Source organism: Centroberyx gerrardi, chromosome 15 (genome assembly GCF_048128805.1).
Source record: "Centroberyx gerrardi isolate f3 chromosome 15, fCenGer3.hap1.cur.20231027, whole genome shotgun sequence".
NCBI lineage: Eukaryota > Metazoa > Chordata > Actinopteri > Beryciformes > Berycidae > Centroberyx > Centroberyx gerrardi.
The window spans coordinates 10,191,403-10,313,298 of NC_136011.1; the positions used below are offsets into that span (position 1 = coordinate 10,191,403).

At 42.7% G+C, this 121,896-nt stretch overlaps 3 protein-coding genes across 6 annotated transcripts; 2 read left to right on the forward strand and 1 right to left on the reverse strand.

The window, feature by feature from the left end:
* The first annotated feature begins 43,557 nt into the window (after positions 1-43,557).
* Positions 43,558-67,140, forward strand: sptlc3 (serine palmitoyltransferase, long chain base subunit 3). The gene is made up of 12 exons (XM_071898001.2): positions 43,558-43,725; positions 45,397-45,588; positions 46,563-46,717; positions 47,867-48,015; positions 52,153-52,277; positions 54,026-54,119; positions 56,515-56,620; positions 58,052-58,271; positions 60,989-61,115; positions 63,650-63,785; positions 64,576-64,705; positions 64,920-67,140. The coding sequence occupies exons 1-12, from the start codon at positions 43,624-43,626 to the stop codon at positions 65,031-65,033; spliced, it is 1,650 nt and encodes a 549-aa protein (XP_071754102.1). The 5' UTR covers positions 43,558-43,623; the 3' UTR covers positions 65,034-67,140.
* A 3,202-nt stretch (positions 67,141-70,342) lies between these two features.
* On the forward strand, positions 70,343-83,117 carry ism1 (isthmin 1). 2 transcript variants are annotated; one of them, XM_071898002.2, is made up of 6 exons: positions 70,343-71,260; positions 78,025-78,249; positions 79,228-79,528; positions 81,264-81,407; positions 81,602-81,691; positions 82,072-83,117. In XM_071898002.2, the coding sequence occupies exons 1-6, from the start codon at positions 71,123-71,125 to the stop codon at positions 82,587-82,589; spliced, it is 1,416 nt and encodes a 471-aa protein (XP_071754103.2). In that variant the 5' UTR covers positions 70,343-71,122; the 3' UTR covers positions 82,590-83,117. The 2 variants fall into 2 exon arrangements, with proteins under 2 accessions (XP_071754103.2, XP_071754104.2); XM_071898003.2 differs by having other exon boundaries at positions 78,028-78,249.
* Positions 83,118-89,146: 6,029 nt separating this feature from the next.
* Positions 89,147-120,959, reverse strand: tasp1 (taspase, threonine aspartase, 1). 3 transcript variants are annotated; one of them, XM_078288665.1, is made up of 14 exons: positions 120,925-120,959; positions 119,328-119,537; positions 117,694-117,761; positions 114,822-114,890; positions 113,448-113,568; positions 111,989-112,073; positions 111,826-111,905; positions 110,795-110,901; positions 106,553-106,672; positions 106,337-106,415; positions 101,031-101,141; positions 98,920-99,027; positions 96,442-96,515; positions 89,147-90,546 (listed from the first exon to the last, which is right to left on the reverse strand). In XM_078288665.1, the coding sequence occupies exons 2-14, from the start codon at positions 119,494-119,496 to the stop codon at positions 90,454-90,456; spliced, it is 1,284 nt and encodes a 427-aa protein (XP_078144791.1). In that variant the 5' UTR covers positions 119,497-119,537; positions 120,925-120,959; the 3' UTR covers positions 89,147-90,453. The 3 variants fall into 3 exon arrangements, with proteins under 3 accessions (XP_078144791.1, XP_078144792.1, XP_071754116.1); XM_078288666.1 differs by having other exon boundaries at positions 120,787-120,934; XM_071898015.2 differs by having other exon boundaries at positions 120,726-120,934.
* Positions 120,960-121,896: the final 937 nt, after the last annotated feature.

The window sequence follows — 121,896 nt, forward strand, 5'->3', positions numbered from 1 at the left end:
GGCTTTAGGGCAGCTGCACCCAGCCTGATTGAAGAGGCTCAGCGGATCGAGGAGCCGGATAAGATACGGGACTCACTATTGAATGTTTTTCAGCTATGCGTGTTCAGATAAAACGATCTGATTCTGAATATTATTTATTTGAGTAAGACAATACTGTACATTCGTTAGTCCCTTCACAGTGAGCATTTAGTCTCATGCACAGTATTCCAGCTTCGAAAACAAAGGGACATGCTAATTTGTTTCCACGGTAAACATTAGGGACGCAGTAAACATTAGGGACGTGGCAGGGAGAGCATGTGTTACTCCCTTCATTCAGCTCTTGATGTGGGAGACAATTCACTTTATGGCTCTCCATGTGCCACATCAGATCTGTCTCAGGCTAAACCGACTGCTCGTGTGATCAATAGCTTCAGATGCTTGCCTATCTGTAGTTGTATATCATTACTATTTAGATCAAGCCAAAGGCTGATAGGGTCTGAGCGGATCAGAGAGGCCCTAGACACAATAGTCTTGGCAAGCAGCAGATATAGCAACACAGGTTCAAAGTTTTTATGCCAAGGCTCTAATGGGCACTGCAGCTAAATATATCTTGATGGGAGAACGGTCTACTGATCTTGTGAAATCACTGGCCACGAGCAGGAATGAATCTGGACACAGGCAGACGCATTACATAAATTATGCTTAAGCAGTGCTGGTAGGTCATTCAGCTATTCAATACAGCACTTCAGGACCTCCAGAAGATTTGCAGGATTAAAGGTTGTAAGCCAGGCCAGTTCAATATATTGATCTTCCCTCACTGAGAGCTGCATTCAATTTCCCAACAATTAGATGCACCTGAAGGTTAATATGCTGCTTTGTTAATCTGTTGTGTGTTGTGTTGTGCAGAACTAACTCTTTCTCTCTCTCTCTCTCTCTCTCTCTCTCTCAGTTTCCCCTCCCTGCCACATAATTGTTGATGCAGTGTTTTTTTCTCACTGCATATACTGGTGCCACTCTGCCAATCTGTTTGGCTGAAAGGGTCAAATCTCTGGAAGGGCATTATCCATATTGTACTGCAACAGGCATTACAGGTGTCATTTAATAATTAGTACTGATGGTCATGCATTAATGGAGAGGCATCCTCCTATAACATTGCTAGGTAAGTACTGTAGACAATTTCCAGGCAACATCACTGGCCTGGGTAAATTAAGTTGGTCCCCACTACGACCTTGTAACCACACTAACTCCTCCCCTGACCACAGTATGTTTTTAATAGGGCTGGCTATTACACCCAGTGGCAATTTTGTTTCCATCCATTCCCTCTGGCTGGTTTTATATTCCAAGGATGCTGCAGAACTTATGGCTGTGTGAGAATGAAATTTCTCTCATGGGATCTGGGGGATATTTCTCTAGTGTGGCATATACTGGGCTCTGAAAAGTAGAAATGACAGCAACATTACATGCTTGAAATGAAACCTCCATAATGTTATCCATTTTTATTCATAAGAATCTATGACATGTCTCTCATTGGTTTCTGTGTATTAATGCAGAGCAGCGGAGGAGATTTTGTAGCAATTCTCAGTTATAAATCATGGACAACCGTGAGTTATGGGGTCAACAGAAATATAAAATGGTAGTGTATCCTTGGACGTGGACCGTTCATGGCGTGATACACGGTTCTGCTGCGAATGCGACCAGGTTCACAGGTGTTCGTTTTATACGACTACAGCCACAGCCAGCCTGGTGAATTTATACATCCTAATCTCTGCTGAAACTGAGCGGCAGAGCGAGGAGGGGACCGCCGCTGACCAACTAGGAAGGAAGAGATTAGCTATAGAGGTTTTGCTGCCGTCTGCTATTTTAAGGGGAAACTAATGGCAACTGAAAAAGGAAACAATGACTCCAAATCTGGAGAAAAAGTGGATGGAGTGCAGATGGGGGAAAAAAGGCCCCTCATTCAATACCTTTCCAGGTGAAAATGTAAGATAATGCTTCTAGTTACAGTCACAAAAGCCACTCTATCCTGCTTACTCTGGATACATCATTCCCATTAAGACAAGTACATCTAACTTCAAGAGCCTTTTTCCATCAAAGTTAATATTTTAACCACTCAGGGCTAATAGAGTGCAGTAATTTGCTGTTTTAAGACTGTTTTTCTCTGTACTTTTAAGACAATTTTTCTCTGTAGTGGCACAGTGAAAGGGTTTCATGCCGCAGTCATGCAGAGGCCACAGTGACCCAGACTTTCCTCGGCAAGCTGGGAAATAATGAAAAATTTAGGCCTGATGGAAAATCTATTATAATAGCTAACAATTTTCTGTACTCAAAAGCCTTCATTTTTACAATTACCATGGGGTGGCAATTTGCATTCTCTCTCTCATACTGCCCAAAAAATTATTCCTTTAAGTAGTCAACCATTTTGCAAAACATATTGACTTGTAAACAACTGTGAACAAGTGACAACAGAACAGCTCCATAGTGGAGCTAGTATCCATGGTAGAGCTATACTCTGTGTCTTGTCAATGAGCTACAGTAGAGTTGTCAGTCTCTGCTGTGCTGTTGTTTTTTATTTTTTTGCCAGGACAACACCCTTAACCTCTATTCCCATCAGTATGAACAGGTGCCAGTAAATCTAAATCACTAGTCCGCTCTCCCTGCCAGGTCTAAGTCATTTTCACCTTCGCCATCAAGCCCTCAGCACCATCATATTGTCACCTCTGGTACAGCTGATTCTGCAAAACAGAGAAATGAGATAGGGTGTGAAGGTGGTTTTAGTGCATGTGTGTGTGTGTGTGTGTGAGGTGTGTGTGAGTGAGTGAGTGTGCGTGCGCGCCTGCGAGTGTGTGTGTGTCTGTGAGCGTGTGCACATGCACGACGGTGCAGTGGATGTGTTACAAACTCAGATGTTGCTAATCAGTCAATATTTCAATAAGATTGATTTTATAGCTTCGCCATTTAAAGGCCTCTGTCCTCGCTGATGACTGATAATGCATGAGGTAGTCAATGACACATACACAGAATTGTAAATCCAGCGTAAATGTTACCTCTGTATGAGATGTATGGCCTCCCTCAAGGCTACTGATTCACACCCTGCCATGCTTTTATTGACGTCACAGTGCCATTTTTAAGGAGCACAGAGAGAGAGCTCCCTTTGGGGATGAGAAGTAACCAGCATCTGTCTTATGTGTCTGCAATCCATTTGCAGCGGGCCAGAAGCAATAACGAGGCTAAACGAAGGTAAGCACTCTCACTTGATGTACAGTAGCTACAATGCAGATATCCCTCACCTTCAGTTTTGCTATATCCGGTAGAATTGCTAATTCAAGCCATTAATTCAGACTCATACTGTTCTCATCCTTCCGTTTTCTCATCCCCTCGCTCACCCTCCTACTTTTCCCTCCTGGTGGTGGAGGAGGAAGCGGTCGGGGGGATTGCCTCAGTAATTGGAGGAACCTTCTGAAACATGCAGATGAAGTAGGTGAGAAGGAGAGCAGCGAAAGTGGAAGAGGAAAACGGACCAGATTCCTAATTATCCGCCCCTTTTCTCCCATTCCCTCTTCCTCGGTCTCACAGGGTTAGAGTACAGCGGAGACTCCTTCTACCTCTCCTGCTGGCCTCGGCATAATTAGACAGAGTGTACTGGGCTGAACAGGGATTGATGCTCACATAAAGGCCCGAGTGAGGAGGGGGTTCAGAGGAAAGCTGTGGCTTTGATGAGAGGGTTAAGAGCACTGTCAGCACACTCACTCTTACACATGTTACAATGAAACACCCTGTCAGCTGACACCGAGGCTGCTTTATATGAAAACGCGGACACACTGCTGCAATTGGTATTTTTATACTGAATATACAGCATGTACGCAAAATATGGTCTTCTACATAAAATGCATTTTGGCATAAAGAGAACCGAATGTACTGAAAGGCCAGTGCAATTTCAGAATGGAGAAGGAAAGGGAGGCCCTGAATGGCAAATAGACATCTGAAGTAATATTACTCCTTGGCTATGAAAGAAAGCCAATTTCAATGGGGTGACATTCATTTCCTTTGAGGTGGTGGGAGGAGGATAAGAAAGGCTGTCTGCTTTTTAATATATCTAACAGTGTCAGCACCCCTGGTAGCATACAGCAGTGGCAAGTACTTAGAGAGACATAGTCAATGGTTTCAAAGCAATGGCACACAAAAAGTGTGCCTATCTGCACATACATACAATGTGGATAAATATCAGTGTGTGTATCTGTGTGTGTGTGTGTGTGTGTGTGTGTGTGTGTGTGAGAGAGAGAGAGAGAGAGAGAGAGAGAGAGAGAGAGAGAGAGAGAGTGTTAGTGAGTGCTTGCCTTGAGTGTGCACAAATGTTTATTCATGCATATCTGAGTGAATTTTTAATACAGAATGTAAATTTCCACTTTCCTTATCAGTATGCCAGCATTTACCAAGTGTCGCTACTATTTAGTGAGTCAGGCAATATGCAATTTTACCTCTGATTGTAGCATAAAAGTATAAAATTGAAGTGGTGGGCATAAATAACCCAAATGAGGTTATGCAAAGTAACACTATTAGTAATATAGTAATATATATATAATATAATATAATATAATATATAGTAATACACTATTTCTATTAGATGTGCAGTGTTTCTCACTCCTGAAGGTGAAAACCTAATCAGCCAACAGCCTAGATGACCCCATGCTAACGGCGAGATGGTATCACATATGCTTCAATCCAAATTCTCAACATGATTTCACAATGTTTTTCATTCTCAACTTTAAAATGCAGTTATGTTTTCTCTACAGATATCACAATTCCATTTCTCGCCCTATCTTTATCTATCTTTTGTCTATTTCAATTTCCCTTGTGCCGGAGATGATTGGACAGTCATATTCCGGTTTATTTTTCCACAAGCCATTCCATCTTTAATAAACGTACACAGCTCTTTGCAAAAAGCTAATTCCCACTGAAATGATGGGTGGAAAAGCTCTGTGGAGCATTTTTTCCCATGGTTAAGCCACCTACCGCAGCTAACGGAGGCTCAGCTCTACCCCTCTTTCAGGGGGCTGGGCTCGTCTTATCGCCCCAGCGCGAGGCCGTACAGGGGTAATAGGATTGTGGCACACAGAGAAAGTGCCATGCTAGCCAAGCAGGGGAGGGCCGAGGCACAAGTGCGAAGGGCCTCTTGCGGCTGGCCGGCACCATGAAAGCAGAGAGGAGCAGGCGGGAGGATGTATTCGCCCCGCTCCATAAATAACCCTGCTAAATTGCAGGCTTTGGAGGGTCAGTGGGACACTGGTCTGCCAGTGTATATCTGAGGGCCTGGATATAACCTGTAATCCTGCAGCCCGGAAAGTGAACAGCACAGCAGTTACAGCAAAATGCCTTTTCTGCAAAATGGAAGCCTTGGCATTTATGAGCTTGGAGTGAGAGAGAGAGAGAGAGAGAGAGAGAGAGAGAGAGAGAGAGAGAGAGAGGGAGAGAGAGAGACATTTGGGGCAGGGTGGGGGCGATGGGCATGTTTGTGTGATTTTATAGTTTGTAGTCAGTGTCTGAGTGGTAGACTCCTTCCTTGGCTGGCTGGGTCCCAGCAGTAGCTCAGTGCTCACTTTGTACTTGGAGGCTGCAGATGAAAGCTGCACTGGGTCAAATAGGGATGGAAGAGAAGAAGGAGGGGAGGAGGATGCAGGGGGGCTTTATTTGACAGACAGCTGGATCACTTTGCTTTCGGGTGCCGGCTGGGTGTGACTGTTAGCACTCAGAGAGAACTCACAGGCTTAAGCAAGCATTCAGAGATTAAATATTGACTTTAAAAGTTGCTCTGATTCTCTGATGATTTGAAATCAGGATCTCGGGGCACCGAAGCAAAAATGATGGGTTTTTTTTGGGTTCGCTCCTCTGAAATGTGTTCAGTGCTACAGGGAAAACCATTCCACCTGCAGGCAGCTAGGTGTGTGGGTGCTTATTTTAGTTACATCAGCGCCTCGGTGCTCATGAGAAGGGCAGTAAAAGGCGCTGCAGGTGGCGGAAGGCTGGGATGGTCATGCTGGTGTTTTGATAGAATATAAGTGGCCCGAGGCAGTGAGCAGGAGAAAGAGAGCTGTAGTAAAGATTTAGGGTTATTACTGGGGGTGGGGGGGGGGGGGGGTGGGGGGGTGGGGGGGGCATGGTGTAGCGCTCCGAGACGCACACCGGCATGGGCTTGATATCTGTATCAGATTGATGAGATAGGAGTCCTCCCCCTCCAGGACTGATTACTTTATCTGAAAGACCATAAACCATGTAACAGGTTAAGACTGCATACAGCATGGTACAAATTTAGTCAACACAGAAATGAAAGGTGCTATGTGCAGCATTTTTAAACATCAATTTATCATAGTCAGATTAATTGTGATACCTTGGTATAGTTACTGCAAACAAATGAGACCATGGTCGAGACAGTATTGTTAGTGCTTGTGTTTCTCAAAATGACAACCACATTTCTCATAAACCCTGTTGCTTTCTGTCGCAAAGATGAGGTTTCCACTCCTTCCTGGTGTCACCCAGCATGTGTTTGTTTTCTCTTGCTTTACTAAAGACGATAAACGTGTTAGAAGTGATTTTTCTATCGGCCTTTCAATCCTTCCACCATCTGGCGTTGTGTGAAACTCTGAAAGCTTTAGCTCTGTTTGTGCTGGAAGAACAGCTCCCTCATTGTCTTTTGTGCTATAAAGCAGTCTCTCTCCGTGCTGTAAAACAATATCCCCTTGTGCCATAAAGCAATTTGCAGATTTCATACAAAATCAGACCTGGTTGGACACAGTGTAAAATGTAGTGTAGAGGCTGCCATCTTGTTTGTTTACAAGACAACATGACTTGTTTGTTTATGGTGATTATAGTAATGCCTTAAAACTAATGTGGTAATGATTTATTAATGTTAAAATGTAACACATAGCACCTTTAAGTGGGACCTTTACCCAAAAGTAATATTTCTGCTAATTTCTGGAGGCTGAATGTCATAATTTCTGATTTTGTTGTTTGTTAAATCAGAAAATAAACTATGGCATATATGAGTACCACAGCATTTTTCAAGTAGACTAGTTTTAACAAAGTCAAACATTTCTTATATGATTCAGTACAGGAGTCTGCGTCCTTATTAGGCTACAGCCCCCAGAAAGCACCACACACCTACTTAGATGGTAACATCACCTTTTTAAGACTGTAAGGGCCTGCGCCTGCTATCCCAGTCAGTGAATGCCATAGCACTTATCACCAAACCCCACTCCCAATATGCTCTTAGTCTTATGTTTGTACTGCACTACTGTCCTACACATGTTTGAAAATAAACAAATAAATGCAGTATAATTGCCCTGTTCTTTTATCTTTGTGTGTATCACTATCACTCTTAAGACAACAACCAAAAATCCAAACTGACCACTTTTAACACAAGCATTATCCTTTTTATCCTAATACCTCCTATTACCTGTTATTCACCATGAATTGCATTTGTAGATTCACCCAACCCACAAAATATGAAGCCAAACAAAGAGCATGTTCACCTGGCTTTGACAGAAGTCTCATATGCTTTTCAAACCATTCGGTGACCACTCATGCCTTACTGATAGTGGCATTGTCATCCAAGAAAACAACATTGCCATCAAGAAAGAAATGCATCATGGGGGGATGGTAACCACTGCGTCTTATCAGCAGTGCTCATCCCTTTTAGAAGATACACCTCACACCAGTAGAGGACCACCAGTATTTGTTTGTGTTTTCATCATTTTTACTAAACCATGAATATTTTCAAATACATGTTATAGTTCAAGAAATAAAGGACGGCTCCAAAACACATACAAGGTCAAGAATTACACTTACTACTACCAGTACTGTATAAATGAATCATCCAAGATTCAGTATTTTTTTCTAGTTCCACTGCTCTGTAAATTGAGATTTCAGTGGCAATTATATTTGCAATATATATCACATTGATTGTATCTAACTTCTCATTATTTGAATGACGACAAGACGTATTATCAAACCAGAGCTGCGCATCGAAGTGTAATCAATCTCAAAATGCACACACACGAAATAATGCAGGCATTAGTGGCAAAACGAGGCTGTCACCCAATGTCATGTGTGTCACAAAGGACACACGGCTTCTGTTTTCCCTCTGCTTGCTGTATTTTAATTTATTTCTTGACAGGCTTGATAAGATAGTGAGGAGTGGTAGAAGCCGGTTGTCAGGAGGAGACAGGGGCTTTTCTTCTGGCTGCCTGTTGGTGGCTATCAGGGCCTGTGATCTGGATGAGACAACCCTGCCACACTGAGAGGGTCAATAGCACTCAGTGCAACAAAACAGGTCTTTGTCCTGCGACTGACACTGACACACCACGCTGCTATTGTTGCTGATGAGCCTAAACATGTCTTGTCGGAAAAAAAAGAATTGCAGTAATGTATTGTAAACAGTAGAATTAAAGAGCAAGATAAATTGGATGATAAATGTATTATGTATGATGCTATAAGATGCTGATTATTCTTTCCAATGGGAATATCCTGCATAGTAGAACTCTTAGACTTCTAAACCAACTTGACAAGGTGAGAATAGGTATAGCTATCTGTCTTGGTGATGTTGGTTCAGAGAGCTTACAGAGACTCACAGATATCTACTGACACATATGGTACATGGGTGACAGGACCTCCAATACAGTGCAAGGGAATAGACAATAAATACAACAGGCAGATGTCAAAATATATATTATTTCAAATATGCACTGACATTGGTGGAACTGGATGATACAAGCAATTACAAGCACAAACGTACAACGTGTCTGCAGACGTGTACTTATTTTAGGTTTAACGTGTGTCATATTTTAAATAAGCTTTCATCTGGTGGGTATTAGAAAATATTTCAAAGTTCTGAATTTTCCCCTCCCATAAATTAGCGATAATCCCAAAGTATACAAGGTTTTACTGTCTATGGAATGAATTAGTGGAGCCATTTGTAAAAGCTCACTAAGCATCAAGCATGTGCTCTTCAGTAGCATTGTGTGATAAGGGAGTATCTGATCTGTCTGTTCCGGTCCGCTGTGTGAGAAATTGTCAGTATTTTTTATCAGCCTCTCTCTCTCTCTCTCTCTCTCTCTCCTTCTCTCCTTTGCACATAACACTATTGTTGCTGGTCGGCAGTGCACTTGACAATGTGAGGTATCGTCTTGCCATCAAAGGATTTGACTTGCTTTGCACAAAGATTTTCTCTTTATCATCATATGTGGGTTTATTTTCTCTTTTAGTTTATTTCTCCCAACTTGTCACATCAAAGCCTGTTATCCCTCTCTCTCTTTTACAGTTTACACTGTTTAATGTTTGAATGATCCATTTGTCTGATCTGTGGAGCTAGGATTTTGATATCCTTTGTACAATCTGATGCATTTTCTCTCTATAGTGATGTTTCTACATATATCGTCGGTTATATTCTCTGGTTATGTTTCTCCCTCTGTTTTTCTCTCCTTGTCTGTCCCTCTCTTTCTCTTTTCTCTCTCAGGAGCACAAAGTAGACATACTTTGTCGCTGGGCGAGCTTATGCTTCAAGAGGCACAATCCTGTTAGGAATTGGCAGAGATACGGCCTTTTGATGCCAGTCAAAATATAACAGTCTGTTCACAGATATAATAAGCAATGGCCATAATGAGACATGTTTATATGCCTACCTGGTGCAGTACGTCCTGTTACAACGCCATCAGTTATGCACCCAAATCTGTTTACCTTGTTGTACAGTTTTGAGTGAGTACATCTGTGTGTGTGTGTGTGTGTGTGTGTTTATGTGTGTGCGTGCGCATGCTTGTATGTACATGGGTTTTCTTGTGTGACAATACGCGGGTGCTATCATGACAAAGCGATTGGCTTTACTAATTTGAGGCAACAGTCTGATCAGGATTCAGCGGGTGTTCTGCGTGGAGGAGACTGACGCCTGCTTGGGACCATCCATCAGAGCTAAATGGCAGATGGTCGTCTCTGTGGCCAGGCAGGAAGTGCACTAACACAATCGCTGCAGCAACACAGGGAGCACTCTACCTGCTGATAATCCACTTACCCACAGACAAAGCTGCTTTAATCTGCCCGCTCCTTCCCTGCCCGCCCCCTCTCCGCTCGGCAAGGCCAGGCTCCATGCTGGAGGATCACCGCTGATCCACTCCACACATGTACATAGGCTGAGCACTGACACGCTACATTATAATGAAGACCTATTCACTCTCATGTATTACAGGAGGATCATGCACAATGAATTCTAATCATGAACAATTGCCATGAAATTTAAATCATCCATATGCTTTTGGATTGCTACTTTTGGACCAATTGTAAGGAATGAAATGAATATTGTGCTTTTTATATGAATAACACACTCTGTTCTTTGTTCTCAGAGTAGAGTGTCTTTTCTTCTCTTCGTACCATAATGATGTAATCAGTGCATGTATGCGTGCACGTGTACTATATATGTGTGGTGTGTATGTGTGGTTTTGAGTGATCCTATAGGTGGACACATAGATAAGATGCCCAAACTGTGGGTTGTCTTTGAGCCAAGTGGGTTTGGCTCTGTGCCGAGATTTACGGTTTTGTTTACTTTAACCTATATAAGCGAATTCTCTCCACTCCGTTCTTTGTCACTTCTTTGTTGCTTGTCTGGAACGCTGACCTGAACCATGCATGTCTGAATAAAGAATCCACAGAAGTCTCTTGAACCTTTGCTTATTCATTTTTCCCCCACACGATACAGTGGATTTTGACTTTGCAATGAACTGCTATGTGATTTTAATTGCATTTTTGCTCATATACATTGTATTGTATCTTGTTTTTCTACAACTGTTACGCTTGCCATGATGTTGTTTTCTTGTTCAGGTCACTCTTGAAAAGAGCTTTTTAAACTCAATGACGTTGGTTATATAAGAGTTATACAACTTATATGACCTATTGAAATACAGTCTTTCATTATGAATTTCACTCTCAGCAAGAACATTTCTGTCATGAAACAATCAGATATCTGCAGAGGGCTGAATTAATGTAGTTGGTGTTCAGTGTTCCTGTCTTAGGGGCAGGAAGCTTAGCAAACCTCAATCTGCACTGTGAGATGATCGAGTGCACAGGTCTTGGATCCAATGCAAGTAACGACAAGCACTGTGTAATAATTAATAGCCTTCTAATTTATCTCAATGAATTATCTTGGTATATTTTGGCAGTAGTAACAGTAGGACATTCAACATTCAAGCACCACAAGTACAGTAATACATACCATACACACCATACACACAAGTAATAAAATACAGACAAAGCACAATCAGGACAATGCTCCCATTAACTGAACAGACTACATTAGTAACATACAGAAACAAACTTTAAATAATGAGCGGCGCCTACGCTACTAAGAGAAACTGAAGCTGAAACTGAAGGGCTGCAGCAATACAGACAGCCATGACAGCTACAACGGTTTGCTTTCCTACCATGTGCTACAGTTTTTAAATTTATTTCTATGATCAATCAGGTTTGAAGTATGCAACATAACCAAATGAAGCTTATTTTTGTCCAATTTATTATGCTTGTTTGTTTTTTGTGATTTGATTGCCAGTTCCCATATGGCTAGAGTATGCTGGTGAGCCATGCTGGACCTGGCGCCGGACTCAGAGGTGCAGCAGGCCAAGACCCGGCAGTCCCACAGGGAGTCATTAGACAGGAGGATGAAGTTTGATTGAGATCTTTTGCCAGGTTGTTCCTGCTGATTGGGCTTCATTAACGACACAGACTTCATGAGGTTGAGCAGGAGGATGTCACGTTTATCATTCTGGCATCAGAAAGGTCGGCTGCTCTGAAACTCTGCCCGGACCTGCATGGATTTACGGTGGGTCTCACTCCGTTTCTGCGTCCCAGGGTGCAAGGCTGGTCCTGCTTGTGAACTCATCTGTTTAATGCTTAGAATAACGAGTTGTCCTCTTTTCTCAAGGCAGGGGCAGTGGATCTCTGCAGGGAGGAGGTGTCAGAGCGGAGTAAGAGGGAGAGAAGGAATGAACAATTAGTGTGGAGTGGTGGAATAGTCCCACGATGAGGCGAGGGGGGGAGGGAGCCGTGAAAGAGGCCAGGTGCAATATCGCATCCTTCCTGTCAGAGGGCTTGAAAGGAGAGCAGAGGAAGAGCGTTTAGCTCCAAGAGACGCATGTGGAATGCTGACCACAGGTTGGAAGAATCGACTATTCAGAGCGCGTCTCTTCCATGTGCCCTATCAGGTCGGGGAGGGATCTGCCAAGTAAAAACTGCTGCCAACGTCTTCTGAGGTGCTCGGAATACCGAAAAGGAAAATCAGGTCTGGAGGATGAGAGCTGACCTTGATCACAGTAGCTGTGATACTCTGCTGAGATTGCACGCTAGTCAAAAGAAGCATCCTGCTGCCGACAGACATATTTGAGCTTGCCACTGTTTTCTTTTAGCCCTTGATCAAAGACTGTGTCACAGAGCACTGTTTAATTGCAAATGGAGAAAAAATAAATTATGAGGAATAAAAACAAAAAGTTCTTCGAGGAAATTAATTGATATTACGTGGTTATTCATAGCAGACATTATTTAATGAGAAATTCTGCCTTTGATCTATACTAATCTCTCCGCCATAGTTGTTTCTCTATACCACCGCTGCAGCTTTATTTGCAACATATATCATAAAAATCTATATAAATCACTGCTTTCCAGTGTCTCTGCAGAGATGCCGTAGAGATTTTTTCATGCTCCTCAAATGATAAGGTATCATACGTGCCTTTACGTTCTCCCAGTCTCATTTGTCTCTGCTTCTATTGCCTCCAGAGCTTCAGATCCAGTTCGGCATTGGTGGATAATGATACTGATCTCTTTGATTGATATCAGCTCCAATCACTCAGGCTGGGGGCTTCAATCAATTGCCTGATCATCTACAACTCTTCTGTTGAGAACTGTCCCACCGTTTTTTGTTTTGTGTTTCTCATTCAACTCTTTGTGAGTCTAAATTTGTGAATGGTTACACCAATTTATGTGTCATCAAACATCATCAGACATTTTGGTATGGAACATCTTGTTATGACATTGCAAAATCACATGTGGTAATCTCAACTGAAATACTTTCCAGTCAATCATTTATCATGTTAACACAAATTTGGCTAGCAGTTTGACTGCTGAGCAGTAGAAACTAACCAAAGCATTCTTCAGTACATTTCCCACGAAAATTGCAGTTACTTTATATGTAGTCATTAAACCTTCCCTTTATCCACTCTGCAACAGCCATGAATCCAAGTAAAGGCTAAAACTTAATGGTCTTTTAATTTTGGATTGCCTGTCTCTGTGATTGGCCATAAGTGCTACCCAATCTCTTTCTCTCTGCTTAATTGGGTCCATTAGAAGACTCTTTTTACTTGAAAGGGCTTGCTGTTTCTCCCAAGGGCAGCAGGTGTCGAATGAACAACACTGCAGCTCCTTGATTCTAGGAGGACCTCTCCAAATTACACTCATTAAGGCAATTCAAATATAAGGACACTCACGTAATTATGTAGCATTAAAGAACTCAAATAAGTTTAAGATTGGTTTGAAAGGCCCAAGTCAAACTCCCTGTCACTATGGAGTTTTAATTGTATCGTCAAGCTGGGAAAGCTATTGAAAAAGATTTTAACTAAGGCCCTGGATGATGATTCAATAGGACCATTTCTGCTCCTTTTATTTATCAATTAATCTATTTTAAAAAAGGGGGTGGTCTCTTTTGTTTCTGTTCACATAGGGACCACATGATGGCTTTGCTTGGTCCTTTTGTGAAGCACAGCCAAATCCCTGCTGAGGATTCTGGGTGTTTGTCCATCATTGATTAGGAGGTCTGTTAACAGCATGAACTAACATCTCAATTCTCTGGTGCGATGAGTGCCAGGTTCAATAACCACCCTCTACTCTCAGAGGCAGACCGTCTTTTCGCTCGTCACAAGTATGCAAGGCATCATCTTTCTGTCTCCACTAACATTCTTGTCCCAAAGTCAATATCAGCCACTTATTCACTCAATCCCAAGTACAGAGCAGGTCTAGTGGGTACAGCAAAGGCAAGGACACTGTGTTCTTTTAAAGTTTTGCCATTCAAGGCAGCTGAACACTTTTTGTCATTTTCAAACAAGAATAAGAGCTTTTCTCTTTCCCAACAAAAGCTCAACCCTAGGGTGAAACATTACATATACTGGTAGTTTCTTAGGAAAAAAAATTCAGTTTTATTGCACTCAACAACAGCACAACAGGTAGCAACTCCAGAAATCACAACGGTGATATTGTTGCAGCAACAGACAGATTAGTGGCGGCATATCTGCTGATTGAGAAAGAATACCTGAGAGTCTACATGTAGTTGCTTACCTTGAGACAAACCTTGCACTTCTATTGATCTGTTTGGGGACCTTAACCCGTTGACCAATGGGGCCTGACAAGGCAAACCAACAGTCTATCACCCGAGGACACAATCTGGTATAAATCAGCTGCTGAAGGACACTTACATCCAGCCTTAATGTATCTCATTAGTCTACCATTTTGGACAGCAAACCTATTGTTTACGACGCCTTGCAAGGCCATGTTTGTCCTTGCTGGGGGACTCTCTCCATGCACAGCTTTTAAAGTACAGCACACTGAAAGCCTTTGATAGGAGAGGTGACCTGTGGCCTACTAATACTCTAAGCAGGCCTGTACACGAACGACAACACTGACCGGGGTTGGGACGAAATCAAAGCCTGCCTTTTCTAATAGTTGGCTCCTGGTTCTGAGAAAAGAACTCATTATTGAAATCCCATGGATCTGCACTACTCAGAGCATCATTGTCTAAGTAGGAAATAGTTTGGAGACAGCAAGCAAAAGAGCAGATGTGTAAAGCCAATTATATAGTAGGAATGAGTACAGAGGGACTGCACTTCATTTCCACTACAGGTAGAGAAAATGCCCTTAGGACAACTACAGTAAATGAATTGTCGCTGTAGTGCCTCGAGGGCTCACTGTAAGACTTAAGGACTTATGAGAGCGAGTGACACATATGGCCACCTATTGAAAAGAAAATTCAAACTACACAGTCAATAACAGCTTGTGTTTGGGTAAGATAGAATGGTTCCATTGCGAATACCAAATATGTGATATAACCCCAATGCCATTCTGTACCTGATTTAATGAGCAGCAAAACAGAAGAGACATTTTTTTTTCCAGCAGCAATTGAGGTGTCCGCGAATGTTCATGTGGGCTCTCTAATGAATAAATGGCCGGGTAAATGCTGCCTGACTTGGGAACATGCTGCTACCCGGCTCCAGAGTTAAAAGCCCAAAGTGAGATTAATCACTGTTGCTGAGGGGGATGATATTCTTTGTTTCTGTTAATTTATGGTCTCTTTACAACAGGGACCCAGAGCCAACGTCACGCCTCTCACATGCGTACTCCTCCACTAATCAACCGCTCCTTAGGCACCTTTTTAGCGAACCTGCACAGTTACAATGAGACAAGTTGTACATAAGCAAGATATCAAGACTAATATACTGTAACTTCCATGGAAATAAAGGCGCTAAAAGCTGCTCTCTCTCTCTTTCCCTCCCTCTCTCTTTCTTTCCCTCTTGTCTCTCTCTCTCTCTCTGTTCTCCTGCTACCTCTCTAGGCCAAAAGCTGCATTCAGGACTGATCTAATAATACAAGGTAGGGACTATTTAGTGTTGATGCACGATATTAAAGAGTAGAGATGGATGAGGCGAGGGTAGTAATGAGAGAAGAAGAGTGGCTCATATCGAATCGGCTTGGCATGGGGTGAGACAGCTTTTAGTCAGGAGGCCCAGTGCAGGATCAAAGGGAACAGTGACTCCTCTTAGCCAGGTCTGATCTGGGAACCGGATAGTCAAGCACAGCTCTCCCTGCGGTCCGAACATGACTCACGGTATTGTGAATATTTCATGGCAGGCGTCACAGAGCTGACAGTAGTGCTGGCCGCGGGGCAGCTCTGATAGACAGAAGAAAGTGTGTGTGTGTGAGGAGGGGGGAGAGGGCATTAGTATTCGCGGGGATGAGTCTGTGCTATATGTGCACACACATGTGCACAGCATGCACATATAAGTACACACCATCTCAAACAACTTCTTTCCATTCCTTGCTTTATATGGAAGCTGGGACACTGAACAGCTTGGTGACTTACCCATACACAAAAATTGCCCCCATAGGCCCATTATAGCCTTGTGTTGAAAAGATACCCCCTCTTATGGGGTTTTGAAGGCAGAGAGTATAGTTTAAATGTTGCACAACACAAATATGTACCATATTTATCCGGCTAATAAGGTGCTTGGTTATGTGCTATTTCACTGTCACCCCCACGTTTTCATTTTTGTTTCACACAGAGCTTACATCACTGCACACAGCATTAAGCCAAACCATTAAATGTGTTGTTGATCTTCCAATAGTTTTTAGAGGGCAGCACTCAGCATCGACTGCACTGTGACAGGCTCTCTGGAGAGGCCAAATCATGTAGTCTTATTATAGAGGAGACAAATCAAGTGTACCAAAAACCCTCCCCTCCAGCCCTAGTTTCTCAAGGTTATTTTCAAAGATAGCTCATGTCTTGGTACTGTATGTGGGTTGGGCTTTAAGTAAGCCCTGCCACTAGAGACATGTAGTGTAACCCTATGCAGTAGAAGTGAGGGGGCTTCAGAGGCCACAGAGAGACAGGGGTGTAACTAATTTAAACCCCCGGGAGGCCTGGGTGGGCGCTGGCTTTTGTCCCTGCAGATTAAAGTCAGGCCACTTTAGTTCTGGGCGTGTTGTGCGTACACACAGCACAGCGCCGTCAACTTGCGTGTCAGCATTACAGCACTTAAAGGTAATGAGATTTAGGCTTTCTGCATCATAAAGTATGACCGCCTTGAGAAACCCTTGAGACAATGGTGGCCCGTGTTCTGCCCAGGAGCACAAAACAGACCAGAATCGCCACGTTCCACAGTGAAATATGATTATGCACTCCAGAGAGGCATGTTCCTTCTGCCACTGATATTGTAGCCGTCCCACAGTATATCTCTCAAAAGCACACTTACTAGCTCCACTTCCGCTTGCTGTAAGGAATACCACTTTTACAGCCCGCTTAATTCAAAGAGATGAATCTCCGCAAACACCCTGCCCGCTCCGATAAGGGTGTTCTTATTTACTCAATTCAGGAGCGTGCTTCAGCAATATCTCTTAATAAAAATGGTCACATTCTCTATTTATAAACGTATTGCACTGTGGATGTGAAAGCAGACAGAGTGCTCCAGCATTGTATCCCTTTGGTGGGAAGCCAGGCATCACTAACATTGATTTCTTTTATTTTATAGTGCAGTATAATGAGCTACCTTCAGTCAGGACCTGTCACCATGCATTACCGTCTGACCACACCAAATGAAAGCTTCTCTGCCTTTCAGGCACTTTTAAATGCGTTGGCTGGATTACTATATGCAGACAGGCTGGAAAAGAAACACAATGCTTACAAACTGCCTGCATTCATTCATCTCTGTCTCTACATCTCACTTGATGAGCAAGATATAGTGTGCTTCAGTTTTATTCATTCCATACCTATACAGAGCTATTTTAAGGAGATACAGAGATACAGAGACAGCACTTGCGTGTAAGATGTATGCTGTTGTCCTGTTTCTAACAGTATGCCACAACTGCATGTCAGCTTAAGCCTTGGCACAGAGTCTGACTCCAGTCAGAGTGTAGGAACACACTGCAGTGCTCTGCAATGGGAGCTCAACGTTCGGGCCTGAATTCATCACCTCTTCATAACAAGTCTTGATCTGGTTCCTATCTTGTTACATTTTCTAAGTTGTAACTATTTTCTCTTCAGCAAATGGAATTTTATTTTCCTTAAACGATGACTTTGTCAAGGACTTGAGTGGTGAAGTTTCAGTGAAAGAGCTAAAGGAGCAAATAAATGCAGCCTTGAAAAAGCTTGTGGCTAAAGCAAGGCGTCAAAGCAAGGGGCTTAAAGCCAGGTTGCCAAATCTCATAGTTTTTAACAGCTGGACCTACAGCACACGGTTCACAGGAGCTCACTTTTCACATGCATGTTTAAGACAAGAGAAGGGGCTTATCTTAAAAGGAATAAATACATTAAAACAGATGGGTCCTAAATGTGGAAGCAGTGAGCATCTTGAGTGCATCTGTTATATAACTCTTACATAAAGAATGAAACCAAACCATACAGCATCTAGATTACAGCAGGGCAGTCCTCCACATCGGCCAGTCTTGCCCGAGGCTGAGATGAAGAAGCATCCAGATGGCAGTCCTCTCTCTCTCTCCCTCTCTCTCTCTCTCTCTCCCTCTCTCATTCTCCCTGTCTGAATTCTTACTGTTGATCAAATCCTATGGGGCTATTTTGACTGTTTTGCAAAATAATGACGCCACGTGAAGGATTATATTGCCAATTTGCACTGGCAGAATTTCTGCTCTGGGAGAAAAAAAGTGAAAAAAAAAAAAAAAGAATTGGTCAAAACTGCATGTCCATTATAATGGAATTGCCCTCTACATGCTGGCAAGAGTTGCTTATCATAGCCTCACTGTCACTGTCTTCTCCATCTACGTTTGTGTCTGCATCCACAATGTAACATGCTCATGTCCAAATACACTCAATAGCACAATAGCTCACTCATTGTCAATGAGTATGTCTGGCAGCTGTTTCCTTGTCACATTGTGCATTACTTCCCCGAGATTACAGACACATTTATATTTTAGAAATATATAAGCATACTATATTGTAATTATACAGCAATTAGATTAATCATATTTATATTTGCCCCAAAATATACTGAATCATACAAACTGAACAAAAAGGAGAAAATCAAGAGAGAGAGAGAGAGCTAGAAAGAAAGCATGTCCAATGCCAGTCAATGTCTTGGTTGATATTGGTGTGTGTGGTAAACCTCTGCACCGAGCGGAAGCTAAGCCAGGCAGCAGATGTGTTGGCCTGTTCACGTGTATTCACTAAGCAGCAGTAAAGAATCGTCATCCAGGCAGGTAATTGGCCGCTGTTTACATTGCCGTTGGCATGCCCCTCCTCCCCTGCTTGACACATCTGTAGTGTTCATTAGAGCTGAGGAGCTCTGTGCTACACACTGTAATCAAATCTGGCCTCCCAGGCTGTTCACTTCACAAGTTTCAAGACTGAATTGCCAGGTCATGCTCAATGCTCACATTCGTGTTGGGAAAATCAAAAACTGAAGTTACATTGAGACTTTACAGTGGTAGCATTGTTGTGGAACTTGCAGATGTTATGATAATTAATTATGATTGAAGATATTGTGCAATAAAGTGATTCATTGTGTAGTATAGTTCATTTTTAAAGGGCAAGGTCTGCCTGCATGCGATGTAGATTTTGTACTGTTCCTGGTTAATCATCGCCCTGTATCTGAAATGGGCGCTGAAAAAAAAAGTTCTCCTATTTTTTTGAATAACATGCTTTAGTTAAAATCCACACAGGAGGGCCAGGGACAAGAAAATAGTGGAGAAGCTGAAGAGCAGGGAAGAAAAACAAAGGGAGAAAAAAAAAAGGTAGATCAGTTTGCAGGGGGAGGAGTTGGAAAGGCAGGGGAAAACAGTTTGCAGAGGAAGGCTTACCCCAGGTGCCCGAAAGCCAGATGGAGAAACAGCTGAATCAAGTCCAAGGAAATAGACTCGTCATCAGCTCCAGCCTTAAAACGTTCATTAAAAAGCTGAGCAAAGTGAGAAAGATGGAGAAAGGGGGAAGGAGGGAGGTGAAGGCTAACAACAGCATGTGAAATGACAAATTAAAATTCAAAGTGGTTTCACGGCAGAGTGATTTGACTCTGAAATCCATGGCTTAATAGATTAAATAACAGAATTATGTGCATGCCGACCTTTCTATTAATTACTGATTTCAAAACATATTAATTATACAATCACAATCTGCCCGCACCCAGTAATAAGAGGAGAAAGGGATGAGCGCTCTTTATCATCTTCATTATGAAAGTTAGGATATTATTCAGCAAATGCTCCCCTTTATGAATTATGAATATCATATCATTAGAGCTTTGTCGCCTTGCATTCCCTCTTGCCTCCATGAGAACCATGCAGACGACACATTGCTTTAGCTACAGAGGTGGGACTGATTTGCTGATGAGACACCCACATTGGAGAGTTTTGTTTTCATGATTGTGCATTTGTATCCTAGCAACTTCACCGCTTGTGGATGTGTCTGGTATATGAGGGTCTGAGTCATCATCATATTTACATTCAGCTCTATTGATAAGATATCAATTTATAAGACATCATTTCTTTCTTAAGATGGGTCTTACATACTTGTTGTAATATGCCACTTGACCCTCACATTCTCAGGCCATTCTTCGCTGTGATAATGGATACAACAGTGATGCAAAAGATATGAAACGCAGGATAAAATGTTCTATGGGGTATTGTGTCTTTTTTTCAAGGATTACCAATGATTGAAATGAAGCACAAACATAACAATAAAAATAAATTCTAACTCGACCTTGGTTATCGCAGAGTTGGCATAGCAACCGATAAAGCATGGATAGCCGTACATTATGGGACTTAACATACATGCTATGACATTACATGGTGATAGGAACTCACATCATTAGCATGTTGATAATGAACCATATTTAGGGCCTCATTATATTTAGAATATACTTTACACTCACAAAGGCTCACTTTACACCCATATATATTTATATCCAGATTCTCATTTAGCTGGATCACATTTACACCTGACAGTAACATGTGTGTTCAGTATACACATTGAAATTGGATTTCACTTTCCCTCACCAAAACACATTTTTTGCGATTGCTGCACACTTCGTCTATTTACATCCTTTACAACTGACAGTAAATACCTTGTCTCACTTGTGCCAAATACATGAGTATCCCGACAATTCATTTATGACATGTATGTTAATGTTATCATGCTACCTGCCACCTGTTTGATTTATATGCGCTCCCTGGTTGGATCCACATGCGAAAGTTCATTTCCATTTAGGAGTTGCTAAATGTGAATTGGAGACTCATTGCATTTAGATTGTGTTGTTAATGTGGTGAAATGCATCCCAATTACATTCTGACTACCCATGCATTTTAATGCCATGTGTAAAGGGGATCATTAGACGCTAACTATAAAAGAGTATGATCAAAATAACAGGAGCTAACAGGATATTCCAGTGGATTCCCAGTAGGTTGGTCCACTTTTGGCTAATCTGAGTTTACAAGTGAGTTTAATTGAAATGTGCTTTCACAGTGCACATTGTGAATCAGTGGATTAAGATGCATACCATGTATTCACAATGCTGTTGGTTTGAGAGTGGCTCATGATGTATGCTACATGGCGCTTCCTAGCCCACCTCACACCCCCACATCTTTCCTGTCCTCTCTCCACCTCTCTCCACTTTAACAGAAAGTAAATTCAATGGGCCTCTCCACTGTCACTGGGACATCATTTCATTTGAGGTGGTGGGCACTCAATGATGGCCAGTAATAATACATGACCTGTAAGGTGTGAGGTGACTGCAGCAGCCCTCTCCAAAGTGGACCAGCCTAAACCAAATCAACAGGCTTGTATGTGTGTGTGTGTGTGTGTGTGTGTGTGTGTGTGTGTAAGAGAGAGAGAGAGAGAGAGAGAGAGAGAGAGAGAGAGAGAGAGAGAGAGAAAGAGAGGGAGAGAGAATTACTTTCATGTTAGGAATGAAAATTAAGGTAGAACTAGTCTAATTGTAAGTTCAAATTTAACCGTACAGGCTACTGCCATAGTGACAAGCATTTGCACATTTTTAGATTTTTTACCACATCAGTGGATTTCTCTGATATAATTTTCTAACCCTACCTGCAGGATAGTTGGAATGAAGGCATTAAATACCTTCCCTGATTTTCTGTCCCAGTCTGGCCCCATCACTGTTAAGTCAGGGACTGGGCCGCCCCAGTCAGGGACCTCCAGCTCGTTCTATTGGCTGCCTGATTGCCACGGGAGATTAGCTGACCTCAGGACCTGAGAACAGCTAGTATTACTCACCCTCGCCGTGCCCTCCCTGGTCTACAGGTCTCCAATCAGAACTGACGCCAAGCTCCTGTTCCCCAGCAACCAGGCTTGGAGGTCACGGTTCTCTGAAACATCTGCTTGTGACAAATGGCTGCTGGAGGGTTGGCCCACGGAGACAAGATGAGAGGATCTGGGTAATGGAGAGAGGGAGAGAAGGTATGAGAGCAGGACAGGCCTACAGAGTGGATAGCCCCCCAGGCAGGGGAACTATCCTTGAGGCAGCGCTTGTACAAACGGCTAAAAGAGAGGAGACATTCTCATGATTGCGGAATATCACACTGAGCAGTGCTCACAGGGAGGGTAAAACTAAAAGGAAAAACACAGGACGCTAATAAAGATGTGTTTTCTTTCAATTCCTACATTCATCAAATATTAATTTCAATTTTCAGGCTTTAGGTAAAGGAGGTTTTTACTTTAGGCAAGAAGGCCTATCATTTTTATCACCCTAATATTCAACATCAACAAGAGCAGAATGTCTTTTTTTATTGTCCAAACTCCAGATTCTCTTTGATCAGGTATGCATCGTATGCACCAACATAGAGCGCTCACTCTTGAGAGTTTCTGGTATAGTCCTTTCTGATTATCATCTTAGTCTATGTCTTACCTTCAGTTCACCTCAAAACTTTTACAAAACACACTGACAGAAGTGGAGAGAGAGAGAGAGAGAGAGAGGGAGAGAGAGAGAGAGAGAGAGAGAGAGAGAGAGAGAGAGAGGAGAGACAGAGAGAGAGATGGTGAGTCCACGATGTTTTAAACATGAGGGGGTTTTGTTGCCTGTGTTTTGCTCTCAGCCATAATTAAATTCTTAATTAGCAAGCCCTCTGGAAGAAATACATGAGGATGGAATTCCATTTACAGCCCAAACTCATTTGGCCCACAGTGGAGGAACATAGCAGGAGAGAGGAAGAGACAGAGTAGAGGTAAGGAGGCAAACCTAGAGGCAACAAACAGCAACACTGTTTTAACTCCTGTGTCAACTGGCTGTGCCACGGCTGCTCCTGCAGCTCCAGCTATATCTGTTACATCCTAATGAAGATCTCAGTCAAAGGCTGTGCCTCGTATCACGCCTCAGCTCCCTCCATCGACACCGGGCTGGAGAGGGATGCAACACAGAATGAGGGGATCTCACTATTAACTTCTCCCTTAGCCTCTCGGTCTTCCTTTCATCCCTTTACTGTAACTGAGGATATGATAGTCAGTACTGTGCTGAATGGGTGGGCTGTACTTGTTGAGGCTGTGCACCAGTCTTGTTCTGCTGTACTTATGTAAACCTTTAAGTTCACAGATAGAAGGCATGGTTATGGCAATAAGTTTGCATTTCCAGCAAAGTGTATCAAATAAGGTTAGGCAAAAACATAGGGGGCTGAAGAAGTGCTGCATTTGAAACTCATTCATCTCATCTACCCTGTGCTGCACATCTTATGATCCAGATCATCTCCCTCGCCTTAACCTTAAGAGTTCACTATATCATGGACCAGGAAACCATCAAGCTCATCCCCACAGGCTGGCTTGATAATTTTAACTCATCGAAGTGGGAAATAGAGAATCTATTTTTTAATAGGTCTGCTGAGGTCTTTAGTCATGCCTGGCCTCTCCCTGTGCCTGTCTGGCCTACCCCAAGAGCAGCTGTGACATAGCTATGGAGCAGCGAGGCTCCGAGGAGTAGTGTGGATTTGCCGCAGCCCTTTGATGTGTCAGCAGTGCGTTGGCGGCACACCTCTGTGCAATATTGAAATGTGATGCAATGACGATAGGTAAGGGTGAAGAACTGCCAGGGGCTAATTGAATATGCTTTGCCTCGCACAGTTTCCCTTGGCTCTAGGTCCTCAATTCACCCCTTGAAATTGCAGATTTTTTGTATGTGTGGGCACGTGTGCACACGCGCCCGTGTGTGTGTGTGCATGCATATAAATGCTTTCGTGCACACACGTGTAAATGTAAGTGTGTTCATGCACGTGTGCTAACCTAAGTGTGTGGGAGTGAGTGCAGTGAGCAAAGCACTACCTCCAACTGTTCTTTTGACCTCTTTTTCTGTAAAAAAAAAAAAAAAACATTTTGAAAAATGCTCATTCCAACCAGAATCCCAGAATCACTCCATAGAGAGCCGTTGGTGAGCTAGAGGGTCAACTCCCAGGTGATCTAGTGTGCACCGAGGCAACCTGACAAATTTACTCAAGCTCCGACCTTCCCGGGCACTGCAGAGCTCTGCTGATCTGGAAGTAAGCAGGCGGCATCCTGGGAGGATGGAGGCCTCACGGCCGGCGGAGTGGAGCTGAGAGTGAGGGGGATGATTGTGCAGTCAGATCAGCTCTGCGGAGGCGAGGGTTTAGAGGCTTTAACGTGTACGCAGCACATGTAATCCCCAAGCCCCAGGGTAGGACTCTATGCCAGTAGGATTCTCAGTAGCATTGCCATTCTGATGAGGACTGAGAATAGACGTTTTATCATTCACATATTCAATAGTTTAACTCTTCACATACAGTGCTGAGACACGTTAGTCTTCTACTTCCTCACCACACAGTATCACAGATATAAGGCTCTGATGTTCTCCTTGCAGCTACTTTGTAAAATACCCCACTGGAGACAGTTTGTCTATTTGCATCTCAAGCTACAAGTCACAGTGGTGTGGCAATGATCAATCAAACAAAATCTCCAGGTTTAATGAGTGTGGCGATCCTACCATAACAACAATGTGCAACTCTGCATGAGAACCCAGTCATTTAATCAACTTATCAGACTTACCATCCAGAATGTCAGGGGTATTGGATTACCAACGCTTCTTTTCTTCTACAAAAACTGGAAGCTCTGATCTCCAGAACAAGAACACAAAGACATTGTGCTTATTGAAGTTTACTGCATTCTGTGTTCTCCCCCTCCTCCGTCTCCCCTCTTCCCTTCCCTTGGTTCACACCTCCCAGAGGGAGGGTGAAGAAACCACGCATCAGCACTGCCGCATTGTGCAGAAAAAAGCAAGAGGAAAAAGACTCTTTGCAGATTATTGCTGTCTTGTAAGACATAAGCACCGTAGTTGTTAGTCATTATTTTGTGCAGAATGTGTGACAAAACAAGACAAATCTACTACTTATTCTTTTTGTTCAACTCGGTGTAAGGAACATCAGCTACAGGATGGAGTCACAGGAGGGATGCCCATATGACTATTACACACAGTCACAACCTTGATATTGACTCATATGTCATGCCTAATTTATATTTATGCAACATTTAATGTAATTTCAGTTCTCTTGAAACATGGAAACCGATAGCAGCCTGTTAGGAGACCTGATTGTAGTTTTTTGAAAAGAAAATGTGCACTTTTCCAGCCTCTGCTAAGAAAAGAATATACTTAAAATTGAGCTAATTAGCCTCCCAGCCCACATTCATTACAACTTTGCTGTGTAAAACTGATTGAGAATTGGAGATGCCTAATAGCAATTGAGAATGAAGCACGCGATACAGTGAGTTTAACCTTGATAAGTATGATTAATCATTGTGTGCAGTTGATAATATCCTTTTCAAAGAAGCATTACTTCTCCGCCTGTAATCATGTAAATCCTCATTTCATACCCTTGAATTAATTTTCCCTTTTATGACTAAGCAGCCACTTCATGACAGTCTGTGATCATGTGAGCAACAGTTGAACTAACTCATAATTTATGCAATCAGATACATGCCTGGGCTACTTACAGAATCTTCATCTTTTAAGAGTTCTTCAGTGGGAATCAATCTCATGAGAATGTGAAAAAAAGTAGAAACTGCCTTTAGAAAATGTCTCACATTACTCTGACTCTGATGTGATCAGATATGATACATATGGGTTTATGTTGCATGTAGCTTATCAACATAATCACTAGAGTAGCCATAAATCACACTGTCATTTTGAAGAAAGTGGTTACAGCACGTATTTCCATATTGATATGCATGAACAAATGAACAGTCAAATTAAATCGGATTATCAGATTAAAGGCAAAGTGTAATCAGGATCTTGCGGCTCGGTGAAGATTCTTAAGGGATCGTGTGATGTGTATGCTCATTCAACTCAAAGGAGATGAAGGGGACTGTTTAGCCAATGGAAAATTACACCTTATAACGCATTACAAGTGGATATCATCTGAGCAAGAATAAATGAAAATTGATTTGCTTTCGAGCGTCTCTGTATCATGCTGCCACATGACCAAGAAAAAGCCACGGTTCAAGGCATTAATTGTTTCTCTGCCATTATGTGGCTGTTACTCAGTATAACTATAACAGAAGTGCTTATTTTCTATAGGTTATGTGTTTCATGTAAAGTACCTGTCAGCCAGGAGGAAACCTTGAGACAGGCTTATTCATTCCATCACCTGTCTAGCACATTTCTCTGAGTGCCTGCCTGTGTGCCGGCAGCTTGACATGCTGTAAGGAGTCCATGTGTGTCTGATATCCCCCTCCATTAGGAACCCCACTTTAACATGGGGAGCAGTTCCCTCCTGACATGTAGAACAGATTGATGGGCTCTGTGCTACTTTAAAATACAATTTTCTGCCGGTTTTAATGGGTTAATGATATCTAGGTCACTGTTTTTTGATGAGATCTTAGGATGTGCACCAACCAACACAAGCAACAACAAAAAAAAGCAGCACACAAGCAAGAACACAAACACAAAAACCCACATTTGCATGTATGTATGCACACGCACGCACCCAACACCCCCCCCCCCACACACACACACACACACACACACACACACGCACACACACGCACATACACACTCACTCACACACTGCACTGTGTATCCACAAATACTCCATAAAGAAGCCTCCAGAGCAACTAAGCCACTGGATGGATGCCTTGAAACTGGGTCATCTGAAGCCTTAAATGCAGTCTTTTTTTTTTTCAAATTCTAAGTAATTCTTTTAATCTTCAACATCTTCTTGCATTTGCATCTGCATTAGATGCTGGAGAATATGTTGAGCAGTGTAAGAAACAAGACTGCCCCTGATTACAGTCTAAGCAGAACTGGTGGCTATGCCCCATGTCTCGTACTGTATGACAGTACATTCTGGCCAGGAAAAATCCATATTGGATCAAAATGCTGTCAGTAAAAGGTGGAGCTGTTAGTGTGCGGCTTTCAAGTCTACAATGTACAGTACATCCAGTAGAAAATAAAGCGCAGCTATTGAACAGACAAAACTTACATCATCCCCCTATGGCTGCTTAGCAATCCTAAGAAATTCTAGGGAAGACAGGGAGGCTAGAACAGATTAAATACCAATCTTTTGGTACATGACTGCTGATCTGAATATTTCTTAACTACAACTCTCACGAATGCCTTGGCGAACAGGAGCAAAACATTTCAAGCAACTCTCTCTACACTGCGTTATCTATACAAACAGGGTGATCTGAGATGACACCCGTGGTGTGACCGCTGAAGTTGCTGCCATTTAACATCCCACCCCCTCCCTGGTCAGCTCTAATTAGGTCATTCTCAGTGGGGTGTTAATACAACCCTTGATACTGTCATGTAGGTTTAACACTCAGCACTCCATATTACATCTGTACTGCACCTATATATACAGAGGTTTGACATCTGTATTTATAACAAGAGCTACACAGTACAGTATGACCGCAGCCTATTGCGTCACACACTACCTTTCTGAATGTATACATGTACAGTATGTATAGTCTGCTCTCTATTGTCTATTGTATGATTTGTCCCTTTGTGCTACATTTGGAGTCCTGTTGTCCCTATACCATGTATTCCTATATTTACTTACGCAACTTTGTGAGTTGTTGATTTGTCCCTGCAACAATATCACTGAGATAAATTCCAGTAGATTCCTGGTACTTGGTGAATAAAGTCATTCTGATTCTGTACTTGAGTATTTTTTTGTGAGATCCTTTTTATTCTTTTAATTGAGGAAATTTCCAAACAAGTAGCCTACTCCTCTTCTGTCAAGTGTTCTTATTCAGACTTGTGTGAAATTTCACTGAAGTAGCAGTACTTCTTCGAAAATATGTCATTACTTGTGTATTACTCTGTGTATTGGCATAAATCCACCTCCTCCTGAGCTGGTATTTGCTGTAAGCATTTTAGAGTGGAGTAGTGGTCTAAGGATCTTTTTTGCCAAAGCTCTTAATCGATAAGATGGTTGACGGGTCCTGGTCAGGGACATTACATCAACACTTATACTCTAGCACACTTGTTGGTATAATTTGTGATTTGCCTCTGTCTGGTCCATCAATATAATCATGGGGAAATATCATTATTCACAGTAAGGGCACATTCACACTAGGCATGTTTGGAGCAGTGTATTTGAACTCTGGAGTGTTTATTCCTTTAGTTCGGTTCCTTTGGGCAGGTGAGAACAATGCCATTCAAACCCAGGTGGCACCAAACGAACTGCAGTGCTGTTTGTTAGGAGTGTGGACATAATCTGAACCAACTATAGGAAACAACTCCAAAACACAAGGTCTTATGGTTATACAAAGACAATGTAGACATCTGATAGCCAGCAGTTACTCATGCTTGGAAAGCCTAGCAGAACAAAATGAACCATTTCCCAACGCCCTGAAAGTTCTTAACTGGTATGAACACTAGAGAAGGAAAATTGGAGTGCAGACAAATCCATCATGCTGAGTTAAAGTTACGGGGACTGGAATCCGATTTTTTGTACTCCCCCCAAAACCTCTAACAAAACTCTGTCCAATAAATGAGCTACTGTACTTGTGATGATTTTGTTAACAAGCCGTGGTCCATTGTAATCGGGCAGTGGGAACATAAACAAGCCAAAAACAAAAATGCACAAAAGAAAAACTAAGTATGATCGCACCCTTACAGAGTTTAGTACACTCATTCTCCTCCCACAAAATCATTTGGGCACTTAACTTCTCAGCAACAGTAGCCATCTCCTAAACACAGATCACCGAGTTCATCAACTACAGTTTCATTATGCAGATACTGTTCTGAATGCCTATCTGCAATTTACAGATGCACCCTGGAGTGTTGCATTTTTAGGTTGCAGCTCTGATTTATTCTCACTGATGCTGTAGATCAATCTAAATGATGCCTTTCATTTCATGGGCTGTTTGGAGTGATGCATGTTAGCGCTCTTTAATGGAGATGTTCAGCCCCTCCCCGACGTCCCTTCCTGACATTTACTGGGAGTTCCGATGAAAAGGAGAATTAGCATATCAAACACCGGTTAAACCATTCTCCCGGGAACCACTTTTTTTCAAATAGCATATTTATTTTCTCTGTTGTCTTGTTTGTGTATTATTTTTCACGTCATGATTATTTTAGTTTAAAATGAACGTGTCAGGAATGCTTACAGCAAGAGGGCAGATGACGCGAGGGGTTGGGGAGATCTGAAGGTTGCTGTTTTGAAGTTCACTCGACAGTGATGCAACACATTAGGAAGAGCTCTCTTCATTAGAATCTAATTAGATTTAGAATTCAAACATTAGATTTAGAATTTACAATCTACATTAAATCTAATATGTGAAAACTGATAAGTACAAATTACATGAATGAGATTGTCCTCAAACAAAAACATCTCTTCACTAGATATAATCTATGAAGAAATATAAAGAATTGCATTAAATAGCAAATTGGGAATCTTAGTACAGGCCTGTATGTGTAGTGGATCCATTCATTTCATAAAGCAAGACTGCAACCACCACAAAGTCAGTATTTTCCCAAATCTCTTGCAGCAAGAATGCCCCCCGCCACATGTGGCAGCTTCCCCCTCCCTCCCCACCCATCACCACCACTAGCCTTCATAAATAATTAAAGATTTAATCTGTGATATTTTCAAAGGTCAGATGCACAACAAAGAGAGAGAAATGCCAGTCCTTCCTCTGCAGAAGCACATTCGGTAATCACTCCACACTGGGTTTATGTTTTCACCTGAAAGCTCTATCAAGTGGGCCGACAGATATGATGGCGTTGCGGGGGAGTGGAGTGGAGTGAGCGGGGAGGAGGAGGAGGAGGAGGAGGGGGCTGAAGGGGGCACACAAAAAACCAAGCAATGTCGAATCTGCCAGTGTTCGAAAAGACACCTCATGCATGTTTCATCCCGTTGTCTGGAGCCGGGCAGGGGTGATGTCTGGGGGAGACGCCGCGTCCCTGAGACCTGAGCTACTGTACTCGGTGACAACGGCGAGAGGACTGCCCACTTAGCCGGGCCGCGGCTCCCCGAGTCAGAGGCCGCGCGCACGCCCGTGCATGGATAAACGTCTGCTTCATGCATTAAATGGATGTGGTCTTGATGGATTTCTCCTCCTGATGCATTATCAATGAGGCCCACTCTCTGCATCACAGCCCCGGCCCAGAGAGAAGGACCTCGATCATCTATTTCCCCCCTTCACTGCTTCCTCTCTCAACTAAGAACCTGTGGAAATTTAAACAGACGGCTGAAGGTGACACCTAGAAGTTGGAATCGTCAAGTAGTAAGGTGTCATTCGAGGTGGAGTAGGGTGTTGAAGGGCCTATGGTTTTGTAGGTTCAACATAATAATTAGAGCTCACTGTATCTGCTTATCATGATGTGCATAATGTGCATCATCAAAACATAAACAACTGAATGAACAATATAAAGGAAGCTGTATTTGACCTCTTTTAATTGTTAGCCTTTGTTTAATCATGCATATTGTCGATGTAGCTGCAAAGCTGTCAAACTGAGTGACCATAGTTGGCTAGTTCTGAAGTAGAGACTTTTTTATTGAAATCTTATTCATATGCAGTCCAGCCAGTTAGCTGACTCATCTGCTTGTTCTCTCCCTCAGACTTCTGCTCAGAGCTGAAGGTTTTATCTTGTCATGCCACCCTGGCAGTAATATTTAAGACTTCACTGAAGTAAAAGTTTCTCTACTCCTCTATGCTGTAGCTAAGCCTCCATCCCCCCTTCTCTCTCTCTCTCTCTCTCTCTCTCTCTCTCACACACACACACACACACACACGCACACTTCACAACACCTTTGTGCCATGTCCTCTGTATAAGAAGAGTAGGCTACTGTCTGACAGATATGAGAAGCTGATTGTGTTTATCTTAAGTACAGAGAAAAGAAAAGACTCAAAGTGCTTTAACTGGTGACTTGTGTGGACATCTACTTCCAGTTAAACATGGCACTAGCACATGGCACCAGCATCGCTTTTGTTTCGGGGATATGATGTTTTTTTAATTAGGGAATTGTTATCTTAGTCCACGCGCATTACAGTCCCCTCTCAAAACCAGCACCTCTCCTCCCACACAATTTTCCACCCTTTCACATACAATGTTATATACTCTCCTTCTTTCTCAAACCCAATTATCTTTCCAATCTTCCTTAGTTATCACCCTCTCTTTCCTCAAGCTGCTTCTTCCTACTTACTTTTTTTTGTTTTGTTTGTTGTTTTTGAGGAGTTTCTTTACCAGACAGTATATATGGTGTTAGACAGGGAGAGAGAGAAAAGATGTCAGGGGATGCAGGTTGTGAGCCAGAAAGAACACACACAGTGTTGCAAGTACAAGCTGTAAGTGTCTTGGCCCACTTCACCACCAGTACATCCTGTTGTTCCTGCTCTCTTTACCAAGTCCCTCTGTCGTACACAACTTAGTCTTCACCCACTCTCTTTCATCTCTGTCTGCTCTTGTTATACACAGCTCGCCTTCTCTCCTCAACCTCCTTCTGTCAGTCTCTATCTCGATCTATCTATCTATCTATTTATCTATCTATCTATCCATCTGGCTGCCCCATCCAAGGAGTCTGCTGGGGTGAGATCTGACGTGACGTTAATTAATCTCTGGTCGCTGCAGTGGAGAATATGGGTCACCTCAACTCTGCTGTCTATGCTCATGATGCCTGAAAGGGCTGAGCAGGGCTAGGGAACCAATAAAATGAGAGAGAGTGTGATCGAAGTGTGTGTGCGAGTGGGAGAGAGAGAGAGAGAGAGGGAGAGAGGGTGTGTGTGTGTGTGTGTGTCTGCAGTAATTGCATGCCTCTCTCATCAGATACCCACCTGCTTTCTGTTGGTCTTAGGGGTGTTTACTTGTCAAAGGCTGTGTGTAGTGTCCTTTGTTTGTAGCAGCCGTTGTTTTTAACCTCCACTCTGCCTTTGAGTTAGTATGTTTATGTCAGGGAGCGAAGCCTGCTTGGCAGGCCCAAAACAGCCACCCTCTCCATTAAACATTCATGAACTGCAGTGCAGTGGCACCAATGCAGAAAGGTCATTCAAGAATGATTGGTTTAGTCGGGTATAACTAACTCTGCACATCAACCCACCATACGACAGCATGCCTGTAATAAATAAATATATTCCCCACAGACCTGCACCTGCTATCCCACTCCTTCCATAATAGAAAAGAAAATCCCCTTGTTATGTGTTCCCGCTACTGAAATATGGAATTGTGGCAAATGCTTTGTCAAAGCTGAATATAAAATGTTGATGTTACGGTCTCCCCGATTTCCCACCTGTGTCTCTGAATAAAGAATGCATTACTGGTTTGCACTGTTAAGCAGGAGTTGGCTGTTAGTTTTTGCTCTTAGTGTTAATAGACAGTGCACTTAGTAACACTGTCGCAGTGTTGTAAAGACAGCATGCTTAAATGGTTATTCACTTTATATAGTGTCATTGTAGCGTTAACCTTATCATTTTAACTTGGGCCAGTCGCAGGTTGTTTAAAGCACACAGACGTAAGTGAGGCCATTAGAGAGTAATCACAGGGGATCTGATTCAATGGACTGGGAAGGGCTGCTAGAAGGGCCAGCAAAACAAATCACATTACACCTCAATTAACACCTGGGAGGCCTCTGGAGTCTGCTCTCATTCTCTGCACTAAAACTCTCTCTCGCTCTAACACACTGTCTGCATGCAAATAATCTACATACATCCCGTGAAGTGATAGCAAGAACAAATAGGCAGGACAGCAGAAACACACCTACATGTGCGATCCAGGGATCAGTGGAGCTAGTTACCGAACCTCTCTGACCCCACTCTTCTCACTTGGTTAATTAAGAAGAGCTGCGGAGATGCATCTGACTCAAAGGGCAGAGAGCTGATAAGTGTGTGCTGTGGAGCGTCCGGTGTCCCCATCACGAGACAAGGACAGTCCCACAGAGCACCCACTGTACAGCTCAGGGCCAATTACCCACCTGCTGCATGACTGCAACTCAGGGGTGTCACTTCATGCTAATACCAGTCCCATAATTGCTGTTGTTTTCCCAGTTAGAGGGTTATGGAAATGAGATCTTAGTGGATTTTAAAAGCCACCCGAATTAGACTTTATAACTGGTTCGCTTTGTTCGGATCGTTAGATTCAAGGGCAGGAATTACTGAGGGAGAGACACTGCCAACTACCTGCATTAAACAGCCATTACAAAAAGAGAATGGCCATTTTTGCTAGCATATTAATTTAATTACATAGTAAATTAAGCTTAGTTATACCTGTTGAAATGTAGTTATGAGTAGTTGTACTTTTGCAGCAGTTTGCTAGCGATGTTTAATTTGCAGGGAAAAAGCCCTGAAAGAATCTAATCATGGAAAATGGTACAAATTGAATCATTTTGTTGTTATCAAAGTGTCAAAGCTTTTTAACAATATCAATTACAAGTATATTATCAACCGAAACAGCTACACCATTATCCCACTACTATAGTCGGGGAAGATTAGAAGTAAGAAAAGCTGTAAACACGTACAACAGTAGGAAAAGCACTTACTATTTCATTAACTGCTTCGTTATCGCTGTCAGTATCTGTTTTTCACACTGGTTAAGTAGCTTCCTGGAAAACTGTGCTCCCCTTTAATTTCACAGAAAAATCCGGCGGCTGCCTCCCTCCCTCCTTTTCTGTGGCGTTATTTCCCTCAGGACATCGCATGCAGGATTCTGAGAGAAGAAAACAAATCAAGGTCAGAGGAAAATTATAGACGCTGGAAGGCCAGGACCTGTATTCTATTATGACCATCATGACAGTCCATGACATTGCTATTATTATGGGAATTATTCACTGTTGGACTGTTTGTGTGAAAGAGAAAAAAAATATATCAGTCTAGGGCTCAGTCTCACGGGGATGCCGTCTGAAATTGCCTTGCAAATTAAACATACAGCTGTTCAATAATTAAAGCAGATAGCGTTGTGTTCAGTGGTACAGGGTGGCGCCAATCTTATCTGTACAAGAGCTCTGTCCAGAATAGATGTTTTTTGTGCGGAAACGCATCCCTGATTAGGGGGCTCCCCGCTCTGGTGACTAATCATTCTGTTCTTATGCTTCAGCTGACTGGTTGACTTTTGCCTCCAAACGTATTAGTGAAGATGATGATGAGTGACAGGGGCTTTCACATCTCGCCCCAATTAGCGGGCCACCCTTGTCCCCCCTCAACATTTACTACGGGGAGGAGGGCTGACACATGCCCGTCACTCACCTCTCCCTCCTCTCCCCTCCCTCTAACCCCAGCCCTCCACCCCTCCACCCCTCCGCCCCGCCTGTCTCTAGGCTCCCGGGCCTGTCGTCACCCGTGTCACAGCCAGCCGTCATCATTCTCAATGTCTCAGTTCCCTTTGTCACTAACAGGAGTCCTACCACAGAACTGAGACACACCGCAGCAAACTCAACAGTGTTTAAATTAACTCTGAAAGCGTAAATCAACACATGCCACTGTCCAATCAACACATCTTAACAGTGTTAATTAGGGTTTGAGTGATATTTGTCAATACATCAGGCCAATATTGACTGTTTATTAAATATTGGATATCGGCCAGTCAGTGTCGTCCCTGACCACAGCTACATGAAAGCTGTAATTGTATTTTCTTTGCTAAATGTTTTTATTAAATTAATTGTTCAACAACTGCTTTTTGTAAATGAATTCTTCATTTAAAGGCAGTCATGTCCTAGTTTTTTTCCCTACCACTGAATAGGTGGGGTCAGTCACCCTGCCTTAAAAAGGCATCAAAGGAGAGTTTAAGAGGCATTCCTACCTTGCCAAGAATAAAATTCTGAGGGAAAGACTGAATTGTTTTAATTTTTTGGCATGAAAATTGTCAAATTGAAAGATATATTAGTATCAGTATCAGGAGAAAATATTGGCTATCAGCAGCATCAACACTAAATATCGGTATCAAGACCTCAAAAACCCAACTGTGTACCAATCTAGCAGAATCCCCATGGTGATAGTAATGTGAAGACACACTGCAAGATTGCATTACGCCGGCTCTGAGCAAGAAAGCAGGGCATTACGCACTAAAAGGGTGAGGTTTTAACGTTCCAGCATGCAGCTTTTAGCACCAATTCATCAGCAGGATCTTTAAAAGTACCACCTAACGGTTTGCTAAAAGAGTGTTGTGGGTGAGTTCCACTGTAGCTGTGACACAAACCATTTTAAACCACTGGGGAGTGATGTGGTCAGTGGGAGCTGGATGTGGTCACTCACATGGAAAACATTTTAAGTAACTCAAATGAGTATACTTTAAAGTACCTAAAAATAATAACAAGCTAATCCATTACTGTGCAAAACCAATTTCTTAAAAAAAAAAAAACGAACATGCCAGACATTTGAGAAATACTGTGTTAACTGCATCCATTTGTTTTATCGATTGCTCTTTCATAGGGTGAGAGTGAACCATTAACTTCCTTATTCGCTCTGGGAGTTTCCTGTATTGATCCGTTCTTCTCTGGGACACCTCCAAAGTGAGAGAGTACCGAGAGTGAAGCAAACTTTGGCCACCGGAATCAGCCGGGCTATGGGGTCCACAGCGGAGACAGGAGACAAAAACCTCAGTGTGAGTCATTCACCAGAGTCGCCTCACGCACGCCAGGATAAAAACTGCAGTGCAGTGACAAGGAGTCAAAGCCCCGCACGCAGCTCATAAGGCTTATTAGCATGCCTCACCAGTTAGAGAGCTGAATATGTAATAGTTGGCCATAACGAGTAAATAAAAAATATTGAATGCGACTTTTTAAATACAGTGACTGTAATTCTGCCATTGGAGGACTGGGCAGCTTGTTGTATAAATGAGTGGAACAGCAGTGTGTCGTAATGTGGATTGATACTCTCATAATAACTGTGCTCGACTAAGCAGTCTTGGAAAAAAAAATGGCCCCTTCAGCTATCTGTCTCTCTAGCACTCTTTCTCTCTCACTTTCACTTTTCCTACTAATGCAAATTTGATTGCATGCCAAACCAGCCCAAAGCACAACCAGTTCCACTTTCCCTTTGGACTGACACTCTGATATGCATGGTTGTGAATGAATGTACAGTATGTGCTTCATGTATGCTATGCATAAATGTATCTACTTGTTGTGATCGACTTATAACTGGAGTAATGGTGTAATTGCTGAATATATAATAGCGGTGTACCGCAAAATGAACTGCCATCTTTCAGCCTGTTGTAAGTATGGCTATTTAATCGTAAGTTTAAAAGCCATGCTCTGTTTTGCATAGAGTTGAATTCCTCTTTGGAAATAAACAAACGCAAGATTCTTGAATAAAGGCACCTTAGACAAACAACACCTTTCATCAGCCCCTCTCAGCCTGTAACAAAGCTCGCTGAAATGTTTTAGATCTCAATCTTATTCATGTGACATACTGGGAACCTTTTCAACATGACACACGAGGAGGATGAACACAGCCCCAAACATCCTTGTAACAATCAATCAAAAGTTATGCTACTAACACTCAAAACTCAAAGGTGCTCTATAGCCCAATCTGCTCTCTACATCAAAATCAGAGTGGACGCTTGTTATGTTTAATAAGAGGCCACAAATGGAAACTGGAAAACACAGATATGCATCAATCATACACATTTTGTTGATGTTGTTTGATTAGGCTGATTGCTTTAGGACTATGCTGCTGTTTCTCATCTCTCTCGCTCTCTTTTCTCCTTTATTCCTATTTCTTACTTCTTATTGTTGTCCTTGCTGAAACTACATGTGTTGGTGCTATCTTGGCCATGTCTCCCTTGTAAAAGAAACCATTGGTTCAAGTAATTTTAATGTTCATACAGCACATATGCACAAACAAGCACACACATAGACAGACAAGTGCAAGCAAACGCACAATGGTAAAGATTGGAGTCGCAACTATCAACCCCCTCCACATATCCTCATTCCATTCCTTCTCCTGACAGTCTAGCCCCTATAAACTCCTTTCTTTTACACCAGAAAAAAATGTCTGTCTGCGGCAGTCTGTGTCTCATCAGCAATGTGTCCACAAGACAACATTTTCTCCACCCAATCCTGAGCACGGCAAACTCCCATCCATCCTCAGAGACACAATTGCTCGGTGTGACAATGACTTCTGAACAACCCAGTGTGGGGAGAGAGACCATCCCTTAAAATCAGCCCACGTAGGTCCATACATCAACCGCCCTGGAGACGGGCTCACTTCCAGGAGGCCCTGCCTGGATGTCCGGCTACCTATCTGGCCGGCTGACTGGCGACGTGGAGGAGATTTAGTGTAGAGTCTCAGTGGGCCTGGTTCGGGACAATCCCGGTAGATAGAGAACAGTAATTACAGCTGGGGGGGGAGGCTCACTGGGAGTCTGGAGCCTTGCAGAGATTGGATGTCATAAGGTCGATGGATTCCTGGGTGCCTGGAACAAATGGCTGCTTTAGCAGTCAGAGCGGCAAAGGACAGCAGATCTGGGTAAATTTGACTTCAGAGGTGGAGATTTACTAGTGTGGCTGCCTGCTTAGTGACATTATTCTACCCAGATGAGAATATTAAGACTTGGAGTTCACATTCTGACTTATGTATGAGTTATTCAACATTAATAACGCTTCAGCAAAGCATATTTCACTTCAACTGACTGCGGTAATAAACTGAGCTACCTATATTATTTCTGCAGCGTATAAATGTTTCAAGGTCTCCTATGGCATTAACAATCTGCTAGGCGGAGGGCAGAGCGGGCGGGGGGGGGGGGACAGTGGACATAAATATAAGAAGATATTCCCTCCAGCTCTCCAATGAGTCACACACAATATCTGCAGGACTTGATTAGGGTCAACACAGACAATAAAGCGCCAGCCGCAGACCACAGAGATAGACAACACAGATCTGCAGCAGGGCCTGCACAGCCTCTGATGATGTCTGAAGCGTCGTCTATTTCAGTATCCTCTTGCTTCATCTCTATTCTGTATCCTCCACCATCTCCCAGCCAGGTTCGCCCAACAGCTCTGTCATTCTCCTTTTCTCTGTCATTCTGCCTCTCCCTCTTACTTTAACCTTTCAAGCCACAATCTCACTTTCTCCCACTCTCTCTATAAATATCTGTCTCTGAGTCTGTCGTTTTCCCCCTCTCTCACTCTCGTTCTGCCTCTTCTGAAGAGAAATGAGCATTGGGGAATCTTCCATCCCCTGCGGATGTGAACACCCACTCAAGGTTAGGCATACTGCAGCTGCTGGAGCTAACAGAGCAGGGTTTCTACTGTCAAACAGGACTAATTGAAGACATTTGTACAGTCCACAGCATGTATGGCCCATGCCCTTAAATTCAAACTCACTTACCTGCTAAAAAACTACAAAATACTGAATTCTGAATTTTACATTCTATAAGGCTCTGATACGAACAGATGTTTCCCTCTGTTCCCTCTTTCACCAAAATAATACAGCGAAACACAATTAAATTTTTATACTCTTATTTACTTGAGTGCAAAACACATTCACTATTTCTATCTCTGGCAAAGCAAAAAACTGCAATGCAGGCATATTATGCATGCAGTTTTCATGATTTTCTCATTTCTCTTGGTGGTCCAAATGGATTGAGTTTTTTGTAGTTGTTATATAGTCAGGCACGCTTTTAGCTCTCTCTCCTGGCAGCCGACACAAACAAACACACACCCGTATCGCGGCACATACCATCACACTCCTGCCATTGAGGCATCCAAATGTAAGGAATCCAAGCTCTTTCTACTGTTGCTGTCATTGTGAGTCTCACAAGATAAGAGCATCAGCGAAATGGCTCAACTGTAAAATGTAAATGTATGATACCACAGCAGATTCAAGATTCAATATTCCTCTTTTTAATTTTTTTTTCTTAATGCTTTCTGATGTGGGTATTAAAATGAGGTCAGTCAGGCCTGATGAAGAAATTACATGATTTAATGGCACCCCAGGGGTAGTTTAAATATAGCTCTGCATTACAACTGGCCTCCAACAGCACAGCATGACAGAGTTCATCCATAAACACTTAAATCCTGGATGGGTTTAGATCTAAGCACAAGTATTACAGTGAGCACACAGTGTATGTCTGTGCAGAACCTGTGTATCTATTTAAAAACATTCACCTGAAATCAGATATTGCCGTTATAGGCAGAGTAGGATGGAGGGTGGGGGGGGGCACGTGTGTGTGTCTGTGTTTGTGTTCCTGTGCACACAAGTTATTTCTTCTGAAGCAATGCAGTTGTACAGAACTAATTACAGAGGTGCAGTCCCCTGCGCTGCCACTAGGTGGAGGGACAATTCTTTCCTACATCTTGCACTAATTAAAAACTATTCATTGGTGTGACCATTCTAAACTCTACTACAGTGAACAGTGTTTTGTACTCATATCACATGTTGTGTTCAATTAAAACACAGCAAAATCCTTCATGAAATAAATTCTTGAAGCAAAGTAATTTCATGAGAAAAAAAATTTAATTAGTCGAGCTAGCTAAATTAATTGTGATCATAGTACAATTTAGAACAAGCAAGCAGTTCCGGTATGGATTAATATCCATCATGTCTTTAAGGAAAGCCCATTTTACATGGCATTCAGATGAAAGCAGTGTGAATTGAGACCTCCCACTGGGCTCTGTGGGCAGCTTTCTTCCTATAAACATCACTTTGCCATTCATCTGTATTCAAGATGGGGGATCTCTTTCATGGAGGGTTCAAAATTTTTTCCCATCATATCTTAAAAAGGAAAACTGCATCTAATAATCTTAAAGGCACCCTACTTGCCCAAAAAGTCGATGCTAGAGCAGCTGGGGTGAGAAATAAAAGCATCAATCCTTTTAGGAAATTAAAACATCGATCAATATCAACTGGGATACATTGCATGCAAAAATGAAATTGGTACAGTATGAAACGAAGTCCAATCTTCAAGCGTACTGAAAAACATGAAGGATGCTTCGTGAAGTGTAAAATGGAGAATTTCCCTATGGAGGTGGGCTTATTTTTGTGATCCTCCTCAAAGACTGACCAACTTTAGTTCAACTCACAATGTTTTGGTGCACAGCCTGCTTCAACAACATGTCCAAAATAAAAGTTTGCTGCTGGACATTTCAAACGGCAAATGCGAAATGTCAAAGCAAACTGAACAGTAGAATTAAGAAAACATTTGTGAAGCCAAAATGAACGGCATTATTCAGATTGACATAGCTAATGAGGCCTGACAGATTTAGGTTACATCTGGTCCCACTGGTAGAAAGCAATCCTGGAGTGGAGGCAGAGAGCACCAGCCACTGTGACAGCTCCATCCAAGACTCCTGTAGCTGAGGTAAGAGGAGGGGAGAGCTGCGGTTACCTTTAATTTTCTAAGACTGTGGTACGCTGCCCTCCATCCCATCACTCTGCTGGTAACAGTTGGATGCAGGCTGACTCATTTGGATTCAAGATATGTCCCTTTCTCTCTGCTTCACTCAAACTGCAATACCCATGATCTCTCACCACTGTTCTTGTCAGCCTTTCTAGTTTATCCTCATGCAAGTGTCAGCCTGTGTTCCCCCCACCCTCTCTGACAGGGGTGTTGGGATATTAGACAACACCAACCCTCATCAGTTAGTGTGAAGTGAAGGCGGCTCTGAAGTGATGGCGGATGACACGTGTCATCCCACAGGGCCCGAGTGTTTTCAACCCAAACATCACACAGTGCATTCAAACAAGGCCTGATTCTACCAGCTTTGCAATTTAAATGAAGACTTAAAAACTCTAGACACATGTCAAAGAGACAGCGCAATTTCCTATTATGGCGGTGGGGGGTACAAAAGTAAGCATACATTGTGTCAAGGAGAGAATGACATCTGTGAAATGGCGGATGCTTGTGAAAGATGGTGTCTGTTCCCTATGGTGATAAACGATGCATGTAAATAACTCGGAGACATGCCGGACATTTTTGACATGTCAAGTAATACATACAGATAGGCTGTAAAATGCTCCATATTGCTATTTTCTTCAATCAGAAACATCTATGTCACAAGCACACCCAACAGAAAGTAAGTAGAGAGTTTAAACTAGGTACTGCCATCCCAACATATTTCCCAATTGCAGGGCATGATGCTCAGACACGTACTTGCATTCCAAACTCCACAAGTCTCCTTCCAGATTAACTCTTGACAGACTATCTGCTTCTCACAATCTGCTGCTACATGCCCACCAAAAGACAAGCATATCAAAATAGCAACAGGTCAGGAGTCAACATGTAAAGAAAACACGCTCGATAGACTTGTCACAATAGTGAGCATATTCCGATATACTGTGCACCCACAATGTAAGTGTGCTACAGGACGAGTGAGTAGGCACTGACCTTTTACAAACAAATACTCTCTTTGTGTCTGCCTACAGGGGAAAATCTCAACAATGCAGGCAGACACCGAATTGTCAACAGTCTGCATAGAGAAGCAAATTTACAAGGCTGTCGTGATTTGACATATGGCAATAACAACGAGCCTGATTTACGGCACTTCAGTAAATAATCAACCAGGAAGACTAACTGCAGAGACGGCCCATTGTAACTCACTCTCCTGCTCTTAAAGTGGTGCAGCTTGTCTGCAGCCCTCTGCAGAAAGCTATGCTGTAGTAGCTGTGGTAGATGTACAAGTATATCGTTGGGATGAGCTGGGATGATTACCTTCAAAATGTAATATGTTACAGATTACTGATTGTCTGCTTAAAGATGTAATCAGAAATATAATCTATTTGGTTACATCTACTCAGTATAAAAAACTAGAGCCCACAACACATTTTTACTTTGCTCCCCACTTTAAATAACAACATTCTGATCCTGCAAGGGATCTTGGTCAGGTGTACAAAACATGTAAACTGGCAAGTGTTTTAAAGTGTCATTAATTGCCCCACCCCTCAGTGTCAACACTTCAGATTTATGTAAATATTTTTATTATTACAGTATTTCTTGTACTGTATTGACAAGACTGACTGTTTATCATGATGTGTTGACACTGAGGGGTGGGGCAGTTAATGACACTTTAAAACACTTGCCAGCATACATGTTTTGTATCACCTGACCAAGATCCCTTGCAGGATTGAAATGTTGTTATTTAAAGTGGGGAGCAAAGTAAAAATGTGTTGTGGGCTCTACTTTTTTCTTCTGATGATTAAACTTCAGCCATGCATCAAGAAGGATGTGCATACAAATCTACTCTTCTTATACATCTACTCAGTAACATTAGGTGATTACTTTTACTTATATTTGGATAACTTTGCCTCCAATCGATAGAATAGCAGGGCGGCACAGTGAGCAGGGAGATTGTCCTTCCTCTGGAGGACCCAGTTCAAGCCCGATGCCAGCAACCATCCGCCCTGCTGAAGTGTCCATGAGCAAGACATTGAATCCCTGCCAAATCCAGGGGCGCCTTTCTGTCACTGACCTCTGACCTCCCTGTGGAGGTGGAAAGTATAAAGACAATTTCCCTATGAGAATCATCACATTATCATTATTTGTTTCAATGTAATGACTAAGTTCTAAATGGGTTTATGTAAAATTGTCTATAGCTTTGCTACTACCCTTAACAACTAATCACTAATTTTTTCAAAAGGATCTGTAATGTGGTTACTCTCTTTTAACAGTAAGTAACTGTAAGGATTATAGTCATTATTTTGTAATCAGATTACTGCAATGATCGCTTTGCATGTAATCAGTTACTCCTCAACCCTGCAGATATACAGTAGCTGCTGATGAATTGCCTAGTGTCATTTCCTCAGCACTGTCCTTGCACACAGAAGCTACAGTAAATGACTTGGTTGTACACTATACTAGTCCTGAGCCGCTTTCTACACAGTGCAAAAATATCCATCTTAAGTCATTTCGTTTCATATTCAGTCTTAAAATGTTACTAAAACAGGAAGAAATCTGGTAATAGAGTGAGGAAACTCTATTAACTCTACTGTTACTCTATTAACTATTTGTTAATTCCAATGCAGTTTCACTTACACTTTCCTGGAAATATCTTGAAACCAGACAAAACAAGGCAGATCACACCACCACTTGCAACAAGTTGATCTGCACAGGAAACAAGAGAAGTTATCTCACTCCATTGGGAGATTTTTTTTTCACTTGTCACTTTAGACTAGAAACCTGATTACATGACGAGTTGAGATCGATACGTTTGTAGTGGAAGCAAGCTACTTACAACATCAACTTTAACATTGTTGTCGAGTTTCATTTTTGGATAATAGGGAAGTGGGAGTTGATTAAACAGAAAGATAACTAAACAATGAAATTATTCAAATGTAACAGCAAGGTGGGATTGTTTGTGTGTCTGGTGTAAGTGTCTGGTTCAAACACTAACAATTTCTAAGAGGCTGAACCTGAACCGAAGCAACATGACAAGGAGGAAGTCACCTTTGTAAATCTACCAAGCTAACCGGTTTCATTACCTGACACTCAAACACAGCGGAGAAGAAGACAGTCGACGCTGTTGTTTGGGTTAGAAAATATGGCAAGAACTGCTGCCAACGGGAACTTAAAATCACATTTGAACCAGAATGGTCTGAAACCCGGAGATATCAAGAGCAGTGGGTATCACAGCAAGAGAGAGGTAACGTTACGTCTGTCAGCAGCTGGGAGGCTGGGAAGCTATAGCTGGTTAAACTTGATGTGTTTACTGGAAAATGATTTTGTGCATCAAGTTGTTTTGTGCATTCAACCGCGAGTAACGTGCCGGAGTCAGACATTTTTACGTTTTAACTTTGTAAAGTAACTTTCCAAGAGAGAGATAACTTGTGGAACCGTGTGTAGATTTTCAGAGGGATATCCTACCTGGCTTTTTACCTGAATTCACCTCTTCGGTGACACCACCAGACGTAGGAGACAAGCTAACCTGTGGAGAAACGCCTTAGTGGTCACACACTGTCGACAGACCGTGAAGAGTCACTGTAATACTCCTGTAGGGACTTACAGTGTTTGTGGCAACCAAAAAATGAGTTTATAGTCACCTTATCGTTCTTGGTGGTATTTATTATCTCCTATGGTATCACTTTAATATTTATATAATATTCCTATAGTTATGTTGTGATATTTGTATCCTCATAAAATAGGCTATATGCTAATTAGCATAGGCTATGATCATTCTTTTTCGAGACTGATGGGTTAGCTCCACTGAAAAGACAAGGCAAACAGCATATTCTGAGTGATCACCTTGACCCAGTAAAGCACAGATGTCCCACTCAAATAAGTGTTTTCTATATTATTATTATCATTCATTTTGTTTCATACAATTTGCATTTTTACTACTTCCAGGAGTCACAATAGCCCTAATAAAATTTTAAGGACCATACCATTTGCAACTGCTTCAAGTAGGCTGACAAAAAACGTCTTGACACTTTTTATGAAGTTTTTATTATTTGCATATATTTTAACAACAGCTAGTAAATGTATGACATTTAGACTTAGGCCTAAGTGGTAGAATTTTTACAGCGATTGAATGTGTGGAGCTAGTGTGGAGTCTGCTTTTATTTAAAAAATGAATGAATGTGGTGCATTTGTGCCCTGATGAGGTCTTTTCCATCCTGACCCCAATCCACATGTCACTGAATGGTTTTTATGAACATGAAAGGGATGTAAATCACAGGCCATGGCTGCCTCAGTCATTAGATGTCAGCTGTGTTGAACAGTTATGGGACATTTCTGTAATTTCCTGTGGAAGAATGGTGTTGCATCCTTCCAACACAGTTATTGTGCAATCCCTCGCAAGGCACTGTTATGACAGCTTGTGTTGGAGGCTCTATTAACACATCTTTTTAAGTGCTTAATTTGAACTCATTCATAATAAGCAGTATGAGTTTTCATACTACCTATACATCTTAAAACAATAATTTCTTTTGTCATTTTTTTCTATTTTAAGATATCCTTCGCTGAATGAATTAACTGACTCTAGGATATAAAATTCATTCCCATGATCAGTAATCAGGTTAACATTTCCATCTGCAGTCAATGGGTCAACACAATTTTATTTGTTTTACCGTTATTATAACATCTGTACGGATGCATTTTCAGTTGCATCACCAGTATTTTATGTATGCTCCACTGGTTTACAAAACACAGTGTCTGAGTAACTTGTGCATTGGTAGGCTACTGTCTTCTCTGAATTCAAGCTAATTGATGTGTTCACTAATCAAATTTCAGTCCTTTGTTTGAAACCCGGCCTCCTTTATTCAAACGTTATTGTTTTCTCTTGTCTTGTCTACAATGTGGGCCTCTTGCTCTATAGAAAAATGGCACAGGGAATGGAGTTGCCTCCAGGCAGTATAGACAGGAGTCCTTTGAACAGGCGCCCATGTACGTGGCTGTCATGACATACCTGGGCTTTGGCATCGTCACCCTGTTTGGCTACTTCAGAGATTTCCTCAGAGCTGTGGGCCTAGAGAAGTGCCACCTCGCCCAGGAAAGACAGGAACAGAAGGTGCGCACAACACCCATGCACACACACACATACTGAACACATGCACACATACTGTACACATACTGTACACACACAAACACACACACACACACACACAGACAGTTGGCATACAGCGTGCATGCCTAGGGTGTCAACACATTTTGTTTTTCCCCCCAATTATTTTAATTTTTGCTCTTAAGCTCTCCCCTCTGCCTTCTGCCTTCATGTTTCTTTGCACTTTTATGTTGCCATGGGTGAGACAGGGCACCACAGAGACTATCTGTTGAAGACCTAATTAATTCTCAGTGGATTCACGTTCCTTCTGTGTTACTATGTTTTTAGATTCTCGATAAGGCATTGGCAAATAGGAGGCATTATGCTACTATAGATTTTACTTCTTAAATCCAGAAATGGCAGATTTAAGTTTTTAGCGTTTGATGTTTTTTCTTGTGATGCTTATATGAAAAAGCTTTAACCTTGAGAAAAGATATTTCTGTCCCCACGTCTTTGTTGCCATGCTGGTAAGCCAGAGAGAGTAAACAGCACATTGATGAGCAATGAGAGTAAAGCATCTTGCAGGGGGGATAAGCAGGCAGTCTGCTCTGTGTGTTTGACAAGGGTCACTTTATGAGTTGATCTCAAGGGAGAAAGAGCTTTATGTGGGCTCTGCCCCGATTATGCTGGCTTCATTGGATCAGATGCGCAATGCTGTTAATGGAGGCAAAGACACAAATAGACCTTGCAAATGACATTGTCCTTTTCATGGCAAGGTTGCGTTGCTGTGTTGCAGTGCTTGGAGAGCACCGTTGTTACAAAACTAGTGATCAGTTTCCCAAAAGTCACTTCTCACTTTTCATTCTCCCAGAAGCTTTATCAACAATCCACTTCAGTAAACAAAAACATGTCATACATCACTCATAATCACTCTATGACACAGATGTCTTATATAACTGGCTTTTTGTGGTGTTGTTGAATACGTTTCCCTCTGCCCTCAGGATTTTGTACCACTTTATCAAGATTTTGAGAACTTTTACACTCGCAACCTCTACATGAGGGTACGAGACAACTGGAACCGTCCCGTATGCAGCCTGCCAGGACCTGTCTTTGACTTGATGGAGAGGGTGTCCGATGATTACAACTGGACATTCAGGTACTGTAATTCAATCATCTGTGATAGACTAGGTTAGACCTTGGCTAGTATTTATTTAAACTACTCAATTTAAGAATTCACAAATATTATTCTTATTCGCATAGGACAACCCAGCAAATCTTTATGAATATGGGCAATTCTCTTCTGGGGCTAGAAACTGGAGAACCAAGACTCTAATATCTCATTCACTAGTTCAAGCTCCTAATTCATCAACTAACTGGGAAAGATTGTGACTAATGCATATGGGTAGGTGCCCTGGATAGATATGATAATATATTTGGCCTCCGTTGTTGGACAAAGGTTGAGCGGACCCCCTCCTGCACAGCAGAGCCATGGGAACAGAATGTGATTAGGAATATGGACAGAGCTATGGGAGGAGATTGAGGTGGGCATATGCCATTATAAATCAGGGAAGAGAGCAAGCATAGCTTACATGTTAAAGGGGGTGTAATGTGATTGGAAAAATAGAAATGGGGCAGTCAGGTTGTCTTCTGGGGTGAATGGGAGAAGAGGCATGTGGATGGGCTTTGAAGAGGCGTGCAGGTTTACATGAGCAGTGAGAAGTAGGTCAGTTGATAAAATGAAGCAGTCCTCCTGAAATTACTTTTAAAAACTTTAATACCGATGTACAGTGTGGAAGTACTCTCTTGGCAGTCAATGAAAGACTGACCTTGTGAACTCGTTTTATGTTTACCTGAACTGAAGTGAGTTCCAGACCAGAAAACTATCCCTGATCTCAAGAAGATGATCTGGGATACTGTTACCTTCGCGCTTTCCATCTTTTATTTTCAGATCATCTTTTTATGGTCTAAGGACCTGTACATTGGTGTGACATTACAGATTAGCAGCATAATCTCTTGTTTCTGGCTGGAAGGAGTGTGTGATTACGATTACCTACTCCAAACCGTCCAAGGAAATAAGCATAACAAATTCAGTTTAAGCTTACAAACATTGGTATTCACCTTCTCATATATATTTATATATAAGTCTACTGATGAAGTAACAAGTGCATAATTGCCAATTGTATTTAATTGAATGTTGATTCCTTTTAATACCATGGAATTAATTGAGGCTCTGAGTGTGGGTGTCTGTAGAAAAAACTGATATCAAGAGAATACGAAGTGATTACTAATGTTTACACACTGGCAGGTTAACTGGGAAGACAATAGACAATGCCATCAACATGGGCTCTTACAACTACCTCGGTTTTGCTGAGAACAACGCTGACTTCCTGAAAACTGTGGCAGACAAAACGCGCCAGTATGGGATTGGGGTCTGCAGCACAAGGCAGGAAATGGGTGAGTTTGTAGTCAACTTTCAACTCTAGAGATGAAAAACTGTTTCCCACAATCTTAAATAGGTTATGTTTTCGCTCCTCGGTGTGTTCTGTGAATCGCCTGTCCTTTTGAGATACTTTCAACAAGGGTGTTCATTTTATCTGAGGTCGAGAACAAAAAATATCCACTTCAGAATTCAAGTCAAAACTGCTGTAAACTGGATTTTCTTTTACCTTGTTTTACAGTGCTTCAAACTTCTTATATGTGTATCTATTATAAAACACTCTGCCAGACCCTGATGACACTGGGAGGGTTGAGTAACAAACTGGAAACGAAATTCCATCTCTCTTATCACATGCGCCATCATTTATTATCTTTCTCATGAATTATACTGCCCGAATCTTTAATTATCTTCCAGTGGCTGCAACGTTATATGAATTATTCAACCTTTGTTAAATTATGTACCGTTTGGGCATAAGCTGAGATCATTACATACTGGTCCACACTGAGCAGTGGGGACATGGTATCATAGTGTAACGTACCGTTATGAAACACCCCGGACATAAGACAGGCCGCAGCAGAGTATGAGCAATGGCAGCGTTGGAACGGCGACGATCTGAAAGCGGGATCCGTGGCTTCGGATGAATTTTGAATGGTGTTTTAATTCGCTGAAACCTCAACCCAGCTTGTGACGGTGTCTAAATGCCTGTGTGTGCGGCAGGATCTTAACCTCGTCAGTCAGGTTCCAGCATTCCAGTGTTGCAGTAGTGAAATCTGATGAATGGCTCTTGGCTGTGTGCTTATAGGTCAAAAGCTGCCTATGGGTAAACAGGTGTACATGATGGAACTCGGTGAAGGGGCCACGTGTTTAGCAAAGTCTACTTGAGGAAAGTGTTTCCTTTCCTCGCTGTCAGTGACGCTTGGTTTATGGCACCTCTGACGCCGCGCTGTATATCTGCTGAGAGCAGGCGAGTGGGCTGCGTTGCTGCGTGGTGTTGCGCGATATCAGAGGTTTGACAGACCTCTGAGTCAGGAACAGAGGAAACCAGAGGAGTAAAAGACCATGTGATCATTAGTCCAATGTATGTTTGTCAGAGTTCAAGTACAAAGCTCCCCCCCCTCCGCACCCCACCCTCCGCACCATCCATTATTCATTTATTTGATTTATTTATATGTTTATTCTTCTCTCAAAATGGGACTGTTTTTCAGTGGGTTTGTAATGTGTTTCAGTTGGTTAGGGAATAACAAGCACCTCTCCCATGAGACCTTATTAAGCATCAATTATTAAATACCCCACTGTCTCTGTAGGAACAGTGACGCCATCATCACCCATGTTTAAGTTCACATGCAGTGATTTCCATTGGTTATAAAAATGTACCTCCCTTTTTGTGCTACAAAAGAACATCAAAATCTATTCATCCCCTTATTTTAATAAAAAAGCACTCTGCTTAATAAAAATGAAAAAGAAGTCTGATTTAAACAAGTATTCAAACAAGCATAGTTTGTGCTTAACCGCCTCAGGCCTATGCCTACAACTTCCTCTTAACAGTTTAGTTACATTGTTTGATCCTTTGTACCTTTCAGAATAGTTTGTATTCAATATTCCTTGCTCCATTATCTGATATTAGGTTATTTTAGTACATTACACTTGAATTTTAGGGTGGAGGGTCGACTCCAACAGTTCAGTTCTCAAGTTGAGTTCCCTAGGTTACCTAAAAAAATAAATAATTCTCCTACAACTATATGTGATTGTACAGAGAGTGCAATTTTCTGTGAGTTTTTTCCAATTTCTTCAATAACTACCATAGTGAAATTACAGAGAAAGTGCACTGGAAGTACATTGTGTTTTCACATACTGTATTGTGATGGAAAGATGATGACGATTTAGCCCAAGGGAGTGAAGGGAGTACAGTAACTACTTCTGAGGGTTTGTTCTATGTCTAGATGGTGAAATAGTGAAACTAAAGCGTACTTCCCCATTCTTTGTTCTGAGGTTAGATAGTTTAACAGCCTTGAATTTGGGGAAGTTACACTACAATATGTATGTGTGGATGCTTGTGTAGGTGTGTGAAAAAACAGGCATGTCAAACATTCATGGACTTGTATTAATGGGTAGCCTACTGTTTCCGACAATCATTAACATAAATTAGATGATAGTACCTTGCTCTTAAAGGTGTGACAAGTTATCTACAGCTACCAAGTGCAGCTATGTAGTGCATAGTAGTGGGTATTTCATTTTATTGTTATTGTAATGACTAATTGTAGGGCTCTCGTGCATCTTTACATGTAAAAAAAAACAAGGCATAAACATATTTGTCTGTTCAGACTACAACAAAGGCACTTAGCCAAGGTCAAGAATAGAAATGATTAACTATGCTGGGCTGAGCTATCTGGTTGTAAAAGCTTTGAGGTAAAACCTCAGTCATGGGTTCACAATAAAGGAAAGGATTTAGCTTTGAGGTTTGCAAATGCAGCGTTTACTGTCTGCCACAGCAGAAAGACTTTGTGTCCAACCTTTGTGATAGTTATATGGCGTTCTTGTCAACAAGCATTGATGATTGGGTCGGCAGGAAGGTGACCTTGGTAATTCAGAGGACAGTTGACCGAGTTTAATCAGATGCATGTGATGGCGTAATTATCGTTTGATTTCAGCTAGCCCATGTAACCAAAGTGAGCGAGGTCTAATGAAGACTCCACTCTCTCTTACCTTAAGAGTATCCCGAACCAAAGCACCCATATGAGGTTAGCATATCAATAAGGGGGCAGGCCTGTGAAGCCACTGCTGAGTAAAATGTTCTATAAAGAGGCCGAATGCCAATGCAGTCTGATTAAAAAAGCTGCACGTGCCGGCAGGGGTTGTCAGCCTGAGTGGTTGAGGAAATGTATGAATCGATTTGACTTGGCGCACAGCCTGATGGAAAGCACCGAATGGGAAACACCATAAAGAGAGTTGCTTCAGTGCATTATGTTTTTATACACACCACTCAATACCCATTCTCCAGCCCTCCCTGAAACTTTTGGTCTGTGGGAGCCTTATAATGCCTGCTCTTTCTGGATTTTGTTAATATTTCACCTCAATTATCAGCCCATTGATATGGAATTAATGCTCGTTGCCAGGTGTTGATCGCCCCGATGATATCACAACATAATGTTAAAACCATGGTTATTCCATTCCATTTAAGTTGATGATGCTAATTGAATTAATTTATGTTAACTAATGTATGAACTAGTGACTGTATAGACATGGGTAAGTGAAAAAAAAAAGCCCAGCACTCTCATCCCTGCCCCAAACCATGTACTATATTTTCAGACCTTCTGTAAACTGAACTGAAGCAGCTATTTTGCATTTTTGTCATGATTCTGGCAAATTCAGCTTTTGCATATTTGGCTGTCCTTACTGCCAAATGTTAAGAATGAAGTTTGTAATGTTAATAGTCATTAAGAGAGTCTGGTAGCACCACTAGTGAGCTCTCTGTACCTCATCTATACGTTTAGAGTGGCTTTTGTCTCAAAAGTCTAATTTATTGCAATAATATGTTATATTTATCTGCAATATACCATTGCCCAGAGCCAGAAGAAATAAAAGATATATATGAACCTTTCACCGCCTTTCTCTCTCTCCCTATGGCTTACAATTATACCAGTAATTCTTTTTTATCAGCTGACCAGGAGGGTAGCACTGAAAGCACCCCAGAGATGCCAGAAAATCCCAATTTTATTGCACAAAATAGAAAAACACAATGTCAGGTGGCAGATTACAATCTGATCAATTTTCTAAATGAATTCTGGGCCACACCTGTCAGAGTGGGTTATAACTAACTGCCTTGGTCCCAAATTGTGCTGCAGAACCATTTCAGACCTTGCAGGACTCATTGCCTTGATATTACCTGGGATGAAAAAGGATAGTTCAACTAAATTACAAATTTACCACATCTTGAATCTTTATAAATCTCTCCAAATCCCTAGAGAGTGAGAGGCACTGATATATGACTTGCTGGTAGTCCAGGCTTTTGCCCGAGTATCTCTTGCCTTTTATCAGGAGGCATTCACGTCTGTCAAAACTTGTGATTGGGTAACAAATACCAGCAAAACCCAAAGACTGAAAGACTGACAGATTATTGTCAGGGTGAGTTACCTTTTGTGATTTCTGCCTTGCAGGTAACCTGAGCATCCATGAAGAGCTGGAGCAACTTGTGGCCACTTTTCTTGGAGTTGAATCCTCAATGACCTTTGGAATGGGTTTTGCCACCAACTCCATGAACATCCCAGCACTTGTTGGCAAGGTATGTGATTTAAACACGCCAAATGAAAGGAAATCCTTCTCTATGGGTGCAAGTTTCACAGCGTAGCATAAATTAATCTAATTAGCCTAGCTTTTGTTCCTCTCTTGCATATGGCCTAAATTAATGAACAACAGTCAACTAAGCTCAGCTGCTAACAACTCCCCTCCCACCCCCATTAATTAAAATCATAATTAAACATTGCAGTAGCCAGGAGGAGGGAGGCTTTGGGCACACATAGCTACATTCAGACACATAGACAAGGAAGGGCAGGCATTGTTAAGAGCACCACTCAAGGGTATGATTACCCATACTCTGGCCTGTTGGCACACCAGCCTGGTTCACACAGGGGTTACCAGGGGCAACACACAGCATGACTTTCCCTGATTGGACTGGACGGGAGGAGGGGGAGGTTGCCTGGGGTTTGGGGTTTAAGTGACGAGAATGGGGTCGTTTATGCAGCTCAAGTGGTGTAGCAGCCCCTCAGGGCCATTTGGAGGGCCCCCGCAGTATCCCCGTAGGGGCTGGTGGTGCGGAGGCCGAGTCCACGTACACTGCCAATGTTATCCTACGGGGACAGGCTGTGCTGGGCTCGGCCTGTCCGGGCAGAGCTACAGTAGAGTGACAGCTGCTGGTAGGCTGGGGACCGGGCCAGCTGGACCCCAGGCCAAACTGAGGGGATCTGTCACTGAGACCGTGTCAACATACACCCTACAAGAAGTCATTCAAACAAATGCAGGCAAATGCTTAGAGCTTCAGTGTTAAATATGCTAATATGCCACAGATATTTTCGTGGAATGGCTGAATTTATTTGCATTCTGATTTTCATGCAAGATGAGGCGCCACACGCCCTCCATTAAAAAAACATCTTTATTTTTAAAACTGATGTTTTGGTCGCTAGGACCATCATCAGACATGAAACACACCAAATGCTTGACAAATATATATACAGTATATATTTATATACAGCCAATATAATACACCAAAGGGCCTAGACATGGGTGTTTGTGTTTAGGGGAGGAGTAGGGGCGGGGCAAAGGGAGCAGACTGATTGGCCAGGGTGAACCTTATGAGACTAGTGACAAGGATAGGAGAAGTTATACAAGGCCAAAGGACAAAAGCACAAACGATGCATTAAAGCACATTAAAAACAGACAAGCCCTCAGAAAACAGATATTACAATAACAATGGTAGGGGGCGTAGCAGACAAGCAGCCAGTTGTTTGAGCACAGTCTATTTTCCATTCTGATTTTCACCCATACATATATGTCTATTGTTGTCACCTGATCTAGAAACTGAGTAAATATCATACCAGATAAAATTCAATCTTTTGCAGTTTCATTGCTTACATCAATTTCACAGGATAGACCACACTTTCAGTTTGATTTTCACAGTTGAGCAAAGTTGTAATGTCCCCGTAATTTCAGAGAGAGCTAATTAGCTTGTTCGATCCCGAGGGAGAATCTAATTGGCTTACTCACTAAGTATAGACCAGTCAATCCAAAACATGAGGATGCACTCATACATCCTCCACACCAATCTCATAATATCTTATTATTAATCAAAGACTATTGCCAAACAGCCTGTGTATCGGGACATCCTTTAAGAATGCCAATGATATTGTGTAGGTCATTTTTGAAGTTTTGTTTGCCTCTTATTTTTGAAAATACAGTATTACAGCTATCACACTGGAATTTAGGAGCTTTATGAGGGAAATTTGAATGAAGTCCTTGCTCTTTGCTGGTTCCTAGGGCTGCTTGATACTGAGCGATGAGCTGAATCACACGTCTCTCGTCTTGGGAGCCAGACTGTCCGGAGCGACCATCCGGGTGTTCAAACACAACAGTAAGTACAGAAACTCTTTCATCTGAAGATCAGTAGTAGTGCTTGCTCTATACAGCAATACAACATACAGCATTATTAAAGTGGCCATCTGCAGGATCTGTGTTTTTTGTTTTGTTTTGTTTTGGTGACGTCTTTGGTGCTAAGCGCTCATTGCTGTGGTGTTTCTGCACTGCACTTCCCAGAGATCACTTGGCAATCAAACAGTGTGGCCAGTTCTGTGGCATCTCTTTGCTTAGATTTTCTGTTGATGGAGTTTGAATTTCTGTCTGTTCAGCCATGGTGGTTATCGCTATTCATGAAAACTACCTAGTTCTTCTTCTATTTATTCCAATCAAACCACAACATAAAATGCATCACTCCCTGTTTGCCAGATGATTATTCTTGGGAAAGACCTACCCAACACCGGGTGTTTAGAACAGCAAATGTAAAAGCTTTCATAAACTGGCTATAGGTGGAATCACTATTGTGTTATATCAATCGGCGATAGACAGTTGCAAAACTGATATTTATTTATATGAAAATGTCACAGATTAGGCTATTACTTTAACTGTATTCTATGTCTCTTTTTATATTGTCAATTTCCATAGAAATGGGGGGAAAAAAGAAGCATGAATAATGTAACGCTCAGTGTGGTGGCATTGGAAGCATCCCTCGCTCTTTCAGGAGACAGGACAAATGAGCCAGTCTTCTGGCAGCAAATGTGTCCTGACAGGTACAAGCAGAGTCAGTTAAGGGTCCTCCCAGCAGATCCCAGAGGCCAAGCGTCTGAGGTAAAGAGCCCGGAGGCACCTCGGCAGCTGACCCCTCCCAGCCTCCCTACCTCCAGCACTCCAGTCTGTAGGCTCACACACTCTTTTATTAGCACAAGGCCTCTATTTACTAAGAGGGCTATACCGCTCAACTTAGCGACAACAAAAGACAGATAAAAACACTAAATAAACACAGCACTTGGCACTGATATTTTTCAATGCATACCGCAAACTATGTCCAAAACCTCTGGGAAGCATTGTAATGATGTTTGGCTGCGACGTTTAAGGTTTTAAGTGGGCAGAGATGGAATTTCATACCAGAGAGTAGGTAAACTGGTTTGCCCACTCTAACAATGTAAGGCTTCTGTGGTAAATACTTCAAATAGATATAGCTTTTGAAAAATGCCATTGTTATTCTTTCATGCAATGCCTGTGGTGGGAGAGGGTTAGTCTATTGTTTGTGTTAAACTAGGGTCACACTCAGGGTCAATTTAAAGATAAGATATCAATACTTTATGGATATCTAAAACCATATGCATGTATGTCTTGTAGAAGCAAAGATTATCATCGTCCTGATCATATCTCATATCAGGTCTTGGCTTAAATCAGTGCCTAACTGTGAAATAATATTTCCCCCTTTCCGCATGCAGAACAAACGATTTCATTCCTGTTTCATTTCTTGGTTTCCTCAACATTGAGGTTGGTAGATCTTATCATTAGATACGTTCTGCACTATTGAGTTTCAAGAATTGTTTTAAGCTGTTTTGGTGGTGATACAGCGATATCAATCATCTATGACAGATTATTAACTATGATTGAATTCTTTGACAAGTTCACTCGGTGCTCAGCTGGAAACGGTTTTGATTGCACTTATACTGTCAATGGTACTCTTCATTAAATACAACTATTCAATACTGCCATCTGCTGGTTCAGTTTGCACACCTGCAGCTGAGGATTATAATCAATAATACTGTAATGTCACCCCTACCTGTTAGGAATTATCAAACTGTAAATGCCACTGGGGAATTACTTTGCTGAAAGCACAATTTCAATTATGAATTCCAGTATTATTACATTGTGGTTTTAAGCAGCCACCCATGCCCCACTGGAGAGACCTTTGGCCAAACCCATATTTAGCTCAGTTGGTAATCCTATCCGATACAGACTTTGCAGGTGTTCATTAGCCTCATGCTGCGGAGGTATTTCCTGTTTGTAGTTTGTGGAAGGTGTTCCTGGCAGATAAAGCAGTGCCTTGTGTACTCTGTGAACTGCCCTGCCCTGTGGAAATGATTACTGTGCCTACTGTTGTTTGCTTTCTGCTGGTGTTCAGACTTGCATGCTGTGATTTGTTCACTGCTATACTGTACATGTGTGTATTAATGTACAATTTTATATACCTATAAGTTTGGTATGCTTTTATACTATTACGCACTGAAATATGGTTTGCTGTATACTACATGTGGCCCTTTTAGAGATGCGTATACTGACCTGCATTGAGTTACAGTGCAATGATGTGTGCTCAGTGCTTTGTTTTTTCCCTTACCAATACTGTACAGATTCTGATTTATTGAGTTTCTCACCCTCCTGCTCTTTGACTGTCTTTGTGTGCGTGTGTGTGTGTGTGTGTGTGTGTGTGCGTGTGTCAGACATGCACAGCCTGGAGAAGCTGCTAAGAGAGGCGGTTTGCTCAGGGCAGCCTCGAACCCACAGGCCCTGGAGGAAGATCCTCATCATGGTGGAAGGCATCTATAGGTCAGCAAGTAATTATACCACACACAGTGGCACACACACACACATCTGTACACACACACACACACACACACACACACACATACAAACACATATCTCTGGCCACTTGATCTGTTTTATCATTCTGTGTAAGTGCAGGCTCTTTAGCAGAGTTTAGCACAGCCAGACTCAAGCTCCACTCAGGTAGAAATCTTAATTTGTAACCTGAGGAGAGCTCTCTGCCTGTGTGTCTAGCGGCCCCTGTAATGGTCTCTATTTCAATTGCTTCCCTCTCTAGCCTTGAATAATAGTGTGTCTGTGTGTGTGTGTGTGTGTGGGGATGGTTGGGTACTGTTTGATTACTGGAGAAGGGAGAAAGGTATTGTGTGTCTCTCCCGGCAGTGAGCAATCCAGAGCCTTAGTGACCCGCTCCATCTGCTCATTAGCTCCAAATCAAGGCCAAATGGAGCCAGGGAGATTGACTTGGCTACACCTCCAGCCCCAACTGTTTATCACGACCGTTTTCTTTCCTCCCTTCTTTCCTCCCTCTTCTGCTCTCAATCTCTCCCTCCCTACATTTGAGTCCTTCCGAACTAAAACTCGACGTTTTCATTGTGCTTTTGCTCAACATGTTATTTCCCCCCCCTCGACACATTTTCACATTCTTAGTCAGCTGGGGAGTTTATTGTTTTATGACAGTCCTATTATCAAATGGAGGGAAAACGTTGAATATGACCATCGAGTGGCATTAGTATAATGATTAGTTCTACCACAATACCTATTAATCTGAATGACAACTTAATTGCGCATCATCAGACTGGATTCATCAGACAATATCTCAGACATTAGAGAAAGGGGGCCTGTTGTTGCGGCCTTGAAAGAACTAATGCTCCATCTATCGCCTCCCCGGGAACATCAAAAGGCTTGGATAAAGAGGGGAGCATGCTTTAGCTTTATCCTGGGCTCGCCTTTGATGTCCACATAAGTCCCGGTGAAACCCTGTCCTGTGTCATTTGGAGTACAGAGGATCTCAGCCATAGCAGGGATAGCAGGTCTGGGATTGCTCCATTCCCCAGCCATACACTCATTCTGTCTACTCGTAGCCTTAAAAGGCTCGCCTGCGAGGGGAGGAATAGACTGGTGAGAGGTGGGAGTAAAATGAAAGAGCGGGCGGCAGAAAGATTCTTGGAAGATTGGGGCATGTGGGATTATGTAATATGCACATACAAACGGTCTGCAGTGTATAAAGTGTAGACAGGGGTTGGGGTCAGTTCTCTTTCAGTTCAATCAATTTAAGAGCTAGATTTTCCTCAAAATAAAAAGAAACACAGACTAAAATCCAATCTACAAATAAACAGATCTTTATATGAATAACAGTATGTGTGTGTCCCATGTAGCCTACCTATTGTAACTGTAGTAACTGTGTGTGATCCTCTGATCCTCTCTCCTCATTAGTATGGAGGGCTCAGTGGTGCGACTGCCTGAAATCATCGCCCTGAAGAAGAAGTATAAGGCCTATCTGTACCTGGATGAGGCCCACAGTATCGGAGCGGTGGGACGAACAGGGAGGGGTGTGACCGAGCTGTTTGATCTGAACCCAGCTGATGTGGATGTGATGATGGGCACCTTCACCAAGAGCTTTGGGGCGGCCGGAGGCTACATCGCGGGGAAAAAGGTTCCTATCGGTCTTTTCATTTTCTATTTCAGTTTTCTGCCCTTTCATTTTGTTTGCATTTTCTCATTTGTTGTGATCAATAAACACATTTCAGAAGGGATATTTATTTTTCTCCACACATCAAAAAACTACACCATCTTTTTGGCAAATAAGATCAACTTAACATTGTGTGACAAAAAGATTGTTTCACGTCTGTGTGTTCAGTATTTAGTGCTTCTGAGATGATGTAAAGCTTGTTGGTAAGATCCACTAAATGTAGACTAAATGTGTGTTTCAAGCATTAGCATGACCTGACGTGAAGTAAATAAATACTGTGTATACAGAGGTGAAACGACAACCCATCTTCTTCCAGCGGTGTGTTTTTTTTACCAAAAAGGCAGTGTGTTCCTTTAACACTTACTAACAGCCCTGCCTGTTTTGAATGCTATCATCCATCATCGCTGTTATCATTTCCCTCCATATCACCAATTCACAGCACACCTGTGACAGACTGAACTTACAAAAAGTGCGGTAGAGCTGTGGTTTCTCCAGTCAGGCAGACACTGGTCTGGTGGCTGTACTGTTCATAGAGAAAATTAATTATCCTGGGTCAAAACATATTTGCGTTTTGGTTTGTTTGTTTTTTACTCTGCATACAGTAACAGGTGGGTGGGATTAATCACATCAACACAATTCCAGTGGTTTTTGGCAAGTTATCAGTCATGGAAAATAGAAAATAAACTGAACTGACTTTCAAATACGTTCCTGTGATTGTTTAAACTTTCTGGCACGTATTGTCCTATGTGGCAACATCCACCCATTTGGCACCAAAGCAGGCTAAAATAAACCTTAAAAATATTTGAAAATACTGTTTCATCCAGGCCTGTCTTGTATAGATGTATGGGGCTCTACCATCCACTCTAACTCCGTCACACCCCATCTCTCTCGCAGCGCTCATGTGTCCAACAAATGTTCCCCGGGCTGTGTCTCGGGGCCTTTGTAATTCCTTTTGACTCCATTAAAAAGTACACTTTAGTACATAACCGCACCGGCTTCGTGGCAGTTGATTAGAAAGCAACAGAGGAAACGGCCATGTTGTTTGAATTAGGTATCCAGAGAGGGACCCTTCCTGCCCATGCCTTATGTTGGCTCAGCCCTGCTCTGCCATAATAAGAAGGTAAAGCTGGCAGAGGGCCAGCCCCTTCTTGTGGCAGGCGTCGGAACTGCGCTCCAGATTTAACAGGATGGCCTTTAACAAGCATGATAATGTTTGAAGTATGAACACGCTGCCTCCTTTGACAGCTGGCTGTAGTAAACGGCCTGGAAGGAGCGGGGAGGAAAAGAGAGAGAAAGCCTTTAGATTTGACTTATTTGTTGTTGTGGTGAAATCCCCCAAATCCTACATTAAGTGGATTCGGGTTGACCGACCAAAGACTCTGCAGATGTGTTCTGGAAAACAGTCATATTATAGCTATTTTATGAGCGTACCAAAAATAAGCACCCCAATGAATAGACTCCACGCTCCTTATAATTCACTTCAACCTCACATGGAGGAGGCTTTGTTCATTAACCCTCTACCCAAACACCAGGATGGCATTGAAATTAGGGTATTAAATACATCCGTTGAAGGGGCAAGGAAGAGTGTGTGTCTGTGTGTACAGATTCTGATTTATTGAGTTTCTCACCCTCCTGCTCTTTGACTGTCTTTGTGTGCATGTGTGGTGTTGTGTAAGTATGTGTGCTTGTGTGAGTGTGTGTGTGTGTCTTTGCTGGCATTGCTGCTACTCTGTGGCGTTGTGGCCGTGTATCACCACATCAGTATTGCGGCCGTGTGGCTGAGCTTTAGAGGAGAGGAAACACTCTGAGCTGTCACTCCATGCCCCGCTCCCCAGATGTGGGATGGATTTCGGACATGTTCTCTTAACCGGTTTATCTTGGTCGCACCAAAAACCCTGCGAGGCCCTAAAGCGGTGAAAATCCCCAGCCTTAAATGGAAACAGATGTCAGGTTGTTTCAGGGTTCCTTTCCCTACGTTTGAGCATTTCCCCTGAAATCCCTTCCCCTCGCATGTGTGTGAGGAGGCCACCGCCACCGCCCAGTGGAGACAGATGGCAGCGAGTGGAAATGGTGGCCAGACAGCATCTCCGGCTCCGTGTCATCACCCCGCCCCCGCCGGCCACCGCGCAGCCACCGAGCGGCAGCCCATCACAGCTCTCGGCCCGCTCCAACCTCAGACCACTTACACACACGTGCTTCAGGGACCCATGACCAAATCAGTTCAGTTTCCTGAAATCCTGCTCTCCTCTTGACAACCGCTAGCAGAATTAATCTACTGCTGACATTTAGGAATAATGAGCATGACGGTCCCCATTCTGGCTCACTTCAACATTGGTTCCTTCTCAAATTAGTGCTCCGGCTCCCTTAGAGCACAGACCAGGAAAAGATCCAGTGCTATTTTACAGTCCACACCGATGCAAAGATAGTCATAGTGACAGAGAAATGACTTGAGGTATTTTAATTGATTCTCAGGTGTTGACTATGCATCAGCTCTCTCTAGTGGTCCTAAAGGACAAGTGCAGGGCCACCTTTCTCTCACATGCAGCTTCTACAAGATATGATATTCATAGTTAGACTTTCTACATGTAGTAACTAAAATATACTTTTTTAACTTAAATTACATTGCAGACATATCTCTATTCATCACCTGTATGACATTGAGTCCCTGCTCTATATTACAGGAGCTGGTGGACTACCTATGTAGCCACTCCCATAGTGCAGTATATGCCTCCGCCATGTCCCCGCCTGTCACTGAGCAGATCCTACGTGCCATGAAGTGCATCATGGGAGTAGACGGGAGCACAGAGGGTGAGTATCTTACACCTGGTCTCTCTCCTGTTAATGTCAGCCTCAATCCCAGTCCCATCATCCATATACTCTGCTCTCCAAACATGATTTTCTTGCTATATAAATTTACACACCTTCATATAATTTTTTATGGAAACAATAGCTTAATAAATCCAGAGGGCAGTACCATTATTGGTAAAGTCCAGCCCTGCAGGGAAAGACAAACAGCTGCTTGGTCAGAAAAATGTGCTAGCAATTACAGGGGTCTGCAGTGGTAGAAAGAGTGGAGGACATGCAGTCCCTGTGCACACGTGACCCTGCCATGGAGGAAATCAGTTTCATGTGTGTTGTGAGGAAACCTGTACCTCTGAAAAGTTTCTGCTTTAATGGCATCAGACACGAGGGCAGTGAAGTAGTCATGACCAGACCAGCTGCAACACCGCTAGAGAAGAATTCTTCTTGTCTTATTGTAGTAGTAGTAGTAGTAGTAGTAGTTTTAGTAGTAGTAGTAGTAGTAGTTTTAGTAGTAGTAGTAGTAGTAGCAGTAGTAGTAGTTTTAGTAGTAGTACTAGTAGTAGTTGTAGTAGTAGTACTTAGTAGTTGTTATAGTACTTTATCTATCCCACAGTGGGAAATTCATTTATTTTTGAAAAACCACAAGTGATACAGTACAAATACACACATGGCACATGGCAGGGTCACTGCTTCACATGATAGAACAGACTATATCAGTAACATATAGAAACTTACAGAAAATAACAGATATTAGGAAAACTTTGATCCACTTGCTGTAAAAAAATTGAAGAAAAAAATTATTCTAGAAAGCAGTGATCCAAAAACACATTACGTCGCGTTGGTTTTAATCGTCTTACAGCCAATGTAATGAAAACTTTTTTCACTTAAGGCAGTGACCCTGGGAGTTTTTTTGTTTTGTTTGTTTTTTGTTGTTGTTTGTTTGTTTGTTTGTTTTTTGGGAGGGGGGGTGTCACTCCTTTTTAGAATACCTTTTTTTCTTAAATTTTTTACTAGCAAATGAAGGATCAAAGTTTTTCAAGTATCAGTCTAAGTCTATACCTGTCTCTCCAAAGAGCACCAGTCTGTTCATATCAGACCCAAGCAGTGCTTCCCCTCTGTCCTTGTCCTATACAGTAAATAACAATCAGTGCCAGTTTCACAGGAAATTATGTCCCTTTTCTGAGTGTGTGCCTTTTGTTAGAGACTCTACACATGCATATGGAAAAAAAGAGGCAGCCATGTGAATGTATAGCATTGTACGAATATACAGAACACTTAGAGTGCTGAGTGCATATCTTAGAGCGCTGTAATGGATTTGTCACTCCAAGGACTAAGGACTAATGCCCTATGGTGGAGGTACAGTTCTGTGCAGTGATGAGTAACTCTCTCCTCTGGCTCTGAACAAGACATGCCATGCATCTGACGTAGCCCAGGCAAATAGCTGTTGTGGGGAAATCGGTCTTGACCTGTCTTATGGAGGGGAGGGAACATCACAAACAGTGCGCTCTTTCAAAACATCAGCTCCAGTGTCCATCAGAAGGCTGCCAAAGCACACGGTGACATGAGAGGTCAAACGATCTTTGCAAATATGCCCCATTTGTTTGTACTTCTCTTTTTCTGTATTCGTCCCCCTTTCCTCTCCCTCTTGCATTTTGTAAAACAAGTTTAAAGTAAACTCGTGGCTCCAGAATAGGGAAATGCTGTGAAAGAGCGCAACATCGACGCACTCTAGTAAAACTCTCACCTACTCACATGACTCCTGCATCTGGCAGCAGGCTTTTGACCTCCATGCCCTCTATCTTCGCAGAGAGGAACAATTTACAAAATGGGGCTCGGGCTTTTGGCAGATGCCCGAGTGTTTGTTTTTTTTCTCTCTGCTGAGATAAGGGGATTTAAAGTGCTCTCTTACACCCCTTTGAAAGAACTGCCAATCTGTTCCCAGGTAATCAGAGGGAGACAGAGCTGTGTTCCAAGACTGGGCCATGCCAAACTCCGCTGCAGCCATGGAGCGACCTGGCTCCCCAGCGATTCACATCATTAGGGAGCCCAGGGGGTTAGCAGAACAGGCCCCCTCTGCTGCCTTTGATTTGTTTCCTAATATATTTCTCTGAAATAGACGTGATACTTAAGCATTATTTGTATTCGGTTTCAGTCGTGGCTACGCTCCAGTGGCAGTCCAGAGTCACTCATTTTGTGCGAAATCCATCGTATCCTATTTGCGAGCCCTCGTCTTGGCAGCATGCGAGTGCGTACACCATGCCGTCAGGCGGACAAAACTGAACCATCTGCTGCTGCAGCTGAATAGTAATCACGAGCAAGTCCGTGGTAGAGGCTGGAATGGCCCAGATGGAGGTGCAGGATTCAGGATGATTTGGTGCTCCAAGAGAAGTCACACTACACTAGCTACTACTGACAGGTGATGTCCCTCCCTGGCATGGGAATGATTATCTTCCCTCCAGTAGACTGAGGACAGTGGAAATGTGCAAGAGAAGTGGCGAATTGGTGCTTTGCCCATGTAAATCTCCTTGTTGTTGTTGTAGGAATTAGACGGATCCAGCAACTGGCAGAGAACACCAGGTACTTCAGGGCCAGACTGAAGGAGATGGGCTTCATCATCTATGGCAATGACGACTCGCCTGTGGTCCCAATCCTGCTCTACATGCCAGGGAAAGTGGTGTAAGTATGCCTGAACTCTCACCACGCTGGCACAGGTTTGCCAAGTGTGTTCGCCTCTTTCTGTGTGGAGTAAGTTTATCATCCTCCCGGCATGTTTACAAAAGACTGGGCGTAAAGCACATGCAAAAAAGAACCAAATCTCCCCACGCTCTGTCCTCTTTCCCTCCTCCTCCATCCCTTTCTTCCCTTCCGTCCTTCTTTTTTCTTCTTCCCTCTCTTCTTCCTCTCCCTCAACTGTTATGTTCACACAATTTCATTGAGAGGCCCTTAAGAGGCAACATCAGGCATTGACCAGGTTGGTTGCTGATTGGGTCCTCCTATCATCATTGCCTGCACTGTAGCTCCATCAGCCCTTTTTACAACACTGCCCCCTGTACCTAGTACCTATTAAACATCTATATCCATCTACATCCATTCATCTCCCCATTTCCCTTATTGTCATCTTCCTTTTATCACTGTTGTTGGTGAGAGTTGGAGTGTTGTCCACATAGCATGTAATTATAAAAAGATCTAGTGCAATTTTTTATTGCAGTAGATGCTTGACAGTGGTATGGGGAAAATGGTTGTTCAGGCAATTTTCATTCAGACATCTCAAGCAATACAGTCTGATGGCGTCAAAGGATTTCCTTGGGTTAGAGAAATCTTATGTCAAAACCTCTAAAACAGCCAAAACAATCTTGGGAAATGTTACGAAATGTTCACAGAATAACAAGCTAAAAATCCGTTTTGTTGGGATTTCCTTCAGTGCTGTGTAAAGCTGATAGTTGAGTCTGGTTCTGTTGCTCTTCAGGGCTTTCTCCCGAGCCATGCTGGAGAGGAGAGTTGGCGTGGTGGTGGTCGGCTTCCCAGCCACACCGATAACAGAGGCCCGAGCACGCTTCTGTCTGTCTGCAGCACACACCAGAGCCATTTTGGACCAGGTACACACACACACACACACACACTTCCTTGCCCCTTCCCTGGATGTAGTTAATACCCCAGAATATTTTTATGACCTTTGATACCTTAGATATTCAGTTGAACTATAACATCCTATGCATATCCACCTCAGATGCTTTGGCCATTGTTTTTTAACCTAAGTCACACACACACACACACATACACATATGTTATGAGGCTATCCTTTGTCCTCAGGTGCTGCACCATCTGAATGAAGTAGGAGATACCCTCTGTCTGAAGTTCTCACGGCGGAAGTATTCCCCCCGGACTGAACTCTACGATGAGACAGACTTTGAGCTGGACAGCTGATGTGACCCGTGACACCTTCACTTCACAATGTCAAAACTGTGGGCTTCTAAGCCCCCATGCCACAGCCGACCCATAAACTCACAACGTAGAGTAACGTCCCGTCTCACAGCACAATAAGAGCCAACTGTTTGGCAGCTGCTTTTGTATATGTTTATAAAAGATTGTGAATTAAGAGAACGCTTATTTATGCCTCTTGACAAGGGAAACTGCTTTATTTCTGAATACACTGTTTGAAATTATTGCACAAACCTAAAACCTTAGTGGATTACTCTCCATGTCAGGGAAGGTGTAAAATGCACTCAGGCACTCGAGTTTTTATACTAAGACAAATCACATATTGTTAGTTAGATTTAGATGTTCTTTGCAATTTGTTTTGAAAGCAGTTTATGATTGTTGTATCATTTTTGTATCATTCCTCATCCCCTAGTTGTTAATCCTATAAATAATTAATGAAGCCTGTTCTTTGGATATTCAAAACATTTTCATGCAGGCATTTTCTGTTTCTCATAAATTGGCATCAGCCACCGCTTAGTATTTGTTCACAATGCTAGTGCAAATCATTAGGGAACGAAACCGTTTCTCAGAGCAGTTCATGCAAGCCATGCCACCTACTTCCATAAGATGAAGTAATAGGATAAGCGAAAGAGCTTTATGTGAAAGGGCTTGTATCCAATTTTGCAAGAACTGTTTCCCATTGGTTTAATCTTGCACAGCTAACAAATGTTGACAGGAATCTGGTGTCATTTTTCATAAAACAAAAATGCCAGCATGAAAACTTTCTGAATATGTTTGGGGGGAGGAGGGAATTAATGATCAACAGGATAGGCTTCTAAAAATCCGGAACCTTCCCTTTGAAATGATGTTGCTTTCATGTTGAGTCATGATGATTTACAGTACTGATGGCTGAATTGATCGGTTACTGAAGGATTGTTTGAGCAGAAAAGTGTTGGCTTCCACACTGAACTGTTTTTATAAAATGTCTGTAGTGCAACACCACTTTAATTTCCACAGAAAATGATAACCTTCCCGTAAATAAGAGATCATTCAGCAATTACTTCTTTGACATGCAATTAAATCTCAACAACCCCTGCACAGAATAAAAAAGGTGTTATGGCTTGTTTTGTGGCAAGACTGCTCATATTCACCAAGTCTTAACAGCTTAATTGTTGCTGTTTTAAAGATCTGCTGTTCTCTCTCACACACAAACTGCCTAACATTTGTGAAGGTAAGCATGCAGAGTATGCATCACCTGAGCCAACAGCAACCTAACCTAGCAATTAGTGCTGAACTCCAAATTCTCTTGGTATTGGGTAATCGTTTGATTAACACAGGAAGGAATTTAGATGGATGATAAATGTGTTTCACAATGTGTCAGATTGGGTCTAGTCAACACTTGTTTGCCCTAGGGACAATAACATGTTTGTGTTTTTTTCCTTCACATAAACAACATAGTGATAGCCTTTTACAAGACGGAATAAAAATACAATATCAGAGCTTCGGGGGAAACTTGGTAGATGAGGGCCTAAGAAGTAGTAGCATAAAAAGAGTTATTCTTTCTTAAAGGCGAAAGCCGCTGAATCTGTGGACTCCTCTGGAAAGCCGTCCAGAAATGTTATTCTTATGCCCTAGCAGTTTGTTCTATAAGTGAATATTCACATCTGTCTCCTCCGCCAGAAACAATAGAAAAGAATTTGTCTCTTATGGAAAAGGTGTCCCAGGAATTTCTGTGGATAGGGGTACATTGATGTCTCTGTTATTTATTTGTATTTATTTGCATCTGGAGTCCGGACGCGAACAATGCAAAATATTGGAGTAACTCTTGACGGCGTACTGTGTGGTTAACAGGTTCTCCTGTGGTGCCTGCCTCCTTGGGGATTTACAGTAGAAGACAGATGTATGTATAGAGAAACTCAAAGGCTCTAATTCAAATTCTCAAAACTAACTTCTCACAGACATGGACGCTCAACTCTCGCTCGCTGTGCTTATGCAGAACAGCAAATTCTGGGCTCTGAAAATCTAGTAGTAGCTGGTTGAGACTTACCAATTTGATTTTGTACATAATGCTTGCAAAGAAGAGTAAATGCTGGTCCTGGGAATCTTGCATTTTGTGTCTGAGTCTTACTGAGCTAAACTGAAAAGCGTTTGAGTGACCTTTCTTTACATATAGGCTAGTATACAGTTGAATGTAAAGGTTCAAACAATCCCATTGTCCAGTCTTGCTCGAGGAAACTTCAGCAGGGCGGATGCTTTGCTGTCAAGGGGGCTTGAACCTGGGACTTTCAGTTGAAGGGCGGCCTCTCTAGTTACCATGCCGCCCTGTCAAATGTACTGTTAGACATTTGAATAAAATAATATCTGAATTCTTAAAAAGGGCCTGTAAAAACATCTCACCGAAAAAACATAACAAGGTAAAAATCACAAAAACAATAGGATTTAGGGTTGTTAGTGGTTGGCCAATATGTATATATCCTCTCAGATTTTTCCCAAAACTGAAGACTTCTGTGAAAATCTTCAACAATTTCCACTGGTTTGAGAGTTACTGAGTTATGGAGAACATTGAGTCCTTGCAGCGTAATTAAGCCATTTAGGTCCAATATAGCAACAGCCAAAGGAAGTCAGCCAAATGAAGTTTTCATGTTGGGAAGTTGTTTAATATACTCAGAAGAGAAAATGTGGCATTGTTTGAATCCAAAGGTGTTATAATACATCTTAAGGAACTGGAGACCATAAAAAGGCTATTAATAGGGTATTAATTACATCCACTGAAGGGGTAAGGAAGACTGTGTGTGTGTGAGAGAGAGAGAGAGAGAGAGAAACGGCTGAAAAAAAGAATGTGTTACATGGGGCCACAATTGAGTTAAGTGTTTAATAGCATGCATTGTCCTGCACACTGTGTATAGCTGCTCATTTTCTCATTTTGGATGACAGCGGGAAAGGAAAGTGGATGATGGTTGGTAGATACACCAAGCCCAGACACATTTGGTCAATTGTCAAACTCCATCAGTTAAATCCCTTCATATCCATGTCATTGGTCTTTTCAGAAACAATGGCTTGGTACTCGGAAAAGCAGGATTTCCAATTTTTCACTGGCTTAAATTCTCTGATGGATTAGTGCAGACGCAATTGCTATTAAAAATCAGTTTGGTCACTGCCCTTTGTTGTGGCGTCGCTGAAAACTAGTCCAGAGGAGGCAGTTTCAGGCTGACTAATGAGGCAAAGCGACAGCATATGCTAATTCAGGTTGAGTGTCAGGCAAGGTGGAAAGCACATGTCCCGCCAAACTCCCCTCCGCTCGCTCCTGAAGGCCTTCAGTCTCAGCAGAAATGGCAAATGGTCTGCGCTGGCATTCAAAACATCTGTCCAGCCAGACTATTGGTGGCAAGGCCCCAGAGACCTGCCTGCACCAGTCTCTTTTGAACTGCAGATCCAAATACACTGCACTTATTGGAATGGCATGTGGCTGCTATTCTGAAGGGGGATCCTCTGCTAGTCCTTTGATGTCCACCACTGTGTCCAAGGCAGACAAGCCATTCTCACTGCTCTCTGTTTTCTATTTAGAAAGAGATTTTTCTGTTCTATTCTGGAAAGAGATTTTTGAAGTGAAGCAGACAAAGGACAGATTTACGTGTTTCAGACAGCTGGGCTTGGCATGAAGATTAAAACTGAAGATTGCTGCAAGGAGGTACACTGGGAACCACTTGTTATAGAGAGGATAATGAAGTAGCCTAGGCCTCGCTGGTGTATTTCATGAAGACAGCGGACTTAGTGCATATGGTTAAATGTTTTTTAAGACTAATCCAGACAGATATGGTCTCATCAGATATTTGCTAGGCAATTAAGACAAAAAAATGTGTGACTGAAAGGTATTATTATAATCAGGGCATGTTAATCATCAGAGGAATCTTTTGTCACTCCTCATAAGTGTGAGATGATTGTGGACTGACAAAGTGGGTTTTTTTGAAGGCGTCAGATTGCTCCATCCTACTCATCACTGCCTGTTGCCGACGACTCCATATAGTCAACAAAGATGAATAAAATATAGGCATAGGAGAGGCTGGCAGTTTTGCATTGGGAAGCTTTTGTGCCATCAGGAAACAAGTGAACAACCATTTAGACAAAGTATGCTCAAAGTGTCAAAAGGTATGGCATTTGCATATCTTAGCCAAAGTGAGTTCAGATTTGATTATATAGTTAAAAAAAAAAGCCAGAAATCTATTGGGAATGCATTAAAAAACACATCAGGGAAGCATCAAGACCAGTGTTCCCTCTGTCTGCTTCTGTGCATGATAGCTTACGTCTAATGAATTATCTAATAAAGTAATAATATCTTGTCAGTCATCAGTAATTGCTCCACAAATGTAATCTTTATGGGTTCGTTTCAAAGGTTTTGGTGGCAAATTATATTATATGCAGGGACTTTGCCAGTTGACACCCACGGAGAAGCGACCCCACTTGGTGCATAATCTGACACAGCGACCTGTCCTTTGAAGCTGACAATAAATGTCTTACAAAGGGTAATCACATTACGCACCATTTGTCTTGCTTAAGTGAAGTGTTACAACACCTTCCGTAATAGCGTGTTGATCACAGACTGAGGCCGGGCAGCTTTACACTTGTCAACAGCCGAGTCGGACCTCCTGTAAAGGGCCTCCTGTGCGCTACGACGCGCCTATTATGTGCCCAATGCGCTTTAGGGCACTGGCTCCCAAAGTGGGGTCCGGGGACCTCCAGGGGCGCTTGAAGGGGGTTCCAGGGGGTCCCCGGCAAGATGAGGAAACGTTTCATTTCACCATTACTTCACTGCCTGGAAGTTAGCACAATGAGGGGATGTATAAGGAAGAGTATATTCAACATAAATTTCACTGTACCCACTCGGTGCTTGACATGGAGAAGTTTGGGAACCTCGGGAAACCATCTTTGGAAGGCAACCATGCTCCCTATTATTGTAGAGTAATTCTGTGTAATTCTGACTCTAATATGCTGAGAAAGAAATGTGTAGTCAATCGGTGCCTCCCGCCAGAGTGAAGGATCTCCAGCAAAACAGTCATCCTTAAAATTCCTCTAAAATTCTAATTTCTCAAAGAAATGATAGGCCTATAGTGAATGAAACTATTCCTCGTCTTGTTGTTGGTCTCCCTGGAGCCTCCTCAAGGACCCTTGGTGGTACCCGGACCCCAGTTTGGGAACCGCTGGCTCATGGGACGAAAGAGTTAAATAAGGGGAGGGCGTCTTGACAGCAAACCAGCAGAGGGGCGTATAGTATAAAACCACCTCAAGAGCGCACAACAGGAACAGCGTGTGTGCCCCAGTGAGCCGTGGTCTGGTTTGGTATGACTTGGTTCCTCCAGCAGCACTCACCCGAGACGCATGCCAACCTGCGCCTGAATTGCGGTAGGCTCGCAACCTGCAGCATAATGGATGAATACTGCTTTTGAAGTGGACACAACTCCACTAGTCTTAAGAGGGGAGATATTTTGGGGCCATCTTCACGTTTTTGTACTCGAAAGGTAGAGCCTCTGAACTTCGAACCGTCCTTGTACCGTTTTTGGATGGCGCAGAATGTGGACAGATCAAGAGATGTGTGCTACGGATGAAGTGGAAGTGAGGAAAAACTGAATTGTGAGGCTAAGAATGTGGCGGGGACACTTCGGGGCAACTGGGCTGCAAGTTTCCTGAGCTTGGAGATTTGACGAGGGCGCAACAAGAGACCAGAGCGCGCTGGAGCAGTCCTGCAATACCCAATGCATCATTTTAACGGGCAGATCATCACATTAGCTCTTACCATTGTGGGGCATATATCCAACTATATAAACAATCACTATTAAAGAGGATACATCTCAATTTAGGAGAGAAACAAACAAAACCGCTGGATCCCAATTAAACTGTAGCACTTTTCCCCCCCGATCAATTGACTGTTCCCCCATCCTTTTCCCTTCAATTTTGTAATTCTGATTCCCGAAGTGGCTCCGAAGTGGTGTTGCGGCTCCTCGTCCCCGGCGGATCCGGAGATCGGAGTCTCTGCAGCGGGAGGCGGCGGTGCTGGAGCTCCGGCCACACCGCAGGCTCCGAAGAGCGGCCGCGTCAAAAGGATGGTGCGACTGGCGGCGGAGCTCCTGCTGCTGCTGGGACTTCTTCTCCTTACCTTGCACATCACGGTGTTGCGGAGCAGCCCGCTGCCCCAGGGAAATGTAACTCTGAGCCTGGACCAGGACACTTTACTGACAGAGGTGAGTTGGGTGAATTCTCGGGGGGGGGGGGGAATCTCTTGGCATGACTCCATGGTTAGAACAGTGTGCTGCTCTCTGGTGTTTTCTCGGGAGAAATCTGATGCGAAATCTCTTGTGTGCTGATATGAAAGGGGGCTCATTGTAAACAGGCTTAATGGCCACAGATGGGTTTGATAAAACGCTCATATAAGCCTATGGCCCAGGTAATATAAAGCCTCCATTCCCTGAGGGTCCCTGGATTGTTGACATACACGGATGTGGTCTCCCTAGGGTGCCCCCCCCCCCCCCCCCCCCCCGAATGGCAGTCAGCCAGTGGAGGCACAGGAAGATGAGGCAGGGTCAGAGATCAGGTCCCCATCCCCAGACACACCTCCCTATTGTTGGGGGTTAAACGCTAGCTGCAGGCAGTTCTCTGTCATCATGGACTCATCACTGTCATCCCAGGGTCAGAGCTGAGCCCCTGAAGGTGCCCCCCTCCCAAAGTTGTGGCTGCAGGATGGTCTGGCGTCCATCTGACCTTACATCCCACTCTTTCTCTTTTTCATTCCATACTGCGCTCAGGTATGCGAGATCCTCAGAGCACATGAAAAGGATTAAAGTGAAGGTAAACAGGTTGAAGTCATGGAAAGATAAGAAAATGGATCTTTCCATTACCACTTAAGACAGGTTTAATAGTTTAACTGCCCATTTTAACATCAGAGCAAAGCACCCAGAGTCCACCAGAGCCCCAAATCCTGACCTAAGGGTTAAGACAGGTCCGGGATCAACAGGCTTTTTTAGAGAGTGTTAAGCATCCTTCGGCTGCTTTTTGATGTATTTTTAGCGTGCTACTGAAATACCTCGGTCACTCGTTGCCTACTTTGTGCCCTAATGATAAATGGGTATTTATGCCCACTGGACGGATTGGAATGGTGTCCTTCATAAATGGTTTATTAGGGCGTGGGGAAATGAATGGAAAGAATTTTCACTTCAGCAGAGGATGGCCGGTGTAATTTCTCTTATCTCCACTATCGCTGCCATCACTGCAGCCTGACCTGTGTACATGCAACAGCAAGCCTGTGTTCTATTGGATATCGGGCCATGCAAAGCTGGAGGAAATATTCCAGGAATTTATCAAATGTTTGTCACACAGCCAAATGTTGGATAGAACCAGCATGGACCAGGACCAGGAGGGAGTCCTTCCCAAGGAATTGCAGTAAAAAAAAACATACTAAAAGCATGGCACCCCGTTCCCAAAAAGTTACAACCTTTAGATCCCATTGTCGCTGGTCCACGTTTACATTGAGATTCTGGATTAAAGCTGTCAATTTCTCAGAGAGAGTGCCCGACATTTCCACACGTACCCCGCGGTGGGACAGGGGCTGAATGGTTTCGTGCTCATGAATGGGCCGCTCCGACCATGTGCAGATATGCTTCACTGGCCCGCCACTGAAGACGGTGATGTCATCTTTCGCCTGGGCTTGTCACGGCCCAGGGGGTGTATTGTCATCCAAAGGTGTCATATTTAAAATGCCATTCACAGGAACACAAATGACAGGATCCGGCTCTGTGCACCTGTAGTGGGACAGAGAAGAGTCTTTGGTCACAGGCACAATGGTGACCAGAATCATCACTGACTCACAAAGGCTGATTCATTTTGCAGTTTAAGGTTAGTGTGGGTCCCTCTGTAAAGTATGATGTCACCACTGAGATATATAAAAAATAGTATTTGTCAGCTGTTAAAGAACATATACAGCAAAAAACAATGTGACATTTCAGTAAATAATTAATCATGGGACACTTGCCCCTTTACATGTTTTTTTTCCCCAAAAGTGTTTCCCCAAAAAACTGCCTTTTTGCCATATCCAAATGCTGCGGCTCTTCTCTGTGTGTCGGTTTGATCAAGTCAATAAACACACACACACACACACACACACACACACACACACACACACACCATATTCCCAGTATGAGGCATGTGACAGGGGAAGGATAGTTTTCTTTTCCACCTAAGTGTAGCGTTGAAAAGCATCTGGCACAATGTGCGCTGCCTTCATTTCCTGCCAGCCTCCCTGGGGGGAAAGGCCCCCTGAGTTGCTCCCAATTGAAAATGGAGTCATGCCCCTTTAAGCAGCCCTCACAAAGTGAAAAAGGGGGAAGCGGGAAAAGGAGAGGAGATGCCGTGAGGAGGGAGGGAGGGAAGGGGGTGGCTTGTGTTGTGCGAGGTTCATTCATGGCTTTTCAGGGTGGGGGTGACATCCTGGGAGGCCCGCAGAATGAACTGAGGGATGGTGTGTCACTTTTGATCTTCAAATTAAAGCGCGTCCCTCGTTGAGGAAGATCTCAGATGAGCCATACGAGCTCTGAACTCGGCTGCCAGCAAAGGGGAACACCGCTGAATTTTAGTGTTTAAATATGTTCGTCCTGTGAACAGTCTGGTCTGTATTGGTGAATGTGGGATGTTGTCTTCATGAAAAAAAGAGAAAACAGCTTGAATTTCCTGTAAATCCATGTTTAAAAGATATTTCCACTGACAGTGGATTGGAAAAGACAGTTTATGTCGACATTACCGGGAATTGAATTTTATTTCTTTTTCAGGAATTTCTTTTTTGGGGATACACAAATTCCCGTTCCTTTCCGACGACTATTCCCATTTTCTGTATTTTTTCCATTATTTACAATGTTTTTTGTGGTTTTTTGATTTACTAAAATATTGATTGGGGAAAAAAGGAAAAAGTGGGAAAAAAGAATATCCTATTTGGAGAGGCGTTCCCTGTTTAAACCATTTTTCATGCACACACAGACTCATAACATTTGCAGTTTTTGGCATAGCCTTCTATGGGTTCATGAGCACTCAGACACCAATACTGGCTGTTCTGGTTCCTGCAAGTAAACATTGTGCCACTCACACTGCTGAGCTACCAGATTGAAATACAATCTCAGTATAAGAACACAGCCAGTGGGCGAAACACTCAGCGAAACTCACCAGTGAAATCAGTGGAAAAAAGCAGTTTGGTTTCCTTCCCTTTCTGCTGTCTGACACTGCTTTTCAGTCCAAGTGATGGACAATGTTCTCAGCAGTGTGTTATCTCGCAAGTTTCCCCATTTACAATTCAGTTCAAAGCTTTAATCCACTCCATTATATTTAAGACTGACATTTTTTTCTGTGTTTTGCTAAGATTTTGAAGTCCCACAGAAACTCTGTCAAGGGAGACAACATGTGATTTCACTCCGCTGCTTTCCTTTGGTTTCCGCCTGATGCTCGTTTTTCAGACACACATGTGAACTACAGCGGGGCGACAAAGAAACATTTGTGCTTTGTTCTTTGCCGTCCTTTTCAAGACGTGGTTTGGCATCTGTGTCATTATCATTAAAGAGGTTTAGAGAGAAAAAACTGAACGCCAGCAGAGAGTACTCATTCTAATGGCAGCTAATGTCTGGGGTTGACTGTTCAGATGAGAGTGCTGGGAAATGTTTCCTCGACGTGAAATATTGCCTTATGATTAGAGGCTATGGAACAATACTATCTGAAAGTTAAAATAATCAGAAAAGAGGGACTGAGAAGTGCAATGGCATTTTCTTTGGTCTTGAAACACAAAATCCACCTCGTCGCTGGTTTGAATCCCCTGACTGGCTGGTGTGTGAATGTGTGTCTGAATGTGTTTGCTGGATAAATAAAGTTCCCTGAGCACCTTCATGAATTTTATTAGCCTAGACATTATCTGAAATGGCCATGGCTCAGTTTCCCAGCAATTATGAAACTCTCAGTTAGAGCTGCTTGTACATTGTTTCGCTTTTTACGACCGACAGATAACAAGTTTCTCAAGCGAGCGCATAGCAAAGTGAAAGTTTATGGCCACCTCGCCGAATCTGTCCAGGGTGCTGAAAAGACCCAGACCAAACTTTTCTCCAAATAATACCGCATCAGAAAATAGCCTTTCATATCAGAATTTAATTACATATATGCTATGTGAATAATTGAAGAATGAAGCTCACTTGTTGCCATGAGTGTGAGGTGGACAGAGGGGCTTAAGTGAGATTCACAGCTCCCAGCAAAGTCAGCCATCAGATGGCTGTTCATGGCTGTTTTTTAAGGATGAATTCCCTTTTAGGCTGCAGGGAAACATTGGTGTTGCTTTCTTATTTAGGTTTTTGGATCGTAATTGGTTTGATAGCCTAATTATTACCACTGGTTGTATTCAGATTCATCATAATCAGGACAAGATATGATGTTTATATGCACCAAATCAAAAAGTAATCACAGCGCATTGATGTTCATGTACTATAAATGCACACATTGATTATGTTTACAAGCAGGCTGCAAGTCGATGGCCTTCCCATACTGATTGAAACAGTTAAGAGTGTTGCCCTGGGAGTAATCACAATCAGTTTGAAGTTTGGGTTTGAATCAACCAGGCTGGTGTCAGGCCTTCATAATCCACTTGAGGTGTGTAATGTAACATTATATGACACAATAAAAGATTCAGTTGGACAGGATAACGGATTATTCTGGTTGCAGTCATTGTCACTGAGTTTCATAATGCAACAATTAGAGTGTTCTGAAACAGTATTCGTGTTGGCAGCTGCATGGTCACAAGTTGCGGGATGTCTGCATACTTTATTTTAACTTAAGATAAGCAAAGGGTTATATTGTAGGAAATAAACTGAGCAATATTTTCCAAGCCGCATCACTGGACCACGTTCAGTATCAGTTAGTGACTGTGAAATCTGTGGAAGTAAGTGTTTTCTGGCAATGCGCAATCCAAGGCTTTGAATGGCCATTTGTGGTGTCAGTATCATGAAAACAGTGTGGTCTGAGAGCAAGAGAAAGTTGTGTATTCTTCAGTTACACCTTTGTAAACCAACCTAAAATATCATCCCACTGACATCTAGCTCACCTGTCTACTATTTACTTATTTATTTATCTATTTATTTATTTATTCATTTATTTATTGCACAGATTGAAGCTGGTAAGTGTGTGTGATTTGAATGAGATCTGGGTAGGGTTGTCTGCCTGCTCGAGGGAGCTCAATTACAGCCAGTGAGTGACTTCTGAAGGCTGGGAACTTGAAAGGCCGGGTTATCACATGGGCATCTCAAAGCACTTGTGATAGAACCAAAGAGGTTCCTATGATGTCCACATAAAAGCTGGATAGTGGATGCGCAAACTATGCCGGCATGTTGAAATGACCTTCTCCATATCCTGTTTATCTCTCAGCCATAATTGGTCGGTCTCGGTCAGCGCAGAAAATTGTTTGTGGTATTAATTGGAATCTGCATTTTCAGAATGTTTAAATTACCTCTCTTCCTCGAATTTTATGATTTTGTTTATAAACTCTAAAACACGTCTGAAACCTCTTCCTCTTTTTGTTTGGTGGAATCATGCAAAATGTTGAGTTATCTACTGTTTTTCTCAAAATTATGGGCAATTATGTGATAGCTATAATTACGGCAATAGTTCACGTAAAGAAGAAATGTATGCTGAAAGTTTTTGAAAATCTTGACATATTGGACTCAGTGTAGTCTGGTTCTGGTACTGAATTGGCTTCACAAAACTGATGCTAAATGGATATGGAAGTGCTTCTGTGCAGCCGCTGCGCTCTCTGCGGTTGCATCCAAGCTACATGTACATTTATAATCCTTCCACTCGTGCTGTGCAGCTCCATTTACAGGCCCTATATTGTCCCAGAGTGCACCTTGGCTGGACACAAACAGCTCCGCTGGGGGCTTTTATGCCCACCACAATGTGGCTGAGCTGACACTTTGTCTGTGACTGGCCACCGCAACCGTACAGCACTGCTGCCATATTCTCAGGCCTCAGCCTGGCCACAAAAACACTAGGGAGGAAGAAACGGGAGATGAAAAAAGAAAACAAGGAACATGATTGATGGTTCTCTTTGATCTTATTTTCTGCCACCCCAGAATGGATGATTGCCGACTACTTATGGCTGTCTGTCCAATTGAGGAGTAATTGCTCCTTCTGTGCATACGTGACAGGGGACGTATGCCTCAACTGTCCTTTTGGGACGGATTTACAACCCCCTGTCAGACGGCGGACTGTTTTTCTGTCTACAAGAAGGCAATTATTTTGCAATGTTTGCTTAGGTTTCTGTGTATAGCCCCAGTGCTGGACGTAAACGAAACCATCGGCCTCACATGGCTCTTTTCTCCCAACCGGCACCAGAACCATAACATGCTATATATGTCCACATCATAATACTATGGTAAAGGAGTAGTATTTTCTGTCAGTTAAAAATGGAAAAAAAACAACATACAGTCCAACTGTGACATGGGCTTTGAATATAGACTGTAGCTGGTTTATATTCTGGTGGAGGCAGACAGGAGTTAGGACTTGGTCTGTTGTTTTGTCCCACTGTTTACGCTGACCTAGGTGTTGCAGCGGCTCCCTCTTGCTGGGTCCCAGCCAGTTGAGAGTCCGCTGTCTACAGGATTTACGGAAGAGGTCATGGCCACATGAACCCCTTGTCAGCATGAGAGATCAATCTAATGTTGTTGTTGCTGAGTGTGTAGACTCTGTAGATGCCAAAGGAGATACTGCGCTTCATTCATCACATTTATACTTGCTTGGGTTTATGTTAATGACTTATAAAGTAAACTGACCTTTATTCAATTGTTCCTTCTATTTGTAATCCTTCCACAAATTACAAAATGCATTTTTGTACATAAAAATAGTATAGACAATATTTTAAAAAATAGATCGATTTTATAGTGTAAAATCACAATCTAGCATTCTATTAATATTGTGTCCCCTTTTCTGTCCTCAGCAGAACAATATAAATGCAAAAAGCAGCTCATCTTCCCAGCTGGCTCCTGAAGACCGGAGGTCGGGTCCAGAGCATCGGCTGGCCCACCGGCCCGCCACCCTCCCCTGGGCACAAGGCACCGGCAGCAGCCTGCAGAGGGATGGCCCGGGAGCTTTCCTCCTAGACCTGCACAATTTCCCGGACCTCTCCAAAGCCGATATCAATGGCCAGAATCCCAACATCCAGGTAACCATGTGTGTCTGCGCGCGTGCACGTGTGCTTTCATGCTTTCACTCACTTGTAAGACATGGCTACCCAAGCACATAGGGCAGGAAGAGCAAACAGGAAGAGGGAGAATAGTTTGGTGCACATCGCTACCCCCTTTTTCCTCCCGCTTCCTCCTTCCTTCTCTCTCTCCGTCCCCCTTCACACTTGCTGGCTCGGAGTGAAGCTTAAGATAGACACTGAGGTCAAATCTCACGTCCATCATAATGACAGCTGAAAGGCAGACGCTAACCAGCAATGCCTCACTAGTAACCCATGTGCAGGAAGACTGACTGCAGCTTATGTAAATGTGTGGCAGTCCCTTGCCCATAAGTCCCTCAGTGTGCAGATGGCTGAGTAACCACTGCCATGTTTAAATCATTCTCCTGTCTAATCCAGCAAGGGGGTCTTTCCATCTCTGAGAGCATCGCTGCTAAATCCGAGCACGAACAAAGTGTATTAACATCTCAAGATGTGGGAAGAGAGCGGGCCGAGCAATTGAGCAAGGGAGTGAGGGTGTGGGAGAAGAGGGGGGGGGGGGGGGGGTTGGGGTGGTGCGTCTTTGATCCTGGGATTCATCTGGCTTTCATGGTCTGGAGGAGGCTGAGTAGCCCTTTGAACTTTGTGTTTAGGTGGAGAGAGCCAGGGAGGTGGTGGGAGGGTGGCTGTGGAGCAGGGGTGGAGGTCCCCCCTCATCTGCGAGGCACATGTGTTAGGACAGAAGGAGGGTGAGGGGGGGGTGGGGTGGGGGGCTGGAGTGCCTATTGGGAGTAGGGGGTATCAGAAAGTGTCACCGCTCTGCTCTGCCCCCATACAGCCTGACTAGCCTCAGACCGATTCTCCCCAAAAGTATATAAGTATCTCATATCCGCTGATGACTGTGCATTAAATTATGAAATGCACCTCCAGTTATGTACGGTGTATTGACTTGAAATGCGCTGCTGTTCATCTCTAATCCAGGTGACCATTGAAGTGGTGGATGGACTGGAGGGCCCAGAGGCAGAGAAGGGCCTCCATAAGGAGAACAAACCCAGCTGGGCTTCTCCCAACTGGAGAAACTGGTGGCCTCACTCTTCCTCCGCCTCATCGTCCTCCTCCTCCTCCTCCTCCTCCTCCTCCTCAGCCTCCACCCCTCATCGAACGGAGGAGCAGGACCACTCCTACGGCAGCAACGCCGAGGACAGCAACTTCCTCAGGCCGCTGGGAGACTGGGACAGGAGAGGAGGCACCGGGGGAGGAAGCAAAGCTCAGACTGAATATGGTGAGAGGGGTGTTGTGAATGCCTGCGTCTGCGTGCAGGCCTGTGTGTGTGTTTGCATGCTTTTTTCGTATACAGGAAATGAGTGTACATTAGAAGAAGAATATTTAGCCGGATCCATAGGCTCCTATTTGAACACTGGTCTGCAGCATTTCCACAGATGGCCATAGTCTTATGTGGAATCTGTAATTTGCAGATTTGCTGATTTAAGCTGTCACCATAATAAGTGCAGTCGTCCCAGGCCAGCCTCTGGGAGCCCCTGATTGAAGCCTTTAACACTCTTTTATGAGATGGATTCCTCTGCGGCGTGGAGCTGGCTACGTGACACAGTTTAAACGCCTCGCAACATCAAAGTTGGACGGCAGGAACGGGGCCAGGAGCACTGTTAGGCTGCCACACCATTCTCACAACACTCTCCAAAAGTAACCCTGCAGATAAATCTGCTGCGGAGGAATTTACACTCACTGTCATACGGTATCCATCCTCGCCATGTTGCAGCATGCCCAAACCAACATGGTCGAACAAGAATGTGTGCGCTGAGGAAAATGTCATTTTATCCACTTGCACTTGCGCTACGGCGGTTAGGAACGAGATTTCATAAACTGTTTTTTTTTGTCAAACCATAGACCATGTTTAATGTTTTTGGCTTATCACTGCGGTCAGCTCTCAGTCGTCCTTGTTTCATACCACACCAGTGGACAAGAACATATTTTATCCTCATTACTCTGCTGGTTTTAAATCTTATAATAATCATAATTGTGGATTGGCAGTGTGGGCCGTCAGTCATAGGCCACTGATATTGCATTTAGTCATCTTGTCTGTGGGCTAAATGCTGCTTGTTAGCAAGTTGTTCTCTGTATTCTACCTTCTGTATGAGCTGCCACCAGTTCTTTGGCCATAATGTGTAATGGGGGGTGGGGGGGTGGAGCTAGATGGCTATCTGGTCTGTATTCATACAAAATGCTCATAATGAGGGGCAGATGGCAGTGGGGGGTTATATGGAGGGTTTTGACCCGGGCCAGAAATACTTCCATCCCAACATGCCCACATTAATTCTCCTCATTGATGGAGTAAATTGCTTTCAAGATGTGTGTGTGTGTGTGTGTGAGGTGGGTGTTCTGGGATGAATTGGTCATACAGCCCACTGTAACTGTTTCCATGTATCCCCATTACAGTGATCTGCTGAATGATAATTGGAGTTAAAGAGGATTTCTTGCCATTTCACTTCCCATTTCCAAACCAATGAATCACAGACAGAGCCACTGCGCTGTGTGCAGTGCCAGGGTGCTAAGGAGACTGCAGCAGGTATCTTCTACTGCAGTGGAGAACATTTCTATTTGTAAACTGCCTTCTGGATGTCACCCAGCTTTGTTGGAATCTGCAGAATGCTTTCCGGATATTTTGCTGACTGACAACACACATACACACACACACACACACACACACACAGATACTGTACGCTGACACAAAGTTATAGAACCAATAAGTCCAGGGCAAAGGGTATGCGTGCATGTGTGTGTGTATGTGTGTGTGTGTGTGTAGGCTTGCCTGGTATCTGGTTTGAGGGTCAAAGTCAAAGAGAACTTTGAGGCTGCCCCCCCTCCTTTCCCCTTTCATGTCCTCCCCCCACTTATTATTAGTGAGGCATGCTAACAGGCCTGGGTAAGTACAGCATGTGGCCTGCATCAAAGCTGAGTATCTCTCTCTCTCTCTCTCTCTCTCTCTCTCTCTCTCTCAGACTATATTGACGGAGAGGGGGACTGGAGTAACTGGTCAGCGTGCAGCGTCACCTGTGGGAACGGCAACCAGAAGAGAACCAGGTCCTGTGGTTATGCCTGTACGGCCACCGAGTCGCGTACCTGTGATATGCCCAACTGCCCAGGTAAAGAGGATATATCTTTATTCTGGATTACCTTTATCGTATAAAGATGGATGTACATACAAAAGTACTAATTCTATAGTAAAGACAGTGGTCAAGGATATTAGAAGATGGGGTTCCAAGTGTGTGGATTGAATAGTCTTTTGATGGCATTCATCCTGTGATACACCATTCACTGTGCATTCATCTATCCAAAGGAATTGAAGACGCCTTCAAGACGGCAGCTACTGAAGTGAGCCTGCTGGCTGGAACAGATGAGTTCAATGCCACAGAGCTCTTTGGTGTCGGTAAGATTCTCTCTGCTCTCGTCTTACTGCAGACTATCCCTCAGTCAGATGTTCTTACACTGTCAAAGACAGCTCATCCATCTGGCAGCAGTGCACAGCGCAGTGTTCCTGAGCACACTTAGCATTCCTCATGCTTTGGCTGTGCCCCATTACTGAGCAGAGATGGAAATGTGCAGCAGGGCAGGAAGAGCGCAGTAGGCTGCCGCTCTCTCTTTCCTTGTGTCTGTCTGTTCCCAATCAACTCAGAGCTCAGCCATGAAAAAACACACCTTCAGTCACACATTACACCTTCTTACAATCCTGTTTTCATCTTCTAACATGAGACGGAGGGCGTGTCGGGAGGGAGATGCAGCGTTTAACTCTGACCTAATGTCTTCCAGACACGGACAGCTGCGAGCGATGGATGAACTGCAAGAGCGACTTCTTGAAGAAGTACATGACCAAGGTGACCAACGACCTTCCCAGCTGCCCCTGCTCCTACCCCACCGAGGTGGCGTACAGCACGGCCGACGTGCACGACGCTGCCACGCGCCGGGACTTCCGCTGGAAGGACGCCAGCGGGCCGAAAGAGAAGCTGGAGATCTACAAGCCCACGGCGCGCTACTGCATCCGCTCCATGCTGACGCTGGAGTCCACCACGCTGGCCGCTCAGCACTGCTGCTACGACGACAACATGAAGCTCATCACGCGCGGCAAGGGAGCCGGCACGCCCAACCTCATCAGCACCGAGTTCTCGGCCGACCTGCACTATAAGGTGGACATCTTGCCCTGGATCATCTGCAAGGGAGACTGGAGCCGCTACAACCAGGCCAGGCCGCCAAACAACGGGCAGAAGTGTCCCGACAATCCCCAGGATGAGGACTACTACAAACAGTTTGAAGAAGCCAGGGAGTTCTAGCCCTCTCTAGAGTGAAGGGAAAAAAAACACTGCTTAAACTTTCATCTAAACCTCGCAAATGGTGCTGAAACCATCTCTCTTTTATTCAGTTTTCGGTCAAATAACAGACGAACTTTTAGGCCCTGCGGAACAGGACTGAATGTTCTTTTGAGCCAACATGAAGAGGAACGGAAATCCAGCAGAGCCAGATCTCTCACCCGGACACAAGGAACTTATCTTGTCTTCATCAAAACCAGAGACAAAGTGTTGTTTCGTTTTTTTGTTTTTTTTTATTTCTATAAAATATGCCTCGGAAAAAATATGTAACATAAATGATGATTTTGCCAGTAATTATGTTGCCAATTATAATTCTTTCAGTGTTGGTCACTAAAGGGAGAACTCAGTTTATATTCACAAAAGGGAAAATTACTGTTGTAGGACTGTCCGTTTAGGTTGTCTCTGTTTGTCTCCATAGATTGTTTATGTTTGAATTTGAGAGGCCAGTGATAATAGGCAGAATAATAAGATCCTCCAGGAATGCATGGGATGGGATGGGATGGGATGGGATGGGATGGGATGGGATGGGGGGAGGGGGGGGGGGCATCCATCCATAGCCTGCAGAGGACTGGGGACAAATCCTATCCCATTTTCCCCCTGTTTTGTCGATGGTAATATCCAGGTTCTCATGTATGCTTGTAAGTACGTTCATTTAGCATGCACATTTTTATTTTTTACAAATAATTTACAACCGCGTTCTTTGTGTCTCTGACGCAGACCGACCTCTTCATTGTACAAAGCCTGCATTATTTTTGTAAAGTATTTATTAAGTTGTAGCTGTGTCTGAGTTGGGTGTCCATGATTGTGGTTTCTGATTCACGTACTGTACGGCTGAATGCTAACTTGAGATACCTGCCTAGCTCAAACTTTGCCATCGATGTGTGGATCCCTATCTCAAGTTAGGATTAAACCCTCCATAGATTATAAAGAATGTGTGAATACAGTTGTACGGAAAGAGTTTTGAGATATAAATCTTTAAATAAAAAAAAAAAAATCCACTCAATGTGTCACTGGAAAACATCCTTTGCTTTGATTTACCGACTTCCCTCTTGATTACCTTACTTTATATTATCATCATGGCAATTATCTCTCCTAGGTGGATATTAACAAGCTTAGTGGAACATCGCCAGTGAATTGGCCCAGTTGAGTTGGATCAGCTGCTATTAGATTTCCCCCCCTGCTGTCAGAGAAAATTCATCTGGGGGAAAAAAACAATCCTACCAATTAAACTCCTCCAACAGCTTAAGCCAGTGCACAAGACTTCCATTAGTTCCATCCAGTGTGGCTCTCAGGCCCGGCCTTTTGATGGGATTGTGATATTTCTTCAGAGGGCGAGGAGGCTAAGGTTCCCTTGAATGCGACTCAAATTCTTTGTCTTTGGCATGTATCCTCACATTCCTGAGTAATTTCTCAGTGCACACACACACACACACACACACACACACACACACGCACACACACTGAATGCTGCCTTTCCATAGCAGGGACCTCTGACCATTCCCTCTCCGCTGAGTGCTGCAGTCATTGTCGCACAGAGAAAGCCATTCATGGTGCCCTCATTCCTGCAGTCTTGTGTACGGCTCAGCTGGCCGGGTGCTGGGCTCGTCTTTATAATGCAGCAGGCCCCAGCACGTTCCACACCCCTCAGGCGCTCCTCGCAATCTCCTAGCCGCTTCACTATACATACAAAAATTCCTCTGCACGCGTCCTTCACTGTATCACAACCCATTTATCCTCAACACGGCCTCCATCAACGGCTCACTCTCAAATACCTGCTGTAAATCACTTAGCACTCCAAACAGAAAGCACATATTCTTTTTTTTAAAGCTCTGTTTCTTAAATGGTACTTCAGATATACTTTTCCTGCGCATTGTCAGGAGACAAGTGTGTAAAAGATCTCTTTTTAAGCTGCTGTCTTATGTCATGGTTTTCTCAGTCCCCCCCCCCCCCCATTAAAAGCATGGTTCGAGGCTAAGATTACAGTAACCAGCATGGATGGTTATCTCAGCAGACGGTCTGCTGAACAGGCCGTGGAGATCAAAGCGAGGTGTTCATCTTTATTTTGAAACATTAGGGCCAAGCTCAAATTGGTGACATACCTCCTCCTCCTCCGCCTCCTCCTCCTGCCAGTGTCTCCTCTCCAGACAGGCTCCACGTGTCTCGAGAGCAGGCAATTACACGTACACCCTCCTCAGCTTTCATCCCTCAAACACTTATCACCACCGCCGCCTCCACAGCAGGCATGACACGCATGTTCTGTGGTTTTGTATAAAACAATCCAGTGGGCTGCAGAAATTTGGAGAATGAGAGAATTCGGAGCACGTTATGTTAAGAGCGAGGTGGGAATGTGCCTGGGATGAATATTTCAGAGGCTGAGTTACAACTTGGCTGACATTAAAGTCACAATGAGACCGCATTTTGCTTCCTTAATGTGATGTATTTCCTGGATATTGGGTCGGGACAGAGAAGAGTGGGGCGGGATTGTTCAAAAATCTATGATGGTTTCATTGGTTGGGATTTTGAGGTCGCCTCCTGGTACACAATGAAGTCTCCACTAAAGTTTTTCCATTTTCCCGGAAATTAAAGTAATGAGATTTTGATATAAAAATACAACAAAATCCATTTTTGGTCAGTTTTTTGGGCGTATGGTATGATAGCTCGAATGACTATCAGTGTGACTTTAATGATGTGCAAATGTCGAGTGCAGCATATAGAGTACAGTAACAGCACAGTGAGCTCGTCAGGCTGGCTGTGGGGCCTCACTTTGGTGTTACTATTTCCAGGACTCTCCTCTGGTATGTTTCAAAGGATGCAAAGCACCATATTAGTGGTATATTGTCAAGGATCCGAAAGGGGTCATTAAGCATCACCAAGATATGATTGTTGGTATTTTGCCTCTATTTTTGTTATGAGAAGGAAATTATGTCCAACATACTCACACTCTTTTAGACCCAGCCTGACAGGGCGGGCGCTGGGATTTCTCAGTAGATCGGACTGGAGCTGAAGTGTGGGAATAAGAGAAGAGTTAAAGGAGAGAGAGAGGGAGGAAAACAGTGGAAAGTTGGATGGGTTAATACTGTAATAAATGGAGAGAGAGCTCAACTGTCCTCCAATTTCCCCATTCTTAAATCAATACTTTCCATTGGGAGGAGTTCAGGTAGTATAAGTGTAGTGCTGCGGGACACTATAGGGGTTCTAGTAGGTCTACACCCACAGGGCAACAGACAGGGTGCAGGGTGGCAGTCAGGCATCTCTTTGTCTTGTGGCGTGGTGCAGATGTGGCAGAGCCATTTTTAGCCTCTCTCCCTCACTCTTTTCTCTCGCTCGCTCCCTCGCTCTGCCACTTTATGGGTGGTGTAGCACATTGCAGGAAGTGTCTGGGCCACAATACCGCAGGGCCCCCGCTCGCTGCATGGCAAACCTAATTAAAAGGTTGTCTCGCGTCTTCTAATCTGGAATAGCTGACCCGGGCCAGGAGGTCGGCTTCTTATCTCTTCGCCGCCACGCCCACCCCCCCGCTGTCCTCTCTGCATCACAGGGGCGGGGCCGCTGGCACGCTGCCTGCCCGGGGCTCGCATCTTTGGCGCAGAGATTCAGGGGAGGAGTGGGTTAGGGGGTTTGGGGGGGGGGGGGCAAACATGTGCCCGTGTGTGCAGCTGAACAAACAGGTCAAGTAGCTGTGGAGCTCCTGAAAGGACACGGCGCCTTACTTAACCCCTGCTGCTACGACAGCCGTGAGATGCTGCGCAGCTCTCCAGCCGCACCATCTATGGAAGAGCAAACCACAAAGCGCACAACCAAAGCATAATGCTATGAACGCACTGTACATACTTGTCACCATAATCCTGAAATGGACGGGACGAATATCCATCATTTTGTGCAATGGGTGGAGCAGTGCAGCAGTTACACCTGCTCTTTGCCGTTGTACTTGTCTTCTATACCAGTGGTTCTCAACGTGGGGTCCGGGGACCACCAGGGGTCCTTGAGGGGGTTCTAGGGGGTCCCCAGCAAATTGATGAATTGTTAAACTTCACCATTATATCATTTACAAGAAGTTAACACAGTTGCAGGATGTAGAAGAATGACTATCATAAGTTTCACTGTTATCTTTGCCTACAACACAGAGAGTCATAGAATTCTGGACAAAATCATATCTAACAATAAAAATATTCTCAGATTTGGGTCCGAGAGACAAATGGGGGTCCATGGCCCTAATGTGTACTAACTTAGGGGTCCTTGATATGAAAAAGGTTAAGAATCACTGTTCTATACCATTTCAGACAAAAGCTAATATAACATGTACCCACTCATAAAATCATACACACACAGCTGTTGGACGAATGAGGATGACAGAGGGAAAAAGTCCTGCTTTGCCCCCTAATAAAAGAGTTATGATATTCAGCCATGCCTTTCATTGAGCTGAACTTATGAGTAATGTACAACCGCACGTTTTATATGCTCCGCTAGCGTCCCGTGCTCATACTAGTGAGGAGGAATCAGTTTCACTCCAATGAAAATGGGCTTAAAATTCCTTTTAAAGGGCCACACTTTGTTTTAGCTCCATCGGATCATTGCACAGAAAAACAATTTTGCTTTCTGAGTCAATATGAACACACACCAGATCATCAAATTCATTCATTCCAGAGGAAAACAGGCCGCAGGCAAAGTGTTTTTGAAATTCTGCACCATGCCCTGAGGGGCCAGAGTGCACGAGCCGCCACGATGGCAAACACTGCTGCTGTTTGAAATGCTCAAGTCGGAGGCTCGCTGCTCTAATGCTGAACACGATGGAGAGGATCCTGATGTGCGGGGAGGTTGCTCTGGTGCCCCGGGGTTATTTCCAGCTTGGTCTACTGGCGCTGTTTGTTTTTGACCGAGTGTATGTGTGTCATGATGTTAAGATAGTGGCACAGTGGGGCAGTAACAGTGGGGGGGGGGGGTGGTGGCCCTGAGGTGGAGGGAGGGGAGAGGGGAGAGGAGGGGGTAGGGGGGGGCAGTGTGAGCGTGGAAGCTGCATGGCCGTGATTCACTCTGACAGCACCGCTTGGCATGTGAGGACAGCAGGCCAGGCAGGCCAGGCTGCTGCCTTTGATCTTTATTTGCTCCACCGTCTGTTTTGCATTTAAGAGTCTTGCTGAGCGAGAGGCATTGGATACACCTTGAATGGCTCGGGACCCCGTCCACTTTTTAAAGACCCGGGATCCTTTTTCAAAGCCAAGGGGATCCGGGAGACAGAGGGATGATGTTTGAAGGAGGGCTACTGTGCTGAATAGGGCCGAGGGTCTCCCAGCAACACAGATTAGCTCTGATGAAAAGAAGGTGCTCTGTAATAACACGTAATCAAGCTAATGGAGAATGGTGTGAGGGCGAGGGGCAAGGTAGCACATGTGTCCTTTCAGACGGACCCTCAAGATCAAACCGGGGTCAGGAGGCTCTGGAACAAAAACAAATACGCACAGCGCCTCCCCGGCCAACCTTCTGCCGGCCCTCCTGACCTGTCAGCCGCAGTTTGCACATTAGTGATGTCAAAAGATTGTGACATCTTCCACCTGAAAGCCAAACTGGCCCGGGATATCATGGGTGTAGTGTACAGTCCCGCAGCCAAGCATGGCGCTCTGACAGGGAGGCATCTCTTCCCTAGAACCGTGAATATATTTATCTTCTTGAACATCTCTATTGCACATTCCTCCCAGACACTACGGTGGCCGTGATCCAGAGCCAGCAGCTGGACAAACTCTTGCCCTAGAGAGACTGATACAATTGTTAAAAATAACTGCTCCGACTCCTCTCTAGCTGTTGCTTGGCCCGTTGCATTAACCTGGAACTAATCTGACGGTGTTAGACACACAGAGCCCTAGGTTCCCTTCAGGCTGAATGAAACCCGAGATAATAAAATCACACCCAATTACACCTGTTTATGAGTAATCAAAATGAAAACACAACTCAGAGAAAAAAACATTCCAGGGAACATAAGAGAACAGAATATTTTCTGGTTGTCATCTCTCAAATAAAGGAGAGATGGAATGTGAGACTAAAGCCGAAATGTCAAAAACAACTGTAGCTCAGGAAAGGAACAGCTTGTGTGTGTGTGTGTGTGTGGGAGGGGGGCATGCCACACATTTTTAATAGTCATCAGGATTCTCAAGAAACAAACACATGACTTATATTTTCTCACTTCCAGAAGTCTTTCAGCATGCTCACTTTCTGCAGTTCTTTTTCCACTCCAGTTACTGTCCAGCATGTAATTTATTCCTAGACTATCAATTTTTGGCGGCCCACAGTTCAGATTATATGATATGTGCAACTGAAAGAGGAGGGTAGACTTTTAAGATGTCTGTTAGGGCTTAAAACACAAACTGCTCTCCAAATAGCATTGTATATTGTCCTTTCAAAATGAAAGAGACAGTAGAGTTAGAACAATACGTCGGTCTCATGCTGTCATGCAATTAAAGAGACTTGATGGTTTCGACACAAAGACAGTTTTGACACAAAAATCGGCAACATAGATTTTATTTGCTTTTTGAGCACTGTAGAGAGCTGTGCACATATTACCATTTCAATAGCTTATACCATTTTATATTAAATACAATTTCAAGTAAAGATACAACAAGCTGTATTATAGTTTTGTTGAGACTGGAATTTATTATTCTTATCACTAACTGAGTGAAACAGCAAAACTAAAGAAACTGTTAATCCCAACAGAAGCATCAATTTAGACCCTTATTCCTTTCAAATACAATACTCAACAGCACCATTTCATGGGCTTTACAAATGCATAAATTAGTTTGTATCAATTCTTTTTCTTTCTTAACAAGAAAATACACGTCTCTGTCAATGTGACTATATAAATATAAACTGTGTTTTCAAATGGTGACTAACAGTCGTGTTTGGTGATGGGGTCAAGTACTGCTACCTGAGCACTATAGTTTCAGCATCACACTGGGAAGTGCATAGCCTCCTGCTTCAATGATCAACCCTACGCCTGGCAGAGAAAAGAGAGTGGCTTAGGATCTTAGTTTTGTACATGCAGTTGTCATTATAATAACTTTGTGTTCACATTTTAAAACAATTTAGCGAAGCAGTGAAATCCTAAGGCTGCGATGGCTATAAAATTCACTATGATCTAAGATGCACATAATGCTACATTATATATACTGTAGGATTCATGACGATATGTGTGTGTACAAGTACATGAAACCGGGTCTGTATGTGTGACTTTGTAAATTGCTTTTATCATTGTTCAACTCTCACAGCTATAAACGCCCCATTCACGACTACTACAATTATCTGGGCTAGCAGGCATTCCACAAGGTGCATTCTGACATCCTTTTAAACTCGAAAGTATCTAAACGACAAAATAAAGTCTCGCATTTAAAGTTCTTAAAAGTTTGAAAATAGCCACATCTGTTAAGCAATACAAAGTAACATGGATATCCACCCTGTTTTCCTAAATCATAGCTTATATACAATCGGAAGGACGGCGCTTTCAGTTGGAAAAGAGTAACAAAGAAAAAAAAATGGTGCATCAAGGCAATGGTGCATCAAGTCTAATCCAGGTGAGACTGGAAAGCTTGGGGGGTAAAAGGGGGGGAGTTGGCATAGAGTACATGCTGGAGGCAGACAGCGGCGAAGGGAAGGTCCTGTAAGTGTACTAAGCAGAAGCTAACACCCCTCCCTCCTTCCTGGACACCTGTTAAAACAGCTAAAGCTTATTACTTCTGGCCTTGCAAGGGTGGTGGGGAGTGGGGTGGTGATGGTGTGTGTGTGTGTGTGGTAGGGTTTGCATTGGAGTATTGCTGAAGAAGCCCGCGGGGAGGGTGGGTGTGGCTCACTCCACTACGCTCATCAGTCGACACACACCTCCCTCGATGGCCAGCGACTGCCCTGGGACAGCTCCTGGAGGCAGTCTGGATATGTGAGTCTGCAGGGCAACAGAAGGAGAGACACACTCAGATATACAACCAAGGGAAGAGACAGATATATACAGAGAGGTAGGGCTATAAAAATAGATGTTGGCTTATACATATTAGCTGCCTCCACAGTCAACATTCAGGAAAATGGTAAGGATTAATAACTTTGTTACACGAACAGGCATAAAACGAGACTGATACAGGTACAGATGCAGCCATTGTAGAAGTGTTTTTACTGCATGCTTGGTAGGTAAACACTGCACTTTTGATAAGACAAGATGAAACTTTACTGATCCCTGTGGGGAAATTGGGTCATTGCAGCAACAAAATAGTAATAGGATACAGTCAGAAAATTAGAACTGAAATAACAATATTGCAAATGGGGGTATTAAACATAATGTAGCCAGCAATTTTAAAGTTCAAGAACATATAACTATAAGTTTGCTCCATTGCCTGGAGGAATTGTTTGCTCTCTCTTCAGCTGTTGGAAGTTACAAAGAACTAGTTGGTTTAGAGACAACCGTTTTGTGTTACAACATACCTATTTGCTTGTAGCAAACAACATTCAAGAAAGCACAGTCTGCAGTACTGACGCAGCATAGATGCAGGATAAATGCATGAAGGGGTGCTTCTACAATAGCAACTACTGTCACATCACTCGCGAGCACCCCTAAAGCACCCAGATGGCCAGTGAGTATTTATAGAGAAAGACAGAGAGTAGGTGGAGAGGGGGAACAGAGTGCCAGTGTTTTGTGTTTGAGCAGAAGGAGAGAGGAGTAAGAGGAGGAGGAGGAGGAGGAGGGGGCAAACACAGCTGTGAGGCTGGGAGTGAAGCTTCCACTGGGGGATCAAAGGTGGCCGACTCTCCCTGTGCCAATAATGGCGGTCATAGTCCTTCCTCTCTCTCCACAGAGGTTAAGACAGGCCCGGGCCCTGGGGGGGACAGAGTCCCTCGGCCCGCTGACCAGGCCGCAGAATAGGCCTGACGTCACTCCTCCAGGCGCAGGAGCCTATCATCTCTGCTCTGGGCCTTTTTTTTTAGGCCTGAACTCTGGCCCCTGGCACCCAGAGGGCAGCTGTCACTACCGTGGGACAACAGCCAGACAAGGCCAAGCACACATGGCAACGCTCTCAGGGGCTATTATGCCTCCAGTGCCCCTTTCTGTGTTCCTCATCTTCCCTTCATCTTCTGAGGACGGGGTTAAAGAGAGGGCTTGTTTAAACTGTTTAGAGTGAAGACCCGTCAGTGAGTCACAATCCACTATGGGTGACATGCTAAATGTTTCCCTTTTGATGTTTGTATGTCAGAAGGAAAGAGCTAGCTATATTTCTTTCTTCTTGACCTGCTTCTGATGATGACACCCAATGTGTCCTGAAGCTCACCCATAGACGCGACCCTTGCGCCACACCGTTGAGGCCTTCATTTTTGTTTCAACCCGACACCACAGATAAATTGAGTTAGTGAGCAGGAACACTCGAGGGCTTTCTAAACCAAACAGGCGAGTAATTACCCGACCACAGTACTGAGAGCAACGCATGTGCCTCTCCCAGGCTAGGGTGCTAGTTCATATCCCCGGGTTCCAGGGCCAGTCAGGGTGAGTGGGTGCTTCAGGCTCTCAGTCGTCAGACAACAGGTGTCCCCACACTCCTGTGACATCGGGTCTGGTCAACATCAAGACACAGCGCGTGTAACACTATATTACTAATTAACAACCACACATTTGTTGTGTCTGTTTATGTTCTGCCTGCCTTTGCTCTCGCTCCAATTACAGATTCTGATTAGCAGTTTCCAGCGCAATCTGATTCACTTGAATGGAAGCCTTTAATCCTTTTAGTCAGCCTGCACCAAGGCCATTAGCAGTACAATTCAGTACCGCAATACTCAGACTGGAACTGAGTTGTTGTGTTACCCTTAGTGACTGGGCAGTGAGACAAAGGGCAACTTTTTTTTGGCAACTCTGATTGGTGACAGTGGCCAAGGAGTTGTCTCATCATTACTGCTTTTGACCACATAGGAAGATCTTGTTGCTTGGATACTTCAACAGTTTTTAAACCGTACATTCCACTTTGTCGCCTGTTGCTGGGAGTTTTGCCCCTCCGTAATATATCACACCTCACTGTCTAATGAACTCATCTAATGATTCCCTGCCCTGGAACCTATGTTCATAGGAGCAAGGCACACTCACCATCAAGGCAATGGGGCTGACAGAGCGGAGAAGGAATGGGGGGAACAATTAGGATAGCTAGATGCCTGAACAGACAGACAGAAAAAAACACACACACGCGAAGCTGCAGTGAGCCTGTTGTCAGCTTGTTACCCAGTGACTGAAGTTAACCACATGACAGAATGATGGTTGAGTCAAAACATAACGCGAAAAACACAAAGTTCCATTGTATCTGTTGGCGAAAAACAACATGCTTTGGTGATATGAATGTGTTTAGGAGCTGGAAAAGCCACACATTAACACCACAGAGGAGGCCAGAGGATAAATATAGCGCAATGAGTATGCTGCTGCTTGTGTGTTGTGGTTTTCACATTCTTTTCCTTAAAAAAATAAATAAATAAAACAATCATATGCCATTCATTCTCCAGGCGAGATGGAAAATAAAAACAAAATGTACCATAACAAAAGACATTTGTCGTGTGACAGACAAAGCAGACAATAGCCAGGAGGCCTGAATCGCACGCCGTTTGAATTTCTCTGGCCTTAGACAATTTGAGCAGCAACAAGCTTTATAGTGGTAATGATGTCCAGGAGGAGGGAGCGGAGCCATACAGAGAGAAGGGCCGCGGTGCTGCGGATCCTGCACTTCTCTTTCATCTGTCCAATCATGACAGACAATAAAACAATAGCCTAACTGTTTCAGCAGCAGCGCCACTGGCCTGTCCATGCAGCTCTGTGGAGCTCTGTAAAACACGGCTTGATGTCCTGATGTCTTATCCAATGCAAACACAGGTGAGCGTTTGAATGAAACCAGACGCCCTTTCTCCCTAGCGCTGCCGTTTTATCGCTTTTTTTTCCCGCAGTCCAATGTCAAAAGGATTAGGATGCAGGCCCCCCTTTTCCCAGAAACAAAAACACCTGATTGAAGAGTAGGGGAAAAAAGAAACTGAGAGGAGTCTGCCAGTACAGTGTCTGCAAGATTGGCCTTAAGTCGGGACTGAGCTACAGCACGCTTCACCATTCTCCTGGGGTTTATAATAGCTGTCATTTATCACCAGAAATATATACGTACAAATCTGCGGATCAAAACACTGCACGAGAGACGTAAACCTGCTATAGGGAGTAATGCAAATCCAGTCTGACCTCTGTCCTAAATACTTGCGCTCCTGTGTATCAGGCCTTTCATGTTCTTATCGCAGGAGAGCGGCGGAAGGAGGACCCTGACTGGCTGGTCAGCAACGCCCAGTGGGATGCCAGCAGGAATGGGAGGAATGTCTGTAGAATAGCAGCTAAGGCTGCGGATGGAGCTGGCTGGTCCCTTTCCTCAACCCCTACAGCCTGGACACCTACATCCACACAGGAACGCTGAAATCCTCTGTATATCCGACCCTGCTCCAGGACCCTGCTCCAGGACCCTGCTCCAGGACTGTCCCTTAAAGGCTTAAAGTCTTCTCTGTTCCAGAGCGTCTCAGTGGAACGCATGGACGGTTGTGTTAACCTGAAACCCCAGTGGCTCCTGGCCTAAGTACTCATGTGGAAGTGGTCACCCAACTGTTTAAAATGACTGGAAACTGGCACATTTACAGATTCTTGAAACTGATCACTTTGTAGTTGTTGTGACAACGATTTTGTTGATGTTTACCGGTCTGTAATATATTGGCATGAGGCACGAACACAATGTTCCACATGATTACTTAGATGGAAAAGCTTCATTTCTTTCCGGAGAAAAAAAGAGTCACTTGATTAAAAAAAAAGAAATCTAAATAAAACAAATCAACTTCTAAATTATGACGCTCTCAACTGAATTATCAGTAGGCCAATCATTTTTTCAGACACATCTATCGAGAATACAGGTGTGATTTTTTTGTCAGGACAGGTGCTATGAATATCATATCATGGCAGAAAGCTTCCAAATATCATCTATGAAATCCGATGAAACCCGATGTGTCCTAGACCTCCACCCGTAGATACAACGCACACCTAGGTGAAGGGAACTAACTACGACTGGTGAACGAGGGCGATGGTTGGTGATTGAAAGTGTCCCTGCACAGTATAGAGTTCAGCGTGTTCTGCTCACCTCGTTAAGTTGGCACAGGCGTGAAAGGAGAGCTCGCATGCTCACATTCCGCCACAAAGCCCAATACACAGAGCACATTTAGCAAATATGCAGATTGATACTGATATCCCCAGCGGTGCGTGACTTGCAGTAAACTCTGTTCGCGGTACTACAGGACCAGGTAAGGCCAGAGCGAGGGGAATGACGAGAGACACAGAAGGACAGAGAGATATAGACACAGAGAGAGAGAGAGAGAGAGAGAGAGAGAGAGGCAGGAGGGAGGAAGGGCAAATACTTTGAAATCTGAACCAGGGTTGAACAACAGTGCCCTCTCTTCATACAGCGACAGAGCTACATCAGCAAAAGGAATCAGTCTGAGCCGAGCCAGTACACCACTCGGAGCATTAAGCTGTGTTGCTGCTTCAGACACCACTTCAAACTCTTAGTAAATCAAGTGAGACGCACATCCACATCTTCCACTCATTCATTCATGGTCCACTCAGATGTTTTATTGTGGCATCTTTCTTTTTTTAAATTTTGCCACAAGAAAGTTGCAAGGATCTACTGTGAGCTTTGCAAGGGTTTTTAGTCCCACAATCCTATAGCCAAGGCCTCCAGCAGACTGCATACCAAACAAAACAGCAGGTTCCTATCTGCAGGAGAACCACGGATCCATGGAAAAAGACAAGGAATCTAAATCTCTTAAAGGAAGAATGAGGAAGTGTTAGTCTGTGTGTGTGTGTGTGCATTTTTGGATAGTAGAGGATAAAAGACTGATTATAGCTTGACAGCGAGATCTCTACAAAAATACACACGAACAAGGAATTTAAATCTCGTTCGGCATAGGTGAATGAAGAATGAGTTAGTGTGTGTGTGTGCATGTGTATTTTGGATAGCGGAGAATAAAAGATTGATTACAGCTTGACAGTGAGATCTCTACAAAATTATTATTATTCCTAAATAATCTTTGATTGGTAAATTTCCTACTCACTAACACATGGCTTTCAAGTCTAAATAAAAATCAAGCATTTCACCTACAGTGCAGGGACCACAGATCATTTCCTATTTATTCTCTGACTGTAGCCAATTCCTGCTTTTATATAATATTGTAAATTGAGCAATTTGCTCAGGAGGAATAGTCAAACAACAGGCAGGAGGCTGGCTCAGGTCCACTGCTTTTTATGCAATCACATTTCCTATTCTGCAGTCCGACACATTTCACAAACCTGCCCTATCACTGAAACAGTTATTTTTCCAGAAGACTAATTTGTTTGTTTTATCACATTTTTCTAATTAACATCATCATACATTCTGGAAAATTTGATGTTAAACAGCCTTCATACGGCCTGAAGCAAATCTGTGACTGTAAGTCATTAAAAGAGAAGACAAACTAGCGCTCATAAATTATGAAAACAACACGCCTGAGGTAACTTCAACACATTGGCACTGGTCAATGATGCATAATTATCATTCATTTTGCAAACATGCCAATGTGCCTGTTTGTGATGATTTTTCTTTAACCTAGTCTGCACACTGTGATGCTAGCCAACCGCCATGCCTGTACAGTCTTAAAGAACAGGTAATGAGTTAAAGATGGTTATATTCAACGCATGAACCATGAGAATTTAGTCTCTTCGAAACGCATGTCAAGATCTTTTGCTTGTGAAGCAAACTGGGAAGCTCACCTTGGCTTTGCTATCTTGGGCAGACATGTAGCCGACACACATGCTCTCTGTGGTATGACTCCATAGGAACTCCACTGTGAAAACACACAGATAAAAAGGTTAAACACGGAGTGGACAAAGGACAGAACAGGAAAGAAGAGGATAAGAGAAGAGGAATAATACAAACAAAAACGGAGAAGGGAAAAAAAGCCTTAAGTTAGTAATTCAGTCGAGGTTCAATTTCTGTCAAGCTGAGGCGTTACACAATCAATAAAGCCTTGCCATCTGCCAGAGGAAAAAACGTTTCATTTTGACAGGTGGCAAGGAATGCTCAAATGCGGCAAACACTGAGCACGCCCATAATACATCATGAAGATATATGACATGCAGTTGCAACATAACTGCAGAGGAAGGTGGAACTTGTGAGTTGGACGTGAAACTTAATTACAGCGCCAAAAGGATGTGGTAGAGATACTGAGGGACTGTTTAGTCTTGTAAATCAACACAGAGCCCTTCCCGGTCCACTGTAATCCGATCTGTGGTTGCGGAGGCAGTCCACACTCTTTCACAACGAGGCTTACAATCCACAAACAGCAACAAACACGGCCCCTGCCAAGTGTTGGAAGGCGCAGTCAATCACTGTGCAAGTGGCATTTTGGAAAATGTCATCGTTTGAGATGATATAGATAACATGAATAGCTCCTCACTGGTCATCAGCCATTAGTGTCAATTCCAAATGAAGATGTCGTCGCCTCCTGCGACAGAAACAGCTGCTCCTCTTTGTTCAGTGAACTTGAACAACGCCTCCGCTGGTTTCTGTGTAACTGAGGCCTCAATTTGCAGCATGTTTGTAATAAACACTAACTTGAAATAAAGTTGTGAAGTTATGATGTTTACTCTGAAAGCACCCAAACAAGTGATACACAGCTGCTGCTTCTGGTCCATGTACTGGCATAAAATGGTATTATTGCCCTTTTTGGCAGGTGCAATTCTTGCTTAAACAGGATTAAATCAGTATTTTTTCTAGTTTTTGACGTATCCATTTTGATTGCACGCTGCTATAGGTTCCCTAGATATTACCGTATGTAATTTCACACATAAGCTGTGTGAAATTGTTTTTTTACTGTACACTAAAATGTGTTGTAAACAATTCTACCCCTCAACTTCAAATTTCACCCCCCACCACTCCCCACTACTGGGACAAATAACTTTGAGTACATTAAACTAGCCTGTGTTAAAACTAATCACATAAACCTTGCATACATTGAGTGTGGTTCGTGACCCAGCACCAGAATCTTGAGATTTTTCTATGATGCACTCTGCCAAAAATTAAATGCAAGCTCAAGCTGTCTGTCCAAAAACCACTGCCATCCAATCACCATTTGCTGCTGTGTACAATTACTTAAGCAGTATGGCTCCACCAATCTAGTATTCCCATTCATCTCCATAGGGAAAGTGGCCAGGAAGCTCCCCAACGCTGAATTGACCCTGCAGAACTTAAAGCATGTTGGAGGGAATGTATTCGTTTTTGACTGGTATACTAGCTCAAGGCCTAAACATACTGTATAGTCAATCAAAGAGTCAATTTAATCTATTCTAGCTACGTGGGGGAATTGTTCATGATCACAAATATGGATTAATATATTTTGGCCATAAAAACAGTGTAGAAAAAGTAACTCTTAAACCGAGTGGTGTTCCCCTCCAAGATATATGGGAAATTGCTTGTCAGTATCTTGCAAAGTGAAGGAAGTACCCTGGGATATCCGACTGCTTTTCTCACCTGCAGGAGCACAAGCATGAAAGTGGTACAAATTTATATTTTGAAGGATGCACTGAAGTCCTGTGAAATGTATCTACTGCTAGTAGTGCAGTGGGCAGATATAGGTTAAGACTGTATGAAAGATCAAACACGGGAGCCAGATGAGAGAGGAGCTCTGATCAAGCACTAGATACCCATCAAAGTCCCTCCTGGACTGTTCCCATCACTGGACCTAAAGGACAGAGAGATAAACCCTGGACATCTGTTTTCTGCTTCTGTGTTTCAGCATATCAGAGGTTCTCTCTCTGGCATGGCAGTGTGGTGTATGGGCTTGAAGATGTGGCCCAAACAGCCTTGACAGGACAGAACACAGGCCAACACATAATATGCCACGATGGCAGAAGGGAGCGTTCCCAGGGGCTCCAGGTAGAGAAACCAGATCCATCAACACGAGCAGCCGGGCTGGGCAGTGCGGAGAAGGCCTCCACTTATCTGAAGATTAGCGGTTGATTCTGTAGTGGGAGGTCTCTGTTTGAACCTGAGACGAAGGGTGTGAAACCAGAGCCTGATTGTGCAAGTTAAAACACGGACCACCCGCCAGGAAAGCCGCAGCGCCTCCTCCCCCTCCCCCCAGCTATCTGATGATGGATTTGTAAATATCCACCGCCGCTCCTTTACCTAGCAGCAGTTGTGACGTGGGGTTTGTGTGTGATTAGGGTTGGAAATGATGAATGTCTTACCCAGTGCGCCCTGGATATCTTGAGATGGCTGAGCCTCCACACATCTGCAGCAGCGTAAGACAATTACCCCACCCAAAACACGATCCTCACTGGCCAGAAAGGGTGAGCCTGCATACACAACAGAAAGCATCACACTTAAGATGACTGAACATGGCACAAACATGGCAAGAAGAACAGCTTTTACCTCAGTCAGTATCGTCTCCTGTTTACTGTTAAGTTCTCCGCTCAGACGTAACAAACTAGCGTTAATAAATGTGAAAACTAGACAAAACACAGCCCTTTTAATCAAATGAAGGATCTGTAAAAAATTCCCATTCAAGTTGTCTACCTTTCTGGGCCAAGTTAAACAACTGAAAGCAATTATTCTGTCCCAATGCTTTTATTTTATTAAGCAGACTGTTCAGTAACAAACACTTCATTCCATTTGTATGGGCAGGTTTTAGCACATAAGTTAATGATAGGTGGTGTAATTATTGTTCTACACACTGTGTACACTACTCCAGCACAATGCTTCATTTGAAGAAAAACATCCGGCTACATTCCACTTAACGGCTTTTAAGCTTACGTTTAAAAAGACAAACAGAGAACACAAAAATTCATTGTGTGGAATGAGAACCTTTTTTGCTACCTGACTAAACTTCAATGTGCTTCAATGAGGTGTCATATATACAAGAAAAATTGGATTGGCTGCTTAGTGTGAGGAAATAAAGTGGGAGAGCTTGGTTTGGAAAGAAACAAAATAAGAACAGCTACAGCATGTCTAGAAACATCTAAACACAGCAACAACTTTAAGAAAAACAAGAACAATCGTGGCATTTCATAAAAATATTATTGTTGCGTTTGCACGCCATTGTTTCTTTTTTGCGTTTCACACTGATTTTGGTTCCTTGTAGTAATGCCCCCTTGCTCAACACTCTATAAAAAGACTTTTGAGTATAGCTTGGACCGCATTCACACAAAATCCTGGTATTTATGCTACATTTTAAAAGGCCCTTAAATTGCTGTTTTGTTAAATATTCCATAATAAATCTGACATCTCTGCACACTGTAAACATGCAAGAGGTTCAATTATTGCCTTAATGTTCACCATTAATTTACCCTTCAATAACAATCAAAACAAGAATAAATTTAATGAGTTTAGACCATTTGTGAGTATGTGGGTGTGTGTGTGTGTGTGTGTGTGTTTGGCGGGTGTATCCATGCCATGAGACTTACTGTACTATGCAAAGTGATCTCTCTGAACCAGCCTGTGATTCGATGCTACTCTATATTATTTATCACAGTCAGATGTGTTCATATTAACTCTTGCATGCACAGTTACATCTATAAGAGCAGGTATCGCTCAACTTTAAGCTAAAAACCGATGCTATGGTCATTATATATGTTCTATTTAGAGAACTTGACTTAAATGGATCATGTAACTTGAGTGAGAGGCCTCCACATCACAGGCACTGTCATCATTGCTTCTCGCTGAGGCAGGATTTATGGAGCTTTGTTTAACTTAATGTGTGCCTCGAAAGGAAACAACAGAAGAATTAACTTCAAAATGACTCCATCCAGCCCGTCCAACTGTCTTGGTGTTACAGATGTCCGTGACAAAGCCAACGCATGGGGACGGACTTCTAAAGGAGGCCAGAACAAGGCTCAAACCGCCACATGTTCCCACACAGTCTGTGTTATACTTTCCCCCCTCTGCTCTGTCCTCTCTGAGCGATGCCAGTGGTCACTCTCATTCACAGGCCCAGCGAACACAGAGACAAACACCATTAACAAGCTTTTTGAAAAAAACTGACCACTTCTGAAAACAATGAAAACATCTTCGCATCAACTGTCAACAAAACATTTATATCTCCCAAAATAACTGTGGCTGTCAAATATGAATGTGTGGAACATTTGAATGCCCCGTTTAAACACATGAGAATGATCCATAAATCAAGCGCTGTCTCTTCTGATGCCTTTGATTCCGCTGTTTCCAGTTGTTAGCTCATTCTTATTTTACATCTGTTTGGTAGTTTTAATTTTCCCCATGCATAACTGTGTGTCTGCAAACACTTGCTTGGCTGACAATCTGTGTGTGTGCAAAGGGCCGGGAATCAGGCTGTGTGACTCACTGATGAACTTGTGTTGCATAGCCTCCAGCAGCGCTTGGTGGGCATCTTCAGACTGCATGGCAGCAGAGCATTCCCGTGCCAGCATGGTGCGAATCAGATGCTCTCCACAGCCTGGCAAAAGACACACAGACAGGGGTGAGAACATGAGCTTATCTCAGCTTATTTTTTTTTTAAGTATGCCTGCCTTCAATCAAAACTGCACACACTCTATCGTGAGTTGGCTTGGAGACCTCTGCTGCACTTATAAAGCAAACCACAAAAACAATTTGACTTGGACGTTTAAAAAGTTAACAGGTTCTGTTGTTTATGGTATTAGTCACATCTTGAAGTTGCTATGTTTAATTGAATTTTGATGAGATGGTTATGTACGAGCACTCCCTGATTACCATTTGTAATACTATGCTTTGATATTGAAAAACGTGTTAAAAGATCACATTCTTCCAATATTTCTGGTGACTAAGTTCAGTAATGGAACAATTACACAAAGAATTGTGAAATGGAGGGATTAATGTTTTTCATATGCAGAAAAACAAGTGCGGTGATATTTACAATTGTTTTCAGCCTGGTGTTTCAGTGCTGGTAATTTTACCATGTTGTTCTCAGTGTGATTCTTTTAACCTTTATTTGTCCAGCGAAAGTTGACAACACGTCCCTGCTTCACATTCACAAAGCTACAGGTATTCATACCCAGTACAGTCTCACACTGTTGGCCAGTGAGCAGCTCCACTGGAGCTGGGGGTTAAGTGCCTTGCTCAAGGGCAGGCCGGCAGTAGTTGCTGAAGGAGGAAAGAGTGTTTCTCATTTCCTTTCCTCTGCCCAGATTTTCCTGGTCCAGGGTTTCAAAACAGCAACTTTCCAGTCCTAAGCCCACTTCTGTAACCTTTAGGCTACTGCTGCCCAGCTGTGTTTTTATGTGTATGTGTACCTGCAACATAATATGTCTCAAGCACTGTTACACATTTATTTTATACTAATAATTGTCAAATTGACATATTACCATTATATGTAACCTCGGTTTTAGAAAAACTGCTTAAACGGTAAAGTGCTACTGAGATGTCTATCAACTTTGGAGAGTTGAGACATGCCACATAGCTGTAGGGATAAGTACATGGCAGCACACCAAATGTAATACTGCTGACAATTTATAAAAGCACTTGAGCTTTCCTTAGGGTCCACAAAAAAACACAACCGCAATATAGAGGCCTAGTGTTTGTCTTTTAACACTGTGTTCATGCCATAAACTAAATCCTTTGAATTAATTAGAATAAAATCGGAGATGTGCCAGCAGGGTGTGCTACAGCAGGCTGCAATCAGTTCATGATCTTCTGTCAGGTCTCCTGAATGCAATATGTAGCAAGGCTCAGGTACAAAAATAAAGCATTTTGTTGAGCATTTAAGTAAACTAGGAACCATAAAAAGAATAAAGAATGGGCAGCCCACTACAACCTCCAAGACAAAGTAGAGCAGGTGTGTGCTATTTCATATTTTAGATAATAAGCTACATCCTGCTTTAAGGACACAAATGTAGGAATTTCAACTAATACATGTTGTTGCTAGGGAAAATGTACAAGGAAAATTAGAACTTGAATGTATGTGGCATGCTTACAATATGATCTTTCTCAAACATAAAGTCTGCCAGCGCTTTGGAAAGGGAAAAGAAACCTGAAAGTGAAAACAAAAGACATCTGGCAAAAGCTCCAGAGAAAACCCATAAAGACTGAAGAATATAGCCTTGTTGTTTCTGTAAACACAAATGAAGGCCCCATAAAATATCAGGTAACTACAACAAAACTGTACGCAGGTTGGTAACTGTGGCAACCAGATGCCTGGAGTAATTTGAAGTTCTTTTTTAACGAGAGCAGAATGTCGGATTGGCCAGGTACTGTGCCCTTTGTACTGTGTTTACCATAAGCTGCTCTGTCCCAGGGGAAATGGATATTATGGCAGCACAACCACACTGGAACTGGAGCTGCAGCGGGAGGGACGGACGAAAGAAAGCAGCAGCTCCATACAAGAGAAATGTAAATAGAATAAAGCAAACTTGGGCACAGTGTGTGACGGCCAACAACAGCAAGAGGAAACACTGCCGACTTGCGAACTGTGCTCACGCCGGCCACAGCAAAGAAAAAGCCCGACTAAGAGGTCAACACATACAAAACAAAAAGACCCACATAAGCCGCATATTACAAAGTGGACTAGAATGCTAGAATGGGGGGGGGGGGGGGGGGGGGGGGGGGGGGGGGGGGGGGGATGAGGAGTGGGGGGTGAGGGTGAGGGGAAGAAAGGGTGACATATAGGGTGAGGACCATACTCCCTGTGTCAGTACCAAAATGATTGTTTTTCTGTTTCTTTTGATGGGAATGCCTTTCAAGTTGGGAAATTAAAAACAGGTGTCGTACTGGAACACACATTATGCTTTCCATCCCCATAAGGAAAGAGTTTTCAGTTTTGACTCACATGAAAGGCATACCCACAATATAGGAAGACAGGGGATGAGGTGAAAAAATATACAGTGCAAACAACCAGGCTTGACTGCTAAGATAAATAGATGTAGACTCTAACCGAGATAGTCTTACGCTGTTTGAGTAATTAACTAATAAATACAGAATAGATTAAGTGGAAGACTGGAGAGCCTGTACTCATGGAACGCCTTTATTCCACAGACTAATGATAAGCAATAGCTTAGCTTAATGGTAACTTAGAGTGCTATGATCGATCAGATTGGCACTGCTGGATATTCACTCTAAATACTATATGAGATTGGGGAATTGCCTGTCAGTGATGGGCCCACTCTGATAGTCCAATAAGAATAATTAGGATATAGAATATACAATAGGAGCACTTTGTATCACCTGTTAGCCACTAAGCAGAGTAATGCCTTTCATCTACTAGTGAAACTTCAAGTTCACAACTGAGCAGTGTCACATATCACTTCAGAGCAAACATTTAGTCACTTTTTTCTTTTATAACAGACAAAAAACAGACAAACAAAAAAAATCTGTAATACTGAATATTAAAACAAAAACTTATTGTATTGTATTATTATACAATATTGGATTTTTGAACCAATTTCCAAAAAAAACAAAAGTGATTTCTAGTTCTGAGTCATGTAACATTAGTGACAGCAAGGAGGCTTTGAATACATTTCCGTGGCGAGAGCCTGCAACTGCTCTGACACTGACCACAGGTCTGCTGAGCTGACGGCCTCTGACTGATGACAAAGGCGATGTGTTTTCATTTTTATGGTTCAAAGGAATGTGTCAGAGACTGTTACAGGAAAGGTCTTGCATCGACACACCGGAAACACTTTTTCTTGAGAAGAGCTAGTGCTGTGCGTACGCTACACTGGGGCCTCTCAGAGCTGAGCCTCTGATTACAGTAAAAGGTAAAAGGAAGCACATTACCTTAACAGTAAAATACTTTTCCACCAGTACCTCATGCAAAGTCACTTACAGTTTTACAGGGTGTCTAATCGTTAAAGTCACTTCCTTGCCCCTAAGAATCATTTCTGTAAAATAATGGGCAGTTTCAAAGTCATTTTTTTGACTTGGGTTTAATTGTGTTTCCTGGCATATTAATCTGCATCTCTCCATTCTGGCAAGCTTTAGTGATGAGAAATTTTGGCTATCTCAGTGGCCCAAGTACATATGACTCCAGCTACGGCCTGTCTGATCAAATCAGCTCCTCTGCACTGAGATGCATTTGGCTGCAGATCCACATCAAAAGAGTTAATGTTCCCCAGAAGCTATGTTGCAGACAAGCGTCTACACATCTTAAAGGAAGTGGGCTAATATAGCCTCTTTCAGAAATATATCTCACATCCAGAACCGTACAGCTCACGAACGGCGAAGTTCCATTCAGCTCAAAGAGGCATGCACTCTTATTTCTGAAAAGACCAAGGCATGCACGTATACATTGTATAAATATGTGCAACAAGAATGCTGTTGCTTTGTTGAAAATGGCAGATCGGTCCTGAAAGGGAAGGATGTCTTTGTTCATGTGACAGTCTGCATTAGTTTAAAACCTAAACACCCTGCGCTTCAGGGCTGTCTCAAAAAGAAACAAGAGGCGGAGCAGAAAATCTCATTTGGCTTCTGAGTAATGTACTTACTATACATGAGGATGCAGACATTTCACATGTTGGTGACAAGCTGCTCTCATATTTTTCTACCAACAATTAAGGAAAGGGGAAAACCCGAAAATCATGAACTGTGAGTAAAACCTTAAAGCGGCAAAGAAGATGTTCTATAATGCAGATGTAAGTTGCCAAAACAGATCATAGCCAGCAACACAGTATACTGGTGCACACAGAGAGACAATGCTAAGTGGAACAAAAGACGGACACTCTAACCTCCACTCACAGTTTCCCATCCACGACGCATTTTTAGATCGCCACTGAACCAAATCTGAACATCTATTTTGTATTTTTATCATCCACTAAAAGGTATTAGCCATATCCACTTTAAAATATTTGTCCATCTTCAGTGTCGGAGGCAGAGTGGTTAGAATGAATAACTTTACTGTACTGCTAACAGGCAAAAAGACAAAGCATAGCATCAGTAGCTAGTTGATCGTTCACTCTATGTGATACTATGAAACATGCTTGATCTTTTTTAAATAATACATAAAACATGCCTGTAGACCTAGATCTACCATAATAAACAAAAACTGTTAATGGCAGTAAAATGGTAGTAAAACCCTCAGTAATGTCCAGGCAGCTGGTATATTTTGCACAGGATATACATGAGCCTATGCCCTGATATTTTACTGTAATTAAGACATCCAAAACATTTTTAAAAAATGGCTCATTTCCGGCAACAAAAACATGACCTCTTAAAGGCTGAACCCGTTAGATAACTGTTCTCCAACGCTGAAATCCGCAAATTTACCAGCTTTCTATTACACTGTCCCAGAGGCTCTCCTACTATCACATCCACAGCAGGTGTCCCATGTCAAATGTCACTGCAAATCCAATGAGCTTCGCAACGCACCTGGCACGCAGCTGACTAACAAAGAGCGCAGCACGATGACTCAATCAGCCGAGGAAGTGACTGATGAGAATCACTCAGCAGGAATGGATGGAGGGTCACTGGAAAGTATTATCAGGCTTTTTGAAGCTTGACTCACTGAGGCAAAATAAGAGGCCCCCATCAAATATGTGTGTCTGATTCATATCATCTCCAGAACGCAACACAGGCTGGTGGCAAACGTTCATCGTGAGTGGAAAAAAGTTATGCACACACACACACACACACACACACACACACACACACACAGTGGGTTGTAGAGAGTGTATTGTGGTATACCTGAGGTACTCACTGCCGTAGAGTAAGGGTTCATATTACAGGCATTTTCAGCCCAGCAGCCACATCCATAATGAGCAGCCTGGGAATAGAGAGAAGAGACTGAATATTTCAATTCAGCGAGCACATCGAGGCTCAGTCATGAATGATAGAAGTTGTAATTTGGACACAGACATAAACAATAAAGTTGCAGAAGAGAGAGGAAAGGGCGTGACTAACCTGGCCAACCCTGCCTGGGTGTTTCATGGCCAGGCCACCGCTGGACACCGCCGCAGCCACGTTCCCCTCCTGGTCCACCACGATGGCCCCCACTGTGTCCAGGCACGCCGAGCCATTTTCCTGCATCACAATGAAGACAGACAGGAGTCACATGAAGAGGAAAAACAAACACCAAACAGTCATGGACTATTGCAGGTTTTTGAGGTAGGTTTAAAACACGCCTGGTTTCAGTGAAAATTACATACAAAGTGAGTGAACAAAGCTGGAGAGATGAGGAGAAGAAGAAGAGAAGAAACAGCTGAGCCAACGTTCACATCCTGAAGCAGAGCATTTCTTTGACATGGGGCATTTCCAAAATGAACAAGCACACTGTATGAGAAATTGATAAATAATTCTTTCATCCCCTCCATATTTCATCAAAAATGTGTTGTGATTTCAAACGTTTGCTTTCCTTCCCTGATTGCAGTTTGCTTTGGAAGCGACTTGTTTGTGAACCATCATGAGTCAGACTGCATGATAAATCGAGTTCTACAGGGGAAATGTGCAAAATGGCATTATGATACATGATCGGAGCGCCGCTCTTTCCAGGAACCGAACATCTCCACTGAACCTGGAGTGAAAAGCCAAAGTAAAAAAAAAGCAGCAGCCTTTCTCATCTGTCTCCCGCTCTCCTAAATCAGTCCCGTCTCCAGACTCACTTGAGGCCAGAAGGAACCAGGGCCAGTCATTTCAAAATGCTACATGGAGCATCCTGTCATTCCTTATCAGCGTCCTTACATGGGAAAAAATCCACAGTGAATAATGGCCATGAGTAAAAACGGCATTTTTTGGCTGATACTGATATGCTTTAGATTTTTTCTCTGAACAACTGCCACTAAACACCATCTCCAATCGGCTTTCAAACAGGTGCCTGAATCTCTGTAAAAAAAAACAAAAGAGAAATGAATGGGAACATTTTATGGCTTGGCAAACAGAGAGGTATAAAAAGTACATTGTGTATGAAAATTAAAACCAGACCAGCTGCAATAAACATTTTTCATAGAACCCACACAAGTCTCTGAAACAGTCATCACTCGTAACACAAAAATAGAGGTTATTTCAGATTAATTTATTTATATGAAAATTTATGTTAATCCTTAATTCAAGTAAAATAACACTTTGCATGTTGACATGACTTGACGTGTTCATTTTTTGTAATAACAGACCATTAGAGAGTAATATATGAAAGTCTGAGTCTGTATAAAGTCTAGGTCTGTAGTAAGCTGAGCTACACAAATGGTCACATATTAATCATCAATAGGTCAAGTGGGTTTATGTAAACATGCAAAAGACAAATGGGAGAAGGAAGGGCAACTCAAATGTTTTTAATTTTCATTAGGCTAACAAGCCGCTTGATGCATATATCAATCATATTGCACATTAACATGCCTAAGAAAACAAACAATGTGAGTTGTTAGTCTTCTTTCTTTTTAATGAATATCTACTTACATCTTGAGGATTAAAGTAATTGAACTGGATAAACAATAACACTGTTCAAAAACAAAACCGGTGCAATACATCAAGCCATGACCATTTGCACATTTTAGTCCATTTACCACAATTCACATCCCAACCAAGCTAAACTCTCCCACCCTCTGCTGTGCTGCTGCTGGTGGCGAGTTGAGTAGAAAGCAGCACCAGTCCAGCTGCTTTCTACTCAGCTCACCGTCAAGCCACTCTCCAACTGTAATGCTCAGTGCATTGAAACTTTGCACAGACACTTGCCTTGGTCATGGCATACCAAGTGTTTGGAAAGTCCACAAAGTAATTGTGCATTTTTATATAATGTATGTATACATGGTGTATCTTCTCATTGCCATTAAGAGCTGTGCCAGGCAGTGAGGCACAGTGGCCAGAGATATTCCCACAACATACCGCAACAGCCTGCCTGGCTCATGCAGCACCTGTCACCGGGACGGAGAGAGCGCATATTGGTACCACAGGAGAGATGTCGGTTTTGCAATCTGGCTCCGCAAATCATCCTTGAAAAGACGGCACAGCTCTATGATCAAAGTGTTATTGATGCAGAAACGCTGGATGCACAGGGCGTATGTTCAACTCAACACACTTAAACGATTTCACCCTCCGTGCATCCTGGTAATGCTATCTCCTTTGATAATCCCATAAGAACATGAGATCATGAACGGCAGGATGAATCTCGACGGCTTTTAGTTGTGGAGAGTCGTCACATTGCTTCCTCCTACACTATACCATATCCTACTTGATGTATTTTCCCTTTTTTGGTTTGCAGACTTCTTGATTTGCGTCAGGAAACTAACAGGAGCGCTAAACATATTGCAAGGTTTCAGGCGGTGTGACGGTGGACATTTTGTTCTTTGATGGTGTATTTTTCTAATTTCCGCAGATAACTGGCCAAACATAGACGACATGTTGAGATATTTGCAGTGCAGCTACAATGGAGTTTAGTAGCAGAAAAATGTTCAGCTATCTAAAACATCAACGGTAAATGTCCGGTTTAGGCGTCAGTCCCTCAGAATCAAAGACCAAAGCCTTCTTTCTAGACTCACCATTTTACACCAATGTTCAACAATCATACAGGGACAAATCCACTGTAACAGAGAAAGAGATAGCCATTTCTCCACAGACAGAAGCCTCAATAGACCATAAAGCAATGCAGCCACAACACATATTGCGTTTTCGGCAAAGGGTGCGACTCTCGCCTTTTCTCAACTGGAAAAACTCACTCTTGCTCTTACTATTGCTATTGCTCTCTCCACCTACACGTACTTCATGCCTGTTCTCAGGGGGTTGCCGAAAGGCATTCTGGGAAATGTAGGAACTCACAAATTGAAGTAGAAGTAGACAAGACAGGTTGAGGGAAAGTGGGTACACCAAAAAAGTAAATCTCAACACTTCATCACAAAATAACCTCTGGAATGCATTGAACACCACAGATTGGTAATACATAACAGTGTAAGAGAGTAAGAGGGTGGAATTTTCCTTACTTTCCTTTAAGCAAAATCTGAATTGGGCTCAGAAAGAACAAATTCCTCTTCCCAATATGGTAACAGCTAGCATATATGTGTGAAGGATGCCACTATGGTCTGGTAACCATTTCTAACATAACTCTTCCACATAATGGGCCATATTCATAAAACTCAATGGTAAGAGCAATGCGGGACGCAAAATCTGCAGCTCAGTTATTTGAACTTATTCATAAATGTAGCGGGGCTGCGACTGCCTTGATGAAGCCACATTACCGCTGCCTTATTCTTAGCCACAGTCCAGATGACAACCAGTGAAATTCAACATGTTAATTAAGCATTACATATCCAATAGCCACCCTGATTATCCACATCTGTGTGAGCTGCATCAGGCCAGCTAGACCAACCTGAAACAAGACATAAAATAATAAAGAATAAAAGCACTCTTCATGTTTATGAATTAAGAAAAACACTCCACCCATAACGTCACGTGATCCCTGCTGGTGAGTTTTATGAATAAGCCCTGATGTAGGTTGCCAATTTAGCCTGAAGCAATTTAAAAAGTTAATGCGGTACTGAGCAAGTCTGTGAATGATACAAAAAGATTACACACACAGCATGAATCCGAAAGCAACGGAACGAACATGCACGGTTTCACTCTGTCTGCCTGTGTGGATGGTGAGTGTGTTTGTGTGTGTGCAATAGAGAGATCTCCACACCCCTGGTAGCTCCAGGTCATGATTATCCCATGGTTTCCTCCCATGGGATTAGAGGACTATGCACATGTTGGGCCTTTTATCACCACTGACAATGTCAAGACAAATGCCTCTACTATACTATACTGTATTTAGAGCTAATTAAACGTGTGGAGTGAACAAGGTGGTGGCAGCCAGACCACAGCAGACAAGGAGGGGAAAGATGCCAATACTGTGCCTTCACTCCACTGAAAACCTCATCAAATACTTCATTTCCTTTGGTTTCTTCCAACCATACACACACCCTTTGTATTTGCTGCGTTGTTGTCATTACATTCTATTTGTTCTGTTCTTATCTACTGTATATCCTATTCTTTGCTGCTACAATGACCCAATTTCCCTATAGGGATCATTAAATTTCATCTTATCTTTCTTACACCGATTACCCTCTATTGGGATGAGAAATTAGGCAGCATCAAATTATCACAGATTATGCCTACATTTTATAATAGTAGGGCAAAGATAATTGATTTATCTCATTTAACTGATAACACATAACTCACATTTTCACTTGATTGTCGTCTTTTCTTTGTCTGGTTATGTCCTGTGTCCATTTTTTCTGCCAGCTCCATCTTGCGCTTGTTCCTCTTGTACGCCGATAAACTGAACTCTGCGCATGACAAAATATTCACATTGAAAAGGCATTAAAATGCATCCACACAAGTGAGGCGTAATGGTAATTATCTGCATTTGAAATCACATCCAGGCCCTGCTATTTCATCTCAGCTTGAGGGTCAAAAGCTCTTCACAGCACTTCATGGCAGTATGCATTTACAGATGAAGAGATAACTGATGATGTCTACAGAGGACTGAGCAGGCTCAGTTATTTGTCAGTGCTCATTAGACCCAAACACTGACGTGTCAATCTGACGATGAGAATGAGCAGCAGGCTAAGAACATGACTAGCCTCCAAATTAGGGTTCAATATCTGTCAGCAAATGAACTGCTGCTGACGGCTAGCTATTAATTGCACTGTTTAGAGCACTTTTTCGTTCTGCTCTTGTCAAATCGTTTAATCAGAAAAGCTAGCAAATACAATTACTGCAATTAAGAAAAATGTAGAAATTGACTGGAACGCAATCAATTGATTGGGATGCAATCAGCATCAGTAAAAAAATAACACTTCTTAGGTGGGAGGCAGATTGCCAGATGAGTAAATCTTAAAAGGATAGAAATCACTAGACAAAACCTTTCACATCACTGGTTTCAGCTGTTTTCAAGCCCCCAGTTTCATCTTGTTTACCTCTAGCACAGAAATGTTTAATATTCAGAAAGGAGTGCTGTTTGATGTCTGCACAGTGTCTATTATAACAGTCTAATGAAGAAAGCAGTGATAGTTAAACAAAGGTGGTGTATTGCATGAATCTGCACCGTTAACAAAAATGAACAGCTGCTTGTGTGAGTGGGATTCCACTAGCAAGTTAATTGTTCTTATCTTCTCCAAAATACTAAGTGCATCATGATGCTGTTTGCAGAAAAAGAAAATCATTTTCTTAGGCGAAGAAGACCATTGAATCAGTACAACAATACTCACTGGTGGCCATCTTCTCTGAGGGGCATGGTGGTATTCCATGGGTCACGGCCCAATCATGTGCTCCTCGCCCCACTAAAAAGCTGAGAATAGAAAGACAAAAATACTAACACAATGGAAATGGAATCATATTAACACAGCATTAATTAATGACCAGGATAATCACCAGGGGGGTATTCTGCCAGCTGACAGTTTCCCTTTCTGTGCTTCGCTCAGTAGACGGTTTGCAACCAAGACCGGGTTCTTTATACCTGAAGGAAAAGACAACAATTCATTCCATATGGTTACATTACAGTATAATAAGTGAAACAAGATGATCAATTATTAATTTTGATTTTGAAAACATGTAATCCTTTTGTCCAATCAATAACAGCCAAAAAGATACTGCGGCTCGTCTAGGAAACACAACCTGAAGAATCCAAAGCAGGTATGAGTTAGCGCTGCGTCAGGCAGAATGAATTCATATAAATACATAGAAACATCACGACTTAGATTGCAAGTGGACTGTATAAATATTTATAACAATAAAGACTTTTTCTATTAATCACTGAAACCATGGATGTCTTAATGTAGGCTGCATAGTTCAATATAGCCTAATCTATTTCAGGTTGTAAAGACACAGGAAACGTGCTGGAGCGCTCTAATCAGGTTATCTGTTTGCCACCACCTTAGTTCCAAAATCATTTTAATGCTTAGCCCTAAAGTAAATGTAGAAAATATCCTAGTAGTAGGGTTTTATCAAACTCACTGCTGTTCTTTGTACATTGTCAGAAGTTACTGGAGATATTAATTCTAACCATTCCCAATTTCTGGAAACCTAGAAGTAATTTGCAATCCATTAAATAAGGGAAATAGAACCGTCTTCAAAAGAACTAAATGAGAATCTCATTCCACGCTAAGGTTCCAAGTTCAGACAAATATGGTTTTGATTTCTGTAATGTCTCTGTTGGTCTTCTGTGTATTATCAGTAATATCTTTGCTTGTTTTCATAAGTAATGTATTCATTCATTTCACTGTGTAGTACTGCATGTTTTCTTTTTTAACTTTGTTACAAGAGCACACCTATGAAAGATAGCTTGCTCTCAAAGCTTTCACCCTATTTCAACATAGCTTACTAAATTGAGCAAAAAAAAAAAAAACGTATGAGAAACATGGGCTGGCAAGAATGCATTTCAGATCTATGCCAAGAAACGTTCATTCATCATGTACAAATTATATGGCTAAATGTTACATCATGCAGACATGGTAATACAAACAATCTGTTGTCTTTTGGGCTAAATGTCAAGTGCCCGTTTTCACCCCTGGGCTGTTTGGACTAAATTATGAGGTTTTACAAAAAATGCCTTTGTTGGAGGCCTTACAAGCAAGACTCTTTGCAAGTATGCTGATGTGAGCACATTAATAGTATGTGCTGGTTATCTTCCTGGCAAGGATTGGGTGGTCCCTCTATGTTAATAGGAATTCCTGATGCCAATGCTCTCCTACAAAATCCAAGAGGGTAAATCTTTGAAAACATACAGCAGATACAGGCTTGACTCATTTCCATTTCTTTCAGGTGACTGCACTTCTGTGCCACAACAATACAGCAGTATTACATAAATATCAACACATCTGCAGTAACTCACCACTAATGGCGCCTACGGCTCCATAATGCAGCGACTTCCCATCCATGATGCTCGCGTCACACTCAATCTCCCCTGACAAATTCAAGTTGGAGCCCATCCCCGCATTTGTAAAAGGAGAGTCCTGAGAAAAAATTAAAAACATGAAGAGTCATGAATGAAATTACGTTTGCTACCAACCATATTGTCAATGTTCATACGCTGAGGAAAAATCATGCTGTTGTACATAGTTTAATCAGGACACAATGGGCCCCTCTTTCCTGCTGCAACGGCAACATTTCCAAACAGTACTACGTTCTACCTGACCTAAAACCACTGCTTTAGTGCCAGAAAAGCACAATTACTATACTCACCAATCTTAATTAACACACTGATCAATTTACAGGATGAGGATCAAAACATTAGGATCAAAAATATATTAGAACATTAAGAAAGAAACTGCTGGTGGTTAAATTCTCTATACATGCAACAGAGTTGAGAGAAGAGCGGTCAAACATCTGTCTGTCCAGCACACTGATGCCACTCGTCCGTATTCCAGGCTGCACACAGCCTGCAGTCTGTTTGGGATAATGATCTTGACACAGTTTTCAGGACAATATTGGCTAGCTAGCCAACTGCCCCTCTGTTCTTTTTCCTTCCAATTAGATTCAGATTAGATTCATATTCTTTTCGACTCTGTTTTTGTGGCTGCTTGCCTCTACCTCTCAGGAATTTCGCTGGTTTAGTTGTGGGCTGTGGGCAGATCTACATGAATATTCCAAATATTTTTGCTTGATTCACACTTCCACTTCCGACCACAGCAAGTGCTGTGCATGTCTCTACAGAGTTGTCACAGCCAATATGAACTAAATTCAACAAGTACAGAATTTTCCACTTTCAAGTATTAAATTCTCTTGCTTTTGTATGCATTTAAAGAGAGACGCAGTATTTGATTGTTGTCTTTTTTTAATTTATTTCATTTTGGTAGCTTCCCCACTGCTTTGCCTTCACTGCACAGTTTAAACCTCTGTCATGGTTACAAGAATGCATATTGCACCCCATACTGGGTTTGTGGTATCGAAAAAAAATAAATATATATATACAGTATATACATATCTGGTTATTCTACAAGCAAAGTTTACATAAACTTGAGGGCTTGCTGCACTGCACATGTCTCCGCACATTTTTGCAGAGCAGCTGCAGAGCTAGAGAGTTCATCAGTGTCATTATTATTTTCTTCCCCAACCCCGAGGAAAATCACCCGTTACATCATCCAACAGGATGTACATACATCAGAGACTGGAGTAGCATAAAGCTATTTTGGATAAACACATACATATGTCAAATTATTGAAAGTTTTTTGGTCAAATGTGGGGTTAAATTAATTAACAAACCAACCTCAAGCTCAACCAGAGCTGCAGCCACTGCTTCCACTGCAAGGGCACCAGCCTTGAGTCTGTCCACAGCCTGGGAAACACAGACATGGACAGCTTGGTGAGAACTGGTCAGCATTTAGGTAGGATAAACACAACAAATAAGCCCATTGCCGATTTCACCATCCACACAGTACTTCATTGAACTCAATGACACAAGACATGGAGAAGATATGAGAAGATATGAGAAGATATGGACAGAAAAATAAAACGTTCTACCTCTCTCCTTAGTTCTTATTTTGTTTCTTAGCACATGATCATTCTACTGTAGGCACTCCTTACTGTTGGTTGCTTGTAATGTTGGTGATCAAGGAATTGAAGCTTCTTCTACTGTTACACTCATTGTAATTCGCTCTGGTCAGCTAAGTGCCTAAAATGTACATGTAAATGTAAACACGGACAGGTGATCAAGTTTCTCATCAACCAAAGGTGAAGCATACGCATAAAGGGGTTATCTGCTCTGCAAGCTTATAAAAGTTAGCGTGGCATGTTACATTATAGTAGCTCTGAGATCCATCTGGCCAGCTGAGGCTGGCAGTAGTGTGTTATCAACACATAACTCACATTCTCTGGCACATAGTGCCTCCTCTCGAAAGATTTATCCCTCCCTTTTATCTCTTGCACTTTACCATAGCTCTGCGGTCTTTATAACGCTTAAATTCTCTCTATTAAATCAACATTTGATCAGAACAATAAATCATATAAATCAGTTTTTTTCCACTTAGCTTACAGTGTCTATTGTTTTTGGGTAGATGTTATCAATAAATGACACATTATGACAAATTATGGATGTAAATAATACATATGGCTTTCCAAACAAGAGAGAATTGGCTAATCGGCTTTGGCACAGGACAGTTTTTTTCCTTTCCAGAAAATATCCCTTTGGGATAGTTACTTTAGTTCCTAACATACACATGAGGATCAAAACCATATTTCATGACAAAACTATTAAATTATAGATGATCATATAATCTATACTTGACCACTGGGCATCAGATTTTTACTGCTGAAAATATGACAATGTCAGTATTAACAAGACTAAGAGTCTAACAGGCCCGCAACGTTGAATTTTGTGGAAGCGTCTCTGCCGGGAATCAAACTCTGGTCTCCCGCTTGAGAGTCTGCAGTTTAACTCCCTGGGGACCGCGTGACCATACAGTGGTGAACAGAGCGAGCGAGCGACAATACCATCCACAGAGCCCCTGCTGTCGTGGGGCTAAAAACTGCGAATAATTGTGGGCTACAATTGCTACATTAATTCTGCGGTAACATTCCTCAAATTTCTTTCAAAACGGATCACCAAGATAATTCCAATTCTTTTCATATTTTCAATTACCCATAAGGGGAGAGAACTTGCAAAATCTCATTCAAAATTATGCATACTAGCAAAACTGTGTCTCTTTAAAAATGATCATGAGTCCAGCAGGTAGGTGTGTTACAGTATGGTCATATCTGTTCTGTTCGGTCATATCTGTTCTTGCTAAGTGAACAAATAGTATTATTTATCGGACCCTAAATATGGGAATGACGCAATAAAACACTGTATGAGATTCATTTACAATTTCATTGTATTTATTTAGGTATGACAATTAAAATCAGTGGTTAAAATCAGGAATCATGTCAGAGTAGAAACTGAGTCAAAGGAAGTGGCTGTAGAATTAAGAGAATGAAGTGTTGGGAGTTCACAGGAGCACAATAGCCTCCATCATTAGATAATGGAAAAAATATTGAACTACTCAGACTCCTCCTCGAGCTGGAACTGAGTAACTGGGAAAGAAGGACCTTGGTCAGGAAGGTGACCAAGAAACCAAGGATCACTCTGACAGAACTACAGAGCTCCTTGGCTGTGATGAGAGATCTTGCCAGAAGGACAAGAGTCAGTGCAGCGCTTCATAACTCTGGACTGTTATGGTAAGTGGCCACAGGGAAAAAACTCCTGGGGGGGGGAGCACATGGCAGCAGCCTGGAGTAAAAAGACACCTGAAAGAACATGAGAATACGAGGCAAAAGACTCTGTCTGAAACTGGACTCTGCAAAGTGCTATGTCTGGCAGAAAGCAGGCACAGCTCATCACCCATCTGACACCGTCCCTGCTGTGAAGCATGGTGGTGGCAGCATCATGCTGTGGGGGCTTTTCAGCAGCAGGGACTGGGAGACTTGTAAAGATAGAGGGAACAATGAATGGAGCCAAATACAAACACATTCTTGAGGAGAACCTGCTTCAGAGCGCCAAAGAGCGTAGATTAGGCCAACTACAGTATTTCTGTTCCAACAGGACAGCGATCCTAAGAATACAGCCAAATGGACACTGGAATGGCTTCAGAACAAAAGTGTTAAAATGCTTGAGTGGCCCAGCTGAAGCCCAGACTTGAATCCCACTGAAAATTTGTGGAATAACTTGAAGATAGCTGTTCACAGATGCCTCCCATCCAACTTGACCAAGATTGAGCAAATTTTCAAGAAAGAATGGAATAAAATCTCAAAATCCAGATACTTCAAGCTGACACACAAGTATCCAAGATGGTTGGAAGCTGTAATCGTTGCAAAGGGTGCTTCTACAAAGTACTGATTAAGGGGGTTGAATATTCAAACATAAATTTGCAAACATTTCTGGTTGGTAATGACTTTGTCATTATGGGGTATTTTGTGTAGATTGTGGACAAAAAATCTCATTTTTTAATTCAGGCATAAGGGGGTTGAACGCTTTCTGAAGGCACTGTGTGTATACATATAAATATATAATAAGGTTTGAAATGTTGACGCCTGTGTGAAATGCTGAGGCCTGTGTGCGCATGCATGTGCACATATATTATGGAAATACCCATAAGTAGACTTACTCGCTGGCAAGCTCTTTTGCACACGTGCTTGTACTCCTTGGCCTTAGATTCAGAATGGTATCCTGCTCCTGAAAGTAAATAAAGAAAAGAGTTTAACCATTTGTAAAGCTCTTCAAAGCAGGCAACTATTTTGCTAGACCTATTGTTGTCTCCTTTTCAATTCACCATAGTTGGCCCAGTCCACACAAGTACTATAGTAGAACTAAAAACATAATGATGCATCAAACAACAACAAAATGGTGCAATGAATGACAAAACTAGGCTAACACTTTGCACCCATTAGAATTTCATGCTGTGTTATCTAGAAATGACACTAATAACTTTTCTTCTCCAGTTATGTTTAAAAAGTACACATCTTATCAATTTTCTCTAGGCTTTACACTTCATGCTTCCATGCTGAGGAGTAGCTACATTCTCATAGTACTGGAGTACAGACGCTGAGAAACACATTAAGTTGATTTGTCTGTTAGTAACAAAGGAAACATATTGTAAGAATATCATTTAGTTATTAGACTATCAGGCTGCGTGCCGGGAACATTTAATCACCCAACTGTATGCTTCAATTACAGTGGTAAAACCATTGAGCTGTAGTACTATAAACAATACTGAAAAGTGGTACTGTAGAAAATGCAAAATAATCACAGCAGAAAAGTGTCATAGCTTATTCCACTCAATTTCCCTTCAACAAACCACCACTAAATGATCACATCTATGAAGCTGTTAAGCTGTGTTGGTCTAAACTAAATGTATTTTTAAGGCTATGCAGTAAAACTCATCTGCCTAAACCAGCACTGGGCAAGCAACTTGCAGATGCAGTTACTTTTTACTTTTCACTTCTACTAAGCCTTGTATCAGTGGGCAGTGCTGTAGACCAGATCCCCATCTTGTCCACAAATAGTTGTGGAAGAAAGAGGCAGTGATGCCATTGGTGTTTGAGTTGGGACAAGTCCAAAACAATAAGCAGTGGCTGTGCCCGGGATTGGCTGCGTGTCTGATAATGGAACTAGGGGTTCGACACGGAGGATTTATGCACTGCATCTGTTGATCACACATCTAGTGCTGAAACGATAAGTGTTCAACAGAAAATTCATCATTTATTATTTTGATAAATGATTAATAGTTTTAGTCATTTATCAAGTAAAAATATCACACATTTGCTGGTTACAGCTTTACAAATTCTAAGATTTTCCTGCTTATCTCCATTTCATATCATTATAAAATTAATACTTTGGGGTTTTTCTGGCTGCTGGTCAGACTAAGTAAGCAATTTTAAGACATCACTTTGGGCTCTGGTCACTTGTGATAGGCATTTGTCATTATTTCTGACACTTTATAGACTAAATGATTAGCCTAATCGAAAAAAATAATTGATAGATTAATCGATAATGACAAAAATCCATTGTTGCAGCCCTGCATACAACCCACGAGAAATAGATGTAGGTTACGTAAAGAATACATGTTTTTCAAGCTACTTTACACTGTTAATCATTGGTTTGTTTGTTTGTTAAACTAACAAAATTGATGGGCCTTTTGGAAAGGCTGAACCCTCATCAGAGCAAGCAACACTGTGTCTGATAATGGATCAAGTGACATTGACTCTATTGATAAATGAAACTTTTTGTGTGTGCACTTACCTGCATGTACTAACACAAACCCGCCAACACCTTTTGGCTTTTGATTCTTGCTTGATACCGAGTCTTGTTGATTAGACCATGAATTGGCCAGGGGAGAAGAGGGCTGCTGCTCTTCAGCAGAATTCATTAGATTTTCCATAACCCCTGCATAACTTGACAAGCCTATCATGGCCTATCAGACCCTGGTAAGAAAGTCATTTGACAGCACACCTGTTACAGAAATGAGAATGCAAACATTAGGCTTTATATAAGGCATAATACAAGACAAGGTGTCCATTAAATGTTTTTGATGGACACTGCAGAGGCAAAAAACCTCTGTCTCAGTCTATTAAGATCATTTAACACAGTGGTTTTCATTCCAATCAAAGGCTACAGCAGCTGATTTCTGAGTAGAGATTGGGAAACTACATCTGTGAATTCAAAGGACAATCAATCAATCTTTTCCTCTTTCAAGTAAAGTGTTATTTGGGCTTGTACTGACTTTTACAACATTAGACTCTTTGCAACTATTGTATCAACTTATTTCAGTTTATTTTATCGTTAGCAACTTCTCTTCTTCCTCTTCCTCTCATGCAACCTGCGCTTGGCAATTATCTAAAAGACTTCATGAGAATTTCCAAAGTGAATGGAAGAGGTGCACCTACTGGATACACACAAAACTGAAACTACAAATAGCAATGTTACATCTGAAAACTAACAGCACTTGAGATTTCAGCCACTTTTTACATTGTGTATTGTTGTAGTGAGGTGAGTGATGTCTCTAATGTTACTAAAGCTTCCCATTTGAAGTCTTATGATCTATTAACACCTGGATATTTTCTCTGTACAGTTCTTTGCTTGGAAACATTGTGCTGAAGTGCCTTCAGCTGGTAAGATGGCTAACATATTAAGCCGAGGATAGAATTGTGGATTTTGGACGATATGCTATGCATAATAAATCTTCTATGACATTTGTATATTTGTTTCATTATAAAATTAAAGAAAAATGTCAGTAAAATCGCTTATATTGGAAATGGCATCACCACTCATCTCAGGTACCATTCAGCCAAGGCTCGAAGTTGGCTCAGCAGTTTGTGGACACAAACTACAGTAACGTTACAACCTCAAAACTCCGAAACAGAGCTACATGCTGCACATAACACTAAGACGTATTTATATCACCCATAACACAAGTGTTAGTTAACGTTTACAATAACCAACTTTCCAAAGAACGGCTGTTCTAATGTGAAGATAACAGTTTAAAGTTTGCGTTTGCAAACAAACGTTACTTAGCTCATATTAAAAGTCTCATTAACGGCAATAAAGAAGGATAACGGCAACGCCCACAGCACTCCTCTACAGCAACCACACATTACGGACAAATAAGTAAGTTATTGCAAAGCAGGCTACAAGACTCACTTGTTTTCGTTAGCTTGTTAGCTAGCTGGCTAACACACCTGCCAGAACAAACTCAACTTACGATTTTTTTCTGCTCCTCTTCCAGCGACAGAATTAGCTGGTAACTACGATATTACCTGACATGTTTTTGATCTACATGAGCGATAGTTAGGTGAAGGAATCCAACTAAGACAAACTTTGCAATCGCACACTTTCTCACCTCATTTGTGCTATCCATAGCTAGTTAGCTAGAACATCCAAAAGTACTTCCTGGTTCAGATACACGTTGCTAAGGAAGTGCGTTCAGCCAAAACATTGGCCCACGTGTTAAACACCGCAGCTGAGCACGGAGTTGCTCAGTTTATTCCTGCGAGGCTATAGCTGGGTAAAAGCTTTCACCTAAACAGTAACAGTTTATATTTGGCTTGTAAACAGCGCTACATGTGCTATATAAATACATTGAACTTGAACTTTGTGTACTACAGTTGTGTTTGGCATTGCTGAGAAGGGTATGGGCTTTATTTGGACTTTGTTGGGCAGTCTTGTAAACAGAAGCCTCACTTTGGATGTTTGAGTTCAAGGGGAATGCCACTAAATTTAACTCTGTTCATATGTCCATTGAACGTGTAGTGTGCATTGCAACTATCTCCCATAGGCAGAAACAAGAAGAGCATTTGTTCTGCACTCCAGTTGGTCATGTCATGTCCTCAGACCTCAGATAAGATGGAAAATAGTTTAATTCAAAGTTGAACAAAAAAAAACCCCCAAAAAACAAGCTGTCTACACTATGAACCGAACCTACAGAGTTGTGTTGCTATGAGAAAACACGGCAAAAAAAACCCCAAACATTATACTAATTGTCACATGGCAGTTTAATTCCCTTGCCTTGATGTGGAGAAGGAAAGCTGTGAGTTTTCTCATTGCTTCCCTCTACATCTACAACCACCTGCAAAGTGTTGCAAAGTTCTCAGTGAAAGCTAGATAAGAGTGGGCCAACCAGGTGTATTTGCATAGCCTTTATCAGGCTATTCTGTATTTGAGTTGTTCAAGTTTCAAAGCTGTGTGTTTTTCTGTTGTTCTTTTTGCTTTTAAGAGCCCATTGGCTTAATTTTAAGAGGAATAGCTTTTCTTGTGTGTTGAAGTTGTACTCTAAATATTTTCAAAATTTACCAGCAGTGGTAGAGTTAATCAT

Bases quoted from the DNA above. Each gene is read 5' to 3' on its own strand.
- sptlc3 (XM_071898001.2), top strand. From the start codon at position 43,624: ATGGCAAGAACTGCTGCCAACGGGAACTTAAAATCACATTTGAACCAG. The intron at 46,718-47,866 runs GTACTGTAATTC...ACACACTGGCAG, and splicing joins GATTACAACTGGACATTCAG to GTTAACTGGGAAGACAATAG. The intron at 64,706-64,919 runs GTACACACACAC...CTTTGTCCTCAG, and splicing joins CCAGAGCCATTTTGGACCAG to GTGCTGCACCATCTGAATGA.
- ism1 (XM_071898002.2), top strand. From the start codon at position 71,123: ATGGTGCGACTGGCGGCGGAGCTCCTGCTGCTGCTGGGACTTCTTCTC. The intron at 79,529-81,263 runs GTGAGAGGGGTG...TCTCTCTCTCAG, and splicing joins CAAAGCTCAGACTGAATATG to ACTATATTGACGGAGAGGGG. The intron at 81,408-81,601 runs GTAAAGAGGATA...ATCTATCCAAAG, and splicing joins TGATATGCCCAACTGCCCAG to GAATTGAAGACGCCTTCAAG.
- tasp1 (XM_078288665.1), bottom strand. From the start codon at position 119,496: ATGATAGGCTTGTCAAGTTATGCAGGGGTTATGGAAAATCTAATGAAT. The intron at 112,074-113,447 runs GTGAGTTACTGC...CTTTTCCTTCAG, and splicing joins AGCCGTAGGCGCCATTAGTG to GTATAAAGAACCCGGTCTTG. The intron at 110,902-111,825 runs GTGAGTATTGTT...TGTCATGCGCAG, and splicing joins CTCAGAGAAGATGGCCACCA to AGTTCAGTTTATCGGCGTAC.